The sequence below is a fragment of the Jatropha curcas genome, chromosome 9 (assembly GCF_041381405.1).
Source record: "Jatropha curcas cultivar XTBG-Jc1 chromosome 9, XTBG_Jcur_1.0, whole genome shotgun sequence".
Classification (NCBI taxonomy): Eukaryota; Viridiplantae; Streptophyta; class Magnoliopsida; order Malpighiales; family Euphorbiaceae; genus Jatropha; species Jatropha curcas.
In genome coordinates, this window is record NC_143159.1 from 10,889,363 (window position 1) to 11,033,541 (window position 144,179).

At 33.7% G+C, this 144,179-nt stretch overlaps 7 protein-coding genes across 7 annotated transcripts; 2 read left to right on the forward strand and 5 right to left on the reverse strand.

Annotated features, from left to right (window-relative positions):
- Window positions 1-10,453: 10,453 nt before the first annotated feature.
- LOC105645128 (Leucine-rich receptor-like protein kinase family protein) lies at window positions 10,454-14,725 on the forward strand. Its single transcript, XM_012230647.4, has 2 exons — window positions 10,454-13,865; window positions 14,110-14,725. The coding sequence occupies exons 1-2, from the start codon at window positions 11,009-11,011 to the stop codon at window positions 14,490-14,492; spliced, it is 3,240 nt and encodes a 1,079-aa protein (XP_012086037.2). The 5' UTR covers window positions 10,454-11,008; the 3' UTR covers window positions 14,493-14,725.
- Window positions 14,726-27,085: 12,360 nt separating this feature from the next.
- Window positions 27,086-28,102, reverse strand: LOC105645120 (embryogenesis-like protein). The gene has a single exon (XM_012230631.4). The coding sequence runs from the start codon at window positions 27,938-27,940 to the stop codon at window positions 27,395-27,397; it is 546 nt and encodes a 181-aa protein (XP_012086021.1). The 5' UTR covers window positions 27,941-28,102; the 3' UTR covers window positions 27,086-27,394.
- An 18,858-nt stretch (window positions 28,103-46,960) lies between these two features.
- Window positions 46,961-47,811, forward strand: LOC149493621 (nucleolar protein). Its single transcript, XM_089726114.1, has one exon. It carries the CDS (start codon window positions 47,143-47,145, stop codon window positions 47,548-47,550), a length of 408 nt encoding a protein of 135 aa, XP_089582240.1. The 5' UTR covers window positions 46,961-47,142; the 3' UTR covers window positions 47,551-47,811.
- On the reverse strand, window positions 47,735-53,755 carry RH39. The gene is made up of 9 exons (XM_089726113.1): window positions 53,160-53,755; window positions 52,691-52,786; window positions 52,417-52,605; window positions 52,101-52,241; window positions 51,318-51,458; window positions 50,699-50,841; window positions 49,222-49,351; window positions 48,618-48,666; window positions 47,735-48,270 (listed from the first exon to the last, which is right to left on the reverse strand). Exons 1-9 carry the CDS (start codon window positions 53,706-53,708, stop codon window positions 47,834-47,836), a joined length of 1,875 nt encoding a protein of 624 aa, XP_089582239.1. The 5' UTR covers window positions 53,709-53,755; the 3' UTR covers window positions 47,735-47,833.
- A 25,994-nt stretch (window positions 53,756-79,749) lies between these two features.
- On the reverse strand, window positions 79,750-81,506 carry LOC105645127 (phenylacetaldehyde synthase). Its single transcript, XM_020683663.3, has one exon. It carries the CDS (start codon window positions 81,458-81,460, stop codon window positions 79,910-79,912), a length of 1,551 nt encoding a protein of 516 aa, XP_020539322.1. The 5' UTR covers window positions 81,461-81,506; the 3' UTR covers window positions 79,750-79,909.
- A 16,964-nt stretch (window positions 81,507-98,470) lies between these two features.
- Window positions 98,471-100,765, reverse strand: LOC105645116 (DEAD-box ATP-dependent RNA helicase 39). Its single transcript, XM_012230628.4, has 5 exons — window positions 100,127-100,765; window positions 99,720-99,809; window positions 99,370-99,552; window positions 99,040-99,180; window positions 98,471-98,934 (listed from the first exon to the last, which is right to left on the reverse strand). The coding sequence occupies exons 1-5, from the start codon at window positions 100,622-100,624 to the stop codon at window positions 98,764-98,766; spliced, it is 1,083 nt and encodes a 360-aa protein (XP_012086018.1). The 5' UTR covers window positions 100,625-100,765; the 3' UTR covers window positions 98,471-98,763.
- Window positions 100,766-101,081: 316 nt separating this feature from the next.
- LOC105645115 (basic helix-loop-helix (bHLH) DNA-binding superfamily protein) lies at window positions 101,082-103,313 on the reverse strand. The gene has a single exon (XM_012230627.4). It carries the CDS (start codon window positions 102,843-102,845, stop codon window positions 101,337-101,339), a length of 1,509 nt encoding a protein of 502 aa, XP_012086017.1. The 5' UTR covers window positions 102,846-103,313; the 3' UTR covers window positions 101,082-101,336.
- Window positions 103,314-144,179: the final 40,866 nt, after the last annotated feature.

A 144,179-nucleotide genomic window follows, 5' to 3' on the forward strand; every position in this document is an offset into this window, starting at 1 on the left:
CCAATATGCCAATAAAGTTGAAAAATTCTGAGATTTAGGCCATCCGGACCTGGAGACTTGTCTGGGTGCATAGAAAATAAAGCTTGTCATATCTCTTCCGCCGTAAAGGGTGCTGTTAATAATTCATTATGGTGATCAGTCACTTTCCTTTCAACATAAGCTGGAATCGGATAAGGATTGCCATTTATTGATGAGAACAACTCCTAGTAAAAACTCATAATAACTAATTGTAAACCATTATCCCAGTCTACCCATTCTCCATCTTCATTCTTTAGCTAGGAAATAAAATTTTTTCGATTTCTATTGGACGCCATGAAATGAAAGTACTTCGAGTTCGAGTCTCCTTTAGCTAACCAATGCTGCTTTGAGCTTTGTTTCCAGTAGAGTTCATTTTGGAGAAGCAGATTACTATACTAATCCTCCGCCACTCATAGCTGATTTAAATCTAAGGATGGTTGGTGGCGCAGAAATGCCAGCTGTAGTTTAATCTGGCGAAGCTTGTCTTTAAATTCTTTATGGTGATTAACTGCCCAACACTAGATATATTTCGCACAATAGCTGATGCGAAGAGATAATGAAGATCGATCATAAGTCCATGCTTCATGAACAATTTGGCATCAATCTTTTTCCAATGTCCAGGAATTCTCAAATCGAAACCACTTTTGCAAATATCTTGTAAACCGAATTCCCAAGCATAAGAACCAAGGTAAATGATCTGAAGTTGGCGTATCTAAAACATGAACCTTTGCCATATTGAAAATCAAACTCCAAGTACTAGTAGTTACTTCCCTATCCATCCTTTCTCGAATATAATTCTCGTCATCTCTACGATTTTCCCATGTAAAGCGAGAACCATTGTAACCTAAATAGTGAAGATGACAATAAAAAAGAGTCTGACGAAATCCCTCCAACAAACTTCTAGGATGAGAAACTTGACCTTGCTTTTTAGAAAGAAACATAATATCGTTGAAGTCACCTATCACACACCACGGTAATGATGATTTTGATTGCAATGATTTAAGTAAGTCCCGCCCAAGACGCCTCTTACTTCTCTCTACATATCCATAAAAACCAGTTAAACGCCAAGTCTCCATACCCTCAATATTGATTTGAACGTCAATATAGTGTCTTGAGTAACTAATTAAATGGGCCATAGAACTCTCTCTCTATAATAGAGCCAAACCTCCACAATACCAATTGGGTCCACCACAAAAGAACCCTTAAAGCCCAAAGCCTTTTTTACACGTAACACCTTTTCTTGCTTGATTTTTGTCTCCATGAGGAAAACAAATTGGATTTCTTATCGGACACCATGTCCTTTAAAGCACGAACTGTTTGTGGGTTCCGAAGCCCACGACAGTTCCAGCTAATGGTACTCATTGGTCTAGGCAGGCCTGGGATCTAGTACCCACCTCTTCTAAGTTTTTGGACATTACTTCATTAGTTTCTGGGGCCTTGTCATTATCCATTAACTCATTATCCACCATAGACTCCTCACCATCTACTCTTCTTCTTTTTGCATCGGTAACAATAATTCCCTCAATTATGTGTTGCATCATATGTTCAGTAATTGGCTCTTTCTCATGCACGTAATTGGCTCTAGAGTGTCCTTCATCCCTATTGACACTAGTTATGTTTTGGATTGGAAGATTATTGTCTCCAGGAAATTGTTCTTGTGCCATATTCCTTGCAAACACATTTCCTTGTGTCCCACCAGACTCCTCCCTCATTGGACTAGTGCCACCCCTACTGCCGGAGACATTTAGGAAATCCTTTTGCGATCATAGCCATTTAGCACCGACATGTGTACCTTTCTGAGTTTTAGCTTTGAGCCATGGTCCATAAGCAAACTTTTCTCTAAGAAAATTTGACAAATCAAAGAGTTTGCTACAAAAACGATCTGAGTGACCAATTAATCCATAAAAATAGCAGAAAGTATTAAGTCTTTCATACTTAAAATGCATCCTTTGCCATTCTCCTTTAAGTTTCTTCAACATCAATTTCCTCTTTAAAGGTTGTCTTACATCCACCCCCACTATAATTCTCATGTATTCCCTCCATATAGCTAATAGTTTCTGGGATCAACTTTTAGAATCACTCTAATGAAATTACCAATATCTATTGCGACCCTTTCCGACATGAAACCGCTTGGCACATCGTGAACTTGCATCCACATGTCCAGTCTAGTAAGCTCCACCTCTCTAGGACTTTCATTTGGTTGTAGTTGATGCATGAGCAAAGGAATTTGCTGGTAATTCCAAGGTCCCCCTTTTACCACTCTTTCTACATCCAGTTGATGAAAGAATTGGAACAAAAATGCATTGTTTACCAATTCTTTATAATGAGACCTTTCACATGACGCTAAACACTTGCCATAACTTGCTTAAAGATCAAGGCATTAATGGATTTTTTAGTAAGTAGACGACCAACTATGCAGAATTGCCACTCCGATTCCTAGATTGATTTGTCATGTCCTTTAGATTCATCCGCATATTCTAACCTTCCTTGTTGCTCCTCCAGGTGAAGTCGCAACCTCTCCTCCTCACCTCCGTTCTCTATAATGAAACAAACTAGGAAACAAGGAAGAAAATTGAAAGATAAAGAAATACTGTGAAAATAAGAGAAGACCGAATAGAGTTAGATTGTGAAGATTAATAGGTGTATAATGAAGTAGAAATTAATTAGGAAGAAACATGAAGTAAAACTATTCTTCTTATTGAAAACAAGAGGAAAGGAGCTCGACATAACGCGAGTTATGATTTGGTGTATTTAAAACTATAATCCCTGAAATGCTTTTCAATAGTATTCTAACTTGATTGATAAAGAAGAAATTTTACATTCTTTACCCACTAGACTTCTTTAAGACTTTCCAATATATATTGATGAGAAAAAGGTCAAATTCGAAATTTATTTGCTTATTAATACATGGGTAATAAGTAGTTAATCCTTCAAATTTGGTCATAATTATAATTTTGTTTTTATTGTTTAATAAAGACTCTTTCTGTCCCAAAATATAACTCTTTTTAGGGTAATTATTTCATTTTGAGTATTTTTAAAGAGTAACAAATGATCTTTTTTCAAATTTACCTTTATTTATATTAGATACAAATGGTTTTGAGATAAATGGTAATTTGATCAAATTACCCTTTATTTTATTATAATGTAAGAAATTAATTACTTCTTTACTTTTTATGCAAAAACCTTAAACTGACTTCTATTTTGAAATGGATGAAGTAATCAATTTTAGTCTCTGAAATCTCGCTACCTCAAATTATTTAGTCTTTTTATCCAAAAAGTATTATTTTAGAAGTTAAAAACCTTGTAATATTTGACTATTTAGTCTTTTATATTTAATATAACTCCTCTTATTGACTATTAAATTACTCTGTTAGTTCTTTTTATGTATGAAAAGTTTCTTTTTTGGGGTTTCTTTTTACATAAAAATTTTTTCTAATTTGATAATTTTGGAAATCATGCCAATATAAAAAGTCTGTCTTACCTTTATCTTAGTCTTCTATTTAGCTTTTAGTGTGAGAAATTATCAAGATAGTGACAGATAAATGTATAAATAAACATTTAATGTGAATAAATTTTGGAGAATGGGTTTTTTTACATTAATTTTCGTTGGAAAAAATTGTGCTCGGATAGGTGATATGAGTGCTGATTAAAATGATGTTTGAATAGAAAAATGCCACAAAATTTTCAGGTTGACCACATTGAAAAGAATCCTTACGGGTTTTGTTTAAATATTTGAAAAATTGCATGATATTTAAAGTACATGTTTAATAACTGAAAACAGTTCAAAGGTTAAATAAGCACAAAGTTTCATATTTTTACACAACTTTCCCAAATAAAGACCAAAAATGAATTTATCTCTGCAGATTAGAGCATAAACTTCAGTTTTTGCAACCATTTGTATTCTTTTCATTTTAACAAAGCATTTAAAGTCTCATCAAATATTAAAATGTAATTTAAGGCATGCATTGATATTAGAAGATGAATAATGAGATATTAGGGGTTTAAATTAGGAAAAAAAGGATTTTAAAAAAGTTGATTAAACTACTTTTTTTAATTTTAATGAAAAATTAGTTGTTTCTATATAAAAAGAACAAAGAAAGTATTATTTAGTCTTTCATTTAATGATATAAACCTAGTACCGCAAGGATTAATCAATGTCTTTACTAAAGATAAGAGTCACGACGAAATTATAATTATGACCAAATTTGAGGGACTAATTTATTATAATAAATATATATAATAGACAAACCAGAGAATGTAAGCTAGCTCATGTACGATTAAAGATGGGAATGGAGAGACAAGAAAAGAGAAGAGTCCTGAATATAATTTCCAAGGACTAGTAAGTTAACTAAACAATATATAAATAGTAGTTCTCTAAAAGTATTACCATCCTCTTATGCAAATTTTGGTATGGTGTATTCAAAAATAAATTATTAATTTATTGTTGATATCATTATTTTGTTTTGCAAAACAAATTAGATATTATTTAATTTATTTTTGGAAGGCAAAGGCAGGGTGTTGGGAATCATATGACAGTGGTTACAGTAATAAATAGAAGGTATGGGAAATCTGAGTCTAATTATTAACAGTTTTGACTTGAATCAACCAAAGCATAAGTACAGTAATTAGCTCTTTCCTAATTATGTTCATCTTGTTTAGAGGCATTGATTTGAGCACCATGTCAATGTATGTATTCATATTCTATGTGACTCTTAATTATGATTTTATTTTCATAAATACCCTTTAATCTTTTACTCCTCTGTCTGAACATATGAGTCATTTTTGGGTGCTTATTTTGTTTTAAAATACGAGTCATTTTAAGTATTTTAAGGAGTAATAAATGATATTTTTTCAATATTATCATTATTTATATTAGATACAATAAATACTTTCAGAAGTAGATAAAAGATAATTTTATCAAATTATCCTTGGTTTTGTTATAATTTAGGAAAGTTAATTGTTTCCTCAATCTTTGTACAAAAACCTTAAACGATTTATATTTTAGAACAAAAAGAGTATTTCTCAATCCTTAGATTTTTTTTTAGAGTAAAAAAAAAAAAAAAAATTAAACCTTAATCCATACGTTATCGTTAGGGTTAATTCCAAAAGTCTTTTCAATAAGAATATTAAACCTTTTAAACAAAATTGATTTTGTTATTTCAAAAATTAATAATCTTAGTCCATATTTTACATTGTTAGTCAAAAATATAGTAAGACTTTAAAAGGCTAGAGTGTTTTCTAATATAATAGTTTAAGGATTAACATAATTTTAAATTTTAAAAAATTAAAATGTATAAAATGCACTTTAAAATGTCAAGGATAGAGGATAAAAGTGATATAACTTTAACACTATTTTTTTTACAATAAATTTTAATATTCCTTTTGTCTCAAAATAAGTGTTATTTTTTCAACTTGACACATGGATTAAGGAATGCAATTAATAGTAAATTTTACAAAAATTAATTTACAAAGTGTCTATTTTTCCCTTCAATTAAATTAGAGGGAGTAATTAAGGGACAATTTTGTTATGAGTAGAATACTAAATAAATAAGAGTAGATTATTAGAAAAGAAAAACTTAAATGGAGTTTTGAATTATAAAAACGACACTTATTTTGAGAAAAAAAATAAAAAATGAAAAAACAACTTATTTTGAAATAGAGAGAACCACTTAAATAAGATAATCTACTAACTAATGTAGTTTGGTCTGTATTTTATTTTCTATAAAAATAAGCAGAGTATTTGTAAAAGTTCTTATCTGTATATCAACCCTTAGTAATTTAATTATTCATGTCCATCCAAATCTACATAAATAAAATTCACCTTTTACTATCATTAGGTCATTGGATAAGTAAAGTAGATTGTATTTTAATTTCACCTATTAGGTTAAAAATTTGAGGCTTAGAATTATCTTCATTAGAAAGATTGAGAGACCTGTTTAATTTTAACTTTAATATATATATATATAATTAGAAAATTTACATAAAATGATGTCCTTATAATTTTAATTAGTTATTTAATATTATTAATTTGTTATAGAATTAATAAATATTTTATATTTAACTATTTACTTTTATATATTAAATTAATCCTATGGATAATTAATCTTAAACTTAAACCCATTTATATCCAAATGTTAAATCTTATCATAAGATATTTTAGAGAATCACAAAATTTTTTACCATTCTTGGGCTGAAAGGAGATAAAATAATTATTGATTTGTATTTGATTGATCATGAGTTGAAACATAATTAGAGCCATGTCACTAAAAATCATATAGAAATAGATCTTAATTTTTTCAATTTCAGTGATGATATTGGAATGATTTTTTAAATCAAAATATATTGTCTCAACTTAAACTCACATATCATTTGTTCATGTAAAAATTTATCTCAGTATATATATCCAGCTTCACATAAATTCAATCACTCAGATTCTTAATGGCTCTGTTACACTCCAACTCCTAGTTCGATATTGATTATTGTCAAGTGCATCAAATTTCACTTACATAACAAATCTTCTTTTTGAGTTTTACACATCACTATTGCAAAATAATTCAAATGGGGTAGTTCAGTAGCAAAGAGCACTTACGGAGTTGATCACCATGGCTTAGGTAATGGGTTTGATCTTCTGCAACGCAAACTCTTTCTGGATCAGTCCTTTTGCCTCCAAAAGTGAGCGGAGAGGACCAGACACGGGCGAATTTCCGTGTGAATTGGATAGCTAATAGATCCTTCTTCTAGTATTCATCCTTTGATAATTTAGGATATGAATTAGTTCTTGTTCTTTTCTCTCTTATTTACCAAAAAAATTGCTAGTGAAAAAAAGAAAACTAATAACATAAAATAGCGACAAACATTTCATAACAAAAGGGGGAAAAAAACACCTAAAATTTTACTATTAAGGTTTCGGATTTCACTTTAAACCCTTGAAATTGACCTAAATCAATATTTACTCCCAAGTTTTTAACATTATTAGATAAAAATAATAGTAAAAGAAAGTGTAAGTGTGCGGCTACGTAGTTAGAGATAGAGTAAAAACAGATAGCCTTACAGAAACCCTAATCGTGACTTGTGCCCTGAACCTGATATATATATATATATATATTCCAAAAACCCTAATTTATATATTTCTCTCTCTAATTAGACTGTGTTTGTAGATAATCTTTAGCCCTACTCCCAAAACAAACCCACTAACCTTTTCTTGGTCCTCGTTAACCAAAAATCAGCCTTACCTCACTTAATTTCACCACACCACAGTAAAAAAAAAAAAATTTTAAATAAAGAATAGAAATATTTTTAGCTCTAAACAAATAGATTCTCCAATTAAGTTTCCTCTATATCTACGCTACCCTTAAATCTTAGCCCTTTAAAATAGCAGAAGTCACGTTTAAGAGCATATAGTTTATGCAATATTACAAAAATAATTTATGGAAAAAGACATTGAAATGGGTTTGCTTACTCTAAACCCTTTTGCCTTTCACAATCTCCTAAGCTGCCTTACTCCTATTATCATCAAAGTCTTTCAATTCCCAATACACACAACACTCCAATTTTATTTTATTTTTTAGGTTTGAAATGAACATTGTCTTTCAAAGCCTTGATGGCCTATATGGTAAATATTCACTACTCACGTGTATTATTCTTTTTTTTACCATATTATTCCATATATGGTTATTTTGCATATTATTACAAAAGGAAAAAAACTTGTCAAACCCTAGCAATTACACCCAAGTCAATAGTTTGTCCCTATATTATTGACAAGGAAACCCAAATAAAGGATTATTGCAATAAGTATGCTATTGTTTGTTGCTTGATTCACCTGAAAATGGCTCTCTAATGTTGCATAATTATTATATAGTCTTTTGGTTGCGTTCAATTTTATAATTATTGAATTTTTTTTATTCTGTTTCTAATAAATTTGATAGTTTTTGACTTTTTTTTTTCATTTAGATAATATTTTTAAAAAATCAAAGTAGCAATAATTATTTTATTTCAAATTTATCCTTATTTAGATATTTGCATGAACTTTGTTTCAATTAAATGAACATTAATTAAAGGGTAACTTAGTCAATTACCTTTTTTTTTATATAGATTTGAAGTGATTCAATTATATTTTTTAGTTCTTGTTAAATTTAGGAGAACGAACGGAGTATATTTTTATAAAAAGAGACTTTTAAATAAATTTTATTCTATAATTTTCTAATATTGTGTTATTAATTTATTATTATACAATCTTTTCAACTATTTCAAAATTTATTACTTGCTATCCTTATGTAATTGTTAGGTTGGATTGGATAGGTAAAAACTTCAGAATATTAGAAATAATATTTTTGAATATATGAAGATAATGCGGAAAAATATATGTACTCTTGAAATTATTAAGAAATAAAATATTTAGTGTTAAGTGGCATAAGAAAAATGAATTATAAATGTTAAAAAAATAAAATAAAATTTTAAAATTTAAATTTTAAAGTGTTATTAAAATATATTAGTGGACATGTTTGTCATACAAGCCAAACCTATAAAGTCAAGTTTGGTACAAGGATTAATGTGTATGTGTGTGTGTTATTTTTTATTATATTCAGCTTTATGAGATGCTAAATACTAAGTACCATCTCACTGAGAAAAAGTACTTTGATTAGGTTAGATTGTGTCAATGAAGATGTATAATCTCTTATTTAAGCTCATAATTTCCAATAATTTTACATTGTGTCAGATAATAATATTTTTAATTTATAAATTATAAAATAGTTGGACACGTGAAACTTCAAATTTTGTCTAATGTATTATTAAACAAAAAAAAAATGATAAAAAGTAGAAATTTTTGTAATTTATTTATTTATTTATTTTTTTTTTTGGAAAACAGAAATTTGTAAGAGTTATTGATGATAGATGAGATGAACTGTTGCTTGGGTGATTTTACTAATGTTTGATGGACTAAGAATGTATATTTTATATTGTCTTTCATTATAATGTTCTTTTCCAAAATTTGAAAAGTACTTCCTCTTTTGAATAAAAATAATTTACTCGTCATTCGATTATTAAATTATTAAAAATATTTCCGATTGATTTGTTTTTCAAATGACGTCAAATACAAGAAAAAAAGCATGAACATATGTTTTTTAGAACAATTTTTTTTTTCTTTGTAGAACAAACAAAGCTTAGATGTCAATATGGTAAGACGTAGAATGATACTCCCTCGATCCTATTTTATTTATTTGTTATTTATTTTTTAAATGTTTCGAAATATTTGCAAGAATTTTAAATTAATACATTTAAATATCCATAATAATCTTTATGATTATTCATTAAATACATAATTTTTATTAATATTTTAATGAGTTACTGCTAAAAATAGATAAAATAATTTTTATTGATTAAATTCTTAATATCCATATTTTATCAAATCATGTAAACAACATGGGACAAAGTGAGTATTTAATTAAAGTGAGTTATTTAATCCTTATAATTTGATAATATTTATATCTAATCATGATATTTCATTAATTACAATTTTTAACCAAAAATTTAGTAACAACTCTTTAATTAAATGGTAATAAAAGGATTATTTTAAAAATTAAAATCTTTAACTTATAAATTTTTCAAAATTACTGGAATCAACTATTTATTAAGAAAAAAAACACAAGCGTTTTTACGTTTTAGTACAAAAAGCATGATAGTACATTTGCTAATAGCAATATCATATTTAGCCATGTCATGTCAGGGTCGCTGTGTGGCCAAATGGCAACCCGCCAGACTTTTAGACTTTCCCGATTATGGGCACGTCTATTTCTGAAAATTCCATACTGCCCCCAATTCGCAACAAAATGCTTCACTAGAATTCTAACATTTATTTATAAGTTTAAATAAAAAAGATTAATTTATTTAAATTATACTTTAATATTAATTATTAAATTTTTATTAATTAAGTAAATTTAATCTGATTTCATCTCCACTATTCAAATATATCTATTAAAATAGAATTTGCTTAAGAATAATAATAAAACTCAATCCATTTTGAGTTTGGGTAGCACTCACTTGTATTTTATTTCATTTCTATACATAAATCCAGTCATGGGTCGGTTTTGGACTAGCGTTGATTTAGAATCATCAGGATTTTAAATCAGTCTTCGTTTCAATATTTCAAATTGAAATTGATAAAAAATTATGCAACCAGCTGAAATTGATCGAAAAATGATTAGAACGAACCATTTTGGTTAAAAAAATAAAAAGAAAAAGAACTATTAAAAATAAGGATTTGATCCTGAATCCGACCGACAAAAAAAATCAGTTTGAAGCTATTTAAATTCGGACCAAACCGGATTTTATTCTGGGAGAATTAAACCAAAATGCATATGTACATTGCAAGGGCAATATGGACCATTAGAAAAAGAAATGCCTTGCCTATTTTAAAAACGTATCACTAGCGTTTAAAAACATGGAATACTAATATCTAGTAGTTTTCAAAGCCTATTAGTAAGGTGCAACAGCAAGCAGAAGAGAGCTCCAAAACTCGAAGCTCAGCCACCATTCACCACTGACCACTGCAACCACCACCACCACCACCACCACCCACCATTAAAACCGAGAAACCCATTACATAGCCACCATGGTTAAAATGTCAAGTACCGGAGGTTTCACTTGAAAAAGCTTGTCGTTTTATTTATAACATCAATATAACCATCACGGCCACCACCACTACCACTAGCGGAACCACCACAAGTCGCCGCCAGTTTAATTCTGGTAACATTCTTTCGCCGCTAACTTAGGACTGTTTGACTTATTTCAACATATCGTCCACAAAATATTTAATGGGCTTTTAGCTTTTTGTAATTGTTTCACATGCATGGTTTAATTTCAACTCTTTAGTGTAACGCTCAAGCATCCTTTACAGTCACATGGATTTTGTCTCTTAAATTTAACTTTCTTCTCCACCATCGCTGTTTCATCATTGCCAAAGATTTCTTAGTACTAATTCATAGCCCCAGTAATGGAGAACCTATCCCATTGTTACTTCTCATTCTTGATCTTGGTAATATTAACAATGGCAAAAACTCTACCTTTTGTAGTTTCTTTATCTTCTGATGGACAAGCTCTTCTTTCTCTTCTTTCAACAACTGACCCATCTGCAAAAGCATCATCGTCAGTTCTTTCTACATGGGACCCATCAAGCTTAACACCTTGTTCTTGGCAAGGGATTACATGTTCTCCCCAAAATAGAGTAATTTCTCTTTCAATCCCTGACACATTTCTCAATCTCTCTTTAGTTCCTTCACAACTTTCTTCTTTAACTTCTCTGCAACTTCTCAATCTTTCTTCAACAAATATTTCTGGTTCAATTCCTCCTTCTCTTGGCCAACTCACTCACCTTAGGCTGTTGGACCTCTCCTCTAACTCTCTTTCCGGACCTATACCTCAAGAACTTGGCTCTCTCTCTTCACTTCAGTTTCTTTACTTGAACTCCAATAGATTATCTGGTAAAATACCTTCAGAACTGGCAAATCTTACTTATTTACAAGTTTTTTGTCTCCAAGATAATGTTCTTAATGGTTCAATTCCATCCCAATTAGGTTCTTTAATCTCTCTTCAACAATTTAGAGTGGGTGGTAATCCTTATTTGGAAGGGGAGATACCTCCACAATTAGGGCTACTAACAAATCTCACAACATTTGGTGCTGCTGCAACTGGGCTTTCTGGGGTTATACCACCTACATTTGGGAATTTGATAAATTTGCAAACTTTAGCTCTTTATGATACAGAGGTTTTTGGTCCTATACCAGCTGAGCTTGGTCTGTGCATAGAGTTAAGGAACTTATACTTGCATATGAATAAGCTTACTGGCTCTATTCCTCCTCATTTGGGTAAGTTGCAAAAACTTACTAGTTTGCTTTTATGGGGTAATGCACTTTCTGGACCAATCCCACCTGAGATTTCAAATTGTTCATCTCTTGTTGTGTTGGATGCTTCTGCTAATGATCTTTCCGGTGAAATTCCGGGTGATTTAGGAAAGTTAGTGGTCCTTGAGCAGCTTCACTTGTCTGATAATTCGTTAACTGGGTTGATTCCCTGGCAGTTAAGTAATTGCACAAGTTTAACTGCTCTTCAGCTTGATAAGAACCAATTTTCAGGTGCAATTCCATGGCAAGTTGGAAATTTAAAGAATTTGCAGAGTTTCTTCCTGTGGGGTAATTCAGTGTCTGGTACAATACCAGCTTCTTTTGGTAACTGTACCGAATTATATGCTCTTGATCTTTCAAGAAATAAGCTTACCGGGAAAATCCCAGATGAGATTTTCAGTTTGAAGAAATTGAGCAAGCTTTTGCTTCTAGGGAATTCATTATCCGGAGAATTACCACGAAGTGTTGCAAATTGTCAGTCTTTGGTGAGGTTAAGGCTTGGAGAGAATCAGCTTTCAGGACAGATTCCAAAGGAGATAGGGCAGTTAGAGAATTTGGTGTTTCTTGATTTGTATATGAATCATTTCTCTAGTGCTCTTCCAATTGAGATTGCTAACATCACAGTTCTTGAACTCTTGGATGTGCACAACAATCACTTCACTGGAGAAATACCATGTCAGCTAGGGGAGTTGGTGAATTTGGAGCAGCTTGATCTTAGCAGAAATAGCTTCACAGGTGAAATTCCATGGAGTTTTGGAAACTTCAGTTACTTAAACAAGCTAATCCTCAACAACAATATGCTTACAGGGTCAATCCCGAAATCCATTCAAAACTTGCAGAAACTAACATTGCTTGATATAAGCTACAACAGCCTCTCTGGTCCAATTCCACCTGAAATCGGTTACATCACAAGCTTAACCATCAACTTAGACTTGAGCTTCAATGCATTTACTGGAGAACTGCCTGAAACAATGTCACGTTTGACTCAGTTGCAATCAATTGATCTTTCCCATAATTTTCTTTCTGGAAAAATTAAGGTTCTTGGTTCTCTTACTAGCCTCACTTCCCTTAACATCTCCTGCAATAATTTCTCAGGTCCAATTCCTGTAACACCATTCTTTAGAACTGTGTCTTCGAATGAGTACCTTCAAAATCCAAATCTTTGTGAATCAACAGATGGGTCTACTTGTTCATCAAGGCTTGCAAGAAAAAATGGGTTAAGATCAGCCAAAACAGTAGCATTGATTTCTGTCATTCTTGCTTCGGTGACTGTAGCAGTTCTTGCTTGCTGGATTTTACTCACTCGAAATCATAGGTATATGGTGGAGAAATCTTCAGGATCCTTAGCTTCTCCATCAGGAGCTGAAGATTTCTCTTATCCATGGACTTTTATTCCATTTCAAAAACTCAACTTTTCCATTGATAACATATTGGATTGTTTGAGAGATGAAAATGTGATAGGAAAAGGTTGTTCTGGAGTTGTCTACAAGGCTGAGATGCCTAATGGGGAGTTGATTGCTGTCAAAAAGCTATGGAAAACGAAACAAGACGAACCAATAGATTCGTTTGCAGCAGAAATTCAAATTCTTGGACATATTCGACATCGGAATATTGTGAGGCTCTTAGGCTATTGTTCTAATAAAAGTGTCAAGCTCCTTCTCTACAACTATATTCCAAATGGTAATCTGCAACAGCTCTTGCAAGGGAATAGAAATTTGGATTGGGAAACAAGGTATAAAATTGCAGTAGGATCAGCTCAAGGTCTAGCTTATCTTCATCATGACTGTGTGCCTGCAATTCTTCATAGAGATGTTAAGTGCAATAATATACTCCTAGATTCCAAGTTTGAGGCTTACTTAGCAGACTTTGGCTTGGCCAAATTGATGAACTCTCCAAATTATCATCAAGCCATATCAAGAGTAGCTGGATCTTATGGTTACATTGCTCCAGGCAAGTTATTATTTATCTTCATATTCTCTTACGTGCAAATTAATTCTAAGTTGGATTAGTGATTTGTTTTCTGTTGCAGGGATTCAAACAGCTGACAACTATTGATTCTTTTTTGCTTATTAGAAGAGCTGACTTAACTTTTTTTGGAGTCAAACAGCTAACAGCTAACCACTAATAGTTAAACCAAACAACCAATTTTAAGAATGTTAGTTTTATTTATAATAAATTTCTATGTCCATTGCAGAGTATGGATACACTATGAACATAACAGAAAAGAGTGATGTTTACAGCTATGGAGTGGTCCTGCTAGAGATTCTAAGCGGTCGCAGTGCAGTTGAATCCCAAGTTGGAGATGGGCTACACATAGTTGAATGGGTGAAGAAAAAAATGGGAAGTTTTGAACCAGCTGTTTCAATACTAGACACAAAGCTTCAAGGTTTACCAGACCAAATGGTACAAGAAATGCTTCAAACATTAGGGATTGCTATGTTTTGTGTGAATTCTTCTCCAGCAGAGAGACCTACAATGAAAGAAGTGGTGGCATTGTTAATGGAGGTGAAGAGCCCACCAGAAGAATGGGGAAAGACTTCTCAACCTCTAATAAAACAGTCAACAACTCATAGTTGATTTTTTTTTTTTTTTTTTTTTTTTGTATTTTATTTTATTTTTCTATGGACTTCAATGATTAATTGCTATGTTCTATCCCAAAAAAAAAAGAGTGTGGTGTTGAGAAAAAATGAGGAAGAGGAAAGCTTTGGGTAATGTTAATGTTAGATTAGATGTTGTTCTTGGGATTCTTGTACAGTTGTAGAAACAGCAATTTTGTTGAATTGCTTCATGCTTTGCTTTTTCCCCTCTCATCATTATAATCATTTTCTAATGTTCTTTTCTCTATGCATTTCTTTTCCCCCTAATTTATGCCACTCCAAATTCCTGAATACTAGCCAGCAGTAGTACACTTTGATCTATATCTTTTCTTTCCTTTTCTTTTTTTCCCCCTTTCAATACAATTTGAATTTTATTCTTCACTCAGACATTTTTAAGATTCCTAAGTTTCAGCCTGAATCTGGTAATCTTTGTCACTTCTTTTAACCATTAAACAGAATTACAGGTTTGAAAACTCTTTAAAACTTGTGTTCAATAAGACATTTATATCATATCAATCACAAAGATTTATATAAAAGCATGAGAAATTTAGACTCAAAGCAAATTAAGAGAGATTTTTAGAATCATATGCACATTCTATGATGTCCAAAATGTGGGGACAGATGCTGGATTATCAATGGATTTCAACTCATCCCTCATCCCCAACTGGAAAAAAAAAAAAAAAAAAAAAAAAAAATATATATATATATATATTATATTTAACAAACAAAAGGAGAAAAATCTTTCAACCCATCGGCAGAAGGCAGCTGCCTACAAAACTCAGAAAACAACTCCCCATGCAAATATTGCAAGTGGGGTCTATAGTGCAGGACAAAAGCAGACAGACAGAAACAGGCCATGCTTCCCTCTCCTTCCCCCACATGACTCAACAGGCAATTTATTTGCTCCCTCTGTCCCATTATCCTTCACTTGGTACATACATATGGGACAATATCCCATTTTAAAATGTCACAAGTTCTGGTCAAAAAGAAGATTTAATAAGATAATAATCAGCAACTCATTGCTTCCTTTTCTTTAAAGTTAATAAAATAGCACAGAAAATTTATTATTCAACTTAAAGTGACTACCCTTAACATGGTAGTACCTTGATGAAACATCAATAAAGAAATGTAAAGAGCTATTATTAGTGCAATAAGCTTCTCTTTTTGTTTCTTTGGTGGTCAGAGTTTTAAGTCAATCTTTTACAGTTCCAGGTATCATGCCTTAAAGCCATCCAAAAACAGGAAGAAGAAAAAAGGCAGATCACATTCATCTTGTATTTGTATTTTTGTATTGGAGCCTCCACAATAGGGCAGTGACCCTACAAAGTTGAAAAATATAAGACAGCCCATGCCCAATTTCACTCACCAGTCACCACAGGAGAATCTTAATCTCTGTCCTCCTCTCAAGATCATATTTCATAGTCACAGTTTCAAGAAACATTGTCTTTAAGGTCTCTTTGGTCTATTCCAAGTTTAGACAGGGACTAAAGAGTAAATTCAGCACTATGTTACTGTTTCCGAAAATACTTATAGTATCCTTAATTTTTATTTGAATTCGTTAAAACACTTCAATTTATAAAATGATACCTATTGAAATTACAAAGTCATCCTATCGAATACTTCGACTTATAAAATTAGATCGATTAAATAATTATTGGATAATTAATAAATGTGAAAATTATCATTCTAAAAGTTATATTAACCGCACATCAAGTTAATATTTTATATATAAAAAAAAGATGAAATCCTTAAAAATTGGTGTTGCTAGTATAGAGAATTGTGAAAGGTTACTAAAAATCATAATTTTAACAGCACAATAACTCTATCGCATAAGTTAAGGTGCCATACGAATTTTCCAATGAATTTGTACATTTGGCGTTTACATTTCCGTTCTAAGAGTATTCCAAATTGATATTGAAATCTATTTTTTCACAAGGCATCATTTTAGATGTTGGAAAACAAATTGTTCCACATTGTTATTTGAAATTATTACAATTAGAACATGTAAAATAATGATAATTTGGCCTTCAGTTAATATTTTAAATGTATGATCTCATCAACAATTCAAATAACAACAGAAAAGTTCTAGTTTCACTAAAGAATAATAGTGACAAAACAAAAATATAAAAAAGTACCTAAAATTCAGTCACTAAGCTTGTGAACTCAACCTCCTAGTGGATTTTTCTTCAACTCCACTCAGCTTGTCCCAAAAAGCCTCATCATTCCATTTGCTAATGTTTCAATCACTGCCCTTCTTTTGCTTTCTTTCTTGTTATAATTTCTTTCAGAGGCATTATTTGTCTCTCAACTTTTTCTTTTCCCCAGAAAATATATAATTATCTCTCTGAAATTATAACAGTCTTTGAATTTTATCGTGACAAAAATAAATAGCAGAGTTTATTCAACCGAGACAGAATTACTAAGGCTCCACTTGGGTTTTCTTTTCTTTTTTAAATTTCAATTTTAGAGAAACCAAACACAAATTCTATATTTTCATGTCTGCAAATCATAAATAACTAATACAACTTCCAATTGTACATTTCAAATGCAACAGATATGCATATCAAGTTCAATTAAATATAAAATAGGAGAGTAATCCTGACTAACCAACCAAACCTTTTGCTTAATATGCAAAAGAGCGATGACCAATCGTCTTCTCTTGATCCACTACGATGACCAATAACTTATTAAATAACACAAAAGATAATAAATAGATTTAAAATGTGTTTTCTATATACTTTTCGTGATTGTGTGGCTAGTGCAAACTTTACGCAATCAAGCAAATCAGATAAACATTTATTTAGCAGAACATAAGACACTAAACAAATACTTGAAGACCCACTAAAAGAAAGGTGTTTTATTATTCCTTTCTTTGAATTTAAACAGACTGCCTGGTTTTTTTTTATTTAAAGAACTCACTTTTGTAGAAGCAAACAAAGGGGAAAAAGTAAAAAGCAAAACCAAGTTGAAATCACAGTCATAAGGACAGTTTTTTTTCCAATCAATCCGATCAGTTGTGGTCTTACAAACTAACAGGATGAGTGAATTTATTTGCGCTCAGATGCGTAAAAGATGCTAACTGCACTTAAAAGCTGAATACTATCATTGAGTTAGCCCTCCTCTCCCAGAAATAAAAATACTATATAAAAATTCTATGTATGTAAATATAATTGGAATCAAAATAAATGATGATGAATCAACATCGACAATAACCCTAGTCTTCTTCCAAGCTAGTGATGCACGTTCGATTCCCGCTGTCCGCTTATATCCCTATACTCAGATTGAATCACATGGCACCAAGGCTGTTCAAATCAAAAACCGATGACAACCCTATATGAATATTGTTAAGAGAAAATATTGTAGTTGTATTTTGTTAAGGATTAGTTGTAAATAGAACTCCATTAAGAGTTGTAAATAGAACTCTATTATGAGTTAGATTTCTAATAGATTTACAGTATCTTGTATGTGTATATATATGTATCCCTATTGATGAATCAAATATAAGAAAATTTTTTTCCCCATTAAATTGACATGGTATTAGAGCCTTTGGCTCGTTATTTTTTTTTTCTCTCCGATTTCTGCGTTGATGTTTCTAGCGACCAGCGACAACTCTGTTTCGCGCCTGTCAGTCTAGGTCACCCACCTAGGCCTTTGCTTTTGTCTCACCGCCACCCAAGGGAGGAAGAGTGATCTCCGATCGGCGTCTCCACCAAATCCGGTGACTTGAAGACCGGTGAGTGTGCCTCACGTGCCATCAGAAGAATCGGACGTCATCTCACGCGCCGGCGAGTGGAGGCGCATCCGGCAGTTTCCAGTGACCGGATTTCATCTCCCAGGTTCGACTCGACGTCCAGATTCTTTTCCAATGGTTAGTTTTCGGTTTCGGCAGCATCTGGTAGGCGCTTTCTTTGTTTTTTGCTACTGCTGTTTGCGGCTTTCAGTTTCTTTTGGTGTTGCTACTGTTCTGTTGGGTTCGTACTATTATTTGGTTGCTGTTGGGGTATTTTTTTATTAATGGAAACTACACCCACAGATTCTAAAGCTATTATTACTGAATTGATCCCAGCAATGAATAAAATCACAGAGCATAAATTGAAAGGAACTAATTATTTAGATTGGAGTAAGACAGTTAGAATTTATTTGAGGAGTGTTGAAAAAGATGATCATCTAATTGATGATCCACCAATTGGTGACAATAGACAAAGTTGGCTAAGAGAAGATGCTAAGTTATTTCTCCTGATTCGCAACTCTATTGACAGTGAAGTGGTTGGGTTAATTAATCATTGTGAGTTTGTTAAAAAATTAATGGATTATCTTGAATTCTTGTACTCGGGAAAAGGTAATCTGTCTCGTATGTATGAGGTCTGCAAAGGATTTTATCGGGCCGACCAGCAAGATAAGCCCCTTACAACTTACTTCATGGAATTTAAGAAGATTTACGAGGAACTTAATGTTTTAATGCCTTTTAGTCCTGATGTTAAGTTTCAACAGACGCAGCGAGAACAAATGGCTGTGATGAGTTTTCTTGCAGGTCTTGCTCCAGTTTTTGAAACTGCCAAATCGTAAGTTCTTTCAGGTAGTGATATTACCTCTCTTCAGGAGACTTTCGCTAGATTACTACGTATTGAAGGTTCTCATATGCCTTCCCCTTTTGATAATAGTGCCCTTGTGAGTCGTAATCAGGTAGCTAGACAGCCAGGACATAGAGGAAGAGGAGGAAATAACCGAAGTAATGGAACAATCACTCGAGAGGCAAGCATTCTTATATGCCATTATTGCCATGAACCTGGTCACACTAAACGGTATTGCAAGAAATTGATCAATAAGCCACCAAGGGTAAATATGGCAACTCACGATTCCGCAGTTACTTCTTCTAACAACAATGTAACAATTTCTGCTGCGGAGTATGCTGAGCTCTCTAGATACCGTTCTTTTAAGTCTACTGATTCCTCAATTGCTGCTGCTGCCAACTCAAGTACTCCCCCTTCATGTCTTATGTCTACCTCATCAGAGTGGGTCATTGATTCTAGTTGCACCGATCACATGACAGGTAACCCTAGTCTCTTATCCTCATTAAAAGAAATTGAACAATTTAATCGTCATGTTACTCTAGCTGATGGGTCCACATCTCCTATCAAGTGCATTGGCACCGCCAATCCCATTCCATCTCTTCCATTGTCTTCTATTTTTTGTTTGCCTCGTTTTTCGTTTAATCTATTATCTGTTAGCAAAATTACTCGTATGCTGAATTGTTGTGTCAAATTTTATCCTACATATTGTGTGTTTCAGGATCTTTTGACGAAGCGGATTATTGGTAGAGGACGCGAGTCTGGTGGCCTATCTTCTGGATGAACACGTTTCATTATCTCTGGTTTGTGCTGGTGTTCTATCTCCTCTTGAGGTTCATTATCGTTTGGGTCATCCTTCATTGTCTACTTTAAAGAAGTTGTGTCCGCAGTTTCAGTCTTTATCAATTTTAGAATGTGAATCTTGTCAATTTGCCAAACATCATCGTTTACGTTTAGTTCCTCGAGTCAATAAACGGGTTTCATCCCCTTTTGAGTTAGTTCATTCTGATGTTTGGGGTCCATGTCCTGTTATTTCTAAAACTGACTTTTGGTATTTTGTAACTTTTGTGGATGATTATTCACGTGTTACTTGGTTATTTTTAATGAAAACTCGTTCTGAAATATTCTCTGTTTTCTGTTCCTTTTGTGCTGAAATTAAAACTCAATTTAATACCTCTGTTCGCAAATTGCATAGTGATAATGCTAAAGAATACCTATCTAGTTCTTTCCAATCTTATATGTCACAGAATGGTATTTTCCATCAAACATCTTGTGTTGATACTCCTTCTCAAAATGGGGTTGCAGAAAGAAAAAATCGACATCTTCTTGAGGTTGCTAGGGCACTTCTATTCCAAATAAAGGTCCCTAAACATTTTTGGGCTTATGCTGTCTCTAATGCATGTTTTTTTATTAATCGCATGCCTTCTTCTGTGCTTAATGGTGCAATTCCTTATAATGTCTTGTTTCCTTCTAAACTTTTATTCCCCATTGAACCTCGTATTTTTGGTTGTACTTGTTTTGTTCGTGATGTTCGTCCACAGGTTTCCAAATTAGAACCAAAGTCCCTTCGTTGTGTTTTCCTTGGGTATTCTCGGCATTAAAAAGGGTATCGTTGTTTCTCTCCCGATCTTGACCATTATCTTATTTCTGCAGATGTCACATTTTTTGAGAATACTCCATTTTTTCCTTCTTTTATATATAAGAGTGAGGGGGTGGATGATGACCTTTTAGTCTATGCTATCCAACAAGTTCCTAACTCTCCTTCTCCTGCTCCTATTCCTGACCTTGCTCCTGCTCCTACTCCAGTGTCTGCTGCTCCTATTCCCGCTCCTGCACCAACATCTGCACGCCCTCGTTTTGAACAGGTTTATTCCAGGAGACCAGGAACTCTTGACTCACTTCCTCCACCTGCCGCTTCAACAGAAGATCCGGTTCTCTCCACTCAACCTGAGCCTGTGCCATCTACTCCCCAGTCAAACATTGACCTTCCCATTGCTCTTCGAAAAGGTAAACGCAAGTGTACCTATCCTATTTCCTCTTTGTCAGTTATGATCATCTTTCTTCTTCATCTCGTTGTTTTGTAAGTAACCTCGACTCTGTCTCTATTCCTAAAACTGTTGTCCAAGCTTTGTCCCATCCTGGTTGGTGTGCAGCAATGAAAGAGGAGATGGCTGCCTTAGATACGAATGGTACTTGGGATCTTGTGCCTCTCCCAGCAGGTAAGAAGGCTATTGGTTGTAAGTGGGTTTTCACCGTTAAAGTGAATCCTGATGGGACTGTTACTCGTCTCAAGGCTCGACTAGTTGCAAAGGGCTATTCTCAGATTTATGGCCTTGATTATTCTGATACTTTTTCTCCTGTCGTCAAATTGTCTTCTGTTCGTTTATTTATTTCTTTAGCAGCCACTTTTGACTGGCCTTTACATCAGTTGGACATTAAGAATGCCTTTCTTCATCGGGATCTTCAGGAGGAAGTTTACATGGAGCAACCACCAGGCTTTGTTGCTTAGGGGGAGTCGGGTAAAGTGTGTAAACTTCGAAAATCTCTTTATGGCTTAAAACAGAGTCCTCGAGCTTGGTTTGGTAGATTTTGCAATGTGGTACATCAATTTGGCATGCAGAAGAGTACTTCTGATCATTCTGTATTTTTTCAGAAGTACTAAGACTGGTTTGATTCTACTTGTGGTTTATGTTGATGATATTGTTATTACAAGGAGTGATTCAGCCGGCATTACATCACTCAAGTCATTTCTCTAATCCCAATTCCAGACAAAAAACTTAGGATTGTTGAAGTATTTTTTGGGTATTGAAGTGTCTAGGTGTAAGTAGGCATGGCCACCGGTTCGGTTCTAACCGGAACCGAACCGTACTGTAGACGAACCGGAACCGGACCGAAACCGGCGGTTCATAATTTTGAACCGAAACCGGCGGTTCAAGGGCCGGTTAAGGTTCATGTGGATGTTAGAATATGAACCGGAACCGGCCCGGAACCTGCGGTGAACCGGCGGTTCCGGTCCGGTTCGAACCGGATATACAAAAAATTGTAGCTTAAAATTTTTATAAAAAAATTTATATCAATTGATTTGATTGTAGTTGATTTGATTTATGGTGAAGAGAAGTAAAATGGTACATAAGTTATAAAAAGTTGTGAAAAAAATACACATTTTTTGACTTAATTTATATAAAAAATGGTACATGAATAGTTGATTTATATAAAAAAAAATACTTTCAAGTGTACAAAAAAAGAATGTAACGGATAGTTTTTGATATGATAAGTGTTTTTTATTTATTTTTTGATAAATAAATTTTATTCATTTTAATCATTTATTTATTTATTTTCTGTAATTTACTAAATTATATAAGGGACAATTTGGAAAACTAATAAATGAGACACATGTATAAATATGATGAGTTGATGATTTTTTTATTTCACAATCAATTATATCCTAACTCTTCTCTTATTCTCAATCAAAATTCTCTCAAATTTTCATATTTCATTATTTTTTCTATTGCTTTATTTTCCTTAATATTGGAATTATCTATTGTTTATTTTTTATTTTCTTACATCTAATTCCAAATTCTTTCTCTAATCTCAAATTTTTCCATTTATAAATTTACTTCATTTGATTTTTTAAATAATTTTCTTAGTATTTGAAAATAATAATTTCCAACTCATTCCATTAATTTTATATTCCATTTATAGTTTTTTATATTAGTAAATTAGCAAAATTTGTAAATTTAATGTAATAATAGTTCTAAGTTAGTTAATAGATGTTTTTCTTTTAAAAATTATAATAATTCATTTAGTTAATAAAATTTAAACATTTTAAAATTATTATTTATTCATGAATTCGGAATCAAAATTTTATTATTTTTTTAAAATTTTGCGTAATGCCGGTACCGAATCGGAACCGTAATTTGAACCGTCGGTTCGCCGGAACCGTGCTGAACCGTGCCGGAACCGGAACCGGACCGAAACCGGAGGTTCAAGGGTCGGTTCCGGTTCAAAATTTTAAACATCTCGAACCGACTGTTCAGTGAACCGGAACCGACGGTTCACTGAACCGGCCATGCCTAGGTGTAAGAGAGGCATCTTCTTATCTGAAAGGAAGTATGTCCTTGACTTACTGAAGGAAACTGGAAAGTTGGGTGCCAAGCCATGCAGTGCTCCAATGACTCCTAATTTGCAACTTTCAATTGATGGTGAGTTATTTGATGATCCTGAGATGTATAGAAGGTTAGTGGGCAAATTGAATTATCTTACCATAACACGTCCAGATATTGCTTACTCTGTGAGCGTCTTAAGCCAGTTTATGTCTTCTCCTACTGTTATCCATTGGGAAGCTTTAGGACAGATTTTGTGCTACTTGAAAGGTACTCCAAGTCGTGGTCTGCTTTATAGTAATCATAGGCATTTGAACATTGAATGTTTTTCAGATGCGGATTGGGCAAGTTCGAAGGTTGATAGAAGATCAACTTCAGGATATTGTGTCTTTGAAGGTGGAAACCTAATATCGTGGACGAGCAAGAAACAAAATGTAGTCTCACGATCAAGTGCTGAATCAGAATATCGAGCTATGGCACAATCTGCTTGTGAGTTAATTTGGATTCGTCAGTTGTTAGAGGAAATTGGCTTCAAGTCATCCTTGCCTCAAAGTTATGGTGTGATAATCAAGCTGCTCTTCACATTGCATCAAATCCAGTATTCCATGAACGAACAAAACATATCAAGATTGATTGTCATTTCATTCGTGAAAATATACAACAGGGTGTTATCTCTACAGGACACGTTAAAACAAGTGAACAGTTAGGAGATATCTTTACAAAAGCTCTAAATGGACCTCGGGTTAACTATCTTTGTAACAAGTTGGGCATGATTAATATCTATGCTCCAACTTGAGGGGGAGTGTTAAGGATTAGTTGTAAATAGAACTCTATTAGGAGTTAGATTTCTAATAGGTTTATAGTATCTTGTATGTGTATATATATGTGTCCCTATTGATGAATCAAATATAAGAAAATATTTTTCCCCATTAAATTTACATATTTCATATATCTCATCAATGGATTACATAGGTTTATATACAAGGAATTCCTAGGTTATCTAGGCTATTTAGGAATACAATTCATAAACTAATTAGGAATATACTTAGGAACTAATTAGGAATACTTGTACTATATTGGTTTCCCTTAACAAATATTAACTTATTTTCCCCAATATTAATATCAACTTATTTGCTGAGAGAGAATTCTAGGGTCATGTGGATGTAAGTCTTATAGTTTCTCAACAACAAAAAAAAGGTATATTTTTCTGTCATATTGGGTCCAGCAATTCGATTTCAACACCTTACATGGCACAAGCAAGACATTAAACTAGAAAGAAATTGAAAATAAAAGAAATGAAATATAAAACCTACATTTATTAATAAACATGATATTGAACTTATATTACCAATCACGATTCAGAGTTCATCCTTCATATGCTAGAAAAATTGAGCAATTTATTTATCTTGCTAAAGAATACAATTAAAACTGAAAATTTGTGCACTTTTTCTGCACACATTGATTATTGCTTTGCAAACTTCATTGAGAAGTGCATTTGTTGCTGCTCTTTATGAGAGCGCATGAAAGTTCAAAGCAGTTGAGAAGTGCCTTCTCAACTCAATAGGCTATTCATTGCAATGGAGATCATTGCTGCTCAAATTTTGATTGCATGATCAGATAACGATGAGAATGTGTAACAAGGACTTTTAAGATATTGAGAAAAACTAATACAGAACAGAACAGAAGATGCTACGTTACTAAGAAACAGAGGTGTTTTATGAGAAATCAACGGGAAATTTGCAATATGATATAAAATGATAGGAAATCTGCGCAAAGAATAAGATGAATAAACCCTAAAAATTCCACATCATATTCATTTCCAAATAAAGCATTATTACCCTATTGATAATGTTCTCTTAACTACCAAGTCTTCTAGTAGAATGGAAGGCAGCCGGCTAGATGACTGCACAATTTAGAACATACCAGATATGCTGGACTCAACTAGTCTAAATTCCAAAGACACAACCTTGAATACGCAGCTCAAGACATACCCATGTCCAACATATGAACAGGCAGTGGGTAAATAATACAGGTGATTACTATAATTTTGAGGTTATTTCTAAATTAAATATAAACTTTTTTTTTTTTTTTTTTACATTTGAGATTTTGCAGCAAAAATAAGCTGAAAACACTGATATTGACAATTGTCTCACTCATATAATGAGTAAGCAAACACACAAAATAAAGAAAGCACCTCTTATGAACTTGAAATCAATTTAAATGGGTTAACTAGCTATTCATGTCAACTATCTAGGCGAGCAATTTGCTGGAAAATCTCAAACGTGATCAAATTGCTTCAAAAAAAATTGAAGTTTAAAGACTCATCTGAAAGAAATTAACCTTTTGCAATCAAATCAGAAACAAACTCAAAGTTTACTGATGTTCAACATCATATACCCTACATGCAGTTTTTCATTAATATTACCTTTCAACTGGTGGATCATATTCACATTCTTATGTTCCTTAAATGTTGTTGTGTCCAAGTGAAGTGCACCAGGTGAAGTGAAAGTCAGAGAATCAGAGTTGTGAATGATATGTAGTATGCATTATATAATGAGAATAGAAAGACATCACATACGAACTTGGGACTCATACTATTTGAGGTAAGAAATAACTAACATGTTAAAGATAGCATTCTTTAAATGTCCAACATTAAAACAATTAACACTTAGTCCATACTTCAGCCGGGTAAACCAATGGAATAGCCCCAAGATGAAACAGAAGACAGTCAAAGCATTCCTGACTCTTCCATCAAGGAGAGAGGGGAAAGGAAAGGTTGCTGATTTCTAATTCACTCTATTTGAACAACTCTCATTTTTTAATTTCAGTCGGTTCCATTAGTAGAATTTCAATACAAATTTCATAATAAAATCATGTGTTTGGAATAAATTTTTAAGCGATAAATCAATTTGAATTCCATTATTTGGAACAACTGAAAAGTAAAATATAGCTATTAGCTTTCTAATTTTACCCACAGTTAGGAAGAGAGAAATTTATTTTAAATTGGATATTTTGGGTTTCAGTCAGGGATCCTGTTCAATGGGTTGAATTATTGACAAATCAAGCCACTTTTGTCATATTGGCAGTCCTTTCAAAATGAATTAATTTTAATTTGAGAAATTTGAATTCAAGCAATCATATATTTTCCAGACATGAGAAGCGGTCAAACAGAATCCAACTAAATTGAATTTCAAACACAATCTACGAGAAAAGAGCATTCAGTATTCTCTCAACCTTAGTCCGTTATCTTGATTGGATAACTTCTAGTGCAATGGCCTAATTGCCTGCGGCAACATTATATCTCCCTTCAGAAGCTAAACTAGAGCAGCAGAAGAATAAAGACTCTTATCTAGCAAATTAACTCTTTTTTATAACATGGATCACAATACCAGGAGGTTTTTTCAACAAAAAAAATAGAAGAGAACTGGGATAAAGAAGTACACCAGAGATGGAAAAGGAAGCATGACCATTATGCCACTAAAGAAGATATTAGCTATTCATTTATTCAGTGGCCAGACTGATGACTATCTAAAACGTAAAACAAAAGGTTATACTTAATCCAATCCCAAACATTGGGTGGAGTCATAATAGACTTCAATGGAGCGGATTTATACATCTAGTTGTATATTTCAGATTCAGAATCCAGCATCAAATCGCAGATTCTTTTGCTTTCCAATAATCTCAGACTTATATAGCTGGAAGATTAGAACATTATTCCAAACCAAAACCTTGGTGATGCTGTCACTGAACCACAAAATACTTGTGATACAATGATGCAGTATGTTCTGAGAGTAATAGAAATTGCTTAGAATAGAATGGGTGTTCAATTGCAACAGCTAATTTAGTTCCTCCTCAAGCAAGAAACATGTAAATATGCATCAATGCATCAATCAAAGCATGACTACAATAGAAACATATGACCATCAACAGTCTTATACACCGGTTTTTAATTCCCAAAATGTTACAATAAAACAAAATCCTTAAGTTCAAAAAGTAAAAATTTTTCATGACTAATCATATATAGGGATAATTAAACTTCAACGACAAAATCCTAAATCATTATTCAAAATAATATCTATTCCACTACTCTTAATTATCTACGACAAAAGAAATCTTTCCAATAAGGTCCCATGGAACATAACGCATCCAAAACACAAAAAATTGAATGCACCAAATAAAAATTAAGCCAATGCCCACTATCACCAACCTCATTAATCATCCAATTGTTGAAGCTCAGCTTTCAATTGTTCAATCTTTAGCCCCATTGACCTCTGCAATGCAGCCTTTTCCTTCTCTGGCAATTTGCCCAATAGCCCTTCAAACATGTCCAACACTTCTCTCACTGCATCCCGAGCACACTCAGCCTCTTCGTTGAAATAAACAGTCTCCTTAGACTCCATGGCCATCTCTATCTCCTCTCTTGCTTCTGCAAACTTAAGGTTTATCATATCCACTTCTTTGTTTACATCCAACTCGGGAACTGGGTTATCTGCCGACTCAATACTGAATTTTCTCCGAGTCTTATAAGTCGAGGACCAATCGTGGAGGTTCTGGTGAAGTGAATGGGTGGAAGTATAGAGATTTGAGGTGGAAGAGTGGAGAAATTTGGGGCTCAAAGATACGAACGAGTCATGAACGAGTCGGGTTGAAATCGGTGTGAGAGATTCGAGCAAAAACGGAAATATGGGTTCTGGAGAACATTGAAAAGGGTATCTCCAAAACAGTTTGATAAGAGAAATCTGTGATCCTTTATGCATTTTCTCGGTCTTTCAATTCAATTCTTACAGTGGGCGAGGGAGAGCAAACGGTGCAAAGACCAGAGGGAAAAGCTAAAATGCTACACAACTCCCATTTTTTAGGAATATAACATGGGATGCGCCGATTGAATACTTGAAAAGGTCTGACTACACGAGGGCAGGCACGGCGACGGTTCCGGAACCCAACCGAAAATTTTCGGTTTCAGTTTTGCTTTAAAATCGAACAATTTCAATTTTTAACGGTTTTAAAGTCGATGGATGTGGTTGATTTTTTGGTAAATCACATAATTTTAAATTTTGAAGACCGATTTTTAAAATTTAAAATTTAAAAATTTATAAAATAATTTTAAATAAAAATATACACTTAAAAAATTAAAAAATGCTTGAATTAAATTTTTTTTTTTTGAAAAGACTTGAACTTAAATTTTTTTTTTTTTAAAAGTCTTTAACTAAATTTACTTTTTTATTTAAAAAGTTGGAACTTAATTAAAAAAAAAGGCTTCAACTTAATTGCCTACGTATTCTCTTAGGGTTTAGAGGAATCAAAGCTCATGTAGTTCTTACTTACCTTGTACCGATTTCACCCCTTTTACCTTATTCACTATTTCCACCTCTGGTTGATGTTCCTGATAAGGACCCATTATAAAGATAATATAAATCTTCATTTTTTTTTTAAGGTTTTCTTATGTATTTCGGCCTTATTCCAATCATCTACGCATGATTGTGCTTTTAGTGAATCGAGTGTCATACGAGATTGTGCTTCATCAAGTATATTTTCTCATTGACTACAAGCTTGTTCAATCGCAACAGTGGAGACTAGAGCTGCTAAAACTTGTTTTGCAATTAAAGAAAGTATTGGAATGTATTGGCGTGACAACTCTACCAATCTAAAATTGGAAATTTATTATCTGCATAAGCATCCCCAAACTCGAAAAAAGTGGTTAGATAATTATCAAATTTAGAAAAAGAACCAAATTTCCTTGGTCTTTTTTGTCTTTGTAGTAAAATGTGTTCAGCAACACCAACACTTACCCTTTGAGTTGGAAATTGTTGATTATTAAATTGAGAAGAATTAGAAGTAGATAAACTAGAAAATTGAACAAATTCACCATATAATTCTACAATATTTTGTCTAACTTCGTGCAATACTACATTTATATTAACACTATCTTCTGTATCAAGATTTAATAATTCATGATAAATAGTCAAATATTCAGATAAAACTTCAATTTTACATCTAAGATCAAATACACAAGCAACAAGATAAAGGAGTGGTATATTTTTAAAATAAGATAACCATTTTTTTATTGAAAAAGCACAATCTTGTAATATAAAATTATTTTCAAATTCTTGGAGTGCACTGACAATATTAATGCATATAGGCAAAAATAAATGAGATGTGGGATAATAAACCCCACTAAATTTATAGGTAACATCATTAAAAATTTTTAAATATCTAAAATTTTTGCACAAATATCCCAATTTTGTGTATATAAATTAATTTTTTTCAATATTGTTAGTAACAAAAATGCACAATAATTCTTTATACGAAAAAGACTCGTTTAATAATTCATATGTTGAATTCCAATGAGCTGGGACATCCCTTGAAAAACGTTTTGGTCTTTTATTTTTTTCCTTATAAAATTTAGCCCAACTTTTCATCACTTGGGGATGTCCCCATAAATATGAAATAGCTTTTCTAATTGGAAAAATATAAGATTCAAGAACTTTTAAACCATCTTGTACACATAAATTTAAAACATGGCAAGCGCATCTTATATGAAAAAATTTTCCACCAATATTTGGTTCACAAATATTTTTAAGTTCAATAATTGATTTAGTGTTAGCAGAAGCATTATCAAATGAAATTGAAAAAATTTTTTTGTCAACTTATATTCATCTAAAATTGAAACAATTATTCTATAAATATTATTTGCAGTATGTTTATCATCAAAATCACGAAATGCAATAATTCTTTTTTGAAATTTCCAATCATCATCAATCCAATGACATGTAATGTTCATATAAGAATGCATTTGCCAACGATCATTCCAAATATCACAATAAATTGAAACACGAATTTTCATTTCAGAAAATAAAAGCTCTTACTCTTTTTTTCCTTTTTTATATAAAGAAATAATAATTCGTTTTACAGTATTTCTTGGCACTCTTTTAGCAAAATGATTTAAAGCTTTTTGATAATATTGATTAAAGCCTACTTTTTCACCAAAACTAAAAGATAAATGTTCCATAGAAATCATATTTGCTAATTCTTCTTTTTGTTGTTTTTCAGAATATTGAAATAAAGAAATGTTAGAAGATGCGTATCTGGAAATTTGTGTTTGAGACTGATCAGCTCCTATTTTTGTTAGATGTTTTGTCTCCAAATGCTTCCAAAATGATCCATAACCGCCCGATTGTTTGAATTTATAAGATTTTCACAATAATTGCAAATTACATCGAATATTTTGTCACCTTTGAATTTCTTCGTGAAATGAATGGCGAATATATCGAAAATTTGTCTTGCTCTGCGAAGAAGTTGCGTAAATTACTGTTGCTCTTCCTCTTCCTCTTGTTGTAATTGCTCATCATTAATTCAGATTCTTGAGTTGGAATTTTCAAATTTTCATTTGGATATCTCTTAAGATTATATTAGTCGGGATTGAAATCGAAGATGTTGTTTATAGGGAAAGATGAATATTGTGTTTCTCCAATCTTTCCCTTGCCCTTAGCGGATCTTGAGTTTCCTCCACTTGTCATTATATGAAAATAATATGTAATTTGGAAAATTGAATAAAAAAAATTAGAGAGAATAATTAGAGATTGGAATTTGAAGAAATTAATTCACAATTATTTGGGACAATAAATTATGAATGAAAATTAGAGAGATTGTATAATAGAGAAGAATAATATAGAGTAGAGAGAGTAGAGATAATTTTGTGTGAGGAGATTATAAATGGAATCAGGTATTTATAATAAATCCAAAAAATCATTTTTCCACAAATACCCTTGAAACTAGCCATTTATAGTTGTTAGGAGGGGTAAGTTGGGGATTTCACAAAAAAAATTTTTTAAAAAAAGCTGCTGCCTGCTGGAACCGACGCTTCGAGCCGTTACAAAAATAATTCAAATATTGGTTCGAACCACCGGTTTGAATCAACGATTCTAACCGCCCAAAAAACCGGTGGTTCCATTCAGTTCCGACAGGTTCTTGGAACCGCCGGTTCGCAGTTCCAAAAAAGTTGGAACCAAAATCGAACCGTAGGCCTCCGGTTTCGATTCCAGTTTGGACCGGTTCCAATTTCGATTCGGACAGATTTCGGTTCCAGTTCGGCCCGGTTCTGGGAACCGTAATTTGGCCATGTCTACACATGGGTCAATTCCTTTCTTCTCTTTTATTAGGCTCTTATTTTTAGTTTACTTCTTTCTCAAGCAGTTTTTTTGAATTAGAAAATCTTTCGATGATTTAGATTCTCTCTTTCAAATGAGATTTCTATGTCTTCTTCAATTTTCTCTTCGCAATTCCGGCTAATTAATTTATCTTTTTTTTCTTCACTATAAAACCTGATAGATCGAAATAACACTGCAGGCTATACAATAGGGGTAACCATCGTTGGACTCACTAAATTTGTGAAAACACTTGTGGTCGAGAGAACTTAAACTCGAGACCTTCCACTCCTCACATAAGTGAGAAGACCAACTAGATCACACCTGATTGGCAATTAATTTATCTTTACAATAGGATATTTCAATGCCTTTTAATGAAGTCTAATAGTCTTTATAGGGTCTCTTCTTGGCTTGATAAGTAAAGGCTGTAAAGCATTTTGCCTTCTTGCAAGTACCCCACCACTATATAAGTTCTCCTATATCTATACAAATTTAGCCTTTTTAATTTCCTAAGCCATTTAACTACTTTCATCCTTTAAAAGCAGAAACCTTGCACGTGTCAAATGAAAAGCAGAAATTGATTTAGGCTTCATGAGATTTCCTCCTCTTGGAAGATCAGTTTTATAAAGCAAAGACTTACTTCTTCATGTCCTTGAAATAGACTCAAGACAACAACCACACAATAGAGAAAGTAATGGATCTTTAAAATCCAAGAAGCCAAGTTAATCTAACCCTTGAACATTCTAAGCCCCAAAAATAATGTCTAACTTGAATCGAGCCATTTACCAAAGATATTCTAATACCGTTAAATTCCCATATGTGGGGCATACTCCAAATAGTATCCAAAAGCATGTAAGACCCTAAACAAGGGCAATACCTTTTTAAACTGGGGTAAAACCCTAATACTTGATGTTCATCTTTTTGGTTTTCTCCAAGCTTTAATACCCATCCAGTGTATCAAATATATCACTAGGTCTAGTTGAGTAAAAATATTTAGTTCATCCTGTCATGATGACCACATCTTTAGTTAGAGTGGTAAGACTAATAAACCTGTGATAGCACATTGTTTAAGACAATTTCCATCCAGCATATCACCATGCATGCATTCATTCAAATCATGCATTTCATGCACTTGCATTCGTGCTTAGCATACATTGCAAAGAAGTTCATTCATGCATTAGCATGGAAAACTGTACATCTCATACATACATAACATTCATTCATCCTGCACACTATTTCTGCTAACAAAAGTGCAGGTACAACATAAGTAAGGAAAACAACAACTTGTCTCCTATTATGTCAGTTGCCTTCCATGACAAGTTCTCTATTCCCGAGTCAAGGTTGTGCCCCTCAGCATCTTTCTCCTGCTACTACTTATTGATAGTTACAAAAATACTTAGCATAACAGTCATACTATATCTAATATCATAAGTACGTCGAGCCAGTCCATGGAGAATAAACTCTTTCACTTAGAAGATCATTTTTAGTAAGTGGAAAATAAATTATCATGACATTGTATTTAGAAGTTCCTTTTTAATACTTACATTGTAACACCCTCCCCCCAGTTCCGTGAGACCCGACGACGGATGCCACATTCGGTGTCGGAGACACCGTCTTAACTTAACATACAAATCATAAAATTAGATTATGAATTAGAAGTAATTGAATATTCACAAGTTTAGCGAGTGATATTTTTTAAAGGGAAATTCTTACAGTATTTCTGTAGGATTTTTTTCAATATATTTTTCAAAAAAAAAAAAAAAAGAGATGAAAACGAAATGAAATGATTATCTAAAAAAAAAAAAATATCACTTGCTAAACTTGTGAATACTCAATTACTTCTAATTCATAATCTAATTTTATGATTTGTATGTTAAGTTAAGACGGTGTCTCCGGCACCGAATGTGGCATCCGTCGTCGGGTCTCACGGGACTGGGCGGAGGGTGTTACATTTAGTGGTATCAGAGCATAGGTTTAGGCGGATTTTGGGGCGTTACATACATTCTCGAGGGTAACGTAACCAATGCTTATCATTAGCTGTGAGAGAGATTTTTCAAGTAGCTGCCTTTAACCAGTTTTCTCCAATGGCGCTTGAGACCAGGGTGCAAAAAAAAGTAAAGAGTAAAATTGATAAGTATAACCAAGTTGGCCACTGAAGAACAAAATGTAGGCAAACGTTCATATTGAAACTTAACCATAACCTCAGAGCCATTAGGTTTTAGAGGTTTCTTCCATCTCTTTAATAGTTGTCGAACATCTAACCTAACTTTGATACGCATGTAAGACCAACACATAGAGCTAGCACTACCCACATCATAGAAACAAATAAACCTAAAAAATCAACTACTTGTTTAGCCACAACCTTACATATAACACCCTGAGGGAGGTCATGAACCTAAATCCAAAACTCACTGTAATGGAGAGGGACTAAGAGACGATCAACCTTGTTCTTAATCTTAGCCAACAATAATAAATGATTGTTAGATGACCATGGGTTGCCCATCTAAACCTTATTCAAATCAACTTCATGGAAAAATTAAAAGAGTAGGGTATTATTCCCAAGTTCATGAAAATAGATTCCTTTACCAGGATGCCATAGGTTGATGATAGAGGATCTCATAACAAATGAGTTTATCTTACACTTCGTAAAAAGTTTCCCCACCAAGCACAGATCATAATTGATACAGAAGTTAGAGGATGCATCCATTTGAATGGCGACACCGAAACATTCATCATCTAGTGATTGGCTAGATCAAGATCACAGCCGATGTAGATGCCATAAAAAACTTAGGGTTTAGATACTAGGGCTTTAGACGTGCACAAAGACAAGACTCCTTACCACACAAGCAACATGACTTTTTTAATATCAGTTACCTATTGAGAGATGTTTCTTAATTTTTTTACTCATTGTCTTTTCATTTATTGAAAACTTATATTATTTAATGAGAAATACATTTTATTATTTTCCTTTTTTTATCATTTTCTTCTCTCCTTTTCTATTCCAATAAAGTTTTAGTTGAAGTCATAATTGTGATATCGATAAGAACTATGAGGTTCCAAATTTCAATCTTAACTAGGGTCAAATTAATCTAAAATAAAAAATAATAGTTCTAGCTTGTATAAATAAAGGTGGTGTTGTCATTAAAATATGATAATTCTATTATTATATTATTTTCAAAGAGCAATCTGTTATAATTTTCACTAAGAAGTTTCATATTTAAATATTAAATTAATACTAGAAGGCTAAATAAATTAAAAAAAAAAAGTTGCCACCTGCTGTCTAATTAACTTCCATTATAATTTTAAAAATATAACGAGTTAATAATTATATCACAAGTTTGCACTAATAGAAGAGAAGCTAAGCAGTATTGCCAAAACGGGCTTAAGCCCGCAGATAATCTGTGCTCGCCCGTAATTTGTTCGGATATGGAAAAAAAAAAAAATTAAGGCTCATTTTTTAAATGAGATTTTTTTATACGGTCCATTTTTATCAAAGCTCGCGCGGGCCGGGTCTGCGGGACCTGCTTTAGAGTAATATATATGTATATATGCTACAAATTTAAAATAAAAAGGGGAATAACAATTTAAAATTTATATAGACCGACTTAGAGAGCTTGCTGCCCTCTTTTTTCCATGTCAGGACTTTTTCAATGAACATACAAAGCCAATAAGAATTCAAGAAAGTAGTAAAGTTGAAAAAAAAAAGAAAAAAAAAAGATGGAGTCTCAAAATGAACATATCTGGGCCCGTTCGCAGGCCTGCACGGGCTAGGCCATGCTTGAATATTAGAGGCCCTTTTTAACGAGCTTTTTTAGCTCGACCTGTTTTGGGATCGAGTCTGTGCAGGCTGGACCGGGTTGGGCTGAGCACATTTTGACAATGTTAAAAGCTAAGAATGAGGTGATTCTAGGGAATGGGGAAAGGAGGTATTCTTGTTTCAATTTTTCCCTTGGAGAGACATGTAAAATGTTTTAGATAATGTCACATAGCATTTAAAAAAATATTTTTATACTTAAGGAGATTTCGGGTGATGAAAAACCATTAAATGAATTTTCTTTTACTTCCTTATGGGTCTATGTCACGACCCGAAACCATGGGCAGGACCAGTACTAGGGCCCAAGTAAGCATAAGGCCCCCGAGGCCCGTGGTAAGCTTGAACCAATATGAATTTCAAACAATTAGCCCATATTGCCATAAATAATAAATCTCATAATTATATTATACGTTGGCACAAATCTAGCATCTTAAACATCTTATAGCTCGGGCCCAATTATAATACAAAACATTCATGATATGGGCTAACTGGTTCATGCATTCACTTAATTGAATAACTAAACATCCACCTAAGTTAATCGGTTACAATCCTACAACTGCGAAGTTTACTAACAGATAAATATAAATGAGTTTTAGTACATATAGCTATATAATTTAAATAACTGCTGACTCTAAAAATTACTTTTCTAGCTCTGCGGGGAAGGAGACAGAGCTTTAACCGAGACAAAGAAGTATTTACTTCCTGAAAAAGTTAAACAAAAGAAATATGAGTATAATAATGATTAGTAATTATTGCATAACACAAACATTCACACGAAATGCTTCCTAAATTACTAAAATGAACATACAGCCGGTCAAGCATATGGCACAACATTAGCATCCACAAGTAATTACACCTTCAAGTAATCACACAAGTGGAAAATTGTCAGTGGCATCACCGAAACCCTCGATGAGTTGGCCTCACACATGGCCCATCCTCTCATAACGTGTGCACCAGGGAGCCGATCCCCTGTACATGGCTGACAGGTCTAATCCTTGCTTAACCAGCCCCTCATTTTTTTTATACTCTCTTTTCTTTCCATACCAACAGGAGGCCACCCTGTGGTTTTCCATATAATCCATATCATCAGATGCACACGGGGACGCCCATCTCCCCATACATGGCCGACGGTATCGAAGACCGCCTTCACAAACCCATGGTGACCCACTTCATCCTAATTCCACGCAAAGAAGGCAAATAAATGTCACAACATAAATAATCAAACAATGCAATTAAATACAAGCATAATAAATAATTCAACATTGTCATGCAAGAGCGCAAATAGACATTCATACACCAATTCAAACAAATATATAAATAAATAATAATAATAAATAAATAAATAAGTAAAAATAATAATAGATAAATAATTAAAGACAAAGCTCTATACTTAAAAATAAATCAAGATAAAGAGTTATACTAAATTGAGCCTGTTTACTTAATTATCAAACATTACTAGCCTAAATTCTGTCAAAATTTTGGCAGCATCTCCCCTAAAAATTGAACTATCCACCTATTTAAATATCAATAATTTCATTAAATATTCATCCAATCCACACAGCCCATCCGTCAGGCAACCAATAAAGTTAAGTTCCCATCCTCCTTCGACCTCAACATCAACATTCAATTTGCTCTAAGCATATTATCAAGCATTCTCGCTTCTCCTCAATATAATTAGCTTCTGTAGCTAATTATCAAATAAATAAAACATTTTATACATACAAATATAAGCAATTGTTATACATTTACATTAGTTAGCTTTAACTATAAAACTCCGTTAACATCAACATCAACATTTAATTATCACAACTGATTTAAATAAACTTAATTTATGTTTCGAATGATATAATCCATCAATTCTTATAGATATACATATACCTATATGAGAATGAATGTATGAGCAGCTCCCACCATTAATTCTTACTCAATTAGATCTTGGATCTCATGCCTTAATCCCAAGCAATTGTCAGTGGTGTGACCCTTGCTTTGGTGGAAGTGACAGTATGGACTCTGATCAAAATTCTTCAGCAAAATTATTGGAGGAGGTCTTGGTGCGAGCGGTCTCAACAACCGACCTACTGCTGAAATCTCTAACTCGTCGATGGTAAACCATGGTTTTGGGATATTCAGACCTGGTTGGAAAAGGGAGAATACCCTGAGGATGACTCTAAATCTAATAAGAGGACTCTTTGAGAGTTGTCAAAAGGTTACCTTTAAAGGATGGTATTTTGTACAAAAGAACATGGAATTAGGCACATCTCAGGTGCATGACTGAAGAAGAGGCTCAGTAGATAATGGAGTGGGTACATGGTGGAGAAGAAGGCCCCCACATGAATGGAATGGCTTCAGCTCATAAGGTCACTAATTAGGGCTATTATTGGCTTACCATGCAATCAGACTGAGCCGGGTTTGTTCAGAAATGTCATAAACATCAAATTTATGCCAAGCTTTAGAAGATGCCCCCTATGGCCCTTTATCCTATCTCTACACCTTGGCCCTTTGCAACTTGTGAATTGATGTGATTGGCAGAATCAACCCTAAGTCATCTAACCAGTATGAATACATCTTGGTAGCCATCGACTACTTCACTAAGTGGGTAGAAGCTGCTTCCTATCATGTCCTTAATTCAAGAAAGGTAGCTCAGTTCATTCAGACGAACATCATATGCAAATATGGGATTCCTTTTGAGATCATATCAGACAATGGGTCTCACTTCCAAAAAAGAGGTCTCCACTTTTATGACAAAATACATGATTTAACACCACCGATATTCACCATATAGGCCACAGACCAATGGAGTGGTTGAAGCAGCAAACAAGTCCATTAAGAACATGCTACAGAAGATGATTCATAATCACAAAAATTGGCACGAGCATCTGCCTTTCGCCTTATGGAGATATAGAACCTCCATCAGAACGCTAACCGAGGCAACACCTTACTCATTAGTATATGGGATGGAAGTAGTCCTCCCTATTGAAGTTCAAATCAGATCAGCCATGGTCATGAGAGAAAGTAAGTTGCCTAAAGCAGAATGGGCTCATAATTATTACAATCAGTTAAATACTATTGATGAGAAAAAGCTAGAGGCTCTTAATCACTTTCAAAGCTACCAACAGAAAATAGCCAGGCATTTCAATAAAAGGATCCAGGATCGAAAACTTGAAGAAGTTTGTCTTGTGCTCAAGGAAATCAGAGCTCCTGTATAGGATCCTTGGGGTAAATTCAGGCCAAACTGGGCAGGCCTATACATACTGAAGAAGATCCTCTCTAGAGGCAGCGTCATCTAGACAGATATAGATGGTAATGAATTCACTAATCCATACAACTTGGATCAATTGAGAAGATACTTTGTGTGAATACACTAGGCATTAGCACCAGAAATATTGTCCCCATTTTATGTCACTATAAAACAAAACTATGGTGACCTGACTCCCAGAAATATGTTCCAAAAGTACGAGATACATAGGTAGCCCAACCTATGGGTGCAGTCACAATAATAATAAAAATATATTTTTGCCCCTCTTCTCATGAAAATTTCATATTTTTTGTGCCAACTAAAAAAAGAAAAAAAAAATAATCAAAATCTAAATTGAAAACCCACAAAGGGCAGTTCAGGCAAAACAAAATAAGCTAAGTTGAAAACCTACAAGGGTAGGCGACTTAGGCAAAAGTTAGGGCAGCCTGCTAAATCGAAAACCTGCAAGAGCGGGTTAGGCAAAAATTAAGGCTCATAAGCAGCAATCTCACAAAGGATAATACTGAATTTCCTTTTTAAACCGAAAGTGTCAATGTGATTCCCTTTTTACACATCTCAGAATAGTACAAGCTATGTAAAAAGCAAATCACAAAAGCCTTGTCTCCTAGGCAACTATCTCTATCATATATCTCTGTCATCTTTGTCTATCGTCTACCTCTGCCATCTATTACTAATAACTATCTGTGTCAGTCACCTATGTATACTATCCAGAGTATAAAAAATTCCAAAATGTCAATTGAACTATTTATACATCATAGGTCAGCATCCTATCTCAAAGCCCTCACAAAAATATGGACCGAGTCAAAATCAAAAACAAAAATCCTATCCTATCAAGATAATATCAGCATGCACCAAAATATAAGCCATCCATCTATGTTGCCTTCGATGTATGTCCCTAGAGTTATCAGAGTCCTATAGGTCAGCACGTCGGGTAGAGTATAGGGTTGTCCTAATCGTCGTTTGGAGTCTAGCATCCATCTCCTGAGTCAAAGTCACTCTACCTCTCTCTTCCGATCACCATGCTCAGTTGTCCACCAAGTCTCATAAGCAATAGTCCTGCCCCCAGAAACTTCAGCCTCCACTACATAAGCCCCTATTGACCAACTACCCAGTATGGCCACAATAACCCTGGGAGAAATCAATATGTCATGGAAAAGAGCTCCAGCTGGTGGTAATCCCTGAGCATGTCCCATCTATCTCATTAGCCTGGAACCTGGGTAAAAGGTGAAACTGTCCATTCCAAGTAGATAAGCCATTTGGAACTCAGTTGACCGAACCAGGAACCTCCTGATCTCACACTAATCACACCTCCACAAGATCTGATCTGGCCTCAACAACCACTGCAACCACTCATCCTCTGACTTGAGTCTCACCACAACTCGCTTGGATCGATACTGCGATGGCTCATAAGGACAACATTATGGTGGCTCCACCACCCTCAAATGATCTCTCAACTAGACCTGTAGAACCAGACATTATACCAAAGATACAAAGATAAAATAGGCATTCACATGCAAGATCACATAGATTCAACTGTTTCTCAACCAAAAACATTTAAGCCTTTCTCTGAAAACATGCAAGATCAGATTTTTCCCCCATTATCCAAATACTAAACAAGCATTCATATACAATGCCTCAGACACCATGGTTATCCAAAACTCAAACCTTCTTCTTTTTTTTTTTTTCAGAAAGCACCTTACCTGAAACCAAATTCAAAACAGGCCAGTTCAAGCATGCTTACTAAAGCAGGATCAAGCTAACCGACCAGACCCCATCCACTCTGTAAGCTCAATCGAGGCTTAAGATAGTCTCAGCCAAAGCCATGCCAGTTATCTCAGCTCCTCGCTCCATCTGAAGGACTAGGTCAGCCACCCTCAATTCACCCCATCCGACTGAACTAGTCAGTACATAGGTGCTCATCATGCAGAAAACTAGAGCTCGGGTCCTGAACCTCTATCTCTGAAACTTTAAGTCAATAAAGTCGAGTGGGTCTAGATACCGCTCAATGAGCCCAGCTAAATCAGTCTGGTCATCTACCATGAGCTCCATGGCCTCCTCCACAGAAAAGCCCAACATCCTTATAAAACTCCTGAAAAACCAGTCCTGATAGGTGTAGCCATAGGAGCCCTCTCAGAGTCACTGCCCAACATTATCGCAAACTCCTCGTATGTCGAGCATATCTCCTTATAATGTGTACAAAATCGAAATACGTGAGCCTATGGGTCCCATAAGTGTAAACACATATCCAAAAACGTCCGATCGATCAACAAACCTCTTAAAGTCACTAGAGAAGCCATACCTTATTGGCTTAAATTAATTTTCATAACCTTTTTTAGCTTCTTGGTCCATCTTTGCATGCCATAGCTGATAAATGGCTTCATTTTGGGTAAAGTGCTTGAAAATTAAGAGAAATCGGCCTCCAGAACACAAAATGACACCTTTTTGAGGCTATAAATGGGGTATTTATAGGCGTCAGTTGCCTACCCCCAAAAACACGGTGGTACCGATTTGCTCAGGATCATTATCGATACCGATGGAGCAAATCGGTGACCACTGAGCCGACACCAACTCCGAGGATATCGGTACCAATCCGACCCTGTTTCCTTTTAAAAAAATCTAGCTTTTTTCCAATGAAAAGAAAAGAAAAGAAAAATCTAGCAGTAAAATGCGATTTTTAGATAAAAAACCAACCATTTTGCAAAAGCCAGCATTTTCAGACTGTAAAATAATTATTTTCCTCGCTCAAAAACTGGTGCTTTCAGGCCACAAATTAAGTAATTTTCAAAATTAATTTTGGCGAACTGGGCCTAAACTCTCTAAAAATGCTCGCTTAAATTGAGCCAAAAATTAGAAATGGCACTCACGCACCATGCATAAATATTTTGTTTACTAACCATGACTTTCAGGAAAAAATTAAAGCAAAAGAAATAAGCATTCAGTGCAACCTCTCCAAAGCAGGCAATCAGTGTAATTTCCAATTCAAGCAATTCAAATCAGGGCAGCAAGCGCCAAATTCAAAAAATCAGGGCAATTTAGTGCCAAACTCAGAAAATTGGGGCAGCCAATGCCAAAATTATAAATCAGTGCAATTCAATGCAAAATCAAATCAAATCCAAAAAAGCGGGCAATTAGTGCACTTCCAATCAAGCCAGTCAGCACCAAACCCAGAAAATCAAGACAAATTAGGAAACAGGCAGTCAGTGCAATCTTCAGTTCAAACAATATAAACGGCAGACTGTACAACCATAGAAAGAAACAGGCACTTAGTTCAATCGGAGTTGAAACAGGCAATCAGTGCAATCTTCAGTTCAAACAGTATAAACAGGCAGACAATGCAGCCATAGAAGGAAAACAGGGCAATCAGTGTCAATGTCAGAAAGAACAGGTAAGATAATAAAAAATAAAATAGTTAAAAAAAAAAAGACCAGACTTGCAATATAAAATTCGAAAATCCAGTATTATAAGCAACGTGGCCAAAATCCTTTACAAAAGAAAATGTTGCCATCAGAGCAAGATCAACCAAAAATGTGCTACACAGTTAGTACCTAGACTACTTGAGCATAAATGCATATCCTAAAATAAGCAAAATAAAAGCAATGGCTGGAGACCTCAGTGGCACCTAAGATCATCCCGCAATAGCCTAATCTGGTCCTTTAAGAAGCTCCCACGGGTCAATGCCTCGGATATCATCCCGCGAAGCTGACCAACCAAGAACATCGTCCCCTCACACCAGCCTGGGGGAGGCTGCATGATTAAGCAATATTTCAAAGTTAGAAAACTATGCGAGAGTCAGCAAGTGAATGAACTAAAGGAATCAAGAAATATTGACGCTCCCTAGGGATAGACTGGCCAATGGTCCGGGACATCGTCCGTCAGGATGTATGAGGCCATGCCATACCAAGTGACGTATCTCAGTTGCTGCATACCCTCAGACAGCAGGTCTGGTTCCTCTAGGGTAGCGACCCTTCGGCTCATCTTCGATCTCGGTGGTGATGGTGGACCCCACTCTTACTCCACTTGCCTAGTCGATGATGAAGAATGGGAGGCATCCACACTCTGCTCTGACTCGCTAAGCTGGAAATAAGAGGATACTGGTGATTGCAAACCCATTTTGGCAAAAATAGGTAAGGAGACAAGTTGCTAAGGAAGGAAGCAAGGGAAGAAAGAAGGAAGTGTGTGGGGCAAATGGGCCACCACAGCACCTCCTCCCCTATTTATAAGAAATGGGGAGGATAGGCCTCGCCCTTACCCAGAAGATCGAACCTTTCAGGAGTCATCCGAACTCAGAGCTTTGCATGGTTTCAGCCAAATCGACCATGACAGATTTTCAAAACACAATGGTACCTTCTGATCTGACAAACGATTATAAAAAGGGCCTGAAAAATCAGTCAAACCAAATCGGCTCTAGAAAAATGTTCTCAAAATCAGACAAGATATTCACAGGATGTTCTAGATATCACCACAACTTGTCAGGTATGGTTCTCAGACTGAAATTCCATTCAGAAGTGCTAAAATTGGGGGTTCAAAAGATCAGACCTTAATCAGTTCCAATCTCTCAGAGGGGCAAACTGTTGACTATGATTTCAGCATCAGGCTCTAGGAAATTCAATTATGGTTCCAACGACACAAGAATTAGCTCGATCAGAGGCCGTTTAGGCGTCAAACGGACCCCCGAAAGCCCGAAAGCCCCATAATCAAAGACCAGGGGTAGGGGGAGTAATTTGCCCTGATCGGTGTCGACAATCTCTTGGCCGGCACCAATTAGCCCTAGATCGGTACCGATTTGGTGCATGTTGAGCACCTCAACTAGTATCGATTCTGGGCACAGCGATACCAATTTAGAGGACATTGGTACCACCATGTTCTCTGTCAAGCAGCCCCTTGGCCTATAAAAGGGCACTCTCCCCCTCATTTTCAAGCAACTCTTGTTGCTTGATCGAGCGCTTCTCAAGCATCAATGACTCTCACTCTCCTTTGAACAATTCTAATGCAATATAGTCCAACCTTGCTCTTTTTCCTTAGTTGAGTTTAAGGCTCGACTTGGTACTCAAAAATTGATCCTTTCAACTTTCACTAACACTTTGGTCTTCCTTAGACCAAAGCTACTAATTAATTAATTTATTATTAATTAGTTTAAAAATTAATTAATAATATGTTAATTAAACAATATTATAAGACTATAATACGGTCCTCATGCCCAACCTTTGCTTAATTTATAGGAAAACTCAACCTCTTTGGTCGTTTTTCAATGTGGAGCTACAATTCGACAGTGTGACAAGCGCTAGGGTATAATCACTCAAACTTAATCTTTATTAATTAAGCTCGGTCCATCCAGCATCTTATCAACTGCCAAGCCTGGTCTGTGCGGCACATAGTATGTTTTGAAGCTCGGTCCGTCCGGCTAAACCAATAAAATCAATTTTCAACTAAAGCCCAGTTTGCCCCGCACACCCTTTAAGCCCACTCCCCGAGTGACACCTTTAAAACCCTACCATCCTAATTGACGATAGAACTTCATGCGCCCTAATCCTCATACAAATGAGGTATGAAGGCGTACCTATGGATTTTAGCCTAGGTAGTAGGCCCTCGATCAAATTGTCAGATCGAAATTTAGGAAAATGTGCCGCACAACCTAGAATCCTCAATAAACGACGCTAGAGTTAGGCTCTCCTCCGAATTACACCTTTATTAGTATTATTACTTTTAATGCTCTATATTTCTGATATTGTCATGCATTATTAGTATGTTCATGCATCGATAAACTGACATTCATGCTAAATAATATTTTGATTCGCGATTATAATCCAAATCATTGATTCATTTCCACAGAAGTCGAAAACCTAGTTCCCAATCCCAATGATTCTAGGCTAGTGCTTTTATCCTGAAAGGCAAAATGAAAATGGAGTCCATCACGGAGTTTTTTCCTTAATCTTTTCCACGAAAACAAAAAGAAATTAAGGTGGTGACTCTAACACACTACACACCTATCAAAGTGCTCCAAATAGCCAACCCGATATCATTTAAGCGCTAAACCAAGTCATAATCTAACTAATCAATCTAAACAATCAACAAAAAAGAACCATAAGGAGTTTCTCCCAGTTTCCGTGATGAATCGACCAATGGGCCCGAGAGAATCAAAAGACTTCGTCATTCGGACGTCCTTTCCCTTGGTGCTTGGTCAGGGTCGCACAATGTAGTATTTGAAAATTTAAAATATAAAATTACTAAAATTTAAAAAATTGAAAGTTATAATTATCTATTTATATATTAATTGTTCAAATACTATGTATATATATTGAAGTTTTTTGATTGGCCATAAGATATTTCAGGATATCTCGAAATTTATTAAAATGATTTAGGAAATCCTATTATTTCTTCCGGAAATTCTATTATTTTCGTACTTTGCTATGATTAAATGTTGAGATACATAGATATATATAGATATCTCATATTCATATAGTATTTGCAATTCTTCTATTTATAGAAGAAAATCATCCAACCAGTTTTGCAGGAATTGAAATATGATCTAATACAATATAATATAGTGACAACCAATATTTTCCAACCAGTTTTGCAGGAATTGAAATATGATCTAATACAATATAATATAGTGACAACCAATATTTACAGAAAAAGAAAAAAAAATTAAGCGTTGTCTTTATAAATAAAAAAATTTGAAAAACTTATATATAGATAAATAGATATAAAAAGAAAAAATTCAAAATTTTAAAAGTGATATATATATTATAAGGTGTGAAACAATATTTTTTGTAGATTTTTTTTTTTTTTACATTTTAAAGTTTATTTTAAAATTAGGATAATAATTTGTTTTTAAAAAAATTAATACCCTAATTAATCAATGGTTGAAAAGTCGAAATCATATCCGGTAAAAAATTCTCTTTCTCTCTCTTCTTTCTAGTTTTCTAACTCTAATTTTAGTTTAGAGCTACCACTGTTTATCATCGGTAGCCCATACCTCCTATTTTCTGTTATTTCTTTTGCTTCACATTCTTTTACTTTTAATATTCTTTTGCTTTAATAAACTCAAATTTGTTTTTCCTATAATAGATCTATCTTTTTTTGTTGTTAGTTGTTTCCATATTTGGAGTTTTTTTGTCCCTTCTTTGTGAGGATTTATTACTAAATAAAGCTATGATATTTGATTTTATTTGGTTAGAGACTTTAGATTTTGATTTGCGGATGTGGATCTTCAATCGATAGAGTCTGGTAGTACAACTTATTCCTCCATTAATGTTATTAATGTATAGCGGCGAAAACTCATCTGTATTCATCATATGTTGCAAACTATTAGAAAAGCAATCTAATTATAGAATATCCAGAGAAGTTATTATTTTGACGTCCAAATTAATTAACAGACTAGTTGCTGCTATGGAAATTTATATCTTTTATCATGATCAACTTCAAGCGAAAAGATCTAATATTATATTTTTTAGTTTTAGTTTTATTATTCAAAATGATATGAATTCTTTTCTTTCGTTAATAGATTAGCAAACTCTATTAGCTACTAATAGTAAAGTTTTATGTTTGGTTTATATATTTATTTGTAATTCTTGATATTATTATTAATGAATTACATTTAAAAAAAAGATTGAAAATTCGATTAGGATAATATGTTAAAATAATAATATTAAAATGATATAATAAAAAACTTTTTAAATCAATTAATAAAAAATTATTAAAAAAACTCAATTGATTAATAATTTAACATCCTAATTTATCAATTATTAAAAACTCAAGTTATTTAATAAACAAATTATTATCAATTATCCAAAAGGGTACTTTAGAATTTCTAAAATTTATTATAAATAATCACATTATTCCCCTTCATTCTCACATTTATATATAGTATAGATATAGATAATAGATAGACTAGATCTCATTTCCTTATTTAACAGGCTAATCCTATTGAAAAGCCGCCTTGTAAATAAGGAAACGTAGAAGATTTAGTTTTTAATTTTGTATTTTAGCATGTGACTACATATGAGTAATCGTAAACTCTATTTTAAATTATAAATCAGTATGCAAGTTACTTTTGCAAAATTAATATTTGGTATTCTAAATTCATGTAATAGGCCCGTTAATTCTCTTACTATCTTTCACTTGGAAAACAGATATGATTAAATAAATTTTTATTCCAGCTGAAGCTAAAAATTTTTCTAGTATCCCGAGTTGCAGGAGAAGGGACCTTGATATGCTAATTTGGCCTAAAATAAACATGGAAATTTTTCCGTCAAACCGGCTTATCAATTGGCTCTTCAGATTACAACTTTTAATGGAGGAGAGGGCTCTATCCGATAAGAGAGTTTTTTTTCTATGGAAGCAGCAAGCCCCACCAAAGATCAAACCTTGAGTAGAGAACGTTCCCCCCTCTATTAACACCTTTGCATTAACTTATTCTATTTTTTAGTTTATATAAGTATTCTATTTGATCCTAAAAAAATAAAATAAAATTCAGACCACATAATAATATTTTAAAAGAAAGGACAGTGGTTAGTAGATAATCCTAATTAATATTCTTTCCCCTCAAAAGAAAGAACAACTAAAGAAAATATTGCACCAGCATAGATCGGAGCTCAAAGGCTCACCACCAAAACCACATAGACCCAGTAGTCAAACTGTCTCGATCTAAACCCTAACAAATCCTCCAAACACAACCTCTCCACTTAGCAAACATGAGGTTATATAGGGACACTTGCTAACTCAGATAAGGAGACACAATTTCCCATGGCTCGCCAGCTTCATCTGACACAAATACCACTAACCACCTCACAAGCCGGCCTGGCCGGAATGACCCTTCTCTTGTGTGCATTTGCCTTGTTCAAGTGTGCTTCACATTCGCGTAAATGGCGCCGATGGGGTGCTTGCTATTGTTCCTCTGATCATAATCCAGTTATACAACTAAATACTGAAGCTATGATGCTAAGCACCGGAATTCACACCGTTCATGGCCGCAACAACAATGAACTCATGGTCAGTGGCGAACAGCAGCTGCAAGTTCCAGTTTGGCAGAGGAACATACTCATGGGAGGGAAGTGCCAACTACCAGACTTTTCTGGTGTCATAATTTACGACTCTGATGGAAATATTGTTACTCAGCCAAAAAACCCTCGCCCGTTGCTCACCTGGAAGTGATCAAGAACACAAGGAGCTTCATAAAAACGATATTAGAAATACTGCTTTGAAGTTCATGGTTATTTTCTTTTTCTTTGTATAAAAAAATAATAAATTATCTATATTGCATGCATTTTTCAGCACTGCAAAATCCAAAATGGCAGCAGCTCCACAGATAATAGGTAAAGAAATCTGGACGCAAAAGGAGCACAAGCAATATTTTCTCACATTAAACATTGCAGATGCTACTACTACAATAGGAGAATAAAAACAATTTTCTAACATGCTAATACAATAATAACGATTAACTGGATCTCAATGACTTCTTGTTAGATGCAGAAGAGCGACCCCTAAGTGGCACAACACTTAGCTTTGAAGCTGTGGATTTGACACCGCTGGACTTTTTACTTCCTGTTCTCTTGTTCAGAACTTGAGATGTTTTTTTGGAAAACTTAACTGTCTTTGCAGCTTTAACAGCCTTCACAGATTTATTTACTGAAGATGAAGCCTTGGTGTGGTCCGTAGACGATTTAACTGATGCAGCCTTAATCTTGTTTTTCTGAGTGGATTGTTTCATCAATTTTGCACTCTTCCCCTTCTGTGCAGTTATTTGAGCCCTGGCAATGTCCCTCCGAACATTATCTACAGTGAGGGATTCTAGGCTCTCATTCTTCTTTATTGCCTCCTCAATTCGGGTGGCTAACTGCACATCCTTTTTCGCAACCAAGCTTGTCACTTTCCCTGTAAGAAAAAAAATGGGAATAATAATAAAACCTCCAAAATCCAGAAAAAGTTGATCATCACAATCATCTAGAATTTCTTCACACATAAGAAAGCCTTTTGAGTACGAAAATTTGTGGAAAACAGGATATGGCATAACAGTAGCAAGAAGTGAAAGGTTTCATGTTGCAAGCTAAAAAAAAAATGAAATGAGCAAATATTTAATTGAGATTGCAGTTATTTTGACTCAAATTCATTTTGCTAGATATCTTTTTCTTGAAATGATACAAGTTGATATTAGCATACAAATTTAGAATTTATTTGAACTTGAAAACTATATGGCTTCGGCAGATTTTCATGATCCATACCTTTAGCACCCATACGAGCAGTTCTTCCTGTGCGATGAAGGTAATCTATCTATAACACAAAAAATAAAAAATAAAAAATAAAAAATAAAAGAAAAGAAACATCAGTCTGCTTTTCCTCTTTTAATTACTTGGAAACACAATAGGATTAGCCAATGCTTATCTGTCATTGAACTTTCACTATCACAAAATATTAGGTTTGAAAACATTAATTTAATATCATTTGATGAATGCTGTTAAAAATAATAATCAACAGTATGTGCATAATCATAACAACATACAAAAGAGGTTGCAAAATGTTAACAGCATGTTAATAGCTTTACCAAATGTTTATGATAATATTAACGACGACTTTAGTTACAGGGGTTTTATGCATCAGGTAGTATTACTGCCAATTCTTTTTAACATCAAGTTTTTGTTTTCAAACATCATATAGACCCTGTTGTTTAAAGGTGTAGTTTTTCTTGCAATGTTTATGCATTTTACGTTGCCAGTGAATGGCAGCCAACTATCAAATGTTAAAAGGAGATACCAAAATAAGAAACTTTGAAAAAGAAAAATGGATGCTAAACTGAGCGAACTTCACTTAAAAGAAAGAGTCACTTACAGAATTCAAGGGGAAATCAAACATGATAACATGATCTACATCCAAGTCAAGTCCCCTAGCAGCCAAGTCGGTACAGACCAATGTGGGGCAATCGCCATCGTCGCTCTTAAATTTCTGGAGATTTTCAACCCTGTTTTATCAGGAATAGTTGGCTAAGTACTAAAAATGAACATTAATCCACATGAAAAAACATATCAAATTTAAAAAGGATGATAAAAGAGAGAAGCAGCAGTCTGCCTGGGAAGGGGGTTGGCAAGAAGGAAGCAATGGTTAAAATAAATTGGTGCAGGTTCCTTTTCTGTCGAAAAAGAGGTGAAAGACACTAATACAAAAAAGGTTAGCAAGCCTCTTTAAACAAGACCTAAACTTCTCCCTAGGTTAGGTAAGCTGGACCTCAGTCTCTGGGAGAGTTTGGCTACACTGTTGAAGCATTATGCACATACTCCAACACCACAATACAGTGCCACAACACAAAATTGTTCTCTTATAACACAGTTATGTTGTATTGGGGGCATCTTACTCATTCTTCGTGTGAGAGTAGAAAAAGAAATACCCCTCAGACAAAGAGATATTTTATCCTCCAAACATTACCATCTAGCGTCACTAGTCACAAGCATATTAAACATTACAAAGCAAGATCAAAAGACAACTTTAAAAAATAATAATAATTCTAGTACCCATCTTACGCAGCAATAGAACAATCTCTACTCATTAATGTGATAATGACTGACTTTTATGTGTAAAAAAAGCTAGTGGCCAAGTGATCAACTGCTAAAAATCAAAACCCACTAGTTTGTGTGAGGGATCAAAGGCTCAAAGCAGCAGTATTAGCATGGAGAGGAATCTGTAACCCTATATGATTTCTCCAGGAAAAAGGAAGTTAACAAGGCATTCTCACAGGCCTAAACCATGGAAATTAATATCTTTAAAATGGTATCCGTATATCTTTTGAGTAAACTAACAACAACCCACTAAGTCAAAACTACAATATCTTTGATGAATTAATGTAAATAGCGTTATCTCAAGCTCAATTTGAGCTTCAAAAATTGAACTCAAGCTCGGTTTATTCACAGTTTATAGTTTAAAAAAAAAAAATGTTACCCCTTTACAGGCTGAAACTCAAGCTTGAGTTTGGCTCGTTTGTATTGAACAAGCATGAAAAAAAAGGCTTATCGATAAGCAGACTTAAGCTCGAGTCATTGAGCTTATCAAACGATCTTTAACGAGCTATTTTCAAGCCGAATCTCAAGCAGCTCACAAGCAGCTTAGCTCATTTATAACCCTATCCACAAGTCTCCATAGAAGGTTTGCATGCAAACTCATACACACTAGGCAGTTATAACATAAGTACATTTGAATCACCAATGTAAATAATTAAGGCATGAATAGAGAATGGTATTGTTGACACTCCACCTATTAGTAAATCTTCACAATGCCTATAAATCGTTTATGAACAAAATAATTTTATTGAGCTCACCTTTGTTCTGCCGGCACCTCTCCATGGTAATTCACAGTAGACATCTGATTTTCAGCAAGAAAGTGATCCACAGCACGGCTGGAATTCAATGTATTACAGAACACCATCACCCTGTTTCCCTTTGCTAAACTTGGCTCAAGGACCTGCTCCACCACGACAATCTGAGTTAATTCTGTGATTTTGTAAGAATGCCAATTAACAGGAAATCAATCATCTTTAAATTTTGTCTCCTTTGACAAACAGGCGTGAAATACAACCACATAAACAACAATTAAAATTGGCTAAAATTTCCAATTAAACTACCATGGGGAGAGTGAAGTTAGTTCGTTTCTCAAACTCATCAAATTCAAAACTCCATGGAGGCCACAAGTTCTCATGATCCTATTGGCATCATCATATAAACCAGAATGACCTAGAACACTAATTAAACACATATAATCAACCTCAACAATTATTACTTGCAGCTGCTGCTTAGAATGCTTACCATTTATAGAAACTAAACATAATTAACAATGCCTCTATAACTATTACCAACCATATGTTTCATCAAAAATAATTAAGAGATGTGCACATGTCAGCACATATGTGGTATGACAGTTTAGCAATGCCAGAAGTTAACCTGTAACAATGCTTCCAGTTTGTTTTCAGAACCAGAAAGTTTTATAAAATCATGGCGAGCAGATGCTATCTTCTTATGCAGCGTCGATGTGCGCAAATGAACTATCCCTTGAAATTCTTCATCAATCAACTTCTGAACTGCCTGCAAAATTTCTAAAAGATCAATCATCCAAACTTCTTGAATGCCAAAATCTGTGCAGAAGAAAATTAATCAAGCCATAGCCATGAAAAAAAAAAAAAAAAAAAAAAAAAAAAAACAAAACTCACCAAATTGAATCATTATCCAGATAAACTGCATGAACAAGAACAATCAAAGAAAGATATAAAACAAATTCAATCCACTTCCATTAATTGCACAAGCAGGAGGATTATATAGAAGTTAAAAATTCGTCCTCTAAGTTCTTTTACGCTGATCTAAAATGGTACACATGCTTATGGAAGAAAAGGTAAAATGGGAATCAAATTAATAAGGAATGCCAGGACATTCTTCACCATCATGCACACAAGGGAAAACAGTCCTTGGCATCCACATAAAGTTTGAGCAATCCTACTGTACTATCTCCCTCATAATACAAAATACAAATGTTAAATAAACAAGAAAAAAGAAAAAAGGAGGTAACCTTTGCAATCTCACATACAAACACACCATCTAGATACAACATAAAAGGTCAAATTTCCTCCGTTTATGGGAAGGAAAGGATTCCCAAGTAAACGGTATTGAGCATTCACTTTTCACATATGACCTACAGTATTTTCGGCACGGAAATAGTCCCAGACCACAAACCTTTGTCATTGTTGCAGTAACCAAAATCGTTTGAAAGCCTTGGCCATCTGGTTTTGAAGCACGATTTTTTAATGGGCCCAGAAACTTGCGAATATCAGGACCAAATCCACGATCAAACATGGTGTCTGCCTCATCCAACACCTACTAAAGCATTAGCAACATCATAAACTGCAAAAGAATTACTGCAACAAGAAGTTCTCATAACTAAACTTATTCCTAGGTCTTCACATATTGATGTGAAAATCCATAATCAAGACTTTAAATCATTTGCAGTCCTTCAAAAAAGAGATATTTAATAAAAGTATTAGAAATTCACCAAATACTTAATGTCACCATAGACCATATTCCCATCCTCAATATGCTGAAGAAGCCTGCCAGGAGTCCCAACTATCATATCAATGGGATTATTCAATGAGTCTTCTTGTGGTCTCAGCCGGCTACCACCACTGACCATAGTGGACCTGAATCGTGCATGATGACTGATAGACTTTGCCACACGAAAAACCTATACCAACACATGTAATATTGTCAATTGGAAAAGTGAACCCATAAAGAATGATAAAAATAAAATTTTGAAGCCCTCAAATTACCTGCTCCGATAGCTCTCTTGTAGGACACAAAACAACAGCTCGAGGACGCCTAGGCTTCATTAGGATACCCAACAAGGCCTCATCCTGCCTCAGCAACTGCATAAGAACAAATAAGAAGTAATTTCTTATTAATTTTTTAATTAGCAACTACGATACTAATACGACACAATTTCATATGCACCATTTTCAAACATAACTAAGTGAAACCATAAACTAACTATACAAATTGGTAGTATTTTGAAAGATTCCAACTATCCAATTCGAGAAATATGCTTTTCTCAATGATAAACACATTTTGATCACCAACAAAATACTGTTAAACTCTTTATGTCATTTTGTCGTTTTAGCCCAAAAACATAAATAACTAAATTTAACAATGTATTAACTTGCACAAAAAGGAAAAAAGTAATGAAATGCAAAATTAGAGTCAAAACATAAGGAAAATCATAAGTGGTGAAGAGAATCTCACCTGAACAAGAGGCAACATATAAGCCAAAGTCTTGCCAGACCCAGTATGTGACCCCAAGACCACACTTTTGCCTTCCAAAATAGCAGGAACCCCAATGCACTGAATCTCAGTAGGAACCTCAATTTCCATTTCTCTCACAGCTCCCATCACCTCCTCACTCAATCCCAACTCCTCAAAACTCCCCACCATCTTTTTCCCCTTCTTTGACTTATTAAAGCCATCTTCTTCTTTCTCAATAGCAACAGATGGCTTTGGTGGGGATTGGGTTTTGGCTTGTGGGTGCTTTCTAGAGTCTTTGAGGTGCCTCAGTCTAAGTCTTTCAAGGAGAATTGAGTGTTTCTCTTCGTCTGGGCCAGAGATTGTAGTTGTTGTGGCTGTGGCTGTGGCTGTGGCTGTGGCTGAAGCCGTGGTGCTTGTGGCGGTGCAGAGGGGTTTAAAGGAAAAATCCAGCAAAACCCTGCTGGGTTTTGGAAATTTAAGAAATGGGTGATAGTGCTTTGTTGCTGAAGAAAGCGAGAGGCTTAAGAGTGTTCTTGATGTGCCTGCCATGGCTACTTTGCTGTCTGTCTTTGGATTGTGGATTTCGTTAGTTTGCTTCTTAAAATCCGGAGGTTTTAGGCTAACGAATGTTGTAAGCGGCACTAACAGAAACGAACCTTCGTCGTTTTGAGAGGGACGACCAGTCGTTTAGAAATCCATCGATTAAGTTCAGCTCAAAAGTGCTATTTGTATATCATGGTTAAGGGTAAGGGGTTACGTGTAAAATATTATGTCTATGATCTATAATTCTATAATAACATTTTTTTTTTTTGGCATGAATTTTATAATCTATATATAACATATAAAATAGAAGTCTACCTTAAATGATAGCAGTGTAAGAAGAGCTCTTGAAATCGATTCACACTAAACGCATTTATAGGGAGAGGCGAAGAGATTTAACTGTGATTAAGTCTTGAGAGAACCTTAACTGTGATTAAGTCTTGAGAGAACCTTAACTGTGATTAACCCTCGAGAGAGATTAAACAATCTCTGCTAATGGGGTCCGGATACTAGTGGTTTACACAAAAAAAAAATGAGAGCAGTGTAAGTCTCTTAAATTGTAATTGTGAGCAGAGCATTGCAAGTGTGAGCAGAACAGTTATTTAGCATAATTGTAAGAAAATAAATTATTTTATATTTTCAGATAATGTTTTTATCAATAAGTTATTTTATATTTTCAGATAACATATATTAAATTAAATTAAAGTTAAATTAAAAATACATATAACCCAAGCCTAAAATAAAAAAAAAATACTTAATTTATTATTTCACTTGGTGTACGAGGTAGTCTTATATACCAGGAGTTAGGTTATACAGACACGGAATACAAAAAATGAGAATGTACTGGGATATGATAATAAATAAACAATCATTTATAATAAATAATAAACATAAAATAAAAATATTTTATTTCATATTTCAATATAATTCGTTAAATTCTCAAAATTATTATAACTATTAAAAACCACAATGTTAGAAAAGACACAAAAATGAATTAAAAAAACTCCTAATTTTTCTTGCTAATTAAAAAAAAAATTAGTTGATTACCTTGGTGTATGGGATAATCTCATTTGTACCATGAGTTAAGTTATATGAATACAGGACACGAGATACGAAAACATATGGAATATAAAATAAACAAACAATCGTTTACAATAAATAATAAACATAAAATAAAAAAATATTTAATTTCTTATTTCAATGATTAACAAGTGTATGGAGTAGTTTCATATATTAGGAGCTACATTCATGGACACGAGATATGAGATACGGGAATGATGGTATCCGATAATAAATAAACAATCATTTATAATAAATAATAAACATAAAATAAAAAATGCTTAATTTCTTATTTCAATATAATTAGTTAAATTCTCAAAATTATTATTACTATTGAAAAATACAATGTTAGAAAAGACACAAAAACGAATTAAAACAAATACCTAAATTTTTCTTGGTAATAAAAAAAAAATCTTGGTTGCTTACCTTGGTATGTCAGGTAGTCTTATGTATCAGGAGCTAATTTATAATGAATGACACATAAGATATGAGAACGTGCGGGATACGATAATAAATAAACAATCATTTATAATAAATTATAAGCATAAAATAAAAAAATATTTAATTTCTTATTTCAACATAATTAGTTAAATTTTCAAAATGATTATCACTATTGAAAAATACGATATTAGAAAAGACACAAAAATGAATTTAAGAAAAAAACTTAATTTTTTCTTGGTAATAAGAAAAAAAACCTTGATTGATTATCTTGGTGTATGGAGTAGTCTCATATACTAGAAATTAGGTTACACAGACAGGGGACACGAGATACGAAAACATACGAGATACGATAATAAATAAATAATCATTTATAATAAATAATGACATAAAATAAAAAATACTTAATTTCTTATTTCATTATAATTAATTAAATTCTCAAAATTATTATCACTATTGATGTTAGAAAAGACACAAAAACAAATTTAAAAACATTTAATTTTTTCTTGGTAATAAAAAAAAAAAAACCTTGGTTGACTACTTTGATGTATGGGATAGTCTCATGTACTAGAAGCCAAGTTATACGGCCATGGGACACAAAATACAATAAATGAATAATCATTTATAATAAATAATACACGAAAAATAAAAAAAATCCTTAATTTCTTATTTCAATATAATTAGTTAAATTTTTAAAATTATTATCACTATTAAAAAAAATACATTAATAGTGTATGCATTTTTTTATGTAGGTCATACCATACATGATTTTTGTTATTGTATACCTTGGTGAAAGTTTAGCAGGATCCTTAAAAAGACAAATTTTAACATCGCAACTTTTCGGTGTCAATGAAATACAATTTTATAATGCATTCTACGATCATTTTATTGTACAATAGTGTTATTTTTTAATGACGTTATAAAAAATTATTTCATCCTTCAATGTTACTCCGTGCATCGCGCAGGTTCTAATACTAGTAACATTTAAAAAAGCACCGGTGCTATGAATTGATAAAATATTATTAAAAATTTTAAATTTATTGATTGAGAAAATGAAGATAATTTAATTTTCATTTGTTATGTTAATTAGAGAAAATAAATAATATTAATTAAAATAAAAATATAATATTTTTAAAGATTTTAATTTTATTGATTAAAATAAAGTTAATTTAAAATTTTTTATTTAAATTTAAATTTAATTAAAACAATAAAATATTATATTATATACTAATAAGGTATATATTAAATGTTGTAAAAATATAAGCATTCAATTACATAAAATAAGAAATTACATAATAAATTCGATATGGTAGATTATATATATATATATATATATATATATATATATATATAATAATGTGCTTTCGCGTCGTACTCGTCATAGTTTTTTGTTATTTTATTTATAATATTTTTATAATAATTGAAAATTCCTAATAAAAAATAAAATTGAAAATCTTTTTATTAACATAATTAAAATATTTCAATAAATAATAAGAATCTTATTAAATTAAATAATACAAATTTTTGTATTAATATGACATAAAATTTGGTGAAAAATAATGAAGGCATAATAATAATATTTTAATAAATCTCTAAATAAAGTTCTTTTTTTTTTCTTAAAATGACATAAAAATAGGAGAAAAATAATCATGGAATTTAATTATACATAAAACTATTAAAGAACTCATAGCAATATGAAGAATTTCTTAATCAATAAATAGGAAAAAAACATAAACATGTCCCTAAATTATGGGTTAATTAACATATAAATCCCTCCATGTTTAATAAGTAATTCATCCATCCCTAAATTATTAGTCCATTTATAAAATGGTCCTCCCTCCAATTTGGGGACTTTTTGCATTAATTCATTATTGAAAGACAAAATTGACCTTTAAATAATTCTCTTGAACTCCATGTCCCCTTCTACACCCATCTTGATCTCTCCATCTCTCTATCTCTTAATCCCTTCTCATTTTCTCTATTGCAGTGAATGCATATCTCGTGAATTTGATCGAGAGTACGCTTGTGAATATAAGGCAGAGATTTCCATTAATGAAACTCTAATAAAGAGCGGCCATAGCTAGATATAAAGACGACGATGGCGAATCCATGGTCGACCGAAAACACCTTCGAAAGCACCTTTTTATAGTGGAGGGAGGTGAAAATGGAATAGTCATTTTTTGTCAGTGAATGATGGTTTTGCTTTGCAAAGGGAAAACAAACACTCACTTGTCTCTCTCTTGAATACATTAGATCTGAGAAAAATGAGTCTGAATTTTTATTTAAAATTAATTGATTTTCATTAGAGATTGTAGAATGTTTGTGTGGGGGTGATGGCGACGTGCAGTGGTGGAGCTGATGGATCACTGAATTTCTTTGTTTCTTGGACAACAGATCCAAGACAACACTATGGCTTCAAATTGATTTAGAAATCTCAATTCGCTCACTCTTTTCGTAATTAATTTTTTGATTTGAGTTTAGTTTGTTAAGTCTAATTTATTCTATTTTATTTCTTGTTTTGACTTTTATTTCTTTTGTTCTTGGATTTACTTTGTTTCCTTTTTTAATGCTTTTGCTGTAGTTCTTTTGTTTTTAATGCTTTTATTGTTCTGTTTGCTTGTGTTCCAAAAGAACGCTTATAGCAAAAGTCACTTAAGGGTATTCAATGTCTTTTTAATTTTTTCTCTCTCCAAAGACTATGTATCTTGAGATTGAGTAATGGCAAAATTACATTAATTTAGACGAAAGGATGTATCTATGAGACGGATTGATAACCTACGGATGGATGAGTCACTTATTAACCATGGAGGGATTATGTGTCAATTGCTTATAATTTAGGGACGAGTGTATATTTTTCCCCAATAAATATTACTTTCACTTCTGCAACAGTGCAAGACAGATCCAAATTTTTAGGCAGGACAAAATTATTAAATTAAAGCTAATTGGAATTTAATCTTTAAAATAAATTTTATTCTTGAAATTAAATATTAAAATTTTGATTAATTTAATTCAAATTAAACATTAAATAACAAATATTCTTATGTACTTATCATATTTAATATATAATATAATCTCTTATTTTATCTTTAGCCAATCAAAATAGATGATAAATTATAAAAAATAAATAACAAATCAAAATTTTATATTCTTACTATATTTAGTATATTTTATAATTTTCAATTTTATTTTCTAGCCAAATAAAACACAATTTGTAATCTTGTCTAGTTTTTGAAATACAAGGCGCATTGTTTATATTCATTTTTCATACTTGTAATTTGAATTTTTTTTTATGTATAATTTTATATTAGTATTGTTAATTATGGGATTCCTAATTAACTTTAAATGGTATTCTTTATTATTATAATAAAATATTAGTTCTTATAATTCTTAATTGAGTTATAATAGAGTTCAAATATTAATCATTAATTATTATAAAAATAAATCTACATATTTGTCCTTTTTTTATTTTACTATTAAGATTTCTAATTGAATTTAAATATTAGTCCTTGAACTAAGATTCCTAATTGAGTAATATTTGTCTTTTACTTTAGTTAATGTTATGATATGTTTTTTTTTATTTGAATTTTAGGTTAAAAAATTAGTTATCATAATATTATAATAGTAAATGTTCTAAGGGTATAATTGAGTTCTAATATTAGTCATTTATGTAATATTTATGTCGTGGATAAATAAACCATACCTTTATTAATTGACTAATAAATTCATAAAATGCTAAGATTTATTTGAGTTCAAATATATTTAACATTCATATTAAATTTGATTATTTGTGTTAAATACGGCGGTCATGTAAATCAATTATACCATTGACTCTAATTTATTTTGTATATCGGTTAGCCATATTATAGGCTTAATCTAGGGCTTTGTCTAGATACACCAACTTTTTTACTTTTTATGTTTTTTCTGTACTTGTATAGACCATTGTACCTTTTACTTTTTTTTTTTTTTTTTTTTTTATAACAAAGAGAAGAACAAAGACTAGACCAATATATGTACCTCGTCCTATTATCACATAAGGAAATATAAAACTCTATTTTACTCTTTGTTTATTCAGATGCTATCAGAGCCATTCTCTATACCATTATTATTATCTTGTATTCATCATACCACTTTTTGAATACTGTTTGTGGTGGTTTTTGCTTTATTAGTTGATCTTTGTCTTACTCAATACGTTGGCTATTTTTCTTTTCTTTTGGCAGACTTCTCATTTTATTATTCCATTTTTTTTTCATTTCATTAGCACTCTCTTATTTTATTGTGCCTTAATCTTAAAAAAAAAAACTATGATTATCATGTCAATCCCCACCTCTCTTTCCATTGAAAAATTTATGTATCACAGCCTATACGTATTGTCCTAAATGGATCTAATGATGTTCTCTGGTCCCAAAGAAATGTCTAGCTTTCTCAAAAGCAGAAAATTGTGGAGGTATGTTACTAGTGATATAACAAAGCCCAGTCAGAAGGCAAATGAAGATGATTCTAAATTTGAACGCCTCGAGGAATGGGATTGTAAGAATCACCAGATTCTTACTTGGCTACGCAGCACATGTGCTCCATCCATCAAACTTCAATTTGCGCGTATTGACATTGCTAAAAAGTTTGAGATTTATTAGTCATCCTACTCGACTACCAATGTATTTTATCGATTTCAAATTATGGTACTCTCAATCGCATGCATAAAAAATCAGGTCAGTTAATTAATGATTTTTTATCTGAAATGACGGGTTTATGAGACCAATTGTCATTATCTGAACCACTATGGTATGACACTCGTGATGCTAAACTTTATGTTAAAGAAAGAGATGAATTTCAAGTTTATCAATTTACACTGGCTTTAAATAATGAATTTGAGTCAGTAAGGTCATCTCTATTGTATAGAGATCCCTTTTCTAAACTTGAAAATGTGGTAACTAAATTACTGGTTGAGGAAGCTTGTCTTGCTATATTGAAATCTCAACGATCTATTATTTTTACAAACACAATGTTAGCCACACCTACATTTAATCAAACACAAAATAAAGTTTGTAGCTATTGCCAGCGGGACATCATATTTCAAACTGTCTCAAGTTACAAGCTAAGCAAGCTAGGCAATGAACTGGGCAAACTAATCAACCAAAGTGTAAGTTTGATAAGGCCTCTAATCATATGCTGCCACTAAAGGTTTGTCTTCCAGTGACTCATATACTTTGGATGAGCTTCTGAATCATGTCAATTTTGACACTTTACAACAAGCTTTAACAAATTCTATAACAAATACTCCCACTTCTGCTGCTTTATCAGTCACCTTAGGTACATCTTCTTCTTGGTTCTTTGACTCCGCGTGTTGTAACCATATGACTACTAATTCTCATCTCTTCAAAACCATAGATATCATGTCTCATTCTTCTATTATTCATACTGCTGATAACTCTTGTTTAACTATTAGGTATATCAGTAACATTTCAAATTAAAATCTGTCTTTACCTAATACATTTCTTGTTCCTAAACTTTCACTTAATTTGATTTCAGTAGGAAAATTATGTGATCTTAGTCTTGACTTACACTTTTCTCGTCATGGCTGTTATGTGCAGGATCCGCAAACCAGGCAGATCCTTGGGACTGGTCGTATAGTTGATTGTCTATTTGAATTAACATCACTTCATATCTCTCCAACTCCTACTAATTTCCTTACCTCTTTATGTGTTGTCTCAGTGTCTTTCGTTATTTGGCATTCCTACCTTAGTCATGTTTCCGCATCTAGATTAATATCTTTATGCTCTAGTGGTGCTTTAGGGAATATCAAATATTAGAATTTTGATTGTGCTTCTTGCGAGCTTGGGAAACATCATGCTTATCTTTTAATAATAGTGAATGTGTTTCATCTTCTATCTTTGATCTTGTGCATACTGATATTTGGGGACCCTCTCCCATAGCCACCATGGGTGGTGCCACTTACTTTGTGATATTTATGGATGATTATTCTAAATTTACATGAATTTACTTTGTGCAAAATAACTCACAATTATCTCAAATTTATGCTACCTTTATTGCTCTTGTTAAAACTCAATTTTCTTCTTTTATTAAAACTTTTCGAACAGATAATGCCATGGAATATAAAGATTATGTTCTTCTTAAACTTCTCTTTCAACATGGCACTATTTTTCAAAGATCTTGCCCAAGAACCTCACAACAAAATGGTCATGTAGAATGCAAACACAAACATATTCTCAACACTGTATGTACTCCTTTAATTGGGGCTTCCTGTCTTGAACATTTTTAGGGGGAAGCTACTCTCACAACTATTTACACCATCAACCACATTCCTTTTGCCATACTTGGTAATAAAACTCCATATGAGTGATTGTATGGTCTCTCACCTAACTACAGTCTTCCTCGTGTTTTTGGATGTTCATGTTTTGTTTTACTTCAACCACATGAATGCTCAAAATTAGAACCTCATGCTCAATTATGTTGATTTTTGGGTTATGGCATTAAGCATATAGGTTATCGGTGCTGGGGTCCTATCTTTAAGTGTCGACACATCTATCGACATGTTACCTTTTGGAAACATACCATGTTTTCACACTATCTGAGTTTTAGTGTCTAGACAATAATGTACCTTTCTTCACTAATTTATTTATTGAGTTGTTTCCTAATATCATATGTAAGATACCTTCTCCTAACATTTCTAATGTAGGGTAAACAGATGATCAACCTACAACGATACCTGAGAGATCTAGTTCATCTGCAGATCCTATCTCTCCTTTTATAGCTTCTACTTGTTCTGACAACATAGCTCCTAGAGTACGCCGACTACCATCTTATCTTCATAATTACCATTGTTATTCTACTATCATTTCTTTGCACGAACCTTCATTTTATAAGGAAGCTAATACTAAACCTTTTGGCACAAGTAATGCAAGAAGAATTATAGGCCTTAACAAAGACTTCCACTTGGAACTGTTGATGTACCGCCTGGAAAAACTGCTATAGGGTGCAAATGGGTTTATAAAATCAAAAACTGAGTAAATGGCTCAGTGGAGCACGATTAGTAGTAAAGGGCTTTGCTCAAGAGTATGGTATTGACTATGAAGATACTTTGCTCCAGTAGCACATCTCACTTCTGTTCGTACCCTCATAGCTATTGTAGTTGTACGTCAATGGAAACTTTTTCAGATGGATGTGAAAAATGCGTTTCTCAATGGAAATCTATCTGAAGAAGTTTAAATGCAACCTCCACCTGGGTATGAGCATCCACCTAGCAAGGTTTTTCATCTTCAAAAAGTGTTATTTGGACTTAAACAAGCTCCTAGAGCATGGTTTTCCAAATTTAGCTCCACCATTAGTCAACTAGGTTTCTCTTCTAGTTCCATTGGTACAACTTTTTTTATGTGTAAGATTAATAAGGGATATACTCTTTTTTATTATTATTATTATATGTGGATGATATGATCATCACTAGGGATGATTTATAAGGTATTAAAGAAGTGAAAAATTTCCTCAGCACTTAATTCGAAATGAAATATCTTGGTTCATTAAGCTATTTTCTTGATTTAGAAGTCTCCTCTGATAATATAGGCTACTATTTGTCCCAAGCCAAATATGCAACCGATCTTCTAAGTAGAGTAGTACTAGTCTGATAATAAAATTACTAATACGCCACTTGACATAGACGTTAAGCTCACACCTATAGATGGAGTAAATTTCGATGATCCAACTCTTTACAGGCAACTGGTAGGCAGTCTTATCTATCTCACTCCCACATGTCTAGATATAGCATTTGCAATTCATATTATTAGTAAATTCATGGCTTGCTCCTCACACATCTAACTTTTTCCCTATGCTTCATATTCTTCGATACATCAGAGGTACTTTGTTCCATGGTCTTCACTTTTCGACTCAGTCTTCACATGAATTAAAAGCATACTCCGATTCTGATTGGACTGTTGATCCTACTGATAGACGCTCCACTACTAGGTATTGTTTCTTTTTAGGAGATTCTCTTTTCTCTTGCCATAATAAGAAACAAACAGTAGTTTCTCGCTCTAGCACAGAAGCAGAGTACAGAGCACTAGCTGACACTACTTCTGAACTTCTTTGGCTAAGATGGCTATTACAGAATATGGGCAGCTCTCCAACTACAGCTGTAAGTATATATTGTGATAACCAAAGTGCCATCAAGATTGCTCAAATGATGTTTTTCATGAATGAACCAAACACATTGAAATTGATTGTTACTTTATTCATCATCATCATTTTAATGGTGCTCTTGAGCTTGTTTTGGTCATTTCTGATGATCAAGTGACATACATCTTTACCAAAAATCATCCACCCGGACACTTGCATGACTTATTTTGCAAACTCAAGTTAGGAAATTCTTTACCCACTTGAGTTTGAGAGGGATGTTAAAATATAATAGCTGTCATGTAAATCAATTATACCATTGACTCCAATTTATTTTGTATATCCGTTAGACATATTATAGCCTTAATCTAGGTCTTTGTCTAGATACACCAACTTTCTTACTTTTTATTTCTTAGGCCATTGTACCTTGTACTACTATCACGTAAAGAAATATAAAACTCTTTTCTACTATTTGTTTATTCACAATTTGAAATGTTAAAGCCAAAGAATAATAATAACCAAATTATTGAGTTAAAATATTTTTATTTTTTTAATGTTACCTTTTCTAATTGAGTTTAGATATTCTTTTTTTTAGAAAGAGTTCAAATAATTTTAATTATAATAAGAAAATCAATAAATAAAGAATACTTAGACAATAATTGTGGTCAACAAGTTGCAAAGAGGTTAACAAAACCTATAAATTTTCATAAAATAGATTAAAGTATCTATTTTAATTCCAAAACATATTTGAATCCAAAAAACAAGGTATTAAGAAAAAATTCAAGTCAACTAAACTTTAATTTCAAATTTACAGGTATCAGTTACGTGAATCCTTGGAAAAGGATTCCTAAGAAAACAATAACTTATTATTAAACAACCATTTACTTAGTAATAAAAACATATCTTATACCTTGCTTGCTCACCACTATGAACTGGTTGAAATTCCGCAAATATCTAATGTTAGTAAAGCCTTTTTCGGACACAGATTTGCACGTTGTGAAAGAAAAAATTCCTAAATATATTGGAAAATAAATATAAGCAATGATGTTCAATCTATCTGAATATTTCAAGATATTTGAATATAGTGCTATTAGGAAGGATGATCTCAACTTCAACGACCACATTACATAATGCCATATGCTCATTCAGACATTAATATAGGTTAAGGTAAAGCTAAAATAAAGATATATAAAATAAATATGTAAATAAAACACTAAAGAAGTACAATAAACATTAACAAAATAAATAAAATCCGCTATTTAACGTACCTGTAATAGTAAAAACAAAGACACTATTGAAATATGTTTAATAGAGTAGTGGTGAATTATTAAATTTCAAACAACAAGGAAACATATACATAGTGATCGTATACAATAAGAGATAATTCCACAATAACAGATTAATTTTGTAGCAATAGAAGATAACGTAATAATAAATAAAATCAAATATATTTATTGCTAATAAATAATTAATATATTATATCACAGATAGCATAAAATTGGTTAAATAAAAGGAAAACTCACCGCTATGTAAAGAGAAGGCTGATTTTCACTCTTTCCTTTCGCAGTATTTACCAACTCCAAAAAAAAAAAAAAAAATTGCAGTCTTGTGCGAATAACTTCGTAAATTCATGTGTTTAGCGAAATAGATAACCTAAATACTCCATCTCAATTCTAAGATGCAGGCATGATCATATGGTTTAACTCCTTCCTAATTATAATAAATAAAATATTGTAAATCTAAATAAGAAAATCATGTATCAACATCAAAAGTCTAACTATTATGCATTTATTTTGATATTTTTTTGATAAAATTAATAACTTTTAAACTTAATAAAAATTGTAAGACTCATATTGATAAATATTAACTAATAAAATTTGTCTATTAATATCTACTATAAGGTATATATTAGATAGTATTTAAATAGATTCCTACTTAGAATTAGATTAAACTTCCTAATAGAATTTAGATTCAAATAAAAAATGAATATAACCAATCAAAAATTAAACTACCTTTATTTTTCAATGAATAAAATTGAAATCCATAAAAAAAAAATGAAGGAAAAGGGTTAGGACTCTCAGAAGTCATTTGGTTTTTGAGGAAAATCCAAAGATTTTGGGGAAAAGGAATCAAGAAACCGAAAAGCTTTGATTTTTGTTAAACAATCCGAGTTTATGTTAAATGAATGTATTTTTTAGGTATTTGATCACGGAGTTCAAGGAAGTTTTTATCAAAATGAATAAATAAGCTCTAGGATCCAAGTTAGAATCACAAGATTTAACTTAGAATCAAGAATGAGTGGAGAAAATTCAAGAGTTTCCCCCTTGTAATAAAAAAACTTCCTCCATTTGTTAAACCTTTGCCCTATTTATAGGCAAGTGGGGAGATGAGGTGGCCTTTTCTAAGGCTTAGATGGCAACTGCCATTGGTGGGCTCCAAAATTGGAGCGAACCTATTTTTACCAAATAAGTTTGGGTGGCATGTAAAATAAGGCGGCAAATTAAATGCATCCCAGGCAGACCCAAGGCGCTTTCTGGGCTCGTTTTCGATGCGAATCCCCTGGAAACCCGCAAAAAGTAAAAACGGTCAAATGACTCATTTTTCTTAGACATGGACCAGTGGTCCAAAAATCAGCGCGATCGGATGTCCCGATTCCATTTTATGAAGAAAAGAGTTATCATCATTAAGTCCTTTTAGGGGCAAAAATTGAGCGTCTACAGTTTGTCCCCACTTTGGTAACAAGATATTGTCAAAGTGTAAAGTTGACGTGCAAGTAAGAAATACTTACCTGACTATTGTTGGATTTGCCGTGTTTTGTTGGGACAAGGAGGGTGTCACTTTAGATTAGATTTCATTCTTTGAACGACTAAGAAGTAAGAAGTGCGCCATTTTGACAGCTTTGCTAATAAGGGGTGCCAATTTTGGTGAGACTTGGTAAAAGAATTGTGTTATGGTGGTTGTTGACGTCTTTTGTGGATGCATTTGCCCTTTTGGCGGCTTTGATATGGAAATCGTCACTTTGGACGGGTGTCACTTTGGATTGGTGCATTCTTTGGACGACTTGATTTGAAATACATCACTTTTGATGGGTGCATTTTTGAACGGCTTGATTGAAATTTATGGCTTTGGATGGGTGTCACTTTGGGCGAGTGCGTTCTTTGAACGGCTTGATTTGAATTGCATCACTTTGGATGGGTGTCACTTTGGACTGAGTGCATTCTTTCTATGACTTGGTTTGTAACACCCGCCACCCAATCCCGAGAGACTCGACGGCGGATGCCACATTATTCCCGGACTGATGATACTATTCACAGACCGGTAACTTACTATTTTAGACACAGAAAAATGGGGCGTTACATGGTTTGAAGTGCTTTACTTTGGACGAGTGCATTCTTTGAACGACTTGATTTGAAGTGTGTCACTTTGGATGAACCTCTAAGAAGCAATTTTGCTAACAGGAAACAAAGGCTTTTGGCTAAAAGTTAGTTACAATTTGAGTAACTTTATCTCTCCATAAAGCCATATACAGAAAAAGATTCGTCACTCTTTTGAACAGTAGTTTCGAGGTCCCTTATATTGACACTCATTTGGAGGTTGTAAGCATACTCCTTCAAGAACACGATGGTGAGCTTGTTCCAATCTCTCCTCAATTTCTTTTCCAAATTGTAGTACCATCATGTTTGGACTGAACTGGTTAATGACATGGGGAACATCCTCAAGATTTCCTTTGAAGGTAAACCAGGTAGTTCCATTATGGCCTTATATTGCATGACATGCACTTTAGGGTCGCCCATGTGATCGTATTTGGAAACTTTAGGCATCTTGTAACTTAGAGGAATGGTACTCTTTAACTCAAGCTCTTCGTCTTCATCATCATCCATATCTAGATACTAGTCCAACCCCTTGGACTTCATGAAAACATTAATTTTCTCAATTTTGTTGTCCATCTTCTCTAACTTTTGAGTTTCTCGGAAGGGATAACCTCAGACTCGGGTTTCTTGTTTGTCACCTTCTTGGCAAAAAATTCTTCGTCTTGTCATTTCTCTTTAGCTTGTCCTTCTCTTCTAACTCTCTTTTGTTCTCATTATCCTCGACATTAGTGTGCTCTTTACCCTTATCAGAGCAGAGAAGTTTCTCTAAACTGGAGTTGACGATCCTCTCAATCATCTTTTGAAGTTCAAAGGCGGGAATACTTTCGTCACCCATTCTCATAGTAGATGAAAAAGCAGAAGTAGAAACAGAATCAAAATTAGAATCAATATTGTTCAGAAAAGCAGTTTGCACCTGATAGTCCTTTAAAGTAGAACAGGAGCCCAAGAGACTAACATAATTTGACTCAAGATGATCAAAAGGGATTGAAGTTTCTTCAACTCTAACCAATCTTCTATCCGTCCTAAGCTAATTGATGTCTTGAGGCCCTTTGTCTTTTCTTGGCACTATCTTAACTACAAAAAATAAGGTTAGGGAACAACAACAGATGCATGTATGCATGGAGATGGAGATGTCATGTAAGATGCAATTACATAACACAACCTTGTGAAATGCAACTAATGCTATATTCTTGTCATAACTCGGTCGGAACCGTTCAGAATGAAGACTAGAAAAGGCCTTTGAGAACTGAAAGGATCAAAACATGCCTTATTTTGTAACCAATATTTGAAATATCTCTTGCTTTATTTTCTTTTACATCCCTTTCTTTTTACCTTAATCAGTGTTTGAGTAGGATTTTTATTTATATCTAGTTGAGAGTTTTTTCTTTTCTTTTTCTCTTTTCTTTTCTTTTCTCTCTCTTTTTTCTTTCTTTTCTTTCTTAAAGACATTAAAATGTTTGGCTCAAAATAGAAAGCTTCATATATTGCTCAAAAAGTTGACTTTTTACAATAATTCTTATGTCTTGTCTAAACATTTACGATGTTTTAAAACTCAAGCCCTAAGACCTTTGATATGGCCTAGCATACTCTAAAGTGAAGGTCCTATTTCCACAAGGCGATTGGCAATGTTGTGCATGTGAGTGAAACGCGCCTCCACACCTTAGAAGAAAGTCATGGCTTCAAGTTGTGCTTGCTTGATTTCGAGTAAAAGTTGATGGGCCTCTTCTAGGGGTCTTCATAGATTAATGATGAAAATGGATGAGCTTTTGTAGGTCCCGAATATGTATGGCACAACCCAAGAGGGGGTTGAATTGAGTTTTCTAAAAATAAAAAAAATAGCTTTAAAAACCAACTCAGAATTCTATAGCAGCAGAAAAGTAATGCACTTGTGAAAATAAGTTATTGATTAGAACTTCTTCACAATGCCATTATGCAGAGAATAAAAAGACTTTGCAAAGTATAGTTATTGATTAGAACTGCTTCACAATTTCTTATGCAATATCAAAACTACTTTATGATGGAAAGCTATTATGTTTAGAACTTCCTTGTAAAGTTTAGAAAAGCAAGAAAGACTGTGTGAGAGATAGTTATCAAAATCTGAAATGCTTCATAAAGTTTTGATCAAGTTTAGAAAACTGATTAGAAACCTAAACAGTGAAATATACTGAAAATAGAAAAAACCGTTTAGAACTTGGTATATTTACTGAGCAGAATTTCAGAGTTCTAATGTTCAGAAAATATAAAGTTTATTTCCGTTTTAGAACAACAAAGCTATAAACAACTTTAACATTTCTAAAATATAAACAAAAGTGTGAGTAAAATAGTATCAAGCATATCTTCAGAAAATAAAAAGATCAACACAGTGATTTATAATGGTTCGGCACTAACTCGCCTACATCTACTCCTCAAAACTCATCTTGAGACCCTCAACTATGTTATCTCTTTTCAATAGTAAGAGACAAACCAACAGTATAAGGCAATAGATCAACTCCTAGATCTACCTTTGTCCCACTAGATTTTCCAAAGGTTTTAGTTAACCTCAACCCTTTCTGTTTTTGGCAGAGTACAGAAACTCAATTCAAGATATTAGAATTTTTTTCACGAAGAAGGTCGCTTGATAACCTATTTCACAATAGCTTCTCACCTAAGCTATTACATAAAAGTTTGTCAAATAAAAAACCTGTCTACTAAAGATTACAAAATCTAAATACACAGACAGAAATGCAAATATAAGTACAGGAAAAATAATTTTTAAGATTAGAAAATCGTTTAGAAAACAAAACTGTTTTTCAAAAGAAGTTGTTTATAAAATTTCTTTTCTCTTTTAAAGATAAAACGTAAAGTATTAAGATGAAAAGAAATAAGGGGGTAGAGAGTAAATTTTGAGAGATAAAAGATATGATCAATGGATGAATACTCTTAAAACAAAAACTCTTTTATCCACCACTTTCAAAAACGAAAAAGCCTTTTTAGCGAGAGGGTTGTGACTCTCGTTTTTAGAATGTGAATATCTCTTTTTCAAATCAGAATATTGACTTTTCTTATTTAGAAGATATGGAAATCTTTGTTATTAAAACTTTTGAGTCAACATTCTATCTTTTTGGTAAGCAAATAAGAGACAATTTTTCTTTCCTTTAAAAACAAAGATTTTCGAAAGTGAATATTTGAAAAATCTTTTTCGAAAAATTTATTTACCAAAAATGAATTAAGATATAATCTTCCTTCGTTTATGTAAGAAAATAAAATCAAGATTTTTGGATCTTCAAAAATATTTTATTTCCAAAAATGAAGTGCATAAGATCTTTATTCGAATTATTTTTATTTTCGAAATTGCTAGAGACAAAGTCTCTTTAATTTAGGTAATTTGAATATTTTGAATCTTAAGAAAATTCAAAAAATTAAAATAAACTATTCCTAAAAAAAAAATTTATGAAACAAGAAACGAAAGAAAAAGTTTTTGACTTTTTTGAAACAAGAAACAAGAAACAAAAAACCGAGTAAAACTATTTTGAATTTAAAATATCGAAAATTGAATTGAACCAGTAAAACCCGGTTTTTGACTTTTTTTGCCTTGAATTTTTTTTTTTCTTTACCCAAGTTGTCTTCCCACCCATAATAATTATAATCACATGCATATGTATAAAGTTACCTAGACTTGTACAAATAATTTAAAATAGTAGAATTTTATATAAAAACTTAAAAATCAACAAAAAGATGCATCCTATTTTTTTTTTTCAAAAAAACATAATAACCTCATTTATGGCTTGAATAAATACAATAATAGATTTTTACAATAATTATCATTTTAGTTAATTAATAAATTTTTAATTTTTTAAGTATTAATAATATAACTAATATTAATTATATTAGTATTTATGAAAAGTAAACTATTTTTATTTTTTAACTTAGTTTTTATTTATTTAGTAAAAAAATAGTAATTACTTTAAAAAAATCATAATAGAAATTTTAATGTTAAATTAATATTTCATAATTAAGTACCTAGTTTTACGCATTGTATCTTATTAAATATTAAAAAAATCTTAATATTTTAATAATTTTCACATTTCAATATTAAAATAAAATATTTTAAAAGGAAGAAAATGTTAAAATTTAAATTAAAGATGGTCATTTATTAAAAATTTAATTTAATTTAAATTTGAGATTAAAAGATAATAAAATTATTTATTTATGTATAAACATTTAAGTTCAACGTAGAAAATTTTTTTATAATTTGATAAGAATATTATATTTGATATATATATATATGATAATGATTTGAAAAATAATTTTACAATTTAATTATTTTATTATTATTTTCTTATAAGATTGTACGTCAATATGCTTCTTAATTTTATTAATAATAATCATTAAAATAAAAATAAAAAATATCTATTTATTTTTTATTTTTAAAGTGTTATGAATTGTGTTATAGAACTATTAGTCAACATAATATTTTGGTATTTGATAAATTCTATTTGAGTATTGCTAAATAATTATAAACTCAAAATAAAAAAAATCCACAATCGACAATAAATATGTAAATAATATAAAATCCACAATCGACATATGTTCCGTAAAACGGGAGACCCTTCTCATTGACGGAGAGACTCTTTAAATTCAGTATTTTACCTTTTTATAAATTTTTAATTTTCTATGATTTGATTGAATGTATTTTTTAAAATTTATTTTTAATTAATAGTTAGTAAATAATTATAATTTTGAAATTTTAAATTTTTTTATCTATATCTACATACTTATATCTATTATTTAGACATCTTTATAATCTCAATCAAATATTTTTTATAAACATCTCAATAGTTTTAATTAACATTAACAGATTATCGCTTCATTCGCAATATAATCTTTTTCATTTTATAATTATTTTTTTCCGGGACATTGAAAAAAATGTAGGAATAAGATTTCAATGGTAATAAAAGGTTATGGTTGTTCTGTTGCAGATGAATGTCGACTTCAATGGATGAGGCTTAACCTTGATCATTGACAAAAATAAATGTAATTAATATGGTAGTTTACAATAGAATATTTTGCTTATTTATGAATTAGGTAGACCTTTGATGTATGAACATTATGTATGAACATTTAGAATAAAATAGGCCACATTGACATTTGTTCAATAAATAATTATAATTTTGAAATTTTAAATTTTTTTATCTGTATCTACATACTTATATCTATTATTTAGACATCTTTATAATCTCAATCAAATATTTTTTATAAACATCTCAATAGTTTTAATTAACATTAACAGATTATCGCTTCATTCGCGATATAATCTTTTTCATTTTATAATTATTTTTTTCCGGAACATTGAAAAAAAATGTAGGAATAAGATTTCAATAGTAATAAAAGGTTATGGTTGTTTTGTTGTAGATGAATGTCGACTTCAATGGATGAGGCTTAACCTTGATCATTGACAAAAATAAATGTAATTAATATGGTAGTTTACAATAGAATATTTTGCTTACTTATGAATTAGGTAGACCTTTGATGTATGAACATTATGTATGAACATTTAGAATAAAATAGGCCACATTGACATTTGTTCAATAAATAATTATAATTTTGAAATTTTAAATTTTTTTATCTATATCTACATACTTATATCTATTATTTAGACATCTTTATAATATCAATCAAATATTTTTTATAAACATCTCAATAGTTTTAATTAACATTAACAGATTATCGCTTCATTCGCGATATAGTCTTTTTCATTTTATAATTATTTTTTTCCGGGACATTGAAAAAAATGTAGGAATAAGATTTCAAAAGTAATAAAAGGTTATGGTTGTTTTGTTGTAGATGAATGTCGACTTCAATAGACGAGGCTTAACCTTGATCATTGACAAAAATAAATGTAATTAATATGGTAGTTTACAATAGAATATTTTGCTTATTTATGAATTAGGTAGACCTTTGATGTATGAACATTATGTATGAACATTTAGAATAAAATAGGCCACATTGACATTTGTTCAATAAATAATTATAATTTTGAAATTTTAAATTTTTTTATCTGTATCTACATACTTATATCTATTATTTAGACATCTTTATAATCTCAATCAAATATTTTTTATAAACATCTCAATAGTTTTAATTAACATTAACAGATTATCGCTTCATTCGCGATATAATCTTTTTCATTTTATAATTATTTTTTTCTGGGACATTGAAAAAAAATGTAGGAATGAGATTTCAATAGTAATAAAAGGTTATGGTTGTTTTGTTGTAGATGAATGTCGACTTCAATGGATGAGGCTTAACCTTGATCATTGACAAAAATAAATGTAATTAATATGGTAGTTTACAATAGAATATTTTGCTTATTTATGAATTAGGTAGACCTTTGATGTACGAACATTATGTATGAACATTTAGAATAAAATAGGCCACATTGACATTTGTTCAATAAATAATTATAATTTTGAAATTTTAAATTTTTTTTTCTGTATCTACATACTTATATCTATTATTTAGACATCTTTATAATCTCAATCAAATATTTTTTATAAACATCTCAATAGTTTTAATTAACATTAACAGATTATCGCTTCATTCGCGATATAATCTTTTTCATTTTATAATTATTTTTTTCCGGGACATTGAAAAAAATGTAGGAATAAGATTTCAATGGTAATAAAAGGTTATGGTTGTTCTGTTGCAGATGAATGTCGACTTCAATGGATGAGGCTTAACCTTGATCATTGACAAAAATAAATGTAATTAATATGGTAGTTTACAATAGAATATTTTGCTTATTTATGAATTAGGTAGACCTTTGATGTATGAACATTATGTATGAACATTTAGAATAAAATAGGCCACATTGACATTTGTTCAATAAATAATTATAATTTTGAAATTTTAAATTTTTTTATCTGTATCTACATACTTATATCTATTATTTAGACATCTTTATAATCTCAATCAAATATTTTTTATAAACATCTCAATAGTTTTAATTAACATTAACAGATTATCGCTTCATTCGCGATATAATCTTTTTCATTTTATAATTATTTTTTTCCGGGACATTGAAAAAAAATGTAGGAATAAGATTTCAATAGTAATAAAAGGTTATGGTTGTTTTGTTGTAGATGAATGTCGACTTCAATGGATGAGGCTTAACCTTGATCATTGACAAAAATAAATGTAATTAATATGGTAGTTTACAATAGAATATTTTGCTTACTTATGAATTAGGTAGACCTTTGATGTAGGAACATTATGTATGAACATTTAGAATAAAATAGGCCACATTGACATTTGTTCAATAAATAATTATAATTTTGAAATTTTAAATTTTTTTATCTATATCTACATACTTATATCTATTATTTAGACATCTTTATAATATCAATCAAATATTTTTTATAAACATCTCAATAGTTTTAATTAACATTAACAGATTATCGCTTCATTCGCGATATAGTCTTTTTCATTTTATAATTATTTTTTTCCGGGACATTGAAAAAAAATGTAGGAATAAGATTTCAAAAGTAATAAAAGGTTATGGTTGTTTTGTTGTAGATGAATGTCGACTTCAATAGACGAGGCTTAACCTTGATCATTGACAAAAATAAATGTAATTAATATGGTAGTTTACAATAGAATATTTTGCTTATTTATGAATTAGGTAGACCTTTGATGTATGAACATTATGTATGAACATTTAGAATAAAATAGGCCACACTGACATTTGTTCAATAAATAATTATAATTTTGAAATTTTAAATTTTTTTTTCTGTATCTACATACTTATATCTATTATTTAGACATCTTTATAATCTCAATCAAATATTTTTTATAAACATCTCAATAGTTTTAATTAACATTAACAGATTATCGCTTCATTCGCGATATAATCTTTTTCATTTTATAATTATTTTTTTCCGGGACATTGAAAACAAATGTAGGAATAAGATTTCAATAGTAATAAAAGGTTATGGTTGTTTTGTTGTAGATGAATGTCGACTTCAATGGATGAGGCTTAACCTTGATCATTGACAAAAATAAATGTAATTAATATGGTAGTTTACAATAGAATATTTTGCTTACTTATGAATTAGGTAGACCTTTGATGTATGAACATTATGTATGAACATTTAGAATAAAATAGGCCACATTGACATTTGTTCAATAAATATTTATAATTTTGAAATTTTAAATTTTTTTATCTGTATCTACATACTTATATCTATTATTTAGACATCTTTATAATCTCAATCAAATATTTTTTATAAACATCTCAATAGTTTTAATTAACATTAATAGATTATCGCTTCATTCGCGATATAATCTTTTTCATTTTATAATTATTTTTTTCCGGGACATTGAAAAAAATGTAGGAATAAGATTTCAATAGTAATAAAAGGTTATGGTTGTTTTGTTGTAGATGAATGTCGACTTCAATGGATGAGGCTTAACCTTGATCATTGACAAAAATAAATGTAATTAATATGGTGGTTTACAATAGAATATTTTGCTTATTTATGAATTAGGTAGACCTTTGATGTATGAACATTATGTATGAACATTTAGAATAAAATGGGCCACATTGACATTTGTTCAATAAAACCTGAGCATCTTCCCACTCCTTGGAAGCATCAATTATTTCAACTATGTTGATATATATTCTCCATTTAGTCAGCTTTATATTTTTTTTTTCCATTTTTATAGGTCTTTGAATTTTTTTTTTTTTATTTTCATAGTTATAAATGGATAAAATGATTTAGCATGCTTAGGCCAAATCATTTGCGGTTTGAATTTTTTCTTTTAAATATTATTCTTCGCTTTAAATTTGGATAAACTTTAAGATATTCAAAATTTTTTATTAGATAATGTAGAAGAATTATTATTTTTTTTATAACATGCCATGCACATTGACTATGCTGGTTAAATACACATTCTTAAAACTTAATAGGTACCCAAAAAAAAAAAAAAAATCAAGTCATCCCCAACTCCTATCCTTAATCGCAAATTAGTATTTATATACAACTAAAATGAAAAATAACAATAAATTATTTTTTTACTACTAGGCAAAAGAAAATAAATGAGAAAATAATCTGAATTGATAATGATAATCATTTTGGCTACAATGGCAATATTACTTACCCAGTGCATTAGAAAAATGAATATATGCACAAATTCTTAAAATCTCAAAAAGTGACCGCAAATAGAAATATGTAGTTCTAATTTTTTTCAAGTTTTCTAAATATTATTTTCTTTCAAGTCAATCAGATTTATAATATAAAAGAAAAAATATTAAGAAAATTAAGAATATTTAATCATCAAGAGTTCATCTATTTATTGCAAGGAAAATATAAATCTCTTACTATAATTACAAATTATTTAGTAACAAAAAAAAAAAAATAAAAGTAAAAAATTATTAGTAAAAATAAAACCCTGTTAAGAACCCATCCATCTAATAAAAAATGTTTCAATGTATATAGATATTTATATATCAATAAAATATTATACACATTTTAAAAATTAAAATTTTCAATTATTTGCCATCCACACACATATGTTCATTTTATTTAAAAAAAATTTTGAAAATATAAAATTTAAAAACTTTGAAGGTTTAATTATATATATTTTATTTGAAAATCTATTTTTTACAAAATACTAATCAGATCATAAAAATATAAAAAAATAATATACTTTTTTAGCTCTCTCCTAAATAAAATATTATATAATTCTATTTAAAAAGTTTATTTTTAAAAAAAATATATCCAATCAAATCATATAAATATAAAGAAAAAAATATTAATAAAAATAATTTTTTATTTTTTATTTTTTTAACTCTACTAAATAAATATTTTAAATTATAATCAAAATAGAATCAAATATTTAAAAAATAAATATAAAAATTTTAAAATGTCTCATTATCATATTTATATTTATTAAAAATAAATTAAAAAAAGATAAAATTGAAAAATTGAAATGCTTAATTATCTATATATATTTATTTAAAAAATAATTTTTATAAATATATGCAATCAATTAATAAATGTAATTTTCTAATTGACTATAACTAAGGTTATTTTAGGATATTCCAAATTTTATTAAAGTTCGTTATGGAAAATTCCATTATTCTCCTCCTTATTTTTATATTTATATATACTATAGATTTATATTAACTGCTTATACTTTTTTTTTTACCACAGTTTTCCCTTGTCCATTTAACTAAATCTAATCTTATTTAGGATCAAATACTTACTTCTTACTTAAAAAAATTTTGAGTTCTTTCCGCTCTACCAACCATATCGGTTGCTTATACTTTAATTATATTTGTCTAATCAAATGTTAAAGACAATAACGCTTGATAATTCGCTCCCTTAAGTTTTAAACATCGGTATAAATGCTAAGTCACTGAACAGTATAAATAATTGAAATAGTGTTTTGACTAAGTTCAAAGTTCAAAATACTAATCGTTAGATGAAAAGTTATTTCCGAATTGAACTATATAAACTAGATTATATATAAACTCCTAATTAGTTGTGACTAACTTATCCTTTTCTCGGATTGCCCACAGTGATCAATGGTAGCCCCTATCTTCTCTTTCTTTTGCTTCGTGTTATACTCTTTCTTTTGCTTTTTATCTTTTATTCATTTTAATAAACTCATATATGTTTTCCTTATAACATATATGTTTTTTTTTTTCTTTTGCTATTGTTTCTTTATCTCTATATTTGAAGTTTTTTATCCATTCATTGTGAGAATTCGATCAATTCTTTGTGAGGATTTATTATTAAATAAAAAAATGATATTTAATTTTATTTGGTTCGAGACTTTAGATCTTGATTTGTAGGTGTAGAATTTCAATCAATAGAATTTAGTAGTGCGCTTTGTTCCTTCGTTGATACTATTAACACATAATGACGGAAACTTGTATGTGATTATCATATATTGCAAGTTCTTAGAAAAGCAATACAGGTATAAAATATCTACAGAAGTTATTATTTTGTCCTTCAAATCAATTAATTGACTAGTTGTTATTATGAAGATATATATCTTATGTCAAGATCATCTTCAAGTGGAAAAATTTAATATCATATTTTTTTAATTTTAATTTTATTATTCAAAAGAATATAAATTCTTTTAGTTTGACAAAGATCAGTAAACTTTATTAGCTATTAATAATAAAATTATACATCTAATTTATATAAATATTTATATTACTTGATATTATTATTATTAATGAATTATATTTTTCAGAAAAACTCATACTTAGTTTCTCAACGATAGTTATTTATGGCATAGTTGGAGTGATTATCACTTCTAATGAGTGAATGATACCTCTCTCTCTCTCTCTATATATATATATATATGAAAATTATAAAGTTAAGTGGATTCATCAGTTTTTAATGCCACATAAATTCATCAGTTAAGTAAATTCATAAGAATTAGAGGAAACTAGTATTATTTTAATCTTAAAAATAACAATACATAATTTTTAATTTGAAATAAACTGAGTAATGTCCTTATCACATTAACTTCTCATTGCATAGTATGGAATTTGTTTTTTGACATCAATAAACAGCTACATATTGAAATTTGTTATTTGTTTTTTTTAAAACAGTATTCTTTCAATTTAGATTCTGATAAATGTCAAGATATCTAAAACTTTTTTTAGATAATTTAGAGGATTTTGTAGTAATTGCTTATACACTTTACATAAATAGAGCCTATATAAATTCCTGCTTGGTTTCTCCGCGTTACATAATTGATAGACAAAGCATATAGTTGTAGTGTGTATTCCTTCTAATAAATGAGTAGTAGGCAGAATACATAAATTGACCCATAAATTTTATTATTTTAACTTTGTGTTTCCTTTATTTTTATTTTGACCATCAAACACTTCAATTTATAAAATTCTACTTATTAAACACTTCAATTTTCAAAATTATTTTGTTGAACACCTCAACTTGCAAAATTAGATTAATTAAGTACTCGTTAAAAAGTTGAATTTATGAAAATTATTATTTTAAAAGTCATGCTAACTACATATAAAATCTATATTTTACAGATAAAAGCCAAAACCTTAAAAAATATTGTTATTAGTGTTGAAAAGTGTGTAACATTATCAAAATTTATAAGTTTAAATGCACGATAGGTCATTTGTAAAATTCAGGATGTTACAAGATTAAAGTTACAAATTCCATTGATGAATTTATGTATTCAGCGACTAATAAAATTTTAGCACATTTTTATTGTTTGAAAATTATAAAGACGAGTAAATTCATCACTTTTTAATATTAAAACGTCAAAAATTAGTGGAATTAGTATTATTTTAATCATAGGTATACCAATACAAAATTTTTAATTTGAAAGAGATTAGTTAATGATTTTAATTTGAAAAAATTAATTACTATCCTTATCATATTAACTTCTCATTTGATAGGAACCTTAATAAATGGAATTGTTATTTGGTAGCTACATATTTAAGTATAAGATTGAAATGTATAAATTAAATTAGTATAAATTTTTCTTTCTAAAAAAAAAAATATATGATTCTATAATGATTATTCTTCATATATACGTAAATAGCTGCAATAACTAGTATAGATATTCTTCATAATTTTTAATATAATTAGGAGGTTTAATCCATGTCAATGCCCTTTTCGTGAATTAAATTTGCATTCTCACTCTTATGACTTTCCGAGAATTGAACTTACATTCTCACTCTTACAGAGATTGAGACCGCTTACCATCCCAACCATGTTCATAGTATTCTAATTTTTTTTCTTTTAATAATTCTTGAGCTTTTTTTTTTTTTTTTACATGTTTAATTAGTAGATGACATATATTTGAAATCTACTATAATTTAACTAATATATTTATTTAAATCACCCATAATCTTTTACACGCTTAGACATTAAAATTTTGAAAATTTTTTATGTTAATTTCTTTGAAAAGACATTTTAATAATCTAATCTATGAAAAAAATTAACAATTAAATACGTTGATTTAAAGAAAAATAGTTAAATATGCTTATTTACACTTTTTAAATATCAAATAATAACGATCAGAAGTAAAAATAAGAATCAACTATTATTATTTCCTGAAATTATATATAAAATACTTTCAATTACTTTTATTGTTGAATTCATTATAAAGTTGCAAAAATATAAACTTTTTAAAATACTACTTCCCAGTCACCAGTACCATATAAATATATATGAAGCAGAACCTTCAAGGGATTCCTAAAATGGCATTTGCATGTTCTTTAATAACTTTCCAAGCCATAATAACATGGCGATCTTCTGTAAGAGTGGCACCAACAGCAAATCTAATGAAATAAACTCCCTCAACCATCGCATGACTCATATAAATGCATCCTGAGGCATTAATTGACTCCAATAATTTTCTATTCAGCTCATTTGCAAGTGTCTCATGATTAGGCAATATTTGAACTCCATTTTTTCCAATTTCAATTGCTTCTGCTAGTATCCTAAAGCAAACCATTGCAAAATTTCTTGGCACCACTATCTCAAACCTCTTGTCCTCCATTACAAGTCCTTCAAAAAGTTTTGCCATTTCGATATGTTGTCTGAGGAATTTTCTCAGGTTACTCACACCATAGCTTCTCAGCACAAGCCAGAGTTTCATTGACCGAAACCTTCTGCTTAGGGCTATTTGCCAATCTTTGTAGTCTACGACTTGTGCTGAGTCAGAAGCCTTGTTCCTCAAGAACTCAGGATTTGTTGAAAGGGATTGTGTAAGACCCCTTGGATCCTTAACCCAGAGGCAGCAACAATCGAGATTTGTGAAGAGCCATTTATGTGCATTTAGACTAAAAGAGTTTGCCTCCTCTAATCCATCAAGGAAATGTTGAAATTCTGGGCATATACAAGCATTTCCAGCATAAGCAGCATCCACATGAACCCATATGCTATATTCTTTCGCTACGTTGCATAATGGCCTTATGGGATCTATAGCTGTTGTTGCAGTTGTGCCTATGGTTGCACAGAGAAACAATGGGATTAGACCTTTTTCTATATCTGATCGAATAGACAACCTCAGCAAATCAGGAGACAACGCGAATGCTGTCGATTTAGTTGTCTTAATAGCTCGAAAATTCTGCGGGTCAATTCCAGCAATCTTAGCTGCCTTTTGGAATGCAGAATGTGTTTGATCAGAACCATAAACAACTAACTTGGTGATGTTGCTTTTTCCAATACGACCTAGCGTTTGATCTCTGGCGGCAATTAGAGTGCACAAAATGGCTTCACAGGTAGTGCCATGAATAACGCCGCCACCATTTCCAGAGAAAAGAAAGCGGCTTGGAAGCTCAAGCATTTGACCAAGCCAGTCCATTACAATGCTTTCTAGTTCAGTTGCAGCTGGAGACGACATCCAGTTGAATCCAACGACATTGAAGCCAGTGCTAAGCATTTCTCCAAGAAAAGATGCAATGCTTCCACTTGAAGGGAAGTATGCAAAATAATTAGGACTCTGCCAATGTGTAATACCTGGAACTATATGTTTTCCCACATCTTGGAGGATAGTTTCAATACTTTCAGGATGAGAAGGGGCTGAGTTAGGCAAGCAATTTCGAAGATAGCCAGGTTCAACTTGGCTTAGAACAGGGTATTTCTCAATGTTCTGATAATAATCGGCAATGAAGTCTACAATCATATGGGCTTGCCTTCTAAATTCATCAGAGTTTAAAGGATTCATGGCTTCCTGCTTGTTGTTGGAAGATTTGCCTTCAATTTCTTGGTTAGTCTCAATGTTGCTCATTTTGAAATGGAAAGAAAGAGAAATTAATGGAGAGTAATAGGACAGATGTTGAATAATTTTGTGGTGTATTCTTTCTTTATGCTAGTACATCTTTATATGCGTGTGTATTTAATTTTTTCATTGGTAGATTACATTTGTAGATTTTAGAAATAACAAATTTTTTTTCCATTTTTACAAATAAGTTATATTTTTAGATTTTGGAAATTTCAATCTTTATAAAAAATAGGGCGATCATCATTATAATTTTATAATTTAATTTTAATAATCTTTTCTTTTGTAAAGATTTTCGTAATTTATATTTATATATGATTTTTATAAATTATATTATTTTAATTGGAGCCTCTCAATGAATTTTCTAGTGACTGCACGGCAAGAAGGGAGTTCATCAATTGAGCTAGTCTAACTAAGCTATTTATTATCCTGACAACTATTAGCCTCACTAGCCAAATTTTATTAATTATTGACCCAACTTCATAAATGATGTAATATTTGTTTTTTTTTTTTTCTCTCCACTTGGACCAACCCGCCCTTTACATTATCTCACTAAAAGTCAAATCCCTAATTAATAAGATGCAGAATAACTCATTCCTCTCAGTGCTGAGTAGATGAGGCTTAGCCATATGGATTGAAACACGTGTTATCTACTATCTTACTTTTCAAGATATAAATAATTTTAGGATAATTATTTTATTTCAAAATATAAAATTTTTTAAATATTTTAAAAATAATAAATAATTTTTCTCAATGTTACTGATATTTATAAAGTAAACCATTAGAAATACCTTAAGTTTGCCTTTTGTTATAATTATATTCTATTTTAAATTAACTCCTCAGACACTTCAATTTCTAGCTTTTGTAATAATTTTACCTCTAATTCAAATCAGTCCTTTTAAAATGAATAAAATAATAGAATATGGGACACATCAGGTTAAAATTTAGTTTTGCTTTTTAGTTTTAAAATAAAGGATAATTTGGTTTTCAAATGAAAATTAATTTGGTTTTGGAAGGATAAAATAATAATTCAAATCAATATCTTAGTTTTGAAATAAAGGATAATTTAATCAAATTATTCTTAGTTTTATTAAAATTTAAAAGAATTAATTATTTTATGAATCTGCATGCAAAAATCGATTTATATTTTAAGACAAATAGAGTAATAGAATAAAAGGATGAAGAGTAAAATCAAATTTATAACTGAATTAATATTCTGAATTACAAAAAGAATGAAATAATTTAGTTATTTTTCATTTTTATGTAAATTAAATTGAAGAGTTTATATATGAGGGTGGCCATTCTAACTAAAATTGTTGGAAACTTTATCAGATTTAACTAACAAATTTGAATTTATGAAATATTTGTGTCAGCTTTTCTAAACAATATATAGAAACAAATCCTAAAAGGTTAACAGTTCTCTTTAGTTTCAAGACAACTAAACTTTATTTAGACCTTTTATTAATTTGACCTCAATTTGACCTTTTTATAGTAACAGCATGCTTAATTATAAATAAAAATAAAAATATAATTAAAAAAAATACTCTCATCATTTTAAAATCATCATGTGACTTTGATAAAATGTTTTAAAAATAAAAATTTTAAAAAATTCTATTAGTCTAAATACATAATATTGCACATATCAAATTTTAATTTTTAAAATCAATGTGCTAATTAATAATTTAATAACATAAATTTGTGTTACATATCAAAACATCTCCAAGCATGACATAAAAATTAAATTAATAAAATATAAATTTTAATTACATATTTTATTTTGTATTATCTATATCTTACTATGAAAAGATCCTACTTTAAATAAAAATAAACAAATAACTTTTTTTTTTTTTTGCACATGTCTCAAATTTTATATTTTTAAATTTATAAATGTGCCAACTACTTGATGTGAATATAATTTAAATTTAAATAATTAAAATTTTTTTTAAAAAAGATATAAATACTTTTTATTTGCAAATTTCATCATTAATTGTGGTTGAAGGTGTTATTGCTGGAAAAGATCGAAATTAGGGTAAAATTAACAGAAACAATAGAGTAAACTCGTAAAAACTTTACAAAGTTCAGGTTATTTTGATATATTAGGCCTTTTCATTTTTTTATGTGAACTTATCATGGCTGCTGCACATATGTGTAATTTTGTTATTATTTTTTATCATTTAAAAATATTAACTATATTAAAAAAAAATGGAAGAGTTTTATTGAAAAAAATTGAAAATATTAAAATAATGTGATATTCCTTCAACCTTGCATGCTTGCTAAAGGTGTTGGCGATTTTTACAAAATGAGGAATCATAATTATTTAAATTCTTCATATCCCGCTATTTTCCATGAGTTTCCTCTATGTAAGCTAGGATAGGCTACCAATCTAGCTACATTTGGAAGAATATTTTGGGTCATTGACAAAGAACTGGGTGGGTGATGGAAAATGGCAATGAAAATTAGCATTTGGCAGGATCATTCGATGAGGGATCTTCATGATTTCATAATCTAGTCAACCCTTTCCATTTGGATTATAATGTGAAGGTTAGTAACTTAACAATTTTGATTCTAGTTCTTGGGACAGTGATTTAATCTCGGTGATTTTTTCCCCAAGCGAAGTCATAGCTATATGTATGACCCATTTTTGTTTAGAAAGAGTTTCGCTAGGGCGGAGGGATGGGGACTAGGGGATCTTTGACCCCCTCCCCCGTCCCCTCAAAATTTTGAGAAAAAAAAATTATAATTATCTATATTAATATTTAAATTTTATTTGGTAAAAAGTTAATGATACACTTTGGTATTTAACAAACATGAAAGTTCAATAGACAACCAAACAATTAAAATTTTATTTTTTAACTAGACAAAAAGTAATTGGTTGTCATAAGTCACAAGTTAAAGCCCTAATCTAATAGTAAAGACAAAAGTTTGAGAATAACTCAAATATGTATAGCACAATAATTGTCTTTTACTCTTCTTTCTTCTTTTCTTTTCCTCTATGCTCTCTCTCCTCTCTCATGGCTTCCTTCTCTTAAAATTCCAAAACAAATGGAATAATCAATAGTCCCCAAGAACAAAGTGGTCCCTCAAGGGCGGAGCAAGAAATTTTTTTTAGGGAGGCCAAAAATAATTATTTAACAAAAAATATAAACTCTAAATATCATATAAAAAATTATAACAAAGGTTCATAAACTATATAAGAGAAAAAGATTACGTAAATATAAAAATAAAGCAACTTACTTGATTATTTAAGTTACGCCGGCTCGCTATGTTCTTGTCAACTGTAAATTTTTTAGAAATTTCTCTTTATGATGTACATAATTAAAGAATCTCTAAGAAAATCATCTTCCATTCGGCAACTAAGCTTTGTCTTCACAATTTTCATAGCTGAAAGAAGTCGCTCAATAGTTGCTATTGAAACTGGAGAGTTAAAATAAGTCGAATTAATTTATCAATCAATGGGTATGATTTTAACTTTCATGTTTCCACCAATCCTCTGCATAAGTCTGTAATAGTATATAAATTTTTTAACCCAGATGATTAGCTACATCACGCTCATAATGCTACAATTGAAACTTTAGAGCAATTTTTTCGTGATCAGAAAAAATCTTGAGGATAAACCTTCTGAATTAAAGTGCAAATGTCATCAATTTTAAATGCTTTAAAAACATCTCTCAGATCCAAAGCTATACTTAGAATGAGAAATTATGTTGTTTGCTCACTGAATCTATAATTCAACTTTTGTAATTGATGATCTATAGCAGTAGTAAATATTTTTACCATATAATGATACTCTACTATCACTATATCTTGGCGACGACAAGATCAAATTATGTTAGAGAAGCATGCACTCATATTAGGAATATCAGTCTTGTCGCTTACAAAATGATATCACATTTTCTAGTAGAGCCGCCTGATAGCTTTTAGAGTTAAAAACAATTCTTCTTTTTATTCATTACATTTCAATCTGTGAATTACAGAGTTTATATACACAACATATAATTATTATAGAATATTTACAATAACTGCGTTTGATTTGCATTTGATCCTTTCCTTATTTTCTTGATCCAATTTCCTTATTTTTCTGATTCTGCCTGATTTCCTTATTCTTACACTCCCCCTCAAGTTAGGTCGTAGGGTCTCCGACACCCAACTTGACTAATGCTTGATTGAAGATCTTTCCTGGAACTGCTTTGGTGAGTCTATCTGCCAACTGCTCCTCAGACCGAACAAATGGCAAACAAATGCTTCCATCTTCAAGTTTCTCCTTGATAAAGTGTCTGCAGCTTCCACATGTTTGGTCCTATCATGTTGTACTGGATTTTCAGAAATAGTTATAGCTGCTCTATTATCACACAGCAGTTTGCAGGACCTTCCTGGAGGGAAACCTAACTCTGTCAATAACTTCTTCAACCAGAGAACTTTGGCTAAACCCCGTGCAATCGCTCGGAACTCTACCTCAGCACTGGAGAGAGCTACCACCTTCTGCTTTTTACTTCTCCAGGTGACCAAGTTATCGCCAACAAGAGTGAAGTACCCTGATGTCGATCTCTTGTCAATTGGATTCCCCGCCAATCAGCATCAGTGTAGGCCTGTATTTCTAAGTGACCATGCTTCTGGAATAACACTCCTCATCCTGGTGTTCCTTTCAGATATTTGACAATCCTGAGTTCTGCTTCCATGTGGTCAACCTATGGCTTGTGCATGAATTGACTAACTATCCCAACTGCATAAGCTATGTCAGGTCCAGTATGTGAGAGATAAATCAGCTTCCCAACTAGCCTTTGATACTGGCCACGATCAGCTAACTCAACTCCTTTAGTGATCTTGAGCCCATGATTGACTATCATTGGGGTTTCAACCGGCTTGCAATCCATTACTCCTGCCTCTGTGAGAAGGTCAAGTATATATTTTCTTTGTGAGATGAAAATACCCCCTTTTGACCTCAAGACTTCGATGCCCAGAAAATATTTTAGTCTCCCAAGATCTTTCATTTCAAATTCTTTGAAGAGTCTCTCTCTCAATGACGCTATTTCCTCTGTGTCATCTCCTGTGATAATCATATCATCCACATATATAATGGTGCAAGTTAATAGCTCTCCTTTCTTCTTTATAAAGAGTGTATGGTCAGAATTACTTTGACAGTATCCATATCTTTCATGGCCATAGTAAATCTCCCAAACCAGGCCCTTGGAGACTGTTTGAGCCCATATAATGCCTTTTTCAGCCTACATCCTTTGTAACGCCCCGTTTTTCCTGCGTTTCAATAGTAGTTTACCGGTCTGTGAATAGTACCACCGCTCCGGAAGTCGATATTATTTTTGGTCCGGAAAAATTACTATTTATGTTTTATATTTTATTTAACATTTTTGGAGCATGTATGCATGGTTTTTATGGGTAGAAAGTAAGTAAGGAATATTTTTAAAGAATTTAGATAATTAGTGAATAGTGAATTATGGTGTTATATTAAGTAAGAAAATTTGAGCAATTATTTTTTATGGAATAAATTAGAGAGTTTTGTGGAGCTAAATAATATTTTGAATGAATTTAATTGGAGAATATTTGGAGAAAAGATCAAAACACCCTCCAATTTGGAGAAAAGACCAAAATACCCTTTAGTTGCTTTATTAAAGGCAACCATCAATTATTTAGCAACAAATTTTTCCTTCTTAGCCTTACATGTCTCCTCCTCCTCCTCCTCCTCCTCCTTCTTCTTCTTCTTCATTTTCTTCAATTCTTACTTAGTAAACACATCAAATTTACCCATCCAACTTAATTTAAGTAATAAATCTTAGAGAGTGAAGCTAGAGAAGTAATATTTGGTGACTAATTTCAAGGAATTGGTGATTTTCCTACTTGGGTCAAGTGAGTGATTTTATGATAAGTTAATTATTTTTGGGTTTAGAGTTTTCTTTTAGCATATACATGCTTAATCATGCTCCAATTACTTGTTTTATTTGTTTTCTTTATTTGATTTTGAGTTTCTTACATGTACAGGGTGGAGAGCCTTCTAACAAAGATAAGGGCAAGACCAAAGCTTGAGAAGCTTTGATTAAAGCTTGTTAAAGCTTGTTTTGAAGGTTAGTGTTCATAAACACACTTACCTTACTCAAATTTTTGATTTTGCGCCTTTATGCTCTCATGTGTATATTTTGGGATTTTGTATGAAATGATTGATTTTTTGAATTTTGGTTGCAATAACATGCTCTTGGGTGATATTTGATGAGTATTTATGTTGTGGTAGACATTTCTCCCTTGTATCTTTGTTGTTCATGTTCCTTTCATGGGTAAAGTAAGCTGAATTTGGGAAAAACATGTTTTTGAGTGAGATTAAGGGCCATTTTTCGATCCTTTCTTATTTCCATTTGTGTCTGAGTCCTTTATAAAAGTTGTAGGTCTACCTTTTAGCTTTCCAACCCGTCCTCTTGTGTCCAATTTGGAGATATATAACTCAACTTATGGCTGAAACACCCAAACTAACTATGTTTGTATCGGGCCACATGCATCACTGAATTGAGTGCACAGTTTGACCACTATAAGGACAAGATTAGGTTCTGAGTTCTTCATAAAAGTTGTTGCCCTGTGTCTTGAGACTTTCCTCGTTCTGAATTGGTTTCATTTGAGTGTTTGGTTAAGTAGGAATTCAATAAACATTGGACTTGGTTCTGCTGAGTCAAGTTTGGATGGTAGTCTGTGTTCCTAGCTTTGTTTTGTTATCTTCCATATTGATCTGGGCTGTGATCCCTTCATAACATTTGTATAATTTTGTCTTAGCTTTCTAATGACTCTGATTTCATTTAATTTGGAGACCCATAACTCAAGTTATGTTTTAAAAACACAGCAAGGGTTAATGTTACTTTTATGCTGAAAATTTTCTATGTTAAGTCATTTTGTTGAAGTATGAGAATTTTTATGAATTACTTAAGTTTAAATTAAGTTTTTATTATGAGAAGACTAAAGCAAATGAATTTTATGAGAAATGTTTTTGGGCTCTAATATACTTGGTGTGGATTTGATGCATGATTTGATTTTATTATGTATGATGAGCATGCTCGGCATTTGATGCCATTATGATAAGAAGCTATGACCATATGCTAGGCACGTGGGTGTCTTATGTTAGGGCTGACGCGCTCTATATGTTATGATAAGGTTGGCGACCTAAGGCCATTATGAATAAGCTATGAAAACTTATCTGCTTCTTTTTCTCCTAAGTGTATGTGAGCCCTTGTAAAATATTTTTAAGGAAGTGAAATAAATGAGATCACATTATGTTAATCACTCTTAGTTTACCATAACTTATTTATGAGATCAAATGAGTTTCTAAAGCATGATGTGTTGGTGTACATATGTAATGCATGTTCAAATTTAAGGATTTTATGTATATAAATTATTTTTAAGTATGTTGTCATCACAACATTGGTTTGTTATGTTTATGAGCACCACTGAGTTTATACTCAGCGTGTTGATTTTATCACGCGCAGGTTGGAGATTGTGCTTGCTGCTTAAAGACCTAAAGAGTAGCATCAGAGCTGAAGAGATAGTTTGGTAGTGTATTAGTATTTTATGTAACGAAAAATTATGGCATGTATAAGTATTACATTTTTGGAGACTGTATTATTTAATTTATAACTTAAGCATATTGTTGTAAATTATTTTGGTCTATATATTGGGAGATAAACTTGGAACTTATTTAATGGTTAGAATATTAGAAGTTGATATGTTTAAATGCATGTATTTAATTGTTGAATATTATAATGTTATTGAGGATATGAAATGATAGAAGTGCTATTGTGTTGTTATTGGAGTTTGATGGGGTTTGGAGTTTGGATTTGGGAGTGCTTTGTATTCATATGTTTGGCAACTTCTATTTTTAGGGAAAACTCTTGCAGTTTTTCTATAGGACTCTCCCAAATCATTTTCAAAACAAAATATTATTACTTGCTAAACTTATGAATAATAAGTCACTTCTAATTCATAATATGATTGTATGATTTATATGTAGGTTAGGACGGTGCCTCTAGCATCGATTGTGGTATCCATCGTCGGGTCTTTCGGGATCGGGCGGCTGGTGTTACATCCTTCCCCAGCTTTGAAACCCTTTGTAAAACCTGGAGGAGCTTCCATATAGACTTCTTCTATGTCACCATATAAGAAGGCATTTTTCACATCAAACTGATGTAGTGGCCAATCAAGATTTGTAGCTAATGAGAACAGCACACGTATCGTATCTATCCTGGCCACAGGAGAGAACGCCTCTGAGTAATCTATGCCATAAGTCTGTGTGTACCCTTTGGCAACAAGTCTAGCCTTATGCCTTTCAATGGTTCCATCTGCGTGATGCTTTATTGTAAACACCCATTTGCAACCAACTGGCCTTTTTCCTTCTGGTAACCTGCATTTCTCCCAAGTACCATTTTTCTCCAGTGCATCAAATTTCAACTTGCATAGCTTGTCTCCACTGTTGGCTATTCTGGGCTTCTTCAACAGTTCTTGGAATATCCTCTGAATATATTGACATTACAGAGGCCTTTGCAGATTCTGATAAGCTCCTCCTGACTAAGTTTGCCATTGGATGTCTTGAATTTCGAGGCTCATAATCAGGTTCATACCTCTTTGGTGGCACTCCCTGATTGCTTCTTGGTAGAAGAACATACCTCTCAGTTCTTGGTTTCTCTTGGGCTGTTAGATTAGTCATTTCACCAGCAGGCATATCTAAAGGAGCCTCAGGGGTAAAGTCACTAACCTCAAGAATATCGGTTGGAGAGGATTCAACATGATATGATGTAATGGACTGTTCCATGTTATCAAAAGCAGATCCGGTGGTCTCACCTACTTGCTCTGTTGGGACAGTTTCAGGCAGTATTGGACTATGTAACCAACTTAGTGGATCATTTCTAGAACTCTCCCCCTGATCACTAGGTTGGTTGTGAAAATAGTAATCAGTTCCAAGAAAGTAACAGTCCATTGTGGTATACATATGACCAGATTGAGGATCAAAACACCGATATCCTTTTGTATGAATCCCATTGTCAACAAAAACACACTTAACAGCACAGGGGTCAAGCTTCGTGCGACTAACTTTTGGAACATGAACATAGACTGTACTACCAAAAACTCTTGGAGGTAGAGTTAGGACAGGAGGTATGTTGGGGTATTGAGCTAAGGTGGATATGGGTGTTTTCATGTGGAGAATTTTGGTAGGTAAACGGTTCATAAGATAAGTTGCCGTGGCAACAGCGTCTGGCCAATAATACTTAGGTACTTTGGATTCAATCATGACGGCTCGAGTGATTTCTAGGAGTATTCGATTTTTTCTTTCGGCCACTCCATTTTGCTGGGGTATGTGTGGGCAAGAGGTTTGGTGTATAAGTCCATTGTTTCGAAAAAAGGTTTGCATTTTGTGGTTTACATACTCCCCCCCATTGTCAGAACAGAGGATTTTTATTTGTTTCTGAAATTGGGTGTGAATTAAGTTGTAAAAACAACAAACTTATCAAAAACTTCAGACTTATGTTTCAAAAAGAAAACCCAAGTCATTCTTGTGTAATCATCAATAAATAGAAGGAAATACGAAAAACCATTTTTGCAAGTAACAAGGGCTGGACCCCACACATCAGAATGTACTAATGAAAAAGGGATATCAGTTCTAGTGTTATTAGGATAGAGAACTTGTTTATGACTCTTTGCCAAGATACAGGTATCACAAGACAACTAATTTTGATGAGAAAAAAAACTGAGGAAATAAGTGTTTGAGGTACCCTAAGGAAGGATGACCCAATCGTTAATGCCACAACCAAGCCTGTCTATCCACTGTCCCGTGAGTAAGCATTACGTTACCTTGTTGGTTCACTTCATCAACATAGTAAAGTCCGTGTCTTTCAGTACCACGCCAAATGATCCTCCTCGTCTGAATATCCTACAAAATGCAAAAAGTAGGATACATTAGAACCACACAATTTAGCTCTTTGGTTACATGACTAACTGACAATAGTTTATGCGACAGGGCAGGAACATATAAACAGTTTTCTAGTTTAAATGTTGGTGAAAAATCAATATTGCCTGCTCCCTTAACCGGTATAAGACCACCATTAGCTGTTTGAATCTGTTTTTTCTAGGGTTCAGTAGGGGTATGGAAATCTGAAGTATCTGGTGACATAGTGTCAGTAGCTCCATAGTCACATATCCATTCTGTCTCCTTTGAGGGCTTATTTTTAGCAATTAGGCCCATGCTAGGTACCTCTTTATGATTTTTTGTAACCAGGGGTACATAATAAATGTTCTCAAAAAATTCAAGGTAAATCTGCAAATTTTCCATGCTTCCAGATCCAATTGCAACATTATTATGGGTTATGTGGTCAATGTCCAAAGAAACAAAGTCTGCAGGGTTAGTTTGTAAAATTTCAAAACTCTAAGTCCCTTTCTTAAATTTACCAGGTGTCTCCACATTAAGATCCCTAGGGTTCCCTTTTTGTGTCTCAATCGCGTCTCTGCCTCCTCCTTTCTGTGATGCTCCGCTTACCATTCCACTGAATCCAAGAGGCTGGCTGTCTCCCCTGGTGCTGATGGTCCCAGATCGCCCACCGCGGTGGTGATAACTGCTTTGGTCCTCTTCTTACTATCTGTCCACCACTCAGGGTACCTAATTAGTTTGAAACACCCCTCTCGATTGCGCCTTAAACCTCCGCAATGCGAGCATTTTAGACCACTCTTATCATCCTCTCGCCAAAGTGAAGATTTGGCCCCTGTCTTGGCCGTGTATGACCGGCTTCTGGTGGCGAGGCTGCTCCCTATTCCCGAGGGGTTTAACCCCAATGATGGCACCCCTTTCATGATCTCTCTCTGAGCTATTTCTCTTCTGATCATCGCATACGCTTCCTCCATCGTTGGCAGAGGATCTCGATTCAAGAGATCTTTCCTGTCCTTGTCATACCCATCATTTATCCCTGCAAGGAATTGATACAATCTGTTCCTTTGCATTAGCCCATTGTAGATCGTGATATCCTCAGAGCATTTCACAGGATTTGGCATTCTTCTATCAATTTCCTTCCAGATAGCCACGAGCTTGCTGTAAAAATTCTTGATTGGATCTGAACCTTGCTTCAGGCTATTGGCTTTCATAGTCAGATCGAAGATTTGTAGACCATCCTGACCACTACTGTACATTGCCTCTATTCCCTTCCACAGATCTCTTGCGGTTGGGTAATCAAGATACTAGTTCACCCAGTCGGATTCTATATTCTCTATGATCCATGTGATTACATTGGAATCTGACTGTGCCCATTTGGGATATTCTAGATCAGTGGTTAGTGGTGGAGGGGTTGTGATGTGTCTGAGTCTACCTCTCCCAATAATTGCCAAATACATCAGTCTGGACCATTTGATATAATTTTGGTTGTTTAGTTTTTCTGAGATACTCACTGTTTGGCTTGTTGTATTTTATGTGGTAGGTTTGGTGTTGTTGATTTGCTGAAATAGTTCCAGTAATTGGCTCATTGGAATAGATTGCTCCATTGATTTTGTTGTAGACGAGCTAACTTCGTCTGACATTTCAGGTAAGTTTCAATGGTAGGTGATGAGCTTAGATAGAAACTGGGTCTAATGACCGAAAGATAGGCTCTGATACCATGATAGCTTTTAGGGTTAAAAACAATTCTTCTTTTCATTCATTACATTTCAATCTGTGGATTACAGAGTTTACATACACAACATATAATTATTATAGAATATTTACAATAATTGCATTTGATTTGCATTTGACCCTTTCCTTATTTGCTTGATCCAATTTCCTTATTTTTCTGATTCTGCCTGATTTCCTTATTCTTACAGTGCCCAACCTGTATCTCTTAACTTTTGAATCTATAAGTTTATACTAGAGACTAAATGCATGGCATTTAAAATGTCTAGAGATTTTTGTTGTAAAGCTTGACAAAGTATATCAGTAATACCCATAATCTCTTCCATCACATGTAAAATAAGTACAAAATCAAAAGATATTAATAACTTAATAGCAAAAGTAGCATCACCATGTTTAAAGTATGTGGATCCATCAATAGCTATGCTTTGAAGAACTGAGCAAGTTGCACCAATCATTCTTATTACACCGCAAATGGAATTGAAATAAGAACCCCATATAGTATCTCCAGGTCGTTGTAAGTTCCAGTTTGATTAGCTCCTCTTCCAGTATTAAGATTATAATTTGCAATTAAATTTGTGATTTTAGCTACTTGTTTAGCTTACAATTCATCATTGCGTTTAGAAGAAGCACTGACAATATTGACAATAAAAGTCAAAATTTGAAAAATGCATAAACATCAAACACCTCTTTAGCTGCAGCAACAAGAGTTAATTGCAATTGATGTGCTAAACAATGCACATAATGTCCTTAAGCTCTGTTTCTCAAGGATTGTCCTCATGCATATTATGAGCCAAACCAAAAGTCATTCTAATCATCATCTTAATATCTTAATAACACCCTAATGAGTCCCATCGAGCATGCCAAAAAAGTTGCTTGATCCAAAGTGGAGACGATCGATTAGGCCTATATCTATCAGGAGCGGTATTAGCAACCAAACTCAAATTAGTTCATCAGAGGCGCAATAATTGAAGATACAAGCAAGAGACACAAATAAATGAAATGGTGCATTTGTGGTACTTATTCTAGAAGAAGTTAGTTAGATGAGTCAGTTACATGTTAAATCCTAGCTGGCAATATTGTTAGTGTGTAGTTGTAGATGTTAAACAACTTGCTGTTTTAGAAGCGGTTACCAAAACTAGCTATCGTAGCTTAATATATTCTTGTACAAATTGTTTTTCACATTAATGACAATATCTTCCAGATTTTTTCGTTCTTTTGTTCTTAGATATTTTCTGTTATGGTATCAGAGCAATCATCGCTCATCACTCTAAATTCTTCTTCTTGTTCATATTGAAATTGATATTTTCTTCTCTATTAGTTTCTAGTTCTCTATTCTTACTTTTACTCAAGCAAAAATGGCGGCTGATCATTTGCAGAACCCTTCCAACCCGTATTTTCTCCATCCAAACGAAAATCTTGGTTTAGTCTTGGTTTCACCTATGCTTTCTGACTCAAACTATCACTCTTGGGCCCGAGCTACGAAGAGCACTTTGATTTCAAAATAATAAAATTGATTTCATTGATGGATCTCTAGCTCAGCCTCCTCCAACAGATGCTATGTTCTCCACCTGGGAGAGGTGTATTAAGATGGTTCTTTCTTGGATCACAAGGTCACTTTCTCCTTCCATTGCATAAAGCATCCTTTGGGTTGATAATGCTTTTGATGTTTGGAAGGATCTACAGGACAATTTTCCGAAGGTAATGTGCTTTGAATCTCTGACTTGCAAGAAGAGATTTCCAATTTTAAACAAGAAGTGAATATTTTACTCAATTGAAGATATTATGGGATGAATTTCTTAATTTGAAGCCTATACCTAACTGTACTTGTCCTACACCTTGTTCTTGTGGTGTAATTGGAATTTTCAGAAAATATATTAAAGATGATTATGTAATTAGGTTTTTGAAGGGCTTGAATGATCAATATGCACATGTCAAGTCACATATAATGTTGTTCGATCCTTTGCCTCCTGTTAATAAGGTATTGATGAATAGATCTCCAATAGCAATTTCAGATCTGGTCACAACCAGAATGTAGCCTCTAGAATCAAGAATTCAAGTTCTGGAAGTAGAGGTGCAACTGGAGGGAATCGGATTTACAATTCCAAATTGAACAATTTCAACTTTGCTGGAGCTTTTGTACCACGAAATCAGATGAACAATAACATCAAATTTTGCACCTTCTGTAGGAAACCAAGGCACAATTAGATACCTACTAGAAAAAGCATTGATATCCTCTAGGCTTTCCTTTTTGAAATCAAACAGCACAACCTGCTACAAACATGTGCAATGCTGATTCTTTTCAAGCACTAATGGACACTATTGCAAGCACAGATGCCTCAATGTTGTCCTTTAAACCAGAACAACATCTCAAATTGCTATTGCACATACAAGAGCAATCTGGGCCTCTCAATCACACCACTAATACAAGTGCACTTGTAGCTGTTCATAACATTACTACTATTGCCGCAAAAGAGATCACGTCTCCCTCTTCAAATGAATTAAGCTAAGCTGCAGGTACTCACTTAGCTCTTCTTGCTAATTCATTTGCTCAAACATGGCTCTTAGACACTGGAGCAACTGACCATATAGCATTCTCACTCTCAATGTTTACTACATGTAAGTGTATCAAGCCTATTTTTGTGAAGCTACAAGATGGAAGTCATGTCATGGCACATTACTCAGGCACAATAATTTTCACAGCTAATTCTCAACTCTCTGATGTTCTCTATATACCAAGTTTCAAATTCAATCTGATCTCAGTGACAAAACTTATACATCTGCTAGCATGTGTTTTACATTTTGAGGGGACTTCTTGTATTATTCAGGATCAGCTTACCTTGAAGAAGATTAGTACAGTTGAGGTGCAATCTGGGCTATATGTTTTTATATCATCAATAACAGCTCACTTGGTGAATTCAATAATAGTTTTTATCCCTTGTGCATCTTCTGCACTAACTACTGCTTCATTTCCTCTAAATGCTATCTGGCATTATAGGATGGGACATCCATCCAATACAAGATTGCTGCAAATAAGTAAAGTTTTTCTTGCTGTGAAATTTACTGCACATGATAATACCCTGCGATTGTTGTCATTTGGGTAAGCAGAAAAGATTGCCTTTTCCTAATAGTGACTCTATAGCTCTTACTATTTCTGATTTGGTGCATATGGATATATGGGGACCTCTGTCAGTCCCTTCAATACATGGTCACAACATTTTTTTTTTTTTTAGTTGTTGATGATCATACTAGATGCCTTTGGATCTTTCTTATGAAGTCAAAGTTAGAGGTCATATCATTAGTTTAATCTTTTATTTCCATGGTTGAAACTCAATTTGCTGTCAAAGTTAAACAGATCAGAGCTGACACACCAACAAAATGCATGATTTCTAATGCATGATTGGCTAGAATTTCAAATGCATGATTTCTTTCATAACAAAGGCATCCTGCATCAAATTTCTTGTGTTGAGACACACCAACAAAATGCTATTGTTGAAAGAAAATGACATATACCGAATGTGACAAGAGCTTTAATTTTTCAAAGCAACTTACCTTAAAATTTTTGGTGCTATGGAGTCTCACACGCTGCATTGATACTAGGAGATCAGTAACAAGGTATGCTCTTTATCTTGGTATCTCATTTGTTGGAAATCAAAAAGCAAAGTACAGTGTCTAGATCATTCTCAAAAGCAGAGTATAGGGCTCTTGCTGCCACCACTTGTGAAATTCAATGGCTTAAGTATCTCCTTCAAGACTTAGTCATTCCTCATCCTCAGCTTGCAAGTGTGTACTATGATAATCAGTCAGCTATGCATATTGCAGCTAACCCAATTTTCCATGAAAGTACCAAAAATATTGAGTTAGACTGCCACATTGTTAGAGTGAAACTGAAACTTGGTCTTATTCACCTTCTTCCAATTCCTACTCATGCTCAGCTGGCGGGTACATACAAAACCCCAGTTCCCATTGCTTCTTTTTGATCATTCGTACTCAAGTTGGGAATGTTAAACCTCCATTCTCCAGCTTGTGGGGAGGGGAGCATTAGTAGCCAAAACTCAAATTAGTGAAACGGAGAGTTTTGGGCAAAACAGAGGCGTAGTAACTGAAGACACAAGCAAGAGACACAAATAAATGAAACGGTGCGTTTGTGATATTTATTCTAGAAGAAGTTAGTTAGCTAAGTCAGTTACATGTTAAATCCTAGCTGGCAATATTGATAGTGTGCAATTGTAGATGTTAAACAACTTCTTGTTTTAAAAGCGGTTACCAAAACTAGCTAGCGTAGCTTAATATATTCTTGCACAAATTGTTTTTCACATAAATGAGAATATCTTTTAGATTTTTTCATTCTTTTAGTTCTTAGATATTTTCTGTTAAGTGCCTCAGGATACGGTGGATTAATGCACTAAAGGCCTATTAGTTTGAGAAAGAAGGAGATGAGAATAGAGTTCAAGAGGGAAAAAAGAATTAAATGAGAGGGACATGAGAGAAATTAAAGAAATTAAGAGAATAAAAGAGAATGGAAAATAGAGTAAATGTTTAACACATTTGAGTTAATTGTATTGACTCAAATTGTATTGATTCGTTTACAACAAGGTCACCGCTTTTTATTGGAATACTAATAGCGCATTACAAGAAAAGTGAATACTCTAGAATATTTATAGTACTACAACAAACTATACAAAAAGTCTAAATTACCCTAAACATGTACAACATTTACAGATTTGAATACATAACCAAGTATCCCTCTTGGCACAATTTTGCTTATAATGAATTTTATTTCCATGCTGCCATTTCGGACCACTTATTTGAGCCTAGTTTTTGGACTAACTTCAATAATAATAATAATAATAATAATAATAATAACCTAATTATCAAAAGCTTGCCTTATAAACATTAATCGTGTAGGATTCCAATAATTTTAATAATAATAATAATAATAATAATAATAATAATAATAATAAATCTTTGAGCAACCATATCTATTAACTACTACTCAATTTTCATTGCTATGGACATTTATCGTTTTCAAGTTGCTTGTTGATGTAAGACCTAAGCACCATTAGAATGTTGAGAGAAAAAAAAAAAAAAAAAAAAAAAAAAAAAAAACACCCCTTAGAAAAAGCTATGCCTGAAGATCAACACGGTAAGTTACCATTTTGCAGACACAATTGTAAGTGCAGCAACTCAATATTACAGTATGGTTCTAATTTTTTTATTTATTAATAATCAGCATATGGATGTTGACCTACCGGAAAGTTCTTACATAGAAATGCACTTATTAGCCATTGAATTTAAATTACGTCAATAATAATTATACTTATCCGAATACAAATTATATCCAACAACTAAATGAGTCGTTCTTATGTAAAGATATTTAGCTCATCCCAAAATTTTAAATCCATACTCAAATGAAACGTGCAATATAACTATAATATAACAGAAGTGTCAAGTAGTAATCATTATCATATACACTAACTATATAATATTTAATCCCTCTACAAAAGTCAGAAACGAAACTGTCACTTACCACAGGGACTGCCTCCTAAAACAGATTCGAAGTGTTGGAGAAGACCTCATCAACTATACAAAAACCATTGAGCCTTAAAACATCAGTTCATGATAGCACCAAGAAATGATTCTAGCTATGTAATTTTCTCAATCAAACTAATGCAAGTGACCAAGTTCATGATCCTGATGTAAAGAAGTCAATGGCCTCGGCCATTTTCTTCTTGAGAGCATCCGGGAACTCAATAATTTCAAAAGCCTCCATCTGGTCCATCTCAAGCAGCATTGCTGCGAGTTTTCCAGCATTATCATGCTCAATACGCTCCATAATAACACTTTTTCCTAGTATCTGTTGAGCAAGCAGAACACTTCAGAACCAGCAGCCCAACAATTTAAAATACACAGAAATAAACCAGCACAATGGAAATCTGCTAAGTTATAGTGCAAGCACTACCTTCGACATTGTAGAAGTAACTAAAATAATTTGAAGTCCTTGGCAGTTTGATTCTGATATATGATTCTTCAACAATTTTATGATCTTGCTGATTTCAGGACCAAAGCCATGATCAAAAATTGCATCTGCCTCATCCAATACCTGTCATTAAACGTCAGCTGTCACTTAAACTGACAAATGAGCAGTTTATGCAAACCTTTCCTTTCAAACACTAAAATAAAAGCAACTATCTTTCATAAACTAGAAAAACTGATCAAATTTTAGTGATTGGTAAAATGACAATATTTATTGATCTTAGAATAAAAAACAGAAAATGAATAGGATCCTAACCAAGTATTTGATGTTATCAGTTACAATGCTTTCCTCTATCTGCTGCAAAACCTCACTAGGTGTTCCTATTAACATTCCGATTGGGGCATTTAAGAGCTCCTCTAGATATGACTGGTCAGAACTACTTTCCCTTGCGGATTTTAGCCGTGCAAAATCGCTGATCAACTTAGCCACACGAAATCCCTTCGCATCAATCAAAATCAATGGTCAATTTGAAAGGCATTCTAATTTCTGTTCTCAAAATAATTATGGATAGAATTACAGATATATTAATAGATTAAGCTGCAATGATATTTTCAAACCTAATAACTATGTCAAGAAACTACATAGGAAAGGGGGGTGACAAAGACCTCGTCAGATAGCTCCTCTGTTGTGCACAACACAACAGCCCTAGGATGTTTAGGCTTCATGCTTGAAAATACCTCATCTTGTATTAATAGCTGCAAGACAGTAACAAATGAAAATCCATGTTACTTTGTTCAACCGCTTTGTGAGCATATATTAGTATGGGATTTTTGTTTTTCTCCCTCTCCACATACAAAAACTATCATATCAATGAGATAACAGAATAAAATACAAAACTAAGGCAATCATGAAAGCCACTTCAAATAAGCATATTTTCAATCACCTGGCATGCAAAACTCATGGAAAGAGTAAATAAAATAAAATCAGAAAACAACCAACAGAATTATATCCAAAAATATCATGACAGAAGTGATTGCATAATTGTCTAAGAAACCAGCATTCAAAATATTACCTGAACAAGAGGGAATAAATATGCCAAAGTCCTACCAGACCCGGAATCAGAACTCAAAACCACACTCTTCCCTTCCAAAATAGCAGGAATCCCAACACACTGAATTTCACTTGGAACCCAAATATCCATCTCCGCAGCAGCCATTGCCACTTCCTCTTTCAAACCCAACTCTTCAAAACTTGACACCTCCTTTGGTGCTCCACCATTCCCCTGGTCATTTTTGCTTCCCACTTCATTAACATTCACATTTGTCGTTTCTTGTTGTTGGGTTGTCGTTTTTAAAGAACCCTGGAGCTTTCTTTGCCTAAATTTTTCCAGAATAAACGAATCTTTATTGGATTTCGTTGGACCCTTGTGCTTTACTGTTGAGTTTATTGTGGTTTTCGTGCTGAGAGGCCTTAATATTGAAAGATGTTTGACGAGTACTATTGATGGGTTGCTTTGAGAGATGAGTTTGGAAAGATAGATATTGAGGAGCGATTTGCTTGTTCTTTTCATGGCTTCTTGGCGGCAGGCGGTTTACGTTTCTTGCCTTTCGCGCTTTGAATCAATCCAGAATAAAAGCATGTCTAAAGTAGGCGTTTGAGCAGTTGAGTTGGGTTGGTGCCATGGAATGTACGGGCCTTGTCCCTTGATGTTATTGTAGGGCTTGGATGCCTTATTAATAAAAATTATATTAATATCTTCAAAAGATAAAATCAAAATTATTGTTAACCTTTTATTATTTCATATTTAAGTATTTATAACCAAAAGAAAAATCTAAACCTCTGCAATATCTTTAGTTTTTATCAAATTTTAATTTCAATTAGTGATTTGAGCAAAGTTAAAATAATTAAAATTAAAAAAAAAAAATACATGAACACCCTATAGGAAAATGACAATTTTACTTTGCAGTTGCAATTGATTTTGCAACTGTTTAAGATTATAGGACAGTACTTTAAAGGACATGTCCAACTTTCAAAAATAAATCTTGTTACATAAACTCTAATTGGTACATGGAATTTCATCCAAATAAACCTTAAACAAATATTACAAACAGGAATTACACACACTTGGCATGAGAAGTTACATAACACAACAAAAAGTTAAAAGAGTACAGATACCATCAATGGCTGGTTAGTCACAAGCAAACATGATTCCCTCTTTGCCTCCTCAAAATGAGATAAACAGATTGGACTGAGATTATACACACAGCTATGGTACACTGAAATCATTTAGAGAGGGCTGCCTCCAGTTTCTCCTTCAACTGCTCAGCAGCACCACTTTGAGTCCGGATAGAAAATGTGTGAACAATCTTATCATTCTCTGTCATAGACACGTTACATTCTTGTGCTGAAATTTGATGTTCTCGAAAAGTTTCTAGTATGCTAGAAATCGGGTGAGCATCCAAAGGACAACTGAACCTCACAACTGCATCATCCTGCCTTGTATGAAAATCAATTTCAGGTGGCTTTTGCATATTGTTTGTCATCTCCTTTTCAGTTTCCAAAACCCTAATCTTCATCTGCAGATCAGTGATATAGGTAATAGCATCGCCAAGAAGAGAGGCCTTGTCCATCTTAGAGATATTGGGAACAACAGCTCTCAATGCATAAAATCTCTGATTGAGCTTCTCCCTCCTTTGTCGTTCTGCTTCCACATGATTTAGAGGTTCTTCCCTCCCATTGGCTGGCTTTCTCCCTCTTTTCCTTGGCTTCCGCTCATCTGGCTGAGGTGACAAATCATCCTTAGGCTGCTCTATACCAGTAGCCGTTGATTCATTATTGAAACCAGAAACATTCATTTGGTTCAGATGTGGAAACAGTTTCCCTTCATTACTGTTGCTTGTGCATCCATTAGAAGTACTTCCATAAGCTGGATTAGTGCCTATTGCTTCAGCATAAGATTCTGAAGTGAAAATCAAGTCATCTTCAACTTTTGGTGAGAAATTAATAGTAATTGATTGAGATTTTGACCCACCCAGACTTAGTTCACGGCCAAAAATTTTCGGACATGCCTTTGCCTGTACAACATTTGAAACCCCAAAGATGGTCTTTGTCATTTCAATAATATTATGCTCTTCAGGAACTGATTTAACAGAACCAAGTTCCACAACTCCAGACTTAGCAGGTAAAAACACTACCGTTTGGAGTCCAGCTGATCTTGCTAAAACTGATCTCAATTGATAATGCTCTAGACAACTAATTACATCCGAAGCCCAGATTGGTCTACCAGACTTATAAGAATCTGCAGGAAAAGACGCTGAATCACATCGAAATGTAAAATACATTGAAGTGAGATAAAACATTTCCAAATCAGAAACCCAATCCACTTTAGCTGCATAGTTATCACTAGCCGACAAATTAAAGCATGAGTGCAGCTTTCGAAGCACACGCTTCTTCACTTCCTCCCTCTTCTCAACTCCCTCTAATTTAACATCCCCTATAGAATTCTCTTTTCCAGCTCCACCACCATCCGAACTCCGAAAAACCCCATCACCCCAAGTCAAGATAGACTCGCCAGATTTCAAGCTGGACACACACCAAAAAATTGCATAATTCCAATTTGAATTATCAACAACCTGTCTCAACCCCTGCTGCAAGCCCAAATTACACGTTGGAGAAACCAAATCTGCCAATACATTATTAGAGGCCAAAGAGGAAAAGTATTCACAAGCCTCAGCACCTATTACTGATTCCACCATAGTCTTTTCTTCACTCACCCAAAATTTCTCACCCATGACTCCACTTGTACAGTTAATTCACACATACAAAACCCAAATCCCTAAAAACAGCAAGTGTACAGAAAAAATGAATCCTTGCACTTGAATTTCAAATAACCCAGAAATCTAATCACCTCCATTTCATCAAACTTTCCAAAATCCAAAATCAGATTCAACAAATACTCAATTCTCAAATTCACAGCCTTCAACAAATTCAACAAAACCAAATAATTTTAACACAAGTATTTTGCAAACCCAATATCATTTTTGTCTACTCCATGTGAGGAAGTGATACGATTGAGCTATTTACGCGAACTTGTCATGTAAATATAAGCACAGTCTAAGACACTTGAGTTAAAAAGCAGCAATGAGAAGGCTTACCAAAGATTACGGAACTTGAAATTTGAAAACTTGAGCTTCAAAATTCTTCAAATTAAGATACTGGTAAAATTTCAAGGGTTTGCGGATTAGATCTGGATTCTAGGGCCTGCTGTTCCGTTTATTTAGCGTCGCCTGTCTATGTGGACGGATGGTCCCACCTGCCCACTTGAAATTAGTTTTGTCACGTTCCGACCACTTTGGGCTACAAAAGGGTGAAACCAATTACACGGTTTACGTTGTGCTCCTTCCTGCACAAAAAATAAAATAAAATTCTTGATTTACGATAATTTTTGTTCGAATTCGGATTGAAAAACATTCGTGAATTAGTACTTAGTTTTTCAGTTCCATTCAAATATACTAATTAAAATTATTATTTTCAAAATTTAATTATATAATTTTTAGATATTATTTTCATCATACTACTTGCTCCTTATGTTAAGATTAAGTGCTGTAATAGATACAAAATTGAGACTTTTTTGACTATAATCAATTGACTAAATATTAATTTACTGTTTTAGACACTTTCACATGATAGGTAATTAATATGTTTTTTTTTTCAGAATCAAAAAGTGTTAAGCCTCTTTAGATTTTTTTTTTTTTTTTTTTTTTTTTTTTTTTTTTTTTTTTTTTTTTTTTTTTTTTTTTTTTTTGTAGAATGAGGAGGTGTTAAACCCCTCCATGTTGTAGAGTGTAAAATATATGTATCCAACAAATGCGTTTTTTGGTTCTTCAATAAAATGTACTTTTCAGTGATTAAATTTGTATTCTCATCCTTAATTACAAGCATCATGTGTGCTTATCAACTCGATTAACACGTTATTGGTATTAAATAAATATTTATAAAAAAATAAAGAAAACAATTAAGTATTATAATTTATACCTGGTGATTTACAGGTGACTATAGATGTAGACAACAGATTATAATGACAACTAAAAGTGAAACAACAAGCTGAAACACCTTGAAGAGGGTACCTGCAGACACTCTAATGCTTAAATAGTTCAGGATATGGAGAGTTATTAGTTCAATTGTGATTGATCAGTGCACATTTGATGTACATTAGGTCATTTTAGATTGTGATTATGAATATTGGTAATTAGTGATTGACTAACTTTCTGGCATAGTCCATATCATATATGGAGTAGCACTTGTCGAGGAGTTCAGGCTAATGCTAAATTTCAATTGCTTGATAGCTCAAACTGGGGCTGAGCTACAAATTTATTTTAATGATTTGGATTTCGGCGCAACTAACGTGGTAATGTTGATTACTATTGGTAACAGATATCCCCTTAAGTATCGAACCTTTGGGTTCAATCTACTGTGTTGTTCTGCATGTTTCAATTGAGACTCTAGTTGGGCTAAGAATTGTAGATTCTTTGGCTTAACTCTTTTTAATGAGCAACAATGTCTCATTTACTATATTTATCTTGACTTCAAGTTATTTTCTCAAATTGCTTAATTAAATTGCTAAGACATGCTAATATTGTTAAGACTTATGATACTTTTACAAAGATACTTTTGTAGAGTAAAATTCACTAAACTATAATGCTATTTTTATTCTTCAAATTTATGTTAAACTAAGTTGTCTACTAAACTGAGCTAGTTAGACTTTGTCTATTCAAGTATTTCTCCCCATATGAGTGCAAATCTTTAGGTTTATGCAAGGCTCCATAACAATATTTTGCCCAAAAAAGGTGCTAATATATATGTCTCAAGGCATATTCTAATTATTGCAATGTCCCGAATTTAGGTTATAATTTATGTCATAATCAAGTCATGATCAATATCGCTCGAGAGGGATTTAGTATTTTAATTACTTCTAGAATGATATTATTCATAATTATTATTTATGTGTTTAATTTAGACTCTATATATTTAGTCTTGATTAGTTTAATTTAAGTTATGATTTATGCAAAATGATTATTTTATTATTTAGTGAATATGGTCATAAGGATAAAATTGAAATTTCACAAGTGTAAAGATTGATTTTATTGAAAAATATATGTAAGATATGTGATGTTAAGTCTAATCAGTAAGACTTGTAATTTAGATTTAATTGTGGTCATTAGATGAGAAAAAGCTAGAATGAATTATAGCCATTCATTTGAAAACTTAATGGTTTAGTTGACTAGTCAAAGATTCCTTGATTGGAATTTATCAAAATGCCCCTAACTATTCTAAAATGTATCAAAGTGCCCTTAATGAGTTTTCAGACCCTTTTCTCACCACAAACCTATTTTTCTCTCATGAACAGAAGGTTGGCTAAACACTTTAAGGCCCTCTGTCTCTCATTTTTCTTCTCAAATCTCACCATAAATTCTTGATTAAAGATTGTTCTAAGAGTTTCACCTCTCATCTCACTAAGTAATTTACATCTAAACTTTGGATTTTCAAGTTTTTAGTAAGTCTTCACATTTGGGTATTTTCTCATCTTTTGCATTTTGCTTTTGATTTTTAGAAATTGGTTTAGGATATTGGTTAAGTATCGTTAGAAGATGTTCTATTTTAGCATATCATGCATTATAATATATGATTTCGATTTTCCTCTTTTATTTTGGTAGAGATATTTAGCTAAATCTAAGGGGAAAAGATGGTGAAAACTTAGATTTGTGCTTTTGGAACTTGATAAATAAGGTTTATGCATCAAATTTCAAGTTCCTCTTTCTAATTTCATGTTTGTGAATTCTAGGGTTTTTACCTCCTTTTTCATTTAAAGTGAAATTTAGTTGATTTGTTTGAAATTAATGATTGATTTATGTTAATCTATGATGGAATTAAGGAAAGCATGATTTATAATTAAAACATTTAATTGTGCATTTTGAAGAAGAGGCCAAACCTCCTAGGCCCTATTTGGGGATTTTTGAGTTTTGGTTTTATGGTTTTGAGATTTTAATGTTAATATATACTGAATATGGACTAATTAGTGTAATGGAAATGAATTAGTGCAATGAATGATGAATTTGTCCATTCGGTCGAACCCTCATTGGCTATAGATGTGGATTTGGTGGCTTTTTTTTTTTGTTATTGTGATATTAATATAAATGATCAATGGATATGGATTATTTAGTATGAAAGAGACATACTCGGCTGATTATTTACCAAGAACACGGGTCTTCACATGTATGGGGCCTGATGCCAGCCCAGTGCCGGAAGGTCAAGGAAGTTGGGGACCTGATGATAGGGGAACTGACGTGAATTGAAAATACCTAAAATGTGAATTTGCCTTGATTGGCTAAACCTTGACTATTGACACGGAAGGACTTGTGACTTGATCATGGACTAAAGACTTAATTTAGAACCTTTTAAATGAAATATTAAGTGATTACAAAGACTAGTTAATGAATAATTGGAAATCAATAGAACTAAGAGCTTAATGAGACTTTGTATGATAAGTTGGTTGAATTACATGGACTTAAACATTTAGCACCTAATTAGCACCTTTTAATTGTGGTGATATGTGAATTTTAAGTTATAATATGGACTTGAATATGAAAATGAGATTTTCTAGGTCCATGACCTAACATAGGCCGAATCAGGCTAATGATAAGTTTCGGTTGATTGTTGATTAGGAATATTTGTAATTAGTGATTGACTGACTTTCTGGCAAGTCCATATCATTTGTGGAGTAGCACTTATTAACCAACAATAATCTCTACTGGAATACTCTCATGGTCTTTGACACATCACCATTAAAAGTTGACACTGAAATATTGTTGGTTATAAGAACTTTTGTCTTCCCAAGAGCTAAGAGAGTTTTGAATGGCATTATGTTCAACACTAATCCATAATCCATAAGAACTCTTGAAGTAGGCTAACCATTGATATGTGCAGTGATATATAATGGTCTAATTTGTTAAGTCGCTTCTCAAGTACTACCGTTGACTCCATTGTATATATTTGACTCTTGATTTACTAGATCTTCCTTGAATACACATTTCTCCCTTGGAAACTCCAAAATTCTAGTGGCAAAACCATTTTCTTGTAACTGCACAACCAAAGGCAAAGGCACCCCTTAACTGACAAATTACCTTATAAAAGATCCTTCTCCATAGAGCTTCCTTGGGACTTTATGTGACCATCTGTGGCTTTTGGTTTGAACTTATTTCTTAATTCCACTGTTAAAATTGGCTAGAGCTGGCTTTTACTAATTTTCCAAAGTTCTTTTCCTCCATAACCTCCTTTTTTGGGTTCGAGTTAGAGGTTGAGGGAGGGAACTTCGGATGTCACACCACCATCCACGTCTTGCTAGCCTCAACAGGTAGGGGAAGAATAAATGTTAGTTTGTTCTTTTGAAACTTTGGCTTAAATTTAGCAACTCTCGCCTTTATAAGAAAGCGGTCAATATAAGACCAACTCCCCCTGAAATTTTCTGCTGCTAGTATTGCTGCAACTCTTTGGGTGTCTTTGAGAACTTAGAATAGATCTGCAACTTCTTTAACTGCTCAATAATACTACTTACATATACTTCAACAACATTGATGGATGCCACAAGTAGGAAAGGATCATCATCTATCAACATTTGTTCTTTGTTAGGGAACCTCAAGACTCCCTTGTTGATGTGATCTTCTGGAGGATTCTTGTGTTGACGCGTGTTTTTATGGCCCCGCCTAATCCAATGATGATACGAGGATGTGGAATGAATGGGTTAAGGTTATCTAGAAGTCTTTGATCCAAGGATTTAAATTAAATTGATTTTAAGTGACTGACTGGGTCAGAGCTGCGTCACGCAGTTATGAAGGTGCGTGATGGCACTATGGTTGCGTCACGTAGCTCTAATGAAACTCAGATTTGCATGTCGTCGTCCAGAAGGATGACATGCTGTTTTTATGCTAAACGACACATAGTTGTGGCACAACAGGCGAGCTGCGTCACGCGTCTAACTAGTTCCATCACGCAGCTATGCTCTGTTGCCCTACTTCTATAAATAGATCTTTTTCTCACGTTTGAAAGGACTTTTGGACGATTTTTAGAAAACCCTAAAACGTATTGTGCGACCACATTTTCCTCTAGAAGCTCTTTTGAGTTCGTTTGAAGGAAAATCGCCATTAAATATCAATTTTTAGGTGAATTAAATCATAAAAAAGAGAGAAAATCAAGAGAGAAAAGAGTAAATATTTAAATCCTTTGTGATGAAACTTCTGGATCGCCTTAACCATCGTCCGTTAAGCTGTTTACAATCCTCAATCTGAGGATTAGGTAATCCCCTTACACTTTTTGTGTTTTTATTCATTGATTATTTATTTTGATATTGTTTTAGTAGTTTAATTTTAATTGAATTGTTATTTTAGTAGTTTAATCTTAGTCAAATTGTATTCTATTCATTTTTAGTCATTCGAGGTTGTCCTAAAATATATTTAAATAAAAAAACACTTTAAACAAATAATTTAAAACAGTTGCGTCACGCAGCCAGTGGACCCGTAACGGGACTGGCAGTTGCGTGACGGAATTGTTGATGTCCAAAATATCGTTTCTTTACCCAGAACAGCTGCGTCACGCAGCTACCGGTTCCGTCACGCAACTGTTCTTCCAAAGAACAGTTGCGTGATGCGACTGTTCTAGAGTTCCATAAACAATTTTTGTTCTTTCAAAAAATTAACGAATTTTGTACAAAATAAAATTTAATTTTTCTAATAAATCCGAAGATGACCAATTGTGAGCAAATTTGCAGTTTAATTAATTTTAGAACATCAAAATGTAATTATCATGATTTTGTGTTTTTGGTTTTTTTGGGTTTTGATTTCGAATTGGGTAGAATGTATTTTTAGGTTTGGTTTGTGGCCCGCCTTTAACCATAAGGCAAGAGCGGGTCTTTTATTTATTTGGTTTAACTGCTTTGGCTTGAATGGTTTAGATGATTATGGATGCGATGATTTAATTTGATTGAATTTAATTGGGACGATTAATTAATTTTCCACATAAGAACTCGATTCGATTCATTCGGGTTGGGTTTAAGTAAATTAATAATTTGGCTTTTCTAACTAAAATAAATTAGAAATCGTAGGTTAAAAGAGGCCGATTTATCAGGGCGTCGGCTTCCAATGGGCCGGCGTACCCAATTCCCTTACCCAGAATCTCATTGGTGCGCCTGACCAGTTTTCTAAATAATTTGGCCTTAAATGAAATTGGGTTTAAAATGGAGTCACTTTTTATAAAATTGGAAATGGTCCCATTGCCGAAACAATGGGTGGCGACTCAAAAATGTTTTATAGGACCGATTTATCGGCATCTAATAAAATGTTCTGTCACCACTGTTCAAAATAAAGATCATTTTCCCTCAAAAATAAAAAGGGACGTTTTTCCTGTCGCTCGGGAGCGGGGCGAAAACATCTTGAAACTCCAACAACTATTAATAGTATGGTTCTAGGAATTATGATACTTCCAGTATCGCTTGCTCTTCATTTCTTCCTTTCTCGCCAACTTATGACCAGATAGAAGAGTCACAAACTTTTCCTTAAGTAAGAAACCAAAGATGTCAATCTTAGAAACATCAAAGGTTAATTAAGTCTCTGAGCTAGAGTTCTTTTTCTAAGGAGTTATCTTTATTGGAATTCCCAGGTTTGGATACACAAAGGAACCTAAGTTCCCAAGTTAGCCAAGGCAATTTCCTGATGAGGCTCTTAATAATAAGTCCCTATTGAGCTTCCTTCCTCTACAATTCTTCTTTCAACAGCTCCTCATATTCTGCTACCTTTGTCACCGACTCATAGAAATCTCTGAACTCCATCCCTTGGAATTTGTTCATGAGCTTAAAGTCTAAGCCTTTTGAGCTATGTTACCAAATTCATGTTTAAGTAAGAACACCTTACAAATGTTCCTCTGCTTCTTAAACCTTACAATGAATGAATCAACTGTCTTTTTACTTCTTGGTCATTCTGGATAATTGTGCCATATAAACCTTCAGCTTAGCTCTAAAGAACTGGGTATAAAAGAGTCACTTCATTTAATACTATGAGTTGACTGAGTTCCTTGGAAGCATCGAATACCAGGTGAAAATTGTACCTTTCAGGGAGTTAGGAAATATTCGAACTTAAAGTTAACAAAATTCTCCAAATTCGTGAGTTCGCCGATCTAGATTGTAAATCTAATACTATGCTCTAAGGCCGACTACCTATCTTCTCTCAAGAATAAGGTAGAAATTATATAACCCTAGGATAAGGATTTTCTTTATTGATGGTTTCTATATAAGGTTTCATAAATTCTGGGCGGCCAAATTATATACCCCTAGGCCCATAGAGCTCATGCATAGCGTCCCTCAAAACGTCCATGGTGACTTGGGGAATTCGAGAAATAGGGTTAAAAGTTAAGGAACTCTAGTGACACTAGTATAAATATTTTTGAAGAACTATTGTGAAACCAACTCGTCTAACTCCTTGACTTCCCCTTGCACTTGTCAAAAACTGAGGAGCATGAGAAGCCTTAGCCTCAAAGACACATGGCTGAGTCACCGGACCTGAAAACAATAGTGGGATTCATGTACGCCTACTAGTAGGCAACCTGTTTAGAGTGGTGTTTTTGATAAATGGTGTACTGAGTCCTCTCTTTTCTATGGTGGTTGATACCTTTCTTCAGCAAGAACACTAACATTATTAATGCCACTCGAGGGACTTCGAGGTGATTGCCCCCTAGTTCTCTATTACACTTGGATGGAGATTCAATTTCGTCCTTAGTAGAAGACTTGCTAGTAGGAGTTTGAATGATGGGTGAGCCAATAGTATTACTAATCTTCTTTCCAGTGACCTTCTCTGTAAAGATATTCATGGTTTGCAGTAGTTTGACATCATCTAACTATTTTTCTAGCATTGCCTTCATATGAATGGGGAACTGGCTGATAACTTGAATTGGAATTTATGGGCATGCCAGGTGTGTGTAGCATACCAACTGTAAAATTGAAGGCACTCTATTTGAATTTTGGATTGTGGATTGGATCTAAGGATTTACATTTCACCAACTACACGGTTAAAATAAATTGAGTGAAAGAAATTATAAACAGAGCTTTGACTACTTGTAAAGGAAAGGGAATTTGATTACTTGTATTGAAAAACAGCTTATAATTATAGAAAAAGTAAATGAACAGTACTTTGAGAAAAATAAAGACAGTGCTTGGAAAATTAAATTGATTGCTTAATTGATTGAGTTGATTTTGATTCATTGAATTCGTTGGAGAATTTGACTGAGCTTCTACATTATTTCCTTGCTCCTTTTATAACTTTAACAGGCAGTTACCAAAAGATCCACTAAAACATGTTCCCTTCACTGGCTCCTTCATTGACCTTGTGTATGTAAATAACCACTTAAGGACAGCCCTTATTTTGCTCAACTACAATCCACTTCCTCTTTATCTCTTTCTTTTAATTAATAAAAAATAATCAATTAATTACACAAATAATATGAATCGGGCTTCAATTAAATAAATACCAACTAAATAATTTTACCCAAGCCTAATCCTAAAATTATAGAGCCCAAATTCGAAAAATTACAAAATGGATTCAACAAGTTGTTTAAAGTCTACCTTAACTCTTGCTCTCATCAGAGATGGAGCAGACCTCATCGAAGTGTGACTGTCTTTATGAAAATTGAGGAAGCGGGCTCATTTCACTACAATAGGGGTCATTGACAATAAGGATGACGCTAGTCATTCATTTACAGGAGAAGGAGGGCTGAAACTTAGTTTCTTCGGTTAGGCCTTATCGGAAAAATGAAAATAAGGGGGAAGGAGGTATGCTGTCGCACGTTGTCAAGGAGGATTTGAGATTTTTATTTCTCTCTCTTTATTATATACGTTAATGCCTTAGTTTGGTCTGGTGAGCGGGTTGGTTCAATCGAGTTCTGCATTATTCCAGCTGATTTCTAATTTGATATGAAGGGTTTTCAACTTGATTTAAGTGTTTTCGTTTGATTTCTAGTGGTTTTCGAGTGTTTTAAACCATGGTCCTCACTGATTGGATGCAAATTACATTTTATTTTGTTAAGAATTTAATTTGTCTAACAGAAATCCTCTTAGAAATTTTATTTTCCAAATTAAATTGAAATTCTTTTAAAAATAATAAATCGTATCGTTTCATATGGATGTTGAGTTATGATTGTTCGATGGCTCAGGCTTGGACTAGATCATTGCCTCTTTGTGTTGTTTTTTTGCTTGAGTTATGCTGACGTGGCAAAATCTATTACCATTTGGTAAAACTTGTATGCGTAAAATTTATTCATGAAAATTAAGGACAAAAATATGAAATACAAAGCATATTTATAATAAATGAGTGGATACAATCTCTATTTATGGAATCTTCTATTACAAAGAAGATTATCCTCTGATTCTTCTCTTTGTTGTTACAAACATGATTCAATGGTCAAAATGACTTGATCTTGGATTGATGTAGAATAAAATTTAGAAATAAAATTCAACAGTCGAAAAGACTTGATGTTAACTTGATATAGAAAGAACTTTGGAAAATTCAAGGGTCGAGTAAACTTGATCTTGAATTGCAGTTGAAAGAACTTTGATTCTTTGGACTTAGGAGAGATCTTTTGTAGTCTTTAGTTCGACAGAGCTTTGAGGTTTCTTTTTTGTCTTTTTGTATGTATATGTGTGTGTCTCTGTATAGAAGAAAGGCCAACTATTTATAGAGATTTGAGAAAATCCCCTTGCCAAGTAAGTAATTTGATTGGTCCACTTGACCAACTCTTATTGCTGTTAGGTGTCATTTATCTTATGCAAATGACTGACTTATTCGCTAAGTATTTAATTTAATTGATCCACTTGGCAAATTTTTATTGGCTTTACTACATTATTCATTTATGCAGTAAATAATATTAATCCAATAATTTTATTTTAATAACCATTTAAATCTTTTGATTGTTATCAAAATAAATTATTTAATTTAACTAACCAACTATTTAATTGGCAAGTTAAATAATTAAATTAATAATTAAATTAATTTAAATAAAATTTTAGGTGTCTACAGATGTCCCCTCGAAACTTGTTCATGAACTTTTTTGAATGGGTCTCGAAAATTTGAAGAAGACATTTTTTTTTAAAAAATTTATCCCATGCCTCTTTTTTTTGCATGAATTTCAAATTTTGCTAGTTTAATGAGCCAAAATTAAAAAAAAAAAAAACACGGCAATTTAATTTTAATTGACCGAATTTTTTTAAGTTGAATTTTCAAGTTAAAATCTGTTTTGGCAACTCCAATTTAATAGACTAATTAATTTTTTTAGCCCAAATGGTGAAACTCTAATTTTTTTTAATTAGAATTTTCTATTTTTTTTTTATTTTTGTAAGACAAGAAATTAAAATCCTTCATGATTTTGGAGTTGAAAATTGAAATCCTTGTCGAATTTGGAATTAAGAATTTAAATTCTTATCGTATTTGGAATTGATGATTTAAATATTTGTTAAATTTGGAGTTAAAGATTTAATCCCTGTCAAATTCAGAATTGAAGATTTAATCTTTGTCGAATTTGGATTTGACAAATCTTCTATAAAAAGAGCCATTGTCTCAAACCTTTTTTTCACATGTTGTTCATTTATTACCCAGGTAGTCCTCTTTTTCTTTTAATTTTCTTTAAAAAGAAAAAAAAAAAAAAATGCATGAGACATATATTTGTAGACAACTTGTTATTTATTTATTTGATCTCTAGCACATGATTTGGCTTTATCGCTTCCTTTATTTTACATGGTTACTTGTCATATATATAACGATGACCAATCTCTTTTACTTGACAATTATTCAAACTTAATTGCTTGAATTCCTACATCTTATAGGCTTTGCATTATTTTAACTCTTCACATATTTGCTTCGTGGCTTTTTTTTTTTTTCCTTTTTTTTATTTGAACTTCAAAATCCAATATTTATATGAATTCAATGAATGATACTTCCGTTATTTCCATTAAGACACTTGTGTCCAAGCAACCATATCAACGAGTGGTCTTAATGAAAGCATAGATTTGAAATTTTTTTATAATAATAATAAAAAAAATCCGTTAATCCCTTACATTACTTGTCTAACAATAGATCAATAACTCACAAATTTAGATGACGCTAATTTTTTTCCGGCCTCTTCAACATATATGGCGAAAAGATGACTCTATCTTCAATCATATGGACATTGTTTTTTGGAGTTTTATCCATTGATTTGCATGATCAATGACCAACATTTGCGACTTGCTTGCATCATCAACTCATGGCATCATCTTGAATTGATAATATGTAGGTATTGGACTTCAGGCTGTGAGCCCTCTTCCGAGCGCCATGGGAAAGATTTGAAGGACGGAGTCAATACAAACAGGCTTATTGGTCGGTTCGTCACTGAAATTGGAGGAACTCCTTTTTGTATGTTTAGATTGATTGTGGCTCGGTTTAACGCTTATGTGATGTCGGGTTGGCTCTTTGGAGTGCTTTGACAGGTTTGTGTTGTGATAGAGTCGCGACCTTAATTTGTTTTTGTTTTTGTTTTTGGGGAAAAGATTAAGGGAAAAAACTCGTGTTGGACTCCATTTTCAGTTTGCCTTTAGGATAAAATGCACTAGCCTCGAATCATTGGGTTTGGGGACTAGATTTTCAGCTTCTTTCGAATGAATCAATGGTTTGGGTCATAATTGAAAAATCAAAATCGAGTTTTGTATGAATGTTAGTTTATCGATGCATGAGCATACTTATAATGTATGGCAATTATCGACAAAGCATTAAAAAGTATATTTAAAAAGATGTGTAATTCGGAGGGGAGCTCGACTCTAGCCTCATTTATCGAGGATTCTAGGACTTGCGACATATTCTCGTAAGTCTCCACCGGTCACTTCGGTCGGGGTTTCGCTACCTAGGCTGAAATCCATAGGTATGCCTTCGTACCTCATTTGTATAAGGATCAGGGCGCATGAGTTCTACCATTGATTAGGATAGTAGGGTTTCAAAGGTGCTACTCGGGGAGTGGGCTTATAGGGTGATGGATGGACCGAGCTTTAGTTTGAAAGATGTTTTTGTAGTTTTGCCAGATGGACCGAGCTTTAAAGCATGTTATGTGTTGGACGGATCGAGCTTGACAATTTATAAGATGCCGGATGGACCGGGCTTAATTGACAAAGTTTGAGTTTAGTGATTATACCCTAGTGCTCATAATTCGGCCGGATTGGAGCTCCACGAATGTAACGACCAAGGAGGTCGAGTCTTTCTCCAAGTAAAGCTTAGATATGGCACGAGGACCCGATTTATAGTCTTATATTATACTAGTGCTAATTAACAGATTATTAATTAATTCTTAAATTAATTAACTAATAGCTTTGGTCTAAGGAAGACCAAAGTATAAGTGAAAGTCGAAAGGATCAACTTTTGAGTGCCAAGTCAAGCCTTAAACTCAACTAAAGAAGAAGAGCAAGGTCGGACTATACTGCCTTAGAATCACAAAAGGGATAATGAGAGTCATTAAAGCTTGAGAAGCGCTCAACAAGCAACAAGAGGTGCTTGAAATGAGGGAGGGAGAGTGCCTTTTATAGGCCAAAGGGTGCTAAGTCATGGACATATTGGCACCGAAGTATCTTTTTCGATACCGATTAGGGGCTTTGGTGCGTGACATATCAGTATCGAATTATGGGTGATCGGCGCTGGCGAGGAGCTGTTCGGCGTCGATCGGGGCAAATTACTGCTCTACCCTACCCTTTGATTTTAGGATTTTCAAAGCTTCCAAGGTCCATTTGAGGTCCAAATGACGTCTGATCGAGCTAATTCTCACGCCGTTGGAACCGTAGTGGAATTTCCTACAGCCCAGTGTTGAAATCACGGTCAACAGCTTGCCCCCTTCGAGAGATCAGAGCCAATCAAGGTTTGATCTTTTGGACTCTAATTTCAGCACTTCTAAATGTAATTTTGGTTTGAGAACCATGTCTGGTAGATCTTGGTGATGTTTGGAACATCCTATACAAATGTCGCCTGATTCTGAGAGTATTTTTCTGGAGCCGGTCCAGTCCATCTAATTTTTCGGGCCCTTTCTGTAATCGTCTGTTAGATTGGAAGATACCGCTGTGTATGGGATTTTATTATGGATGTTTTGATCATAATTGTGTCATTTTGAATCTGTATGAGTTTTGAGAAGTCTAATTTTTTGGTAATGGCAAGGTCTGTCCTCCCCTTTTCCTCTAAATAGGGGAGGGGTGGTGGCCCATTTGCCCCACATCACCTTCCTCTCTTGTCTTTACTTGCTTTTTACTTCTCTTTGGTATCTTGCTTTCTTGTCATAATGGGTTCCCAAGTACCTTTGTCCTCATATCCCCAGCTAGCGATTCTGAGTGAAGCATGAATGCATCCTACCCCTCACTACTGACCAAGCAAGTTGGGTAGGAGCGGGGCCCATCGTCACCACCGAGGCTAGAGACTGGTCGTTAGGTAGCTGTATTTGAGGTTCCAAATCTGCTGTCCAAGGACATGCAACGGGTGAGATACGTCTCTCCACAAGGTATGGCCTCCTACATCCTGATGGATGACATCCTTGACCACTGGCCGGTCTATCCCAAGGCATGCCAGTAATATGCATAGATACACTTTTTTTTAATGACTTTGAAATTTTGTTTATTGTGCAACCTCCTCCAGGTTGGTGCGAGAGGACGACTTTTTTGGTGGGTCAGCTTCGTAGGGCGCTGATTGGGGCCTTGACCCATGAGAACTTCCTAGAGGACCAAGTCCAAACACTGTGGGATGACCTTAGACGCCACTAAGGTCCCGGGTCTCTTTTTTCTATTTGCTTTTAGGATAGGCCGCTGGATTTTGGGCTTTATGTAGTATAGGGGCTAACCTTATAGGACTTTTGGGCTAATGTTGCTCTTGATAGCAGCATATTCTTTATGTAAATCCTTGGCTATTTTATTAATGAAAATATCGAATTTTTCATTTGTGCAAGTCTGCTTCGCTTATTTTATCTGTCTACACTGGATGCTTGGTTTATAGCTACATTGATTGTCTGTTTTGAGTGAGTTTGTATTAGATGCCTAATTTATAATTGCACTGATTCCATGTTTTGAATGGGACTGCACTAAATGCATGTTTATTGCGTTTGATCTAGAAGTTGCACTAATTGGCTATCTTGAATTTTCTAATTTTGGCACTGGTCGCCCTGTTCATACTGAACCTACACTGACTACCTATTTCTTGTACTAGTTTATGACTTTGGCATTGGTTGCCCTAATTCTCTGGATTTGCAATGGTTGCTCATTTTGATTCTACACTGTGTTGTGTTGGAAATTGCACTGACTGCCTGTTTTTTTATCTAAAAGTTGCACTGAATGCCTATTTTAATTTCGCACCGTGTTGCATTGGAAATTGCACTGACGGCCTTTTATTTATCTAAAAGTTACACTAAATGCCTGTTTTGCATTTTTCTGATTTTTGGCGCTGGTCGCCTTGTTTATACTGAACCTACACAGATCGCCTGTTTTCCGAGCTTTGCACTAACTGTCTGTCTTCTTGATCTAAAAGTTGCACTGAATGCCTGTTTTGATTCTGCACCGTATTGTGTTGGAAATTGCACTGACGACCTATTTTTTTTTATCTAAAAGTTGCATTTAATGCTTGTTTTGAATTTTTCTGATTTTCGCGCTGGTTGCCCTATTTATACTGAATTTGCATTGGTTGCCTATTTTTCGAGCTTTGCATTGACTGCCTGTCATCTTGCGGATGCACTGAATGCCTATTTCTTTTGCTTTAACACCATCCTGAAAGTCATGGTTAGTTGACAGAATATTCATGCCTAATGAATATATGCCACTTCTGATTGTTTGGCTTAATTTCTGAGTTAGTGCTTTCAGAGAATTTGTGCCCGGATTGCTAAATCATTTTGAAAATTACAGTTTTTCATGAAAAACTTATTAATTTTGCGGTCTGAAAATACTGACTCCTGAGTAAAAAGATCAATTTTTCTAAAAAGTGTATTTTGAAAAAGTCTTAGAGGAAAAATTTAGAAAAGGGGGAAATCAGTACCGAGGTGTCCTGTATAGGCACCAAAGTCCCCTGAAACGGTACCATTTTGGTACCCACCAAAGGGCCAAATAGGTACCAAATAGGGTCTCTTCAGTGCCGATCCTGGGCAGATCAGTACCAGCTTGTTCCCAGAGGTAGGTAGTTGGAGCCTATAAATACCTCATTTGTGGCCTCAAAACGGTGTCGTTTTATGGCCTGGAGCTTGATTTTTCTGACTTTTCAACCACTTTGCCTAAAAATGGAGCCATTCATCAATTATGGCTTGCAAAGATGTACCAAGAGGTTGGCGAAGTTCGGTTCTACAAACATTATGAGGAGATGTGTCTGACATATGAGGAGTTTGCGGCCTTATTGGGCAGTGATTCTAAGAGGGCTCCGGTGGTTGCACCGACTGAGACTGGGTTTTTTAAAAGTTTCATGAGGATGTTAGGTCTATCTATGGTAAAGGCTAGGGAGTTGGTGGTGGCCGACTGTATTGATCTGGCCGAGCTAATCGAGTGGTATCTGGATCCAGTCGATTTTGTGGACTTGGAGCATAAGAGGTTTAGGACTCAAGCTTTAGTCTTTTGCTTAGTGAGCACCTGCATACTGACTAGTTCAGTTGGTTGGGGTGATTGAGAGTGGTTGACTTGGTCCTTCAGATGGAGTGAGGCACCGGGATAGCTAGCATGGCTTTGACTGAGACTATCCTGAGCCTCGACCGAGCTTATAGAGTTGATGGGATCTAGTCGGCTAGCCCAATCCTGCTTTAGGTTGTTATAATTCTGAGCCCACTCTACTTCGGGCAATTGGTTTTCTTGCATAACTTTGGCTGATTTGATCTGAACTTCAATAGGGAGGATTACTTCCATCCCGTATACAAGTGAATAAGGTGTCACCCGGGTCGACGGTTTGATGGAGGTTCTATATCCCTATAAGGCAAAAGGCATATGTTCATGCTAATTTCTGTGATTGTGGACAATCTTTTAGAGGTGTTCTTAATGGACTTATTGGCTGCTTCTACCGCTCTGTTAGTCTGGGGCTGGTATGGTGAAGACCAGTGGTGTTGAATCTTATACTTTGTCATTAGAGTGGAGACCTCTTTTTGAAAGTGAGACCCGTTATCTAATATGATCTCAAAAGGAACTCCGTATCTACATATGATGTTTGTCTAGATGAATTGAGACACTTTTTTTTGGAATTTAGGACATGGTAAGAGGCAGCTTCCACCCATTTGGTGAAATAGTCAATGGCTACTAAGATGTATTCATGCTGATTGGAGGACTTAGAGTTGATTTTGCCAATCACATCAATTCCCCAAGTTGCGAAGGGCCAAGGTGTAGCAACAGGGTGAAGAGCTATTGGGTGCATCTTTAGAGCTTAATATAAATCTGGCACTTATGGCATCTCTGAACAAACTTGGCGCAGTATGATTGTATGGTGAGCCAATAATAACCTTGACTGGTGATCTTATAGGCTAGAGGCATTCCTTTCATGTGGGGGCCTTCTTCTCCGCCGTGTACCCATTCCATTATCTACTGAGCTTCCTCTTCAGTTACGCACCTGAGATGTGCCTGATACCATGTTCGTTTATACATAATACTATCCTAGTAGAGATAGCCTTTCGACAGTTCCTGGAGAGTCCTCTTGTCAGATTCAGAAGCGCCCTCAAGGTATTCTTCCTTTTCTAACCAGGTCTGAATATCCCAGAACCATGGTTTGCCATCGGCGAGCTGGAGACTGCAACAATAGGCTGCTTGTTGATGAACTTGAATATTCAATGTCAGGACTGACATCAACCATGGAGGCAAGAGTAGCCAATGCGTCAGCAAACTGATTTTTAGCCTGAGGCAAGCTGAAATGACACTTCTTCGAATTGCTGAGCCAACTGATCGAGGTGTCGAAGGTATGTGACTAAACACTGCTCTTTGATCTCCCATTTCTTTAAAGCTTGAGGGACTATCAGGATGGAGTCCCTATAAACTGTTAGGCGCTTGATCTGAATACTCAATGCCTCTTCTAACCCAATGATACATACTTCATACTCTGCTTCATTATCAATGACCTAGAATGTTAGCTTAATACTGAAGGGCAGTCGTTCCGCATCTAGAGTTATTATGACTACACCAGTGCCGCAACCCTGATAGTTGGCAACTCCATCGAAATACATCTTTCATCGGTCTACTTGGATCAGGAGGATGTCTTCATCGGGAAACCTAACGTCTGCTATTTCAGCATCACCGGGGATGTGGCTTGGTAATTTACTATCACACTGCCTTTGATTGTCTTCTTCGCAACAAACCTCAAATCAAATGCTGCAATGATAATGGCCTATTTTGCCATCTTACTATCCAAAATTGGCCTCTCCATAAGGAATTTCAAAGGGCTCTGATCAGCAATGACATGAGTGGTGTAGAAACAAAGGTAATGCTGGAGCTTAGTGCATACCCATGCTAGAGCCAAGCATAGCTATTCGATCTTACTGTATTTCAGTTTTGTTGCCAGCATCGCTTACTCAGATTGTAAACGGCATTCTCCTTATGAGAGTCTGGCAATTCTTGCTCCAACATAGCCCCTATGGCTTCATCGGTTATGGATAAATAGAGGAAAAGTGGCTTTCAAGGCCTTGAAAGCTGGAGAACTGAAGGATTAAGTAAATATACTTTGATCTATTCAAAGGCTTCCTGGCACTAGTCATCCCAAGTCTTTGGAGCATCCTTTCTCAATTTCTTGAAGATTGGTCCACATGTATCTGCTAGCTGTGAAATGAATCGGCTGATGTATTGAAGGCGGTCTAAAAATCCCCAAATCTCCTTTTCTGTCTTAAGAGGCTGCGTCTCTAGGATGATTTTAGACTTTGACAGATCGATCTCAATCCCCCTCTTGGAGACCATATAGCCTAGGAAGATAATAGATGGAGCTCTAAAGTGGCATTTAGCAGAATTAAGTTTCAAGTTGTACTGGTGGAGTCTGGAGCAAAATTGTTCGAGGGCAATTAAATGGCTAGCCCGTCCCTGGTATGGACAACCATGTCATTAACATACACTTCTATATCCTTGTGCATCAGATCATGAAAGATTGTGGTAGCCATCCTCTAATAAGTGGCACCGGCATTCTTCAGCCTAAATGGCATCATTTTAACACTACAAAAAAATGCTCATTTGCAATCGATATTTGCGACCGCAAAATATCGGTCACAAAATGGCGACCAATTTGCTACAAAAGAACAAACCGTTGCAAAATTTAGCGCCAAAAAATCCCGCGATTTTGTTTCTCAGTTAGTGACTACTATGCGACGGATTTGCGACTGATTTTGCGACTGAGTTGCGACTAAGGGTTACTCAGTCGCAAAATTGCGCGGTTCAAAATTAGGAAGAAATTTGCGACCGATTTGCGACATATTTGAGACCGAAATTATTGCGACCGATTAGTTTAGTCGCAAATCGGTCGCAAATTGACTGCGAAGTAAAACGACGTCGCAGGGTTAAAAATTGCGACCGATAGTAATGTAATTTGCGACCGACTGGTCGGTCGCAATTTTTAGGGCTTTAAACTGCAGACGCCCTCCTTCTTTTTTCTTCTTCTTTCTTTCTTCTCTTCCTCCTCTCCTCTCCTCTGTTCGCAGGCCACTCCAGCCCCTCCTGACGCCGCTCCAGCCCGTCTGACGCCGCTGCAGCCCCTCTTGACGTCGGTCCAGCCCCTCCGGTCACTCCACCCGTCTTCTTGGACAAAAGTTTGAGGTATTTTGCGATTTGTGTGTCAAAATTTTTTTTTAAATTTTTTTGCAATTTATGTGTATTTGGACATAATTTATGATTTTTTAAAGTATTTTTGGCTACTGTGAATCTGTGATTAGTTATATAATTTTTAAATTTGGAGATTTAGGATTTTTTTGGCTGCTATTTATTGAATGGGTTGTGATTTTTTTACTTTTATGGAGCTGTAATTAGTTGTAGAATTTTTAAATTTGGAGAATTAGGGTTTTGTTGCTGCTATTTACGAATGGGCTAATGTGAAAAAGGAAAGACACGGGAGGAGAAAAGAAAAGAAAAAAAAAAATTAAACCAATTTAAATTAAGATGCGTATATATATGGTAAAATCAATTCAGTACATTGATTTGGTTGAATTTGGCTTTAACCAATTTAAATATAGTTTTAATTTTAATCAAAAAAACATAAACATTATTTAGTTTAGTTCACTTTCTATTGCATAAAATCGAAAAATTCAAAATTTTAATTAAATCATTTAGCCAAAAATAAAAAAAAATTTAATCAAACCGATTTAATTTGATCCAAGTAAATTTAATTTATAAAAAATTCAATTTATTCAGTTTGTATTAATTCTATTCGGTTTGAAACAAACGGATAAATGATTTAAATGATTTGAAATTTAAATCATTGTATTAAGTAAATTTGATAATTAATAAAAAAATACTTTATTATCCTCTAGGAGTGGGATGAGATGGTAGGGGTAATTTCTTTTTTTTTTTTTTTAAATTTCCGTATTAAAATTAAACTCTTCAAAAAAATTGTAGTGGGTAGGCACATTATGTAATTTTCAAATGCAAATTGTACGCGATACATACATTTATTTGCTGGTATATACATTATAAATAGAGAGATCTCATTGGTTTAATATTTGTACCTCTGCTTGAGAGAAACGACAAAGAGCAACTAAAAAAAAATGGATTTAAAGATTTGGTTTATATTTTCTGCCTACTCCCAAACTACTACTTTACCTTCTAAAACAAACTATTAATGTGAAAATGAAAACTGTCTTCATACCCTTTTTTTTTTTGTTTTTTTTTAATTTTATTTTATCGTTAAAAAATTCTGTAAGAAAAGATATCTAAATAACATAAAAATATTATAGTATATTCGTAACACCAAATCACATAATAGTTTCAATCCCTTGACTTTGTCAATAGGTGCCTTTCCACCACATTCTTTAGTACATTATAAATCTTATAGAGATTATCCATTGAATTCAAATATAGTTAATCATTAAATCATTCCTTATATTATATCATATAGTTGTTTAATTAATCTTTAACTTGATAATTTCCACCATATGTCGTATGTGCTTTTTAGAACATAAAAATAGAATCGTTCAAGTTTTTTATAAATTGGAATAAGCAAAATTATTTTATAAAAAACTAATAAAAACCATTAATATCATTATTAGTGTTAATAAATTAACATATATATATATGATAACTAAATATTATAACTACATAGTAATAAATAAAAAAAATGGTAATATTAAAAAATATGTAATTTTAATTTTCAAATAAGACATAAACATGATAGTTTGAATTTTTTTTAATAATAATTATGTTATGATACATGTAATTGATATTACTCTTTTGTTAATAATTAATTATAATGCATTTTTTTTATTATTGTTGTTATTATGGTTAAATTTTTTTTTTTTAAATGAATGATGCGTTTGGTTTGGTTGGAGGCCTAGTAGTGGCCATTTTGCTTTTGGAGAATGTTGGTATGATATAGGAGTGTTTATTGAAGTGTTTTTATATTTGAAATTTGATTGAGTTGTGGCGAAGTGCTGCCGAATTTTTTTCAAAAAAATTCAATATGTGGAATCGTACACTGACCTTTATTTGGGTAAAGGTAATAAATGAACTTAGTGAATAAATGAACTTAGTGATTTTGCATTTATATATAGGTACCCTTATTATAGAAATAACCTTAGTTAGTTATAAGCGTAAATTGAACATTACATTAGTGGCATGTTTTAAGGATGGTTTAGACTAATGCAATTACATATAATTTACCCTTCATACACACATTGTTAATTAGGTAAAAAAAAAAAAAAGCGAAATAATCGAGATTGGATGTACTGGAGGTTCGAGGTCAATGGGATATTAAGACAAGAGTTCTTGCAAGGATTGGAGGCGTTTATACAGTTTGCAGTTGGTAATCCCAGTTTTATGGATGGGAATAAGTTGAGGTGTCCATGTAATCACAAGAAGTGTCGAAATCGAGCCTTCTTAGACATCAATACAGTGAAACTTCATTTGTGCAAAAATGGGTTCGTGAAAAATTATTACGAATGGATACATCATGGTGAAGCTCGAGTTGCCAGTGGGTCAGGCCACTCCATTCCGGTAAGTTTAGAAGTTCAGCCTTATCAATTTCTGTATGGTAATCAATGCAATGATATGGTAATCGATGCGAGTAGAGTACAATGTGATTGGGATAATATGGAGGAATCGCCAAATGTAGCAGCACAACAATTGTTTGACATGCTAAGTGCAGCTAACAGTGAATTGTGGCCTGGATGCAAGAATCATTCAGTTCTGTCTGTTGTTGCACGATTACTACACATGAAAGCGGAGCACCATTTTTCAGAAAGGTGTTATGATGATTTTGTTCAGTTAGCAAAAGAAATGTTGCCTGAAGGCCATTCAATGGTTGATAATTTTTACCGGACAAAAAAATTAGTTCGGGGATTGGGACTACCGGTAGAAAAGATTGATTGCTGTCGTAATAATTGTATGATATTCTGGGGTGTTGACTCGGAATTCAGAGAATGCAAGTTTTGTAATCTTCCAAGATATCAACGGCGCGGTCAAGGGACTGGTAGAGTACAAAGAGAGAAGGCTTTCAAGAAGATGTATTATTTCCCTCTTGTTCCTCGCCTTCAAAGGTTATATTCATCTAAAGCGACAGCAGAACACATGACATGGCATGCTTTGCATGAATATGAGGATGGTATAATGACTCATCCGTCAGACTCTGAAGCGTGGAAACATTTTGATAACATTCATCCTGTGTTTGCTGCTGAAATGAGAAACGTGAGATTGGGGCTTTGCACTGATGGGTTTCAGCCGTTTGGCCAATCAGGACAACAATATTCATCATGGCCTATCATTGTGACACCATATAATCTACCACCGTCAATGTGTATGAAAGATGAATATATGTTTTTGTGTGTTATTGTTCCTGGGCCTACTAATCCAAAACAGAAAATTGATGTGTTTCTGTAGCCTTTGATTGCCGAACTTAATTATTTATGGGAATATGGGGTTGAAACATTCGATATTTCGACCAATCAGAATTTCATAATGCGAGCTGCTTTGCTTTGGACCATCAGTGATTTTCCAGCATTTGGAATGTTATCTGGGTGGAGTACGGCTGGCAAATTGGCTTGTCCTCATTGCATGGAAAACACTAATGCATTTACACTAAAGAATGGAGGTAAACAATGTTGGTTTGATTGTCATCGCAAATTCTTACCAGAATCTCACCCTTGGAGGAGAAATCGACAATGCTTTAGAAAGAACACGACTATTGTTGAACCCCCTCCACCTATGAAGTCTGGAGCACAAATATTACAAGAAATTGAAGATCTGGGGCTTATGAAAGTTACAGAGTTAGGTGCAGATGATGTTAATACAAGAATTAGCAGGAATAGCGGGTGGAAAAAGCGAAGCATCTTCTGGGATTTGCCATACTGGAGTTCACTTCTTATCCGTCATAACCTTGATGTCATGCACATAGAAAAAAATGTGTTTGAAAATTTGTTCAACTCTGTCATGAACATTGAAGGGAAAACCAAGGATAATGCAAAAGCGAGAGCAGACATGAAGGAAATTTGTCGTCGACCAGAACTCGAGCAACTGTACTTACTGGTAAGTTTCCAAAGGCATGTTATTGTTTAGATAAACCCCAAAGGCAATTATTGTGCGAATGGTTACGATCATTAAGGTTTTCAGATGGCTACTGTTCAAATATGGGTAGATGTGTGGACATGAGGAAGTACAGATTGTTTGGCATGAAAAGCCATGACTGCCATGTTTTCATGCAAAGATTGATCCCTGTGGCATTCCGGGAATTATTACCAGGAAAAATTTGGGAAGCAATGACAGAATTGAGTCTCTTTTTCAAGGAATTGACGATGACTGTTATTCGATGCAATGATATGGACCAATTAGCGCGAGAAATCCCAGTAGTGATGTGCAAGTTGGAGCGAATTTTTCCACCCGGCTTCTTTGATTCTATGGAACATCTACCGGTTCATTTGCCCTATGAATGTCGTTTAGCAGGACCGGTACAATATCGATGGATGTATCCATTTGAGAGGTGATTCACTAACATCTCATTCTAATGATTACATTATTTATTTGAACTGATACTTACATATTGGCATTGTACAATCACAGACACCTACAGAAAATTAAAAAGAATGTGCGCAATGAGGCAAAGGTCGAGGGATCCATTTGCAATGCATATTTGGTGGAAGAAGCTTCCACATTCTATTCACACTACTTTGACCAACATGTTTTCACCAAGCATCGGAGAGTGCCACGTAACGATGACGGAGGAGATCGCGTACAATTTGAGTTTGAAGGAAATCTAAAAATTTTCACCTATCCAGGGCGTACGATTGGTAAATCAAAAAAAAAAACTATTGACTGATGCAGAGATACAAGCGGCTCAAACCTATATTTTATTGAATTGCGAAGAGATCACACCATATGTACAGTAAGTATAAATAATGTAAACAGTCTAAACTTTGTAAACGGTTGTTAAATCATACTTATGCTAATTTGGTTCGTTGATAAATAGGAAATATATCAATCTTTTGCGGCTTCAAAATCCCAATTTGACTGATACTGTAGTTGATGCAAAGCTGGACACCGAATTTGCAGAATGGTTCAAATATTATGTAAGTTACTTTCAATGTACACAACATGAAATGTACATTTATTAAATCTCACTCATTTCATTACTATTTCCCATAGGCTTGAAGCTCGAGAATCGATATCCGTAACAGATTTATTACGGATCTGGCAAAGGGGCCATTACCGGTTGCTAATGCCTACTCTGGCTACTTTGTAAATGGTTACAAGTTTCACACTGAGGGTTATGGGAGAAGCAGAAAGACAATGAACAGCGGTGTGTGCATAAAGGGATCAAACTACAGTGATGTGTCAAACGATTTTTATGGGAAATTGGGTGAGGTTTTGGAGTTAGAATATCCAGGCCTACCAATGAAGTGCACAATCTTATTCAAATGTGAATGGTTTGATCCTACACCAAACATTGGCACGAAGGTTCATCCTAAGTATAATCTGGTAGATATTAATCAAAGAAGAAGATATACAAAGTATGAACCTTTTGTGTTGGCAATGCAAGCTGCACAGGTGTATTATGTCCTATATCCATTGTTTAAACGAGATCGATGTGATTGGATGGCAGTGTGTAAAATCAAGGCTAGATCAGTTGTTCATGCACTTGAAACCAAACAATCTGCTTCACTCGCAGTATCGGAGCCATTTCAAGAAGTTAGGGTTGAAACGCAATCGATGCAAGTTGTTGAAGATTTAACAGATAGATTGGATGATGAAAGTCGATCTTATGTTGAAATAGGAGCATCAGATGATGAAGAGGAAGAAGATCAAATCATCATGGGTACCTTAGAAGACGAATATGAAGAAGAGGAAGTTGATGAAGAGGAGGAGGAAGTAGATGATATTGAAGACACTTAAAACTTAGAGCAGTTTTACTATTACACATTCATAAATGTATATCTAATTAATATTATTAATGAAGAATTTCAATGGTATTAACTTTCTTTACTCATATTTACCACATGTTCCACAATTCATATAATTGTATAAATTCATTTTATCTAAGTTCTGATATCTGCAGTACAGATGGCTAGAGGCAGAGCGTTTGATTCTGACGCGTCCGGTAGTGGTTTGCGTGGATGTCGTGGCCTTGGACGCAGTGCCCATGGACGAGGAGGGTCGATCCCTCATCCTTCGTCAGGTACGTCTGGGGCTTCGTCATCTGCTCAGCGACCAGTACTGCCGCCATCACATCCTTCTTTAGGTACGTCTGGGGCTTCATCCTCTGCTCAGTGTCCAGTACTGCCGCCATCACAGCCTTTTGCTCCTTCCTCTTCTACCCCCGTTTCTGGACCAGTACAGACTCCACCAGCTGCACAGTCACCTACTGTGCAAGGTAATCATAAATGTCATAACTATCATTTTAATTATATATTAATTATCTAAAAATTTATAACATTTGTCACTTCTTTTGCAGCTTCATCAGATCCACGTATCACCCTCAGTTTGGTAGCAGGACAGTAAGTACTTATTCAAATTTTCCATAGGCATATTTTATTCAGATTGTGATGCTTTCGTGTTCAAATATTTCACTACTGTTTTTTTTTTCAGCATATATCCATCTTCTCGAGCAGCGAGGCAAATTTTGAAGATAATCAAGCTACAGCTGCATAAAGAAGGATACACATGGGATGCCGTACCACAAAAGGCGAAAGACTTTTATTGGGAGGAGTTCCAGGTACTCTTTGGTTTAAGTTATATCATCATTCAATGTTTACAATTCAAGATACATCCTTAGTGTTGAAATGCTATATTTCATTTTTTTGCAGAAACATTTCATATGGGACGAGGCCATTACGGCTATGCTGAAAGTAGCCTGGGAGAAGATATGCGCCGATCGATATGCTGACTTCACCTATAGGATGAGAAGAAGCGGTAAGAAGCAGCAGTGCGTGTCTCAGGAGATATGGGAGAGCTGGCAAAAGGCTTGGGAGGATCCTGCATTCAAGAGAAAGCGGGAGATATTTGCACAAAACAGGCGCAGTGAGACTGGCGGTGATGGAGCAGGACCTTCGCGACACACAGGCGGATCTATATCTGCTATAGAGACAGCTCGATTATTAGTAAGTGAACTAGTCCCTTTACAAGAAACTGATGTTTAATGAAAGGACAATATATATATTAATATATCATGCATAAAAATTCATTACAGGCTAAAGAATTAGGTCGTGAGCCCACACCGATTGAGGTGTTTACATACACTCACACGAAGGACCACGATAGTAATACGTTTGTCGACAGACGTGCGCTGAGCGTCAATGTAAGTAACAATGAATAATATTTACATTTACCCTCTAATCATTGCGAAGATGTACAAAGTTCAATATAATAAAGCTTGCAATTGCATTGATTAATTAATTTTTTGTTTTCAGGAGAACTATACTACAGCTCAGGAGCGTATTGTTACTTCTCAGACCGATGAATCTGAAGCTGAGTCAAGAATTGACGAGGTAGCGCTTTATCTTGAGGCTGTAGGGGGCGAGAAGAAGAGGAAGGTATACGGCATCGGGTCTCAGGCATCACAGTTTTACTGCGGCTCAGCAGCTCATGCTTCTACAGCCAGCGCAGCACCACAGCCCGAGCACACTGACTCGCACTATGATGATGATATACGGGCTCAGCTTGCTGATCAGCAGAGACAGATTGCAGAGCTTAGAGCGCATATGATGCGGCTGTCCGGTGAGCACCGTGCTGGTACTTCTTCCTCTGATCCTGCGCCTGCTACAGACCGACATGTTTCGAAATCTCAGCAGCAGCCACTACCGACTCCTAATCCTGATGCTGCAGATGATACCTTGGTCACCCCTCTTGGCGCTACATCACATCCAGCAGGTACTCCTCCCGGCGATCCGACATCAGGAGATCCGACATCGGATCCTGCAGATGAGCAGCAGCATAGATTTGATTTTAGACCTTTTTAGTTTTTCATTTGTATTTTCATATTTTAATTTGTTCAGTACAATAAAAATTACATTTTTATATTGTTCTTGAATTGCGTGTGTGATATATATGTATTTATGTCAATTTTCACAGGTGCGGAAAAATTTTGGTTTCATAATAATATTTAATTTTTTTTTTCATTTTTGCGACTGATTTGCGATCGATTTGATACCAAAAATAAAAATTTTGAATTTACAATTTGCGACCTATTTGCGACCGATTTAAAAAAATTGCGACCGATTTTCTGCGACCAAATTTGCGACTGAATTTCCATTTAAACCACGACCAACAATTGCGACTGATTATTTAATTTTGCGACTGATTGTATCGGTCTCTAATTTGCGACCGATTGTCTCATCGGTCGCAAATTAGATTTGCGACCAGGTGTTTTGCGACCGACATCTGTCGGTTGTAGATCGGTCGCTAAATAAAATTAGCGACCGATATGAGCCATTTTGTGACCGATTTGTCGATCGCAAAATGGCGTTTTTTTTTTGTAGTGTTGAAACAAAAGGTACCCCATTCGTTGACGAACGAACTCTTTGGTTTATCCGGTGGATTGATTGGTATCTGATTATACCCTGCATACAAATCTGTGACTGAAATCACACTAGATCCTGCCATTCGGTTAACAAGCAGGTCAATGTGGGGTAAAGGGAAATCGTCTTTGGGACATGCCTAGTTCAAATCCCGGTAATTGATACAAATTCTGATCTTGCCATCTGTCTTGGGAGTCAACACTATAGTCACTAGCCATGTTGGATAATCTATAGGTTCAAGAAAACTGTTTTCCAAAAGATTGGCTATTTCTTCTTTAATTTTGAGGGAAGGCTCCGGTTTCTACCTTCGGAGCTTGTACTTTACTGGCTTGAAGTGATCATATGTGGGGATCTTGTGAACGACAATGTCAGGGTCTATACCGGTCATATCACTAGCTGTCCATGCAAAGCAATCTGAATACTGCTTAATGAGCTCTGTCAACTCATGTTTACAATCACATTCATGCACAATAAATGTATGTTTTGGTTCATTTTCTATGCCACTGTTTATTTATTCTTTTGTTATTTTTATCTCTTTTTCTTTTCCATTTTCTATTTTACCAGCAATCTCATTCAAGTTAGAGAGAGGGTAATAAGAAAACTGAAACTTTTCATTAGTGACAAAAGTGCCATGGTTGGCATCTACATTGAATTCAATAAAAAGCCCCCTAATTAAGAGAGGGAACATAAAGAAGACTAAAAGACTCAAAGGACATCGAAATGGACTTTGAACGGGACTCTAACTCAGTCCTACTTATGACTCAGACTCAGGTTCAAATAGAAGAAAGATGAACTGCTCTACGTGCTCCTCTAAGTATCAGTTCTGAAAGGGTGCTTGGATAGGTTGTATGAGGTTTGTGGGGCCTACTTCCACTTGATTGGTGATCATGCGCAGGGCGAAAAGAGATGTCTCCATGTTGTCCTCCCACTCTGTTTGGAGCTTAAAGAGAGGCTCACGGTCTTTTACTAAGAGCCTGACATCAAAGAGAAGTTCAAAACCAGGGATTAGTTTTTTCGGTCAGAGAGCAATACCAAGGTTCTTGAAAGAAATAATAAGGCTTAGATTCCCCCTCTTTGATTAAGTAACCATTAAGGGTTTTGAAATATGGACATATCGGAGGGTCCTTTATTTCACCTCTTATTCTTGCCAACAATTTGGCATCTTCCAACTCCTCCCACTCTTCATCTGTCAGTTTGAATCCGACACTGAAAGGAGGTTCAGCAATGGGGATTCGATGAAGGAGGCCATCCTTTATTGGTTGCGGCCAAGTCCCATTCTTGGAAAATAAAACATGGCTCTCATCATGTTACCTACCAATGGGTTAGTATAAGGATCAAAGTCCATTGGAAAAATTTCTTTACCTAGCTTTGCTTCAATAAACTAAATTGAATTGAAGGAGAAACCAGATAGAAGGTAGACTGTTCACTCCGGTTGAATTTCCAAGAGTGGGGGCGAAGGAAGGAATTTTAGATTTCCCTGCCAAGTCCCCTTTGATTATTACCATTGCATTCTCATAGGGGAATTTCAGTTTTTAGTGTAAAGAGGAGGCTACTACTTTGGCCTTGTGGATCCATGGCTTTTCCAAGAGGAGATTGAAGTATGCCGGGACATCCACTACTGAGAAAGGAATAGTCATGACTATAGGCCTGATTGTGACCTCTAGATCGGCTTCACCCAAAACTTCTCTCCTGGTATTGTCATATGCCCTTACAATCTAATCGGATGGCATAAATTCTTCAGCAGTTAACCCCAAGCAGCTAGTCACTTTCGGAGGGTAGACATTCAGAGCTGACCCGTTATCTACCAGAACCATAGGTGTTATCTTACCCCTGGCCTAAACTGTAATGTACAGAGCATGGTGGTGGTCCCCTACTCTAGCAAGGATCTCATGGTCAGCAAAATAGAGAGCTAGCGCAAGGTGGTTCCTCGCAATGGATGTAACCAATGCCTTAAGAGTTTTGTTAGTGGAGATCTGACACTGATTCATGGCTTTCACCAGGCTTGGCGGTGCACAAAGGAGGACTAGACTAACCCCCATATAGAGATGTTGGCCTTGCTCTGCTTCAGCTATTGCAAGACTAAATTTTCAAGCTGCGATCCAGAGCTGGAACTGGGCATATCCTTAGCTAAGGCGGCAGGGTTGGGTAAAGCTTCAGGAGGAGGAGATGGGTATTGTCTCCCGCTCCGTGTGATGGCGTTGATCTCCACAAGTACGTCATTCAGGTCTATGACATAGCATGAGTTGTCTAGGATGGGAAGGATTAGGGAGATGAAGTCAAAATCTAGCTCTTGGTGGATCATATGGATGATGTTTTGGTGATGAGGGAGAGAGTTAGTGTTTATCTTCGATCGAGGTCGAACTGGAAGTATTTGACCGCTTTTCACTAGGTCCTGGATCTTGTGCCTTAAAATCTTGCACTCATCAGTTTTGTGCCCAAGCCCTTGGTGGAAAGAGCACCCCAAGCCCTTGGTGGAAAGTGCAAAAGGAATTCAGGTTGAATGTCTTTGGAATGGGGTAAGGTAGAGGTCTTTGTTCCAATGGTTGAATTAGCTTGTCATCCACAGCCTTTTGGAAAATAAAGGAAAGAAGGGCTCCCAGATCTGTGAGTTGCGTATATCTGTTCGAGCAACTGATCTTAGGGAGTAGGAGGAGGAAATTGTCTTTGGCCGATCAGGTTGGCCACCTCACTACCTTTCTGAGTGATGGGAGGGACTACATGATAGCTGACTTGGGGCTTCTTATATCTGAAGGAAGAAGCTTGATCCTCTTTGATCTAGCCTGACTGGATTAGGTCTTCAATCTTTATGGCAGTTGCATAAGAGCTTTAAAGTCTGGGAGGTATTGTGTCCTCAAGTGGTTCTGGTAGGATGGGAGCAGATTCTTGACTATGATGTCAATCTGTTCTTGCTTAGAAAGACGATTAAGCATCTGAGCAGCCTCGCCTCTCCACCTCATAAAGAACAAGGAGAAAGACTCGTAGGCTCCTTGTTTGGTAGTCTTTAAATCCCTCCTAGTAATGTCAACCTCCACGTTATAGTGGTACTGTTGGTTGAAAGCGTTATAGATCTCATCCTAGGTTCTCTTCTTGGCGTTGTCCAGGGCGACAAACCAGCAAAGAGCAGCATCAGTGAGAGACTACTGTAACAATTGAGCAAGGAGCTCATTGTTTATGCCAAGAGGAGTGACGGCACCCATATACATCTTCAGATGAGTCTTGGGATATGTGGTGTCGGCAAATTTGTCCATGGAAGGCATCTTCAACTTGGCTAGCAGCCTAGCCTCTGGAAAGAGCAGGAGGGAGTCCACATCACTAAGGTCATTGTATTTCTTGATGATTTTGAGGAACTTTTTGAAGGAGTCCATATTCTCCATCATTTTCTCTAACTCGGGAGAGCCAGAGTCGTCCCCTTTTTGGCTTGGGGTAGCAGTAGCATTAGAAGTGGCCCCTATCTCAAGAATCGACCATTGGGCAGTTTGATCACGGTTGGGTTAAGCTGTAGGTTATTCATTTGATCCCCCAGTCTTATTCGAGGGAGCATTGACATTCTGGCTAGTGTTCATCAGAGCCGTTACTTCCCTAAGAATGGCCTCTCGCTGAGTGGTGTTAGTATTATAGAGGGAGGTATTCTGCTAAGTCAACATATTACAGAAGTGGGTTTCTTGATCTTGGCGCATTTCTTCCATCATAGCCCTAAGATTAGTAGGTGAAGTCATCGTTGTTGTTGTGCTCTGGAAGAAGCAAACAAAGGGAGGTGCTCAGGTTGGTGTTTGAGGCTTTGGCATTTTAAGGAAGCAATGCGTGAATCAAGATTTGAGGGCATGATTTGGGCATTGCCCCCAGTTTGGGAATGTAACGTCCCATTTTTCTATTGAATCGAGTCGTTGCTTAGAGTCGAGTCGGGCTGATTCAAAACCCGGTTCGAGCCATTAGAGTCCAGAGTGGAGTAGAATGGGATATAACTAAAATAAGGAAAAGAAGTGGACTTACTTGAAGGAAACAAAAAGATCAAAGTATAAGGATTAGGACTTACTTGCACTAAAAGAGAAAGCTTAGGTATTAAGTTGTGACATAGTGACACTTGAGGGACCATTTGGTAATTTTCACATAAAAATCATTGATATTCTAGAGACTAGCCGTGAGTTCCATTTCATTTTCATTTCTTCATCCTTATCTTCATCTTCTTTCTCTACTTTCCTCTTCCACTTTCCTTTTTCCATCACTTTTAATGGTAGTGAGGATTTTAATGGGATTCAAGCATTAATTCAACTTCTATTCTATCCAAGTAAGTAAACCTTCTTGATTTTCATAATTGAATCATTTGGTGATATTTTTTAGAGTATTCATAAGAATTCTCATGTATAGGAGAGGTGAGCTCAAAGGTAAAAGGAAGCTAAGAAGAAGATTCCAAGCTTGTTAAGTGAAGGTGTGCTATCTCTTTTAGTTTAATTCATTTCCTTGCATGATAATTTGTGTGATGTGTTAAAATGAGGAGATATGTGGTTTAATGTTGAGAAAGATGACTGAAAATGGTGGAAAAGCATGAGATGAAATGAATAAATGAAGTAGAGATTGAGTTCATGCTGAAACAGGTTTTGCTGGAAAAGTAATCAGTAACTTCACCATGATTTTTGCCCTATTTAATGATGGAATTAGGAAGTGTCATAGAAGAGTTATTTGTTCCTCTATGTGTTATCTTTACATAGGTTTTTGAATCACCCAAATTGGAGTTATATATTGAGAGATATGACCAAAAGAGTACAGACTGCGCAAGCTGGAAAACATGACGCGCGCTCGCGAATTTCATTTGCGCGCTCGCGAATTGTGTCTGGAACTCTCTGACTCTCATTTGCACTTCTCACGCTCGCGACTTTGCAAGGCGTGCTCGCAAATTGTGTCCTGATGCTCTTTTGGACTTCATTTTCAATGCAATTGTATTCCTTTGCTCACCCTATATGCCTTCAATCATTTTAAAACAAAAAGACAACATTAGAACATGCATCAAACAACATTCAAGCATGCAAATGATGTGAAATGAGGTAAACACTATGGTGTATGAAGTTATGAATGCAATTGAACATGCATCAAACAACATGCAAGCATGCAAATGATGTGAAATGAGGTAAACACTATGGTGTATGAAGTTATGAATGCTATGCAATTGTATTCCTTTTCTCAACTTGTATGTCTTCAACCATTTTAAAGAAAAAAGACAACATGAACACATGTATAAACACAAAATGCAAGCATGCAAATTATGACACAGTTACTATTCATTTGTTTTATCTATTGACATACCATTAATATGCTCCATTGAGGTTAGGTAGAAACCATGTAGATAAGGCTATGTCGCGACATAGAATAGCAGATCTGCGCTTCATACAGTTTGGTACTCCGGCTACAGGCCGTTGAGTGGATATGATTATAAAGGCCATAGCAGCCAAGCATACAGTTTCATCCAGTTTCATACAGTTTTTCTTATCACTTCGGTTTCACTATAACCTTATGGAGCCATACAGATATCTTGACATAACATTGCATGAATCATACGGTATACTAAACAGCAAGAAAGATCATCAAGGTAAAATGAAAATATCATGATATGTGTGCTTACATTCCATATGTAAGTACATGTTTATGTCTACATATGTATGTGCTTATCTGTTTCTTTATTCCTTGTGATATTCACTGAGTTTAATCAAAGTTGCAGAATTCATACAGCATAAAGAACATCAGGTAAGATCATGAAAGTATAATGCTATATATGCTTACAAGTTTATTTATTGAATCTTTAAGGAGCCATACAGTCATGAGATGTTATTAATCATAACTTATGTGATGTGACTAAAAGTGCATAAGTCATACAGCATAATGAACAGCAAGTAAGACAATGAACATATACTGTTATGTATTCTTACATATTTCTTGATTTCATTCATACAACACAATGAACAGCAGGTAAAATCATGATAGTATCATAATATGTGATTAAAGGTTCATGTAAAGGAGTTATGAGATAATTAGAACTAAATTATTTATGGTGTGAATTAGAAGTTTATGCTTTGCTATAAAGATGCATTGATGCTGCAATTTACTGAATCTATGATTTTCAATGCTTTTATGCAATTTGGATTTTCAGTTAGATGTCACCACACTTTGTTAAGTATGTGAATTATGAGCACCACTGAGTTTTATACTCAGCGCGTTGATTTTTATCACGCGTAGGTTGGAGATCGGGGTTGCTACTTGAAGACTTGAAGAGTACTATCACAGCAGAAGTGACTAATTTGGTCATAGTAGATTGAGAGTTGTATAATTAAGAATTATGGCATGTATTAAGATTTATGGCATGTATAATTATTACATTTGTTAGAGCTATGTGATTGTAAATATAATTGAATCATGTAATTATTGTGGTGTAAGTATTTGGAGGACATGGATTGAAGATGAAATATTTTACTATAGTTGGTATGATTAGGTCATGAAGACTTGATATAGATCATGAATGCACTTAATTGCTGGATATTAAATGCTATTGAGGATTGATACAGTTATGACTATATATATATAAAGTGTTAATGTGTTATGATGATTAGTTGGAGATATTGGAAGTCTGAAGTTTAATTGGGAATGTTTTGTATTCATAGTTAGCATACAGGATGAAATCAGCATGACAGGACATAAGTTCAACCAGATTGTAGCGTCTCGGCTCAGTTCATTCGGGTTAACGGGTGGACCGGGAAGGGATGTTACAGGGAATTTGGGTGCTTAGATCCGATTTAAGGCTTTTGGAAATTGTGAGGTGCTTAGGTCGATGTTTGAGGCTTTGGCATTTTGTGGGTGAGGAAGCAATGTTCAGGTCATGATTTGAGGGCATGACTCGGGCATTGGCCCCAGTTTGAGGATTTAAGTGCTTTGGTCTGTTTTTTAAGGCTTTTGGTAATTTGAGGTGGTCAGGTTAGTGCTTGAGGCTTTTAGATAGTTTTGAGGTGCTCAGGTCAGTGTTTGAGACTTTTTAGGGTAAAGGGAAGCAATGCATAAGCCAAGATTTAAGGGTATGACTCGGCATTATCCCCAGTTCTAGGATTTGAGTACTTAGCTATGTTTTAAGGCTTTTAGCAGTTGGAGGTGCTCAGGTCAGTGTTTGAGGCTTTTGCAATGTTGAGGAGACAATGTTCGAATCAAGATTTGTGGGCATGATCCGGGCATTACCCCCTGTTTAGGAATTATTGGTGCTCAGGTCGATGCTCGAGACTTTTGGTGTTTTGACGTGCTTAGGTCGGTGTTTGAGGCTTTTATTAATTTGAGGTGCTCAGGTCAGTACTTGAGGCTTTTAGGTATAGAGGAAGCAATGCATGAGCCAAGATTTGAGGGAATGACTTGGGCATTGCCCCCAGTTTAGGAAACTTGGGTGCTTAGGTCTGTTTTAAGGCTTTTAAGAGTTTTAAGGATGCTCAGGCCAGTGTTTGAGGCTTTATGTAATTTGAGGTGCTCAGGTCAGTGCTTAAGGCTTTTATGTAGAGAGGAAGCAATGCACGAGCCAATATTTGAGGGCATGCGTAATTTAGGAAACTTGGGTGTTGCACAAAATTGCAATAAGTAATAAAGAAGGAGTAGAGTATCGTCCTACGAAGATTGTATACCAAGTACCAAAATTGTGTTAACCTACTATTATTTAAACGACAATAAGGAGAATTATTTTAAGAAATTAAATTAAAATAAAAGAGAATAAAGAAATCAAGCAACACAATTTGATGAAAAGCAATCAAGGATTAAAAGCTATTAGGGATTTTGATTTCACTTAATTCTATTCAATTTCTTTTATTAATTTGATAATCAATTTTAATTGTTCAAGTAGGAAAACAACCCTAAAATCACTAACAAGCTCTCTCGATGTATTGTTAGCTATTTTTAACCCGGTCTAATTACCTATCTTCCAATAGCACAATCAAACATGAATTAAATCATTAGGTTTTATGGTTTGTTTATGAATTCATAACCTAAGATTGTTAACTTATGAAAACCCCCATGAGTCAAACCATATAGCTTCCACGTCAAGTTATTATTCTCATGTAATTTATTACCATTTTCATATCAAAAACCCTTCTCCCGATAGTGATTAATGAATGAATCAATCCAGGGGAGAAACTCTTCCTAGAAGTATTAAGTTCAATAATAAATTATACTTTTGTTTTCCCCCCGGAGAAAAGAATCGGACTTTATTTGTTTTGATGTGTATTTATTCTGAAAAAGTGGTGACAAAAACCTCTTTTTGGATATACGATGCCGATAAATCGGTCTTATAAATTATTTGAGTCGCCACCCATTATTTCGGCAATGGGACCGTTTCCATTTTTAATTTTATAAAAGTGACTCCATTTTAACCCATATTATTCAAGGCCTTTTTTTTTTGGTGAAACTGGTCAGGCGTACCAAGTACGATTCTAGGTAAGGGAATTGGGTACGTCGGCCCGTTGGAAGCTGACGCCCGGAAAAACCGGCCTCTTTTAACCTACAATTTCTAAATTGATTTTATTTTTTTAGAAAAGCCAATTATTTAAACCCAAACCCGAATAAATCGAACCGAGTTCCTATGTGGAAAATTAATTAACCGTCCCAATTAATTTCATCCATTGCATTCATCACAAATAAAGCATATCATTCACCATCCATCTATAGCACATATTAAAATAAAATAAAAGACCCGCTCTTGCCTTATGGTTAAAGGCGGGCCACAAACCGAATTTGATAATATGATAAATAATAAACAAAGGGAAATAAATCCTAAAACCTCATAATCATTAATAATTAGTCGATTTGATTCGATTAAATCTTAATTTGCCCATGTTTGATCATTTTCTGAGTTGAGATTAAAGTCTACTTAATAATATGAAATTAAGATGAAATAAGGAAAGTATACTGAAATTTTAGGACAGTTGCGTCACGCAGGTGTTCCATAAGGAACAGTCGCATGACGCAGCTCTCCTTATTCATATTACTGGAAATAGATACAGTTGCGCCACGCAGCTGTTCTACAAAGAACAGTCGCGTGACGGAACTCCCAGCTGTGTGACGGAACTCTTCGCGACTTATTGAAATTCTTAGTTTTATTGATTATTCATCCAAAATATCACATTAAATATAAAAGTATCCTGGGTATGCGAATAGCTGCGTCACGCAGGTGGTCCAGCCCGAATTAAAGACTTTTGGACATGAACAGTCGCGTCACGCAGGTAGGAGCTGCGTGACGCGGCTGCTCTGGTCCGCAACTACCATTCAAACTACTCTTTTTACGTGTTCTTTTTATCAACAAAGGTTTAATATAATTCAGAAACACTCAGAAATGGGCAAAAAGTAGTTTAATCAAAACCAAACTAACCAAAATACTAAGAAAATGAGATTTTCACAAATAAGTAACTAAAAATGCAAAAGAATGGTTTAGATGATTACCTAACCCTCAGATTTGAGGATTGCATACGTTATGGTTGATCTAAGAATGAAACTTCACGATTCCAGAAATGTTCAATGCCCAATCTTAGCAATAAAACCTTTCTTCTTTTTCTTTTTCTCTTTTCCTCTTTTTTATGTTCTTTTTATATTTTCAAGCTTTCAATCTATGTGCCTAATGGCTTGATCTTCCTCAAGGTTACTCACTGGCGTCTTTGAGGAAAACCCTAGCCGCAATCTTTCTTTTTTCTTCTAAAATGCCTTAGTCTTTTTTGAGAGAAAATGAGAAGGGTTCAAAAAAAAAGTCCCGTTTTTAGCACAAAATGTTGTATTTATATGGCTAGGGCAGCAGAGCAGTCGCGTCACGCGGGTAGAAGCTGCGTGACGCACCCGCAAACCTGCGTAACGCGACTTACTTTTCGTACAGTTGCCGCGTATCCATACAAACAGTGCAGGCCGTTGCACGGGCGCGCGCCAAAGGTGTCAGCCCTGTTGGAGCTGCGTGACTCAACTAAGAGTGCCGTCACGCAGGTATTAGCTGCGTGACGCAGCCCTAACACGGGTCAGACTCCTTTGGGCGGTTTGATTCAATTTTCGATTCAGGCACTTCTGGTTTATTGTGAAACCTCATCCTTTGTCCTCATATCATCATTGGGTCAGGTGGAGGCATAAATCCACGCGTCAACAACTTTGAACAAAGAAAAGTAAATCTAATATTATAAATTGAAATCGAAATTAATCTACATCAAATCTCTAGTATGAGAGTTTAGTTCGACATAGTAATTAAATAAAACTCAATTAAACTTATAAATAATCCCATAAAGAATAATAAATAAAAAGAGAGTTTAGAAATAAAAACTAGTCAACGATAAGTTTGAACGGCTTCGTTGAATCTTGACACCAATCTTGAGCACTTGAAGTCTTAAAGAGAGAAAACTATGTAGAAAATAATAGAACAAGAGATGCAATATATAATGAAAAACGCATCGCCCCAATCATGGCTAGTCTCTCTCTTTATATAGACTTTCTAGAATATCTTCGTGTTCGTTTAGGAAAGTGGATCTCTATTGGGTACGAAATCTTTTTAAGATAGAAAACTGTTTAGGCAGAAATCTTTTTGAGATAGAAAACTGTTTAGGCTTTGTATTTCTTCCCAATAAGGACTCTTCCAGGATCTAAATAGGATTTAAACTTGATTGGCACGTCAGAAAAACATCTTTTGCAGGTTCATGCAAGTGGCACGAGCTAGAACTGATATTCTCCGCCCAAGGCAAAATCTGGTCTTTAGCACAGGCGTGCTATCTGGCATGGTCTAGGTGTGCTAGGCTTTGAGTTCCCAAGCACTAAAAAAGAAAGCGCAATTTTGTGATCGATTTTTGCGACCGACGTAAATCGATCGCAATATTGCGATGATATTACGACCAATTGCGATGATTGGGAGATTGAATAACCACCGATGGATTTGCGACCAAATGGCGACAGAATTTGCGACAGATTTGCCACCAAACGGCGACAGAATTTGCGACCAAAGTAATATCCGTCGCTAATTCTAACGCTAATAATTCCAGCCAGTTTGGTTTTCATTTTGAGACCACATTGCGACTAATGTGTGACTGAATTTGCGATGGATTTGAGACCTTTTAAAAGCTTGTCGCAAAATTACACGCTGCAGTTCAGCGCCAAATTTAATTTTCGTTATGCGACCGACTAGAGACCTATTTGCGACCGATAATTTTATGACCAATTATATTGGTCGCAAGTCCGTCGCAATTTGTCTGACAACAAAACAACATCGCATGATTGAAAAATGCGATCGATTTTTTAATGAATTCAGTCGCAAAAAAATAAGGCTTTATAAGCCCTTGGTCGCCTTGTGCGAGCGTAGCTCCTTCTTCCTTCCCCTTCTCCTCTCTATCACAGTCGTTCCCAGCCCAGCCGCCTCCCGATTGTGGGTCCCGTATACATATGGCACAACCCCAAAGGGAGGGTGAAATGAGTTTTCTAAAAATAAAAGTAAAACGTTCAAAAAACAAGATCAGAATTCTATTGCAGCGGAAATAGAATGCGTTTGTGAGAGTAAGTTATCAAGATTAGAACTTCCTCACAAAGCTTTATGCAGAAAATAGAAAGACTTTGTAAAGGGCAGCTATTGATTAGAACTGCTTCACAATATCTTAATCAATTTCAAAACTACTTTATGAAGGAAAGTTATTACTTTTTTAAACTACCTCATAAAGTTTAGACAAATATTAAAGAGTATGTGAGAGACAGTTATTGAATTATAGAACTGCTTCACAAAGCTTTAAACAAACTTAGAAAACCAATTAGAAATCCAAATTGTGAAATATACTGAATATAGAAGAACATATTAGAACTTGGTATATTCACAATGCAGAAGTCCAGAGTTCTAATGTTCAATAAAGATAAAGCTTGTCCGAGTTTAGAACAACAAAACCATTAACAACTTAGCATTTCTAAAAGATTAACAGAAGTGTAAGTAAAATGGTATCAAGCAGAACTTTAGAAAATAAAAAGATTAACACGTCAATTTATAGTGGTTCGGCTCTAACTCGCCTACATCCACTCCCCAAGACTCATCTTGAGATCCTCCATTATGTTATCTCTTTTTAAGGGGTAAGAGACAAACCAATAGTACAAGGCAATAGATCAACTTCTAGATCTACCCTTTGTCCCACTAGATTTTTCAAAGGTTCTAGTCAACTTCAACCCTTTCTATTTTTGCAGAGAATAGAAACTCAAATCAAGACATTAGAATCTCATTCAAGAAGAAGGTCGCTTGATAACCTATTACACAATAGCTTTTCACCTAAGCTATTACACAAAAGTTTTTCAAATAAAGAGCCTGTCTACAACAGATTACAGAATCTATATAGACAGAGAGAAATGCAAATATAAGCACAGGAAAAACAGAAATCAAGATTAGAAAATCGTTTTAAAGAACAAAATCTATTTTCCAAAAGATGTTTTTATTAAACTTTCTTTTCTCTTAAAAATTATTTCTTGAAACAAAAATATGAAAAGAAAATGAGGGGGTAAACAGTGAGTTTTGAGAGATTAAAATATATGATCAATGGACACTTACTCTTGAAACAAAAACTCACGTCTTTACAAGGGAAAGACGACTTTTATAGAGAGGGATGAAAATCCCATTTTAGAAAGTAAAATCTCTCATTTTAAATAAGAATATTGACTTTTCAAAATTTAGAAGATACAGAGATCTTGTTGCCAAAAATTCTTTGAGTCAAAATCTTTTCTTTTAAGATAAGCAAATAAGAATAAGATTTTAGACTTTCCTTTAAAAATAGTTTTCGAAAATAAATATAAAAATCTTTTTCAAAATATTTTATTACCAAAAATAATTAAGATAAAATCTTTTTCATTTAGGTAAGTGAATTAAATTTCCGAAAATGGGAAATTTTGTTACCATAAATGATTAAGACAAAATCTCTTTTATTTAGGTAAGAAAATCGAAAAGAATCATGATTTATCTTTTATAAATCCAGGTAATTTCCAAAAATCATTTTGAGAGAGAGAGAAAAATATTTGTGCTTATAAAAGAATATTCTCTCTATCCTACAACGAATCCTAATATACTTAACCACTAAAATCTTCAATGGTCTTCATGATCTTCATTTAAACTTGAATTTGTTGGAATTTGCCTTGTTTATTAATTTCTATATATAAAAATAAATAAATCTGCATAAAAATAATATTAGCACAAATAAAATAATTAAATTTATTTGTTTTGCTTAATCACCAAAATCTCAAGATAAAATTGACCCTTGAGCCAACACTTCTCCGCTCTATTGCAGCGCCGGTCGCCTAAAAAGCCCCTTTCTCTGGAGATTCTTCCTCCTTCTTCATTCGCGTTCGCCTGGTCAGGTACGCCTCTTATTGTCTTTATTTTGCTTTTTTTTTTTGGTTTTTTTTTGTGGATTTCTTTTTCAATGTGAATGCAATTTCGTTTTTTTGTAGTTATTATTATAGTTATTATTGTTGTTTTTTTTTTCTTTGTTTTTTTTTTTCAATATGAGTGCAATTAACGAAATAGTGTTTGTAGTATTTGAAGTGACTAAATGAAAAATTAAAACTACTTAGTAAATATCAATTGCAAATATTATAAGAAATACATAGTTAAGTAAAAAAATGACTTATTGTAAGAAATAACAATTATTTAACCAAAAAAAATGACTAAATAAATTAGTAAAGAATAAAATTGAAATAATATTATACATTTATTTTCTTTTATTAACTTACTTAGTATAATTAATTTCTGAGTAAATGGAGAAGAAGGAAGCTCAGCTCAATAATACGTAGTAATTATAATAATAGTATATAGTACAGGTATACAACTAGTACTTATGTAGTATTTATATATAGCTTGGTTCAATTAACATAGTTTGCATTGGATTACTTTAGAAATTATCTAA

What these genes read in the sequence shown, in the direction of transcription:
- LOC149493621 (XM_089726114.1), top strand. Translation starts at nt 47,143, where the DNA reads ATGGCTCGCCAGCTTCATCTGACACAAATACCACTAACCACCTCACAA.
- LOC105645115 (XM_012230627.4), bottom strand. Translation starts at nt 102,845, where the DNA reads ATGGGTGAGAAATTTTGGGTGAGTGAAGAAAAGACTATGGTGGAATCA.
- LOC105645120 (XM_012230631.4), bottom strand. Translation starts at nt 27,940, where the DNA reads ATGCATAAAGGATCACAGATTTCTCTTATCAAACTGTTTTGGAGATAC.
- RH39 (XM_089726113.1), bottom strand. Translation starts at nt 53,708, where the DNA reads ATGGCAGGCACATCAAGAACACTCTTAAGCCTCTCGCTTTCTTCAGCA. An exon ending in ATATGTTGCCTCTTGTTCAG is followed by an intron (nt 52,787 to 53,159) that starts GTGAGATTCTCT and finishes GTTCTTATGCAG; the next exon opens with TTGCTGAGGCAGGATGAGGC. An exon ending in GAGGTGCCGGCAGAACAAAG is followed by an intron (nt 49,352 to 50,698) that starts GTGAGCTCAATA and finishes CTGATAAAACAG; the next exon opens with GGTTGAAAATCTCCAGAAAT.
- LOC105645127 (XM_020683663.3), bottom strand. Translation starts at nt 81,460, where the DNA reads ATGAGCAACATTGAGACTAACCAAGAAATTGAAGGCAAATCTTCCAAC.
- LOC105645128 (XM_012230647.4), top strand. Translation starts at nt 11,009, where the DNA reads ATGGAGAACCTATCCCATTGTTACTTCTCATTCTTGATCTTGGTAATA. An exon ending in TTATGGTTACATTGCTCCAG is followed by an intron (nt 13,866 to 14,109) that starts GCAAGTTATTAT and finishes TGTCCATTGCAG; the next exon opens with AGTATGGATACACTATGAAC.
- LOC105645116 (XM_012230628.4), bottom strand. Translation starts at nt 100,624, where the DNA reads ATGAAAAGAACAAGCAAATCGCTCCTCAATATCTATCTTTCCAAACTC. An exon ending in ATTTATTCCCTCTTGTTCAG is followed by an intron (nt 99,810 to 100,126) that starts GTAATATTTTGA and finishes ACTGTCTTGCAG; the next exon opens with CTATTAATACAAGATGAGGT. An exon ending in TTACTTCTACAATGTCGAAG is followed by an intron (nt 98,935 to 99,039) that starts GTAGTGCTTGCA and finishes CTTGCTCAACAG; the next exon opens with ATACTAGGAAAAAGTGTTAT.